Source organism: Neolamprologus multifasciatus, chromosome 1, assembly GCF_963576455.1.
Source record: "Neolamprologus multifasciatus chromosome 1, fNeoMul1.2, whole genome shotgun sequence".
In the NCBI taxonomy this organism is placed as follows: Eukaryota; Metazoa; Chordata; class Actinopteri; order Cichliformes; family Cichlidae; genus Neolamprologus; species Neolamprologus multifasciatus.
In genome coordinates, this window is record NC_140439.1 from 28,554,555 (window position 1) to 28,698,733 (window position 144,179).

At 39.6% G+C, this 144,179-nt stretch overlaps 1 protein-coding gene and 1 long non-coding RNA gene across 6 annotated transcripts in view; both read left to right on the top strand.

Annotated features, from left to right (window-relative positions):
- Window positions 1–1,827: 1,827 nt before the first annotated feature.
- On the top strand, window positions 1,828–121,294 carry unc13c (unc-13 homolog C (C. elegans)). Of its 3 annotated transcripts, none has more exons than XM_085154659.1 (33): window positions 1,828–2,493; window positions 8,285–12,561; window positions 27,401–27,423; window positions 27,962–28,008; window positions 29,395–29,473; window positions 32,156–32,227; window positions 36,110–36,329; window positions 37,852–38,079; window positions 41,525–41,666; window positions 44,109–44,278; window positions 47,678–47,793; window positions 48,000–48,163; window positions 59,487–59,643; window positions 60,055–60,123; window positions 68,886–68,975; window positions 69,736–69,864; window positions 76,296–76,429; window positions 78,381–78,466; window positions 93,177–93,303; window positions 95,250–95,346; window positions 96,491–96,634; window positions 96,878–96,955; window positions 98,526–98,603; window positions 99,366–99,392; window positions 102,425–102,513; window positions 102,872–103,009; window positions 103,884–104,007; window positions 104,513–104,572; window positions 106,471–106,551; window positions 112,837–112,984; window positions 115,755–115,847; window positions 117,549–117,708; window positions 119,610–121,294. In XM_085154659.1, exons 2-33 carry the CDS (start codon window positions 8,484–8,486, stop codon window positions 119,893–119,895), a joined length of 7,734 nt encoding a protein of 2,577 aa, XP_085010785.1. In that variant the 5' UTR covers window positions 1,828–2,493; window positions 8,285–8,483; the 3' UTR covers window positions 119,896–121,294. The 3 variants fall into 3 exon arrangements, with proteins under 3 accessions (XP_085010785.1, XP_085010795.1, XP_085010804.1); XM_085154669.1 differs by having other exon boundaries at window positions 32,174–32,227; XM_085154678.1 differs by lacking the exon at window positions 99,366–99,392 and having other exon boundaries at window positions 1,829–2,493.
- Window positions 121,295–142,275: 20,981 nt separating this feature from the next.
- Window positions 142,276–144,179, top strand: part of LOC146525994 (uncharacterized) — an 8,473-nt gene continuing 6,569 nt past the window's right edge. The window contains exons 1-2 of one of the 3 annotated variants that reach the window (XR_014873644.1): window positions 142,276–142,928; window positions 143,728–143,808. This is a non-coding gene — a long non-coding RNA (uncharacterized LOC146525994). Of the gene's footprint in view, window positions 143,809–144,179 lie in introns of all 3 variants that reach the window. The other 2 variants (XR_014873643.1, XR_014873642.1) reach the window with 2 other exon arrangements.

Here is a 144,179-nt window from a genome sequence, read left to right on the forward strand (position 1 = left end):
AAGTTCAAGGGGGGCGAATACTTTTGCAAGCCACTGTATAATCTGCATGATGTTCTGTGTTTGTGCTACTGTTTTTAAAGCTTCGAATTTGGCCTTTGGACTTTTTTTCATCATGTTTTATTATCAGCAACTGTGACTGTATTTATAGAGAATGATTCTGGTTGGTGACACTTAAAGCTTGATCTTTCACTGTCAACTCATTATGTAGGGCAACATTGTGGTGTAGTGCTAAGTACTGTCATCTCACAGCAAGAAGGTTTTTGTTTTAAATCTAGGCTGGAACCTTTCTATGTAGAATATGCATGTTGTCCCTGTGCTGCTTGGGTTTCCAGTGGGTACTCTGGCTTCATCTTAGAGTTCAAAGACTGATTTCCAGACAGGCATGTTGTATAAAGCACTTTGAATGCTCAAGTAGTGCTTTATTAGAACCAGTCCATTTACCAATATACAGTCTGTGGCATTAACTGTGGAAGCAACTGTATAAGATGAATGAATCACAAAGAGAAACGGCCAATTTGTCCATTTACTCGAGCATTAGATCACATTAGACTTAAAGTGAACCATGTCAAATGCTAAAATAAATCAGCATTTGCTCTGCTATCTTTCTCTGAAAACAAATGTGCTGCAGTAATTAGCGGTGATCAGTTGGGTCAGACTGGCTCAGAAACAGATGAGGTTCTCAGTTGCAGTTGTTTTCGTTACCGGCAGGAGGCGATCGGGAGCCATACACAGGAGGAGGGGTACTGGACTCCTTCTCTCCCCAACCACCACCTCTAACCGCACACGCTTGCGCACACAGCCACACACATCTCCATACATCCTGTGCCACACTCCCATGTGACATGTGAGAGAGAGAGAGAGATAGTGGAATGGAATGCGATTTAGCTAGAAGGCCAGATAATTAGTGGCTGTTGGAGGAGCGCATGACACACATCTCGGCTGAGAGAGGAGAGCAAGACTGACAGAGGGAGGCACGCAGAGGGGAGGAGAGCAGCGAAATGAGAGGGAGAGGGGGAGAGAGGAGTTTTATTTGAATGCCTAATCACTGCCAAGGCAGGGGGAGTCAGTGAAATGATGTGGACTATCATGTGACACGCTACCTGCAATGTTTTCTTTGCACAGTGTCCGTCTTAATTTGTCCTCTTCAACATGAAATTAAAGCCACAATTAGCAAAATGTCACACAAGGACAAATTAAAACATCTGGCATAATCGCCCTACTATTTTGTTCGCGGGTTTAGGTGCATTTCCATTCCTTTTCACTGTTGTGAAATCATTCTAAGTGCAATTCACAACAGTGGTGGTGTTTTAATATACCACAGTGGCTATGATAAATCTACAGCGCCTGTGAGCAATCATGCATGACGACATTTCTACTGAGAGATGCAATTAGATGATGTGTGAGTGTATCTCTGAATGTGTGTGTGTGTGTGAGATGGATATGGTCTTCTGTAACTTGAGGTTGGCCCTGACCATAAACGTGTGTGTGAAAGGAAGAGATGAAAGTGCGCTCTTAGTGCCCCTCAGGCATGCCCATAAAGCCGTGCACAAACACAGAAGAGCTCGCGCGCACCACACATTCGCGCGGATCTTGACGAAGAATTAAAGCAGTACTCCCGTAGCCTACAATAACATGGGTCCCAATGTGTGTCTGTGTTGCTCCTTGTTCATTATGATATTACATAATTCTGATGTTTCCTGTTCAGCATGTCCAGTGATCATATCATCAGGCAAATAGCAACCACGAATCACTCACATCGGGGCTCTACCCCCCCTCCTTCCTTCCTCCCTTCCTTCCTTCCATCACACTCAAGGCATCTCTCGTAAGCCTGAGTGTGTGTTTGGGGGTATCTTGCGCCCGTGTGTCTGAATGTCGGCTCAATTCTCTCAACCCGGCTCAGTGAGCACAAACACGCACACACAAAGAGAGAGAGAGGGAGTGAGTAAAAAAGAGAGAGAGAGTTTTGTATAAGGGAGGGATGGGTATTCTCCAGCCGGGGAGCAGAGCTTCAGTCTCGGCAGCCAGGAGCAACAGCAGCAGCGCTGTCTGTCTCCCCATCAGCGTCACCGCCACCCGCCTGCATCCCATTTTGGACTAGACACCCCGTGCAGTGAAACAGGCTACGGGCACGATCTTGTGTGTGGTTGTGTGAGCGCGCGTGCGCGCTTGTGTGTCATTCCCGGAACAAATAACAACGAAGGAGCGAAAGAGGGGGTACAGTCGGTGGCATGGAGCAGAGGTGTGTGCACGTTTCTTCACGGAGGCGCGACTCTGGGCTGTGGTGTCTGACGGACGCAGAGAGATGCTGTGAGCTCTGGTATTAGCAGGCAGCTGCGCACCGAGCCACTCTCTCTTCTCCCTCCCTCCCCTCCCCTCCCCAGCATCGCTGCTCTCTCCTCGCTCCGACCATTCGCTGAAACTGGGGAATCGGCTCCACACTGCTCGTTTTGCACACTATCGCTGGCGTCCTACACGGGGATTTGACACAACCAGGTATGTACAGCGGCGAAGCCCTGTCAGGCGCTCGAGACGTGTTTGCATGGCGTGGGAATCTTGACTGTTTGACTTCATCCTGGATCTTCTTGTTGCTTGCCTCCCCTCCCTCAGTGGCCCTGTCAGTGGACTGATGAAACGTTATTTGAGAATTTTGCGAATAGATGGCATCATCTTGATGTAAATAGGTGAAAAAAAATAAAATGCAAGGTGTTGATGATACTGTCAATCGTATTGTTGTTTCTGATTCAAACAATGTCGATTCTACAAACGTCCCATTGCTCTCATTCTCACCTTTCCCCATGTTGTTCTGCACAACAGGAACGCATGTGAGCAATGCTGTTGTTTCACACTGAGCAAACGCGATGAGACTGGATCCCGTCATGCCAGCCAAAGAAATGATAATATTTTGATTTATGAGTGGAGACAATCTGTTGTGATGTTGGCTGGTTTCCTAGGGCTGCGGGCAGATATTTCACTGTTGGGAAATAGACTACACAGGTTAGAAGAAAGGAGGCGGAATGTAGCTGAGGATGGGCGTGAGGGCAAAATGATTTGAGGATGCACACACCCTCACACGCTCAGCTCCCCCACTAGTGTACTTCGCTCTACTCACATAGCAGCAAATGTGTGCTTGAAAGCAATCATGCATGGAGGCATGCATGGCACACATGTGCGTGTGCATACATGGCTGCACACATATGCGCACAGGGATGTACACATCCACATGTGCACTAATCCACACTCAACCATAATCCATAATCATGAGTCTGAAGACATGACGTAACACATGAGCATCTCTCATTTATATGGAGCCCTTTCTGAAGGTTTGCACAAAATATGCCTCAGTGCCAACCAAAAGCTTAAGGGACTAAACAACACACCAGTGTGTAGTAGTAATTGGTTGCAGCATAATAACCTTAAATTGGTATAGCCGAGTTTACATCAGAAGAGGAGCAGTTGTACTATTGTGAGAAATAGGTTAGCATGCCTCTAACTGGCACTCACTTTTATTAAAAGAGAGTGGCAGAGATTGTAAAGACTGTGTGAAATGGAGTGTTTTGGAGTGCTCTGCTGATCAGATGCATTTGGAAAAATAGGGGAAATAGGTCCCTGGATAGTAATGCTGGGCTTGGGGTAGGAATGCCTCAGAGCATAGGGAGTGGGTGTGGCTGAGGTACTCCCCTTTCTCTGGAGGTTTCTCTAGTCTGACTCACAAATAGAAGGGGCTGTAAATCCGGACTATGGGAATACCCCAATTTTGTTTGTTACAGGAGCCAGTGATCTCTGACTAAGCAAGTTCATTAAGAAATTAGTTATTTTTAAAATATGCTGAAGTAGTTGATGAAAAAGACACTCCATTGGAGTAGTTTGAGTCTCAGTGCCTTGCTCAAGGGTCGAGAACTATATTTGATAATTATATGACCCACTTTTTAAAGACAGACAAAACAAAAATAATTGTATCAAATGTTTCAGTTATATAAAACAAGACTATGTTACATTATGTAATGATATAACAATTCCAGTACACAAACTGAAATAGGCAAGCAGATCAAGAATTCCAAGCAGAACCTCTTGATTCCCATCCCTATTCAAAAATGAGACTAAAGCGGGATTTATACATCTGTTTTAACGCTACACCAAAGGTACATCATGACATCATAACTTATTGAAACCCTATCGTGCAATCTGACGTGCACTTCGCTAGAAATGTGACCATATGTCACATTAACACAACCTGCAGTGACTGTGATTGACCCATTGGGGATCATTGTAGCTTCGTACAAATTTACGGCTCCTTATGTTTCAGCTTCCGTTTTTCAAATTGATTTGATCAACTCGAATAGAGAAACTCAGCGACCAACTAGTGTTTCAGTGTTACATTGTAGACTGTGCATAGATTTAATGCAGAAGAATAGGTTAAGCTTGAGGTCTAAAATGTAGAGACAAATAAATCACAGTACAGTATTTGAATATGTAAAAACCTGGTTAAACAGACTCAATATGAGTCTGCTTAAAGAATTGAAATTAGTGGAACACGCGTAAGTGGGATGAGGTAATTTAGTTGTCTCTCATCCTTTTTTTTTTCTTTATTCTTGCATCATTACGCTCTAATGGGACGATACAAGCGATACCTCGTGGGCATTAGCAAGTTATTTGCACATCAAGTCTAGCTCTGGAAAAGGGCGAATGCTTCATTTGTCAAACCTTAACATGCACATGTCAGGATGTTGGCTCTGTTTACACGAAGGCAGCTCCCTAATTGGTGATCAACACTCATTAAACACTAGTATTCTTTTAGTATGAAGTGTCCAGACCAAGTGCAGCTACACTGCAGTACAGTGCTTTATGTAAGTGATGGTTTAGTGCTTGCTACAGTAAACAGTAACATATCCCAGATGCCATATTTCAGCCAGGATTGTGGCTGCAGCTCAATTTGGTTCATTAAGTGCATTACAAAAATGTGCATCACAAATGCATTGAGGTAATTGGTTTAAGTTAACCAGCAGTCATTTTTAGGTCTGTTTTGTAGATGGTTGCGTGATAATGTATTATTATGGTTGAATCATTCAGAAAGCTTACACAAAAACATTTTTGTGATGTGATTTAGAACTTAGGCTATCTGTTTGACAGTTTTCAGTATAACGACTGAAAAGGTCGCTTTTTATATGCTATGCAAAACCTTCCTCCTTGAAGCATAATCTATGTTTGAGTAGCAATGAGAAGTACTTCAAAAGTAGAATTTTTTAGCTGTACTATGGAAATGGACTATGGACTATAGCTGTACTATGTCTGCATAGCTTGAAATTTGTCTCTGTTTAACACTGACAAAACTACAGTAAAATATCTGCACTTATTAGCACCCCGTATCTGCAATCCTGCCTGTGCAGGGACAGCCTTCCCTGCTAGGTGTGTATCGCCTGCACGTCTTTGCCAAATTCAGCAAAAGTTTGTTTGATCAGACTGAATTACAGTGAAATCTTTAGAAGACCCAGGACTGGTGACTCATTGGGGTAACATAAGAGATGTGCAAGAATTGCTTTATCTCAACAACCATTAAAAAAAAAATCAAATCCTGCTTCAGATCCTCAAAAACCTTTGTGCCAAGCAAAAAAAAGGGGGAAAAAAAGCCAAAAAACCTGTATGTCAGCTATACATAACATCAAAGGAAACTGAAAGGTTTGATGCCAGTGTTAATTCTAAGGAATTATTTGCTCTGAGAAAGACACGTTTGCAGTTTTTATCACTATAGATCATAATCCTCCAATATTTTCATAATCAAAAATATAATTCTTATATTGTAGCTTCTGGCATGCAAATGTCTAATTCAATCATTCAGCACATTCCCTTCCTTTTATTTCCTCGCATTCCACTCATCATTTCCATCGTACTCTTCTTTCATGCAAACATTTCATTTTGCTCATTATATTGCACTATTCAAGTGTGTAAAAAAATAAACATATTTATTTATAAAAAGTCATTTGTAATCATTTTGGGATGTATCTCTGCGTCCTGATTTGAAATAATTCACTTAATAAGAAAAGAACATGCTTTCCAGTAATATTCTACCACCCCATGTGACAATATAATATTATTTTCCTTGTCCTAGTTAGTTTTAAGTGTTAATTTTTGTCTGGCTGAAATATATGCATTAGTAAAGTACAGTGGTTTCTCAGGTTTACTGAACCTTTGTTTGGGCTATCCAATATTCTCTACAATTAGGAGGCAATTAAATAGGAGAGAAGGGGTGTCTGTAACTCAGACCCTTCTTCAAGAATGTGTAAATGAGCCACCTATTTTTCTGTGCACTTTGAAATATAGAAATGCACTCTTTGAATAACAAACTCTTGTTATGTTGATCTTTTTCAGTAGTTTAATGGCACCAGATTGGAAACTTAGCACCATCACCAGCACTTGATCTTGCTGGTGTTGCAAGATCTTGCACTGCGGTTCACTCATTCACTTTCATTCATTTAGAGACATGTTGGAAATTCACTTTCATTCACAATTTTCTTTAAGACTGTGTGAGACTTTGCTTTGTTCACAACTCGATTGCCACTTTTATCATGCAGTTATAAGTTTAAAATTCAGATGATCACTGATCATGAAAGTATTTCAGGCAATCTCGAGACATATTAAAACATTATCTGCTGTGATTCATTTGTTGGGGACAGTTTTAGGTCATGAACCATTGGTTTCAAAAGGCTGCTCTTGGCTGTATGCCATTTTAAAAGAGCTGAGTCATGAACCTCCCAGTATAGCAGTATATTGTAGTTGTTTTTTACCTTAACATTTTGCTATTCCATAGCTGTAAGAGTTTTGACAGTTGGTAAAGATTTTTTTAAAAGTTAAAAGCTTAATGATTTGCGAATACATCAGGACAATTTTTGAAAGATAAATCGTCATTTCAATGATATCATAATTTAAAAAAAAAAAAATTAACTAGTTAATTGAGTATCTGGTGACCTATTAAGACTGGTTCCACTGCAAGACATTTTCAGAATTATGTATAGACAAAGAGCCAAACTGCTGGACTACTTACTTTATACAGTAGTAGCAGAAAAATGTACATGATGGCATCACATTTCAGTTCTATTTGCTAATGTCTAATCTTTTTTCTGAGGCAAGCAGTGAAAGCTAACTGAGATGCTGTGTTTCACAGCTCATTTAAAGTGAGCATGTCTCTGTGGTCATGAGACTGTAGACACATCAAGCTCTAAACCCCAGAACTAATGTGTAGCAGCTGTCAGGTCCTCAGCACAACAAACATCTCTCTTTTGAATCAGTTGACCAGCTTCGCTATATGGAAAATACATACCTCTCATACCCACTCCAAGCAATTGAAGGTTTATCGCTATCAAGTATGATTCAAGGGGCCTCTTTTTCCATGAGCCTAAAATGACTGTTTATAAGCCAGTACATTTTAATATCACTTGAATACGCCTCCCTCATTTGGTCAAAACATCTCTGATCCATCACAACGTGAACACAAGTCCTGGGGGAGTTCTGTGGTGTCTGGATGTTGGAAACAGATCTTTGAACTTGTACTGTTGCTTTCTTTGATGGGAATTGAATGAGCTGTCCACTTTGTGCAGTCCTTGAGCCATTCCTGAGCAGTTTCTTCAGTGTGGCTGGGTGATTTGTCATGCTGGGGAAGGTGACGTAACATTTACATAAATGTAAACACCAACTGTTTCCCAGGAATGTTATAATGTTATATTATAACAGGATGATCATTGTTATTCACATCCCCTACCTTCCAGTAGTACTACTTCCATATAGTTAACTCATGTATCAGACCATTCCAATTAAATTAATGAAATTTGTTTTCTCATCAAATTTCAGCCATTTAACAAGATAAAAAATTTTTTTTTAATTATTTGTCATGGATAGTTTAAGTATGATTTTTTTTTTTTGGAATACAATTTATTTTGGTGCTCCCTCTCTCTTTCTCATTTGATTTGTCAGGAAGTCTAGTTTGTGATTTAAGGTGACATCCATATAGAATGGGTGACTAGGTGCTCTGTTGAATTATCAGCAAAACAATGTGTTTAAAGTTAGTTGTTGTTAATGCAGAAATTTAAATATAGACGCAAATTGTTCTTTGTTTTAGTGTTTACTTAAGCAGTTATTTAATTGGTGTATGAAGACAGTTCAGAGGAGAAAATTTGGCCTTACAAATGTTAAAGATCAAAAGATAAAAAAAAAAAGTAGGGTTCTGCTGTATTGATGTATATCTTAGGAATTTGCGACCCAATTGTAAAACAAATATTCTTTCTTTGTCTTACAGAGAGATGGTCCTTTTCTGGAGGAAGGCCACTGGATTCAAAAGTATTAGTGACTCTCTGCATGGGCTGTGGTTTTAGTGATTGTGAGCTGGGCTCCTTCTGTCAAGCACAGGTTGATTGTGCTTGGCTCACTGACGCTGTATTCCCAGCCAACTTCTCCTTTCATTAGATGATAAAAAAAAGTCCACAGGATTGCCATCCATGGTTTCTGCCCTAATCAAAACTATATCAGCCTACATTGAAAAGATTTGCAAAGGAATGTTTACAAAGAAATTGGCAAAACCAATAAAGAAGAAAGAGAGAAGTGAAAATAAAGAGCCTAAATTGACCACTGATTTGCAAGTACACAATCTAACTCTCTCTACCACACTGAAGACTACCGTTAAAAAGATTTCCAAATGCTCTTCAGCACGTAACATTTCGCTCGAGGAAGACGACGGAAAAAACGACTGTTCATCTCTGTCACCGACTTTCAGTTATCGTGTAGCTATAGCAAATGGACTCCCAAAAAGTTCTCTTTTTTTGAATAATAATGAAAGCATCTTTCCCGAGGTTCTTTCGATTGACAGTAGTTACTCTGACTCCTTGAGTGACACAAAACCCATCCGGAGACTGGATGAGCATAAATCACACACTATGCCAGTAAGACGAAACAGGAAGAGCCTCATCAGTTTGGCTCCCTCGGATGGTAGCTCTGAAGGTGAAAGAGGGGAGCGCTCCAGTCTACACACACTTAGGTTGGGAGCTCTACGCAAGTTGAGAAAATGGAAAAAGAGCCAGGAATGTGTCTCCTCAGACTCCGAGGTGAGCAATTGGAGGAAAACTCTAGGCATTCGGAGCAAATCCTTGGACCGTGCTGGACGGCAACAAAAGAGTTCAACCCTTGAGCCTGGCTCATCCTCAACAGGTTGCATCAGTCAAACACAGGATGTAATGGAAATGATCTTTAAGGAGCTACAGGGGATCAGCCAGATAGAGACAGAACTATCTGAGCTTCGTGGCCATGTCAATGCCCTTAAAAGTTCAATTGATGAGATCTCCAGCAGTGTGGAAGTAGTTCAGAGTGAGATTGAACAGCTTCGCTCTGGATTTGTCCAGTCAAGAAGGGAAACTCGCGATATCCATGACTATATAAAACAAATTAGTCACCAGGCCAATAATTCCACCTTGCGATTCCTCAATGTTCCTGAAGAAAAGTCAGAGAAAACAGAGAGTCTAATTTATAAAATAATAAAAGACAAAATGGGTTTTGTTGACCCTCATAAAACAATTAAAATTGAACTCGCTCATAGATTAGGGCAACAAAGAGAATGTTCTAATGCTAAACCCCGCCCTATTATTGTTATTTTTGCAACAACCCAAGATAGAGATGTTGTCTTAAAAAAGTGCTATAAACTTAAAGGAACTGGCATTACTGTGTCTACTGATAGCTTAACTCATGATGGAAAAGAGAGAAAAGACAAACTGTCATCCTCTCAAACTTATGAAAGCATGGATATAAAGATCTCAGGAAAGGATAAAGTCGTGGAGAGTGATGACTGGGACTCAATGGACAGTGACAAAGAACTGGATGAATTAAGCAGAAATAAATATGCAATGGTGATTTCAAAGCCTGTTCACAAGAGCAAATCAGAGAAGAGGCGGTCCCATGATCATACCCGGTCAGGAGATGAGGCTGGCTACTCAGGCACAGTTCACTATGCTGATGACCCTTACTATGATCCAGAAAAGCATGCAAAGGCTTACTATTCTGATCTGACCCCTGGTTGGCTTTCCCAGAGTGACTACTCCACTCCAAAACTCAGCCGCTCTGAGTCTGACTGCTCAAAACTTTGCCAGTCATACTCAGAAGACTTTTCAGAGAGTCAGTACTTTACACGGGCAAATGGCTGCTCCCTGCTGTCCTCCTCAGATCAGGAACTGTGGCAAAGGAAACAGGAAGACATGGCTTCTTCCTGGTATGCCAGCCCCAGTCACGCTCTTAGCCACGATAATCAAGCTTATGAACATAATGAGGTCGAGACTACGGAAACTATTGACAGCGGAGTTAGCAATGGACTTGTCTGTATGTCAAGGGATAGAAGTCACTACAGTGGCTCTCAGCTTTCTCTGCAAGGTGATCTATCACCGTGGAAAGACTGGCATCATTTGGAGCAGGGTGCTGACTCTGGCTTAGAAGCCTCCATAGAGGTTAGCAGTCCATTTGACCCATCAACAATTCCTGGTTTTCCAGAGAACATCACTAAATGTCAGGAAGTTGATTTACAGTTTGAAGGAGATGAGGAATTTATGATGCTTGACAGGGAATCTTCCCTACCACCAATAACGACCCACATTATTCCTCCTATCACGGAACGTGAGTATGTCAAGTCATCTGCTCGTCAATCTAAGGAACCATGTAAGGTTATTTCAAAAGAAAGCACGAAAGTAGCATCTTCCCCTAAAGATTCCCCTAAAGCCACTGCTAAAGTGACACATAAACAAACTAAAGTGGCTACAAAAGAGGACAACTCAAAAATATTGCTAAAGGAAAGTCCTAAGGTATCTGCTAAGGTTTTACCTAAAGTGACCTCTAAAGCAGCTCCTAAAGAGTTGCCTAAAGAGATTTCAAAGTCAGCAGCTAAGGAATCCTCTCAAACTATCTCTAAAGACAGTCCTAAACTCACTCCTAAAGACACAACAAAGCCCACAGTCAAAGAGGTATCTAAAGTGGCATCTCAGGCACGTCCTAGTGAGATTGTTAAAGTCACTTCTAAAGTGACCACCAAAGATAGCCCCATGTTGACTCCTAAAGAAAGTCCTAAAGAGTCCCCTAAAGAGAGCCCTAAAATAACCCCAATCGACACCCCTGTCTTGACCCCTGTCTCGACTCCTAAAGAGTCCCCTAAGGAATCTCCTAAGGAATCCCCTAAAGTTATTGCTAAAGAACTTCCACAAGTTGTACCTAAAGAGGGTCTGAAAATTACTCCTAAAGAAGTTACCAAAGAAGCTTCAAAACCTTTCCCAAAAGAGGCCCCCAAAGAGGTGCATAAAGTAGCACCTAAGGAAACTGCTAAAATACCAACTAAAGAAATTAGTATGATTCCAACTAAAGAGTCCCCAAAAGTAGTCCCAAAAGAGAGCCCTAAAGTGACCCCCAAAGAAACCCCTAAACCAGCCCCAGGAGAAGCTCCTAAAGTAGCACCAATAGTAGCCTCTAAAGAAGTCTCTAAAGATATCCCCAAAATTCCTAAAGAAAAATTCCCCGAACTGGATGTTAATCATAGCTTTCACCAGCCCCAGAGTAAGTCTTCATCTATGTACCGTAGCCAGAGTGAGATTCGAACAGAGAAGGTTGAGGAAGTTCCCAAGTCTTGGAGCAGTAGGCTCAGCATAGATCTCAGTGAAAAGTCCTTTGGATTTGGCTTTGGTTCTACCTTACAGAGAGCTAAGTCAGCTCTTGAGGTTGTATGGAAATCTGGGTCTCAGACTACCCCTGCTGCGCCACCTGAGGAGACCTCAAACACCTCGTCTTCATTTATGGGGCGATTCCGCACACTATCTGGTTCCACTACCAATAATTCTAGTACTACAGTTGACTCAGATATCCAGAGAGAGCCCGTCTTCTTTAAAGCAGAGGAGGATAAAACAGAAGCCGAGGAACAACCCGTGGACAGTGAGACCCACTATGTTGAAGTAATGGAGCAAGTGCTAGCTAACCTGGAGAACAGAACTAATACTTCTGAGACAGAGGAGCCTGATGAACCTGTTCAGGAGTGTGAGACTTCTCAGGACTATGATGTGTCTGAAGACATTGAAGCCACTCCAGACATTGATGCCTCTCAGGATTTGGAAGCTTCGCAAGAGTTGGAAGCCCCAGGTGACAATGAAGCAAGTAAAGAAACATGTGTGCTGGAGTATGATTGTAGTTTGGATGAGCACTATGATGAAGAGTACAGCGAGGATTATGAAAACCAACTGACTGAGGACACTGCTGAATATGATGCCATGGTAGAATATGTAGATGTAGAAGAACCAGATGAGACAGAGGGAAATGATCTGACAGAGGAGATGGAAGAAGGTGATGAGGAGCTGGAAGAGGTGGCAGAAATAACTGAAGAGGTTGCAGAGGTGGCAGAAAAAGTTGAACAAAAGCAAGAGGATGAAAACAAAAATATTCCAGAAGAAAAACCAATAGAGGCTCCACCTAAGAAACGTATTCGGCCCACATTTAAGGAGGCAGCGCTGAGGGCCTACAGGAAACAGATGGCCGAACTGGAGCAGCAGATCCTTGCAGGGGGTATGATACTTTTCTTCTTATCATTTGTCACTGAATTTTGTTCCACTTTTTTTTTTACATGGTAGGTCTTACATGTGTTGTATAAATTACTAACAAAATAGACAAAATCTACATTTATGTGCTCCCCAAAATTTGTCAGTAAAGAAGCAAACAGCAAGTGAACATCAAGTACAGCAGTCAAGTGTCAGGTGATTGTGCATTAATAAATACAGCAACAAAGTTACTGTAAATATGGTTACAGCTATAGTACCAAATGTTATAACCAACAAAAAAAGGTAAATATAAAAAATAAATAAATTATAAAATATAAAAGCTGAGATGGACTCCAGTCCCCACGGAATCCTGATAAGGATAAGTGAAAGTGAATGGATGGATAAAAAACAAATCCCAGAAAACAATGAGGAAAACAACAAGGAGTATGGGAAGAAGTAATATGCCCGTTGTTTTCAGTTAATGAACAGCAAAAATAGCATGAATTCTTATTTTTAAACATCAAGAAAGTCTTTGGTGGAAGCCTGAATTGCAGTGAATGTAAATAAATGCATGTATATGATTTACACAGTGCAACCAAGCCCCTGACTTGAAATTAGGTATTGTAATAATGCTACTCTTGCATGAACCTCAGACTTTGATACATTTGGTAAAAGTGTTTGAATTGGTAATTTATGTTGTGGTGAAAAACTGAAGGCAGTGAATCTGTTAGGTGGTGGATGGCAGTGTTATGGGTGGCAATGACTTTGAATTCCCATGGCACAGCACTGGATTCTCATGCAGACAGCTGTGGCTTAAGGGATAGTATTTTATTTCTGGTGGGTTGTCATTTATTACCAGACTTTTTAGGGACATAGAATTCTGTTAGTGACCTCCTAAACATCATTTGAAAAAAAAAGCATGACCGCACTGCTATTTAATGACATTGTGGTGGCAGAGAGTCTAAACAAGTGTAAACATAAAGCTTTTAAGCTTTTTTTTTTTTTTTTTTTTCTTTACCAATGAGAAGCTATTAAATGCACTACAATATTTTAAATCATAAATAAAACCATTATACATTATACCAGTAATTGTGTTGTTCATATTATTTTGCCATACCTTTGATTCACCACAGTAGTATTTATTCAGAATTCTGTAGGTCTATGGCATCCCACTTAAAATTTGGATAGATTCATTGATGGAACAGTCTTCCAGTTGGAGTGAAATAAGACGTAAGGGAATTTCCACGCTTACTTAAAATCAAAAAGCTTTTGACCCACATACGTAACGGTTGTAGTGATGGCGGGCAATCTTAGTTCAGTAATACAGGCTACTCCTTAATGCTGGCTGTGTGACAGATGTGTTCATAAATGTAAATTCAGTTCAAATTAAAATAGATTAACCGGAGATTCCCCTCCTGGCGCAGTATATGGGTCTATGCTTTATACATCACTTATAACATAAACAGGTAATCTTATAACAGGCCAATGCAAACTTAATAAAACATTTACTGGCTATGACTCTGCAGTTTTAGTTTTACACATTGCCTTTTTATGGCTACCAGGCAAAAAGAATTAAGACTTGAACTGAATGACTGACTTACTGAGTCACTCCTTATTGCTGAATCTCATAGGTGTGAGGTGAGGCATACAGCGAGCTCTAGGCAAGTGTGACAGACTATCCCCACTTTCCACTGGCTTTTTGATTCTTTTCCATCTTTGATAAATCAGTTAGTGGCCTGGTTCTAGGCAAGGCAAGGCAAGTTTATTTATATAGCACAATTCAACAACAAGGTGATTCAAAGTGCTTCAGAGACATTAAAAACAAAAACAAATAAAAAGCATGATTTCAAATTGATTAAAAAAACAAAACAAAACAAAAAAACAGTAGATAAAATCAGTAGTTAACATTTAAGTTTTGAAATTTAAGCTTAAAAGTGTGGATTTGGTGTTTTATTTAAATGCAGCTGAGAATAAGTGAGTCTTCAACCTGGAGTGTTTCAGCTGATCTGAGGCTTACTGGGAGTTTGTTCCAGATATATGGAGCATAAAAGCTGAATGCAGCTTCTCCGTGTCTGGTTCTGACTCTGGGAACTGATAAAAGACCAGATCGAGATGACCTGAGGGATCTGGAAGGTTCATACTGGGTCAGGAGGTCACTGATGTATTTTGGTCCTAAACCATTCAGAGCTTTATAGACCAGCATCAGAACTTTAAAGTCTATCCTCTGACGGACAGGCAGCCAGTGTAAAGACCTCAGAGCTGGACTGATGTGGTCCACTTTTTTGGTCTTAGTGAGGACTCGAGCAGCAGAGTTCTGAATGAGCTGTAGTTGTCTGACTGATTTTTTAGGTAGACCTGTAAAGATGCTCTTACAGTAATCAAGCCTGCTAAAGATGAATGCATGGACTAGTTTTTCCAGGTCCTGTTGAGACATCAGATCTTTTATCCTTTAAATATTCTTGAGGTGATAATAAGCTGATTTTGTTATTGTCTTAATGTGTTTTTCTAAGTTTAGGTCTGCATCCATCACTACACCCAAATTTCTCACCTGGTTTGTGGTTTTTAGGTGTATAGATTGAAGTTTTCTGGTGACCTGTAATCGTTTTTCTTTGGCACCAAAGTCTATTACTTCAGTTTTGGTTTTGTTTAGCTGGAGAAAATTGTGGCACAAGCAGTCATTAATTTCCTCAATGCATTTACCAAGAGCCTGTACAGGGCCTCGTCTCCTAGTGACATTGTGATATATATTTGTGTGTCTCTGTGAAGGTTCTCAGTCATCCAGGTCATCATAGTCAAAGGAGCTTGCAAAGAAAAGTGTCTGGACTTCTTTAAGTTGCTTGAAGATGTTTCACCTCTCATCCGAGAAGCTTCTTCAGTTCTTAGGTCAAATGGTGGGGAGTCCCAGATTTAAACCTAGTGGGAGTATCCCCCCGCAGAGGGACAAAAGGACCGCCTGATGATCCTCTAATCGCCTGAGCCAAGGTGTGGGGCCCAATCAGCCAGAGTTTTGGGTGAGCTCGTTGTGAAACCTGGCCCCACCTTATCATGCGAATTCCTGAGGTCAGATGGCCCAGGATGTAAGTGGGCGTTAAGGCGTCTGGGGAGGGAACTCAAAACTGGATTATAGATGGCAGACAGTTGGTGTCGTAAACCACCGCCTCTGTTCAAAGATGGTCGCTCACAGTGGACATAGATGGCTTCTTTCACTCCTCTTTCAAACCATCTGTCCTCTCTGTCCAAAATGTGAACATTGGCATCCTCAAAAGAGTGTCCTTTATCCTTAAGATGCAGATGGACTGCTGAGTCTTGTCCTGTGGAGGTGGCTCTTCTATGTTGTGCCATGCGCTTGTGAAGTGGCTGTTTGGTCTCTCCAATGTAGAGGTCTGGGCATTCCTCGCTGCACTGTACAGCATACACCACATTGTTAAGTCTGTGTTTTGGAGTTTTGTCTTTCGGGTGAACCAGTTTTTGTCTGAGCGTGTTGCTGGGTCTGAAGTAAACTGGGATGTCGTGCTTGGAGAAAACTCTCCTAAGTTTTTCTGATACACCAGCTACATAGGGGATGACAATGTTGTTGCATCTGTCCATCTTATCCTCCCTCGCTGGTGTCTGATCTTCTTTTCTGTGCCTCTTTGCTGACTTTAAGAACGCCCATTTAGGTTACCGCACGTTTTGAGTGCTTCCTTTACATGCGTGTGTTCCTTCTTTTTTCCTTCAGGCTTAGAGGGAACATGTTCTGCCCGGTGGTGTAGGGTCCTAATTACTCCAAGTTTGTGTTCCAGAGGGTGATGGGAGTCGAAGAGGAGGTACTGGTCCGTGTGTGTTGGCTTCCGGTAAACTTCGATGTTGAGGTTGCCATTCTCTTCAATGTGCACAGCGCAGTCCAGGAAAGGCAAACAGTCATCCTTTGTGTCTTCCCTGGTGAACTTGATGTTTTTATCCACAGCGTTAATGTGCGCAGTGAAGGATTCCACTTCATGTGTCTTGATTTTGACCCAGGTGTCGTCTACATATCTGTACCAGTGGCTGGGTACTCTTCCTTTGAAAGAGCCAAGAGCCTTCCTTTCCACTTCCTCCATGTAAAGGTTGGCTACAATAGGTGACACGGGGGAGCCCATGGCACAGCCATGTTTTTGTCTGTAGAAGCCTTCGTTGTATTTGAAGTACGTTGTGGTAAGGCAGAGGTCTAACAGTGTGCAAATCTGATCAGGTGTGAAGTTGGTCCTGTCTTCCAAGGAGCTGTCTTCTTGTAGTCATTTTCTGACAGTCTCCACTGCCTCCATAGTGGGTATCCAAGTGAAGAGAGAGAGACTACATCAAAGGACACCATGGTTTCATTTGGATCCAGGGTAAGTTTCTGGACCTTGTCAGTGAAGTCGGTGGAGTTCTTGATGTGGTGTGTGGTGTTCCCCACGAGAGGAGCAAGGATGGTAGCAAGGTGACACAGACTTAACAATGTGGTGTATGCGGTACAGTGCAGCGAGGAATGTCCAGACCTCTACATTGGAGAGACCAAACAGCCACTTCACAAGCGCATGGCACAACATAGAAGAGCCACCTCCACAGGACAAGACTCAGCAGTCCATCTGCATCTTAAGGACAAAGGTCACTCTTTTGAGGATGCCAATGTTCACATTTTGGACAGAGAGGACAGATGGTTTGAAAGAGGAGTGAAAGAAGCCATCTATGTCCATTTTGAGCGACCATCTTTGAACAGAGGCGGTGGTTTACGACACCAACTGTCTGCCATCTATAATCCAGTTTTGAGTTCCCTCCCCAGACGCCTTAACACCCACTTACATCCTGGGCCATCTGACCTCAGGAATTCGCATGATAAGGTGGGGCCAGGTTTCACAACGAGCTCACCCGAAACTCTGGCTGATTGGGACCCACACCCAGTTTCACACCTTGACTCAGGCGATTAGAGGATCATCAGGGGGTCCTTTTGTCCCTCTGTGGGGGGATACTCCCACTAGGTTTAAATCTGGGACTCCCCACCATTTGACCTAAGAACTGAAGAAGCTTCTCGGATGAGAGGTGAAACGTCTTCAAGCAACTTAAAGAAGTCCAGACGCTTTTCTTTGCAAGCTCCTTTGACCATATTTGTGTGTCATCTGCATAGCTATGATAGTTTATTTTGTTGTTCTTTATAATATGTGCCAGTGGGAGCATGTAAATGTTAAACAGAAGGGGTCCCAAGATGGAACCTTGGGGAACTCCACATGTGATACTTCTCTACTCAGATGTGAAGTTACCTATTGATACAAAGTATTTCCTGTTTTCTAAGTATGTTTTGAACCAGTTTAGTACAGTTCCTGAAAGACCTGCCAAGTTCTCCAGTCGTTTGAGTAATATGTTGTGGGCAACTGTATCAAATGCTGCACTGAGATGCAGTAAAACTGAGACTGACATTTTTCCACTGTCTGTATTCAGACATATGTCATTAAACACTTTGGTCAGAGCGGTTTCAGTGCTGTGGTTCTGTCTAAAACTTGACTGGGAGGCATCATAGCAGTTATTCTTTTTTAAGAAATAATTGAGCTGTTGAGAAATTGCTTTTTCAATGATCTTACTTAAAAATGGGAGATTTGAGATCAGCCTGTAGTTGTTCATTTGTGTCTTGTCAAGATTGTCCTTTTTCAGTATAGGTTTAATTACAGTAGTTTTAGTGGTTCTGGATACACACCTGACATTAAAGAAAAGTTGACGATCTGTAACAGGTCTGACTCCAAAGTCTGTGAGACCTTTTTGAAAAAAACTTGTTGGCAGGACATCTAAACAGCAAGAGGAGGAGTTCAGTTGACCTAAGATGTCCTCCAGGTCTTTGCTGTTAATAGGGTGAAACTGTTTCATGGTGTTTAAACTGTTTTTCGGTGGACACAGTGCATATCCTGAATCTGCTGTTGATGTACCAATTGCTTGTCTAATCTTTTGGATTTTTTCTGTGAAGAATTTGGCAAAGTCATTGCAGGCCATGGTCGAATGAAGTTCAGCTGCCACTGACACAGGAGGGTTTGTTAGCCTGTCAACTGTAGAAAATAAGACCCCAGCATTATGACTGTTTTTGGTGATGATGTCAGAGAAGTAGGACCTCCTTGCACTCCTCAGTTGTAAATTATAATTGTGAAGTTTCTCTTTATAGATGTCATAATGAACCTGGAGGTTTGTTTTTCTCCATCTGTGCTCAGCTTTCCTACACTCTCTTTTTTCATGTTTCACCAGTGTGGAGTTTCTCCATGGAGACTTTTTCCTTCCAGAGATAACCTTCACCTTAATGGGAGCAATAGTGTCCATTACATTTAATATTTTAGCATTGAAGCTATTGACGAGTTCATTGACTGAACTTCTGGATAGGTCAGGTGTTAATGGGAAGACCTGGTTAAAGATCTCACTACTGTATTTGATTACACACCGTTTTGTGATCACTGCTGTTGATATATTTGTGTGGGCTGAAATTCTACTTTCAAAGAAAACACAGTAATGATCAGACAGGCCCACATCAGACACAGTAACCTTTGAAATGCTCAGGCCCTTGGAGATCAGTAGGTCAAGAGAGTGTCCTCTATTATGTGTGGCCTCTGTTACATGCTGAGTCAGCCCAAAGTTGCCCAGATTGTTACTCAGGTCTTTAGTCCCGTTGTCCTGAAGGTTGTCCACATGGATGTTAAAATCCCCAACAATAATCACACAGTCGAAATCAACACAGATCACAGACAGCAGTTCACTGAGATCATTAAAAAAGTATGTGCAGTATTTGTGAGGCCTGTAAACATTAAGAAACACAACTTTGGATGGGGCCTTCGAAGCCACATATTCAAAAGGCTGAAAACTTCCAGGAGATAGCTGCTTCCATTGAAATGATTCATTAAATAAGACAGCAACCCCCCCTCACTGATGATAGCCAACTTAAGTGTTTTAGAGGTATTATTTGCCCCCTCGTGTTTGGGAGCAGTCTGTGGCACACAAGGTATGTTTACTATATTTAAAGATCTTTTAGGGTGCAGCTCTCTGTGTTTTGACCAGGCCACATGTCTCCTTCTGTTACCTAAAAGTACAGAAATTTTAAAACCTTCTATGATGTTTATGTGTTGTTTGTGCTGTTTTGCTTCATTATTCGGGTTTGTTTTATGACAACCTATCAAAGACTGAAATGTGTAGTGGAAATGTAAGAGAGTGGTAACCACATAGACATGTGAAATTGATTTTTCTTTGCACTCGTTTTCTTTTGGCTGCATATTTTTCCATGCCACAAGCTTTTCAGTTAGTTTATTTATGTGTTTTATAATGATGTTGATCAGAGAATAACATCAATGTGGATATAAATGATAACTATTTATTGCTATAGTAAGTAAGTATCATTAGAAAAAGTCTTTGGTTCCCAGTAGCTGTTTCTGAAATATAGTTAGATGCATAATTTGTTAGGGAAATAGGCATTTTTTTTAAATAAATTTTGCCCCTTTACACCATCACAGTGGTTTTAAATCAACCAATCAAGATGTCACTAAAGTTTTAATTCAAAATGTTTAACTAAAGTAGTACGTTAACTATTTAGGCAAAAATAATCAGACATTAAGCATGTATTTTCATATAAGACTAGCCCTGATCCGTTATTATTCCATGACAAATTAAGCAGAAAAAATATCAGGAGTTGATTGCAAGTGTTTAACTTGTATTTTGTGGCTTTTTACCAGAAATTTTACTATGAGGTCCAAAGACATGCCAGTGAGGGAGGCCATCATTAGGCTAACCCCCCCCCCCCCCCCCCCAAAAAAAAAAAAAAAAAAACCCAAACAATAATAAACCTATCAGACAGATAGTAAAATCTTCAGTTAAGTGGTCAGATCAATAATCTGGTATATACTTAAAATGTAGGAATGCATCATCAAAAGGCCTGCAATACTATTGATGATAGTGGTTAGTGGTTAATTGCATAATTTTGTCCTTGGTTAAGAAAAACATCTAAAAAGTTAAGATACAATAGATAAAAGAGACTTATTTGGACAGAAGAATCAAAGATGAACTTGTACTAGAATGATGGGAAGAGAGAAGTATGGTGTGGAGATCAGAGAAATCCCTGTATCCCTCCTCAATATTTGGTGATGTTATAGCATTGGCATGTATTACTGTCAGTGGAATTAGGTTACTAGTGTTTATTGAAGATGTGACTGCTGACAGAAGCAGCAGGACCAATTGGAAAGTGGACAAGGCTTCAGATTCAGCCACATACTGCAAGGCCGATTAGAGAAAGCTTCACAGTGCAAATGGATAATGATCCAGTGCATACTGCAAAAGTAACCTAAGAGTTTCTCAAGGCAAACAAATGGGATATTGCTTTATGGTCAAGTCATTCACCTGATTTTAACCCAACTAGGCATGCATCTAAAGGGAGGAAACTCAGCATTTGGTGCAGTCCATGGGTGCTAGACTTTTGGCAGTCGTCAAGTCTTTAAAACAATCCTTGCGTTTAACATTATGTTCATTTGTCCAATTTTTTTGAACATCTGGTTATTGCTGCACCTTGGTGAAACCCTTTCAATGGAAGCGGAAAGTCTGCACTTCAATCATATAGTTGTGTAAAAAGTGTTAATAAAATATTGTAACACATAATAAAATGAGCCAAAAATAATAGTCGCCTGCTCTTTCCGGTGTCATCTAAAACACTCTCAGATGTGTTTGGCACCTGAAATGTTACCTCACAGCTTTTTGAAAAATACACACAAATTGTAATAAAAAAAAAAGTATTATTTTGTGGTGCTTATGGAGAAGGACGCATAGATGCATGCACAATCTATATGCCCCCCACATTTCTTCCCACTCACACGCTCCTACTCCCACCCTCATTAACTTTATGCCTTCATCTCTTGTAGCTGATATGTGCTCATCATTCTCGTGCTCTGGAGCGTGCTGGCTGGTCTGTGTGGGAGCTGTGAAAGGAGTCTCAGCACTGTACTGCCACTCCTGCCCGGCCTGTCTTCAACTGGCTACAGCAGCGTCTGTATTCAGATGCTAATTCACACTCCCAAGGGCATTCTGTAACCAGGTCAGCCTTGCTTGGAATATTTATAGAGGTCTACCGCTACTGAAGTTTGCTGCTTGTTCCTGGGGGAGCAAAGGAGGTAGACCCTCTTTATGCTTAGTTCACCATTTCTCAAGAAAGTGTGGATATGAAAAATGCAAATAAAGGGAATGGAGGGCCTCTCCTGCTGTTGTTTAAAGTGTTATCTTCCAATTCAAAATATTGATTGACTTTGTGTTGTTGCTGGGGGAAAAAAATTGATCTAAAGTGAAAGCTTGTTCTCCACAGGTAATGTACACTCCCAACTTTGAGATGCTGCAGTTTTCAGATTAAACACTTAAAGTGTCAATAGGTAACTCCCCACACACGCATCCACCCCATGCAGCCATTGAAAAGACGCTTTATGTTTTAAAATGCTCTCTTGTATCAAGCTTACTGACCTAGTAATAACAATGCCAAGTGGTTATCTCTTTTGAACCCTTTTTAGTTGCTGTGCACTATCCGTACAAAGTTCAGCTTTACTTTTCTTCTTTACTTTCTTTTTCTTTGCCTCCTCAGACAATACACCTCATATTTTTCATTTATATTTTTCAGTTTCATAATTATTGCCAACGTTTGCCATTGAGTTTGAATTTACTAAAAGCTACTGGAAAATCAATAATGGTTTCCTTTACATGTTTTATTTGTTTGTTTGTTTTGAATGGCGTTCTCCTGGTTAAAAATCATACCCTTTCATACTTTCTATACTTGTAGTTTTTACCTTCTACTTGCCCCAGCGTTGTTCTCTATTAGTATAAGTTACGACAATAGTTGCTGCAATGTCACAAACAAAACTTTGCTTATATATATATATATATATATATATATATATATATATATATATATATATATATATATGGGCTGATAACCCATCTTTGCTGATCTTGGATCACTTCTTCAGAAATTTCTTTTCTATGATATTGTGAATAAGTGAATGAATTTACTGACATTAGCCTGCCACAGCCTCTAAGACGTAGTCATAGTTAAAACAAAAGTGAGAGGAACAGTGACTGCTAATATTGCTTATATAATATAGCTGATGCTTTTATTCCATATTGGTCATGTGGTATATTTTGAGTGATCAGAGGCACAAGCTCTGAATAGATTGGTTGCACAGGCACTTAAGACATTCATATGTCACTTTGAAATATATTTCACCAGAGCCATTAGGCCAGAACCTCCCACTGGATGCCTTTCTTTTTTTCTAACATATTTTGTCACTGATTTATTTTCCATAAAGTAATTTCTGAGGTTATTAAACATGGAGCTTTTACTTGACAGCTGATAATATGACATTTTCTTTTCACTTTACTGCATCTGTGTGTGTCCCACCAACCTGAGTGGATTGCCAAATACAACCAGAGTGTTGCTGCCATCTAGCTTGTTTTAGGCTACGTCCACACTAATGCATTTTAGTTTGAAAACGCATTGTTTTCTCTCCGTTTTGGCCTCCCGTCCACACTGAGACGGCACTTTCGCTGATGGAGAACACAGCGTTTTGAAAAACACTCTCGAAAAAAGCATACATTTGGAAACGGTGCTTTCGCGTTGCAGTGTGGACAGCAAAAACGCAGACTTTCTAAAACGATGATGCATGTTAGTTAAACTAAGATAGTGGAGGGCATTATACAGCAGTTGTTTTGTTTGCTCTGAATTTTGACAGCCCTATTAAAGATTAATATCAGTCTGTACATGCTCCAGATAGCTTTTCTTCAAATTCTTTAACTCTCACTTACTTTTGCAACTTTGTACTTTTGTGTTGCTCGCAGCAACAACTCCACCTCATTGTTAGTCCATTTAAAAAACTCAACATTTTGCCATGACGTTTCAAAGAGCCGGAAAGTAAATAAACGGCAGACTAAATTAGGCAGGTCGAATCTTCTTGCGTTTCACGCATGCGCAGTACTTTTTCGCTGTTTCAATGTGGACGCACAACTCTTTGAAAACGACTGAAAATGCTAGTGTGGACGCGGAGCGTTTTCAGATGAAAATGCTATTTTCAAATCTATCCGGGCTAGTGTGGACATAGCCTTAGTTTTCCATCTAACTTTATTTTAACTCTAACTATATTTGTTCTTTCTTCAACACTGTAGTTCAATTACAACAAGCCCCCTTTGATAATTTTGTCTAGCGTATGTTAAATTTAGTCTGTCACGTCTTCACAAGCTTCAGTGAATCCACTCAGTAAGTAGGTCCTTGTCACAGCAGCCATTGTGTAAAAAGGAAAACACGGGGATGATATTTAAAATTAATTATGGCCCCATTCTCTTTAGTGTGTAAACCTTTCAGTTTTGGCATCGTACACTAAACGGTAGGGGGTTAGTTCAAGTATAAATAGAGTTGCACTTCTAACTGTTGGAAAGAATGGTCTGTTAATATACATTTAAGGCAAGTTGTTATAAGTCATTATTTATTTTTCAGTGCTTATTGCTAACCTCGGGTATCTGAGGCTGATAATAATAAATACACACTGAAAGATGTAATCAAATCCTACAATAACCTGTGCACACCGCAAGTACTACTCTGGAGCCTGGACTGCAGCTACAACAGGCCCACAGTTTAGGGATGACTTACTGGAACTGGAGGAGCTGGACTGTTTATCTTGTTTTGCCACCAAATGGAAATATGGGCAATTTTAAGCAATCTGAGCAATTCAGTCTAGCCAGTGCAAACATGCATTTGTCACTATAAAAGTTTGTACTGCAGTAGAGCATTAAGACTTGTCATAGTCATAATAAATTAGGAGTTCTTTAGCGTACATAAATGATTTTTATTTAAATGTTTATAGTTTATAGTTATATGAAATTGAGAAAAGTAGGAACATAGGATTTGTAGGCTTGTTTATATAAATACGTAGAACTGCTACAACTGGTTGATTGATTGATTGGATTGATTGATTGATAATACTTTATTCATCCCGAGGGAAATTGGGTTGGCAGTGAAGGGAGGAGTAAAATATAGTAAGATATTGTGGTCAGCAATATTGAATGCTGCACTGAGGTCTAACAGGAATAGCGCAGGGATGAGTCCACTGTCAGAGCCCATAGTAAGGTCATTAGTAATGAGTCCTGTTTCTATACTGTGATTAATTCTGAATCCTGACTGAATTTCTTTAAACAAACCCTTCCTTTGCATATGATGAGTTAGCTGCTTCACAGCTACTCTTTCAAATTTGTTTTAAATAAAAAGAAAGTTGGTGATTGGTCTGTAATTAGCTAAGACAGCTGGGTGAAGTAAAGGCTTTTAAAGAAATGTATTAATTACAACCATCTTAAAAGCCTGTGGTACATAGCCTGGTAATATTTAACATTTAATATTGAATCCCTAGTCTAGTAAAAATGAGACCTAGGAGACACATCAATTATTTGGAGGACGTGATTACTAAAGGTAACTGAGGAAGATCAATAGTATTGAAAGTTGTCTGTGAAGGTTCTCAGTCATCCAGGTCATCGTAGTCTAAGGAGCTTGGAAAGAAAAGTGTCTGGACTTCTTTAAGTCGCTTGAAGATGTTTCACCTCTCATCCAAGAAGCTTCTTCAGTTCTAAGGGTCATAGGTGGAGAGTCCAAGATTTAAACCCTGTGGGGGTATCCCCCCAACGAGGGACAAAGGACCCCCTGATGATCCTCTACCTAATCACATGACCAAGGTGTGAAAACGGGTGTGGCTCACAATCAACCAGGGTTTCGGGTGAGCTCATTGTGAAACCTGGCCCCACCCTATCATGTGATTTCCTGAGGTCAGATAGCCCAGGGTGTGAGTGGGCGTTAAGGCGTCTGGGAAGATATCTCAAAACTGGATTGTAGGTGCAGACAGTTGGTGTCATAAACCACCGCCTCTGTTCAAAGATGGTCGCTCACTTGCAGTAAATTGTGTTCTGGTCTGTTGCAGGCTATTAGAAACAAAACCTCAGTTCGTACACAAATAAAATGTGAATCTCTAAAGCATTAGATGTTATTATTGAACCCAAAATCAGGGGTGAAGTCAGCAGTAAGATGATTGTAAATGATATAGGCTATGTGGATCTATTGAAACCAAAAATGTTCCCTGACATCAATATACAACCGTTTAAGAACACTGATAAGCTGTCGATGAAGGAAATATAGCCAAACATACATACTCTGGGAGTAAAGCATGGTACTGTATATTGGAAATGCAATATGATATAGCCACAGATGTTATCTAAGTAATGTTATTGTCAGACTTATTCAATATACCTTGCTGCAAAACTAGTTAAAGCTTTCAGACTTCAGCTTTTCATTGGGGATTTGTTCATTTCCAATTTTTTCAGTCTTCCTAACATGCCTATGTGAATCTTCAGTGTAAAGAGAATGGTTATGAGAAACTGTCACGGGATCAGCTCTACATTCCTAGTTTAATTTCCTGTATCTGTCATGAGCTGCTTGAAAATGTCCTTTTGCTCTCATACACTCAGATGATGGTAAACTCATTGTGATGTAAGGTGAAAAAAAATCAGTAAAAATGCGCAAACACGCTCGTTTCTTTATGTTTAAACCTATACTTGGTGTCCACAGTAGAACAAACGTTCTTGTATGTGTAGGGGCTTCGCTCAGTCCTGGTAATACTGAAAGATATATGAAGCTTTTCTGCTTCAGAACCCTGATCTATGTACGGTGTGACCATGTGTGTCAGGACCATAATGCTGGATTTATTGCTGCTGTTTGCCCACATCACACACACAGAAAGGCATGTACACACACACACACACACATGCGCTGAGCTTTCCTACCAATCAGTTACGTTTTTGTTCCACAGATTTAAGGCACCTATGAATTGAGGTTTATATCTGCAGCCTATAGCCTATCTTTGTGCTGTGGCTTTATCTAGAGCAGCTACAGACTTGAAGGTGGAGGAGATGGCTCTATCTCGTATAGCTGTGCACAAAGTAGTTTAGTTGGTCGCTGTCCATGGTACCCACTGACTGCTGAGCTCCTCTTTGTGTGTAGAGTAACAATATATTTTCCTAGCTTTACCAAAAATGTTCCTGTACAAAATCAACCTTTTCAAGAATTTATACAATGTTGCGTAACATTTTTAACGCTTTGAAACACTTCCATGGCAATCACTTATCTTAAAACATTAACTATAACTATAAAATAGTTGTGATAAAGTCAACCACTTCATTTTCAATAAATGTGTAGGATTAAAATCATAATCAAAATCAAAATCATAGAAACAAAATCAAGTCGTTATCTTATTTTCTACCTTTAATTCTCTCTCTATTAGTGATGCAGTAACAAGAAAACCAACATTAGGTTTATTGTTTTAATCAGGCTGGCAATTTGATCTTTCTCTTGTGAACAGCTGCTTTCTATTTGTTCACATAAGATCATGTTTACGCTGCCATTTATCACCTATGGATCAATAGCACAGTAATTACACCTCTCCGGTCTGACTTATTTAAAGGGCTTGCCCTCTTGCAGTTTGTCTCTAAAATAGCAACACGATACCAACTGCTTACATAATGTCCCATGTCTTCCTAACTCAGGTAATGTTATCGATCGCAGCCATTTTTCTTTCAAACTGCGTTTATTTACTCTGTGTCCAAGGAATAATCTTCATCTATTAGCCCTTAGCTGGGAACCCTCTTTTTTATGCTGGTTCTGTCTTTTTCTGTTCTTAGCAATTCCCTCTAAACTGTTGACTCTCTCTTCATTTCGACATAAATTGTTTGGCAAAACAGAATTGTGTAATCTGGCAGAAATAATAGATCCATGTCCTAAATAAGTGTTTAGTATTCTAGTGAGATGATCCTTTCTAAAACTTCATGTTCTTGTCATTTTCTTCTTTCAGACACCAGTGCTTTGGATACTCAGGTTTTAAGCCACTGTTTATCATCAGATAATTGGACACTTGTGATTACTGTGCATGTGCATGTGTGTTTTTGTGAATGTGGAGTTTATAATGTGTGTGTGATTCAAGTGATATTTGTAGGTGTGATAGATAATGCAGCATGTGCCCTTCTGTTGGTTATCCCTTTATTCCTTTTTTTTTTTTTTTTAGAAAATTATACATGTTTCAAATTTCACATTTGGTCAGTGAGAAGGGAGCATTACATAATAGGCAAATGTGGCCTAAAGCGCAGACAGCGGCAAAACTCACAAACGACACTGATGTGGAATTATTTTGTCTTTTGCCTGTGGTGCTTTCCTCTCTTCTCCCTGTGCGGTATTATTCTGCTCCTATCATTTATCTTGTCCTGAATTGCCCTCCTATTGTACCTATTTTCCCACGTTCTTGTTATTATAGTGTTTATTTCTTCGATCTAAATTGTCTCCCATATTCCTTGTGCGTGTTTGAGTGCTTTCTTCTTTGTAGTTCTTGTTTTACACTATGTGTTTCTTCTCTCTGAAGCCTCGCAGTCTTTTGGATCCCAAAGTGCTCGGCTTGCAGACCGGGGGGTGAGTGGTAGCTCACGTACTGATCTGATTGGTTCACAATTACTCAAATTGGAGCTGCTGTGCTGTTTGTACCCTCATTCTCACTCACCTGTAGCTGAAAGGCTACAGGCATGCTGCTTCGCTGGCATACAGCCCCAGTTAAACTACCATGCTTGCTATTTGGTCAAACACCATAGGGGGATAATGCAGCCATTAAAAGGCAAACATGCCATTCAATGAATCCTGAATGAAATCTATAGGGATATTCAACAAAACCAAAGATGGTGATACAAGCGCAGCTTCCAGTGGAAACAACATTATGTAGTATCAAAGCCTTTTTAAACATGTTTTTTAAATTAGATTTGACTCCTCAGTCCATACATGCATTTTTTTTCATTGTGACCATGAAAATGAATTTTCATTTAGATAAACCGACAGGCCTGTCAGGATTGCTAGAAGGAGGATGACTTCACCCTATTTATATATGTCACGTATTTGATTAACTTCCTGTTAAGAAATGCGAGTGTCCATGTAAGCGTATGAACCCAACTGCTTAGATATATGTGATAAACTGTCAAATGTAGCCTCAGTTTACCCCACTGCATATCATGACAGTGTAGACAATGCAGTGTAACAGCAGGATACACCAAGCATTAAGAGAGGGAAAGCTCAGGTCTCCTGGATGAGGAAAAGGACTGTGCAGTTTGTCATGCTGTGTATCTTCAGGGTCAAATCACTGATGTCGTCGAGAGGGCTGACAGAGAAGCTTGAGGAGCTTTATCTGTATGGAGGCATTGGGGCCTCGATGTTAGGTTGAGGTCATTGTGGAGTCTTTGAGTGACAGTTGAGGTGATGCCACTGAGAGCCTCGTGGGATTGGAGTAAGACATGTGGGGACGTAGTGAGCACAAGGGAATTGAAAAATAGAGAGAGCCAGATGACTGGAGCTGAAGTGTTTAAACATGACACAAATTAATATTAAAGTTCCTGTTTTTTGAGGTGCAGAGAAAATTTGCATTTTTTTTTCTGCACTGGGCCCTCAATATTTAGTTTTATTGAGTACAAGTTGAGTTTCAGATTCAACATGTATTAATTGTATATAATATAAATAATAACAAGTATAATATGTGTCAGTAATAGCCATCACCCCTGGTATGTCTTAGAAAAATAGATAACATGGAAGAAGGGGAGGTTATGGATACGGCAGGGGGGGAGAGGGATTATTTCTATTACTAGTGTTTGTTCACAACAAGCAAAGTGGAAGGGGGTAAGACAGGTTCAGAAGGAGGCATGATCCATGGGGTTTGACAGTTGTGTAAATCAAGGCCCCCCTTTCACTGTAGTAATGTCTCCCACAGCATGGCATTATTATGATATTAATACACCTTAAATCTGTCTGCTTCTCCAGGACTGGCAGTATTCTTTATGGTATTGACAGCATGCCAGATTTACGTCGCAAGAGGACAGTGCCTCTTGTCCGAGACCTGGTGAGTCATCTGCCTCAACAAGGTTATGTGTGATTTATGTCAAATCTATCTAAGTGACCCCATGTTTTGACACGGTAGTGGAATCCTTCTCTGTGTAAGTATGAGCAGGGGGTCCCCTGTAGTAGACAAAAATACTGTTACAGTGTTTCAAAGTGGCACTGTTTGTTTCTCATCATTGTCCTGTACTATCCTGTATATAACAACCTCCAAGAATTTGTCATTAAAATCTGACTGTGTCAGGTTTGCATTTTAAGTTCTTATAGCTTATGATTGTTGTAATTAAAAATGAGCCGACTATACAGACATTTTATTCGAAATAAATTTAGGTGTCACTTAGACATTCACTGTGGCAAAATTAAGCCAATAAAAAGGTGATGGGTAATAAAAGCAAACACCTAAATCTCTGGCTATTCTGTTAGAGCAGTGCCTTGTGGGTATTTAAAATCTAACCTTAGCCATAACGCTTAATTAATTAGCCTGGAGAGAGTGTTTAAGACATTGCATCACTACGACGCTCCGCCATTTGCTTTTATTGCAACATAATGTGTCATAAGATATCCCGCAGAGCGGCATGTTGCAAACAAGTCCACTTTAGCACTGTGCCACATGGTTAGTCTGTCTGAAAGACAACAGTCTGTTGTGATGCCAGTAGTATTCATGTGTGTCTATAATTGTTTGTCCACTATGTACTGCACACTATGTCTGTCTTGTATGTGTTTTTGTGTCCTCTTCATGTCTTTTAGCCAAAGCCAAACAAATATTAACACAAATCAGATCTTTAAACAAACTGCTTGGTATACTCGTTAAGTCGAATGCCCTTCCTTGATTGGTTTTATTTTAAAATATTACAAAATGAGTTTTGTGTAAATGATAATGCAATTTGATGTCATGCACATAGATGCTGATGAATGTTTATATCACGGTGAACAACATGAGTTGATGCTGTATTTGTCCATATCTCTCATGAAATTAATAACCAACAATGTCTTGGTAAGTATGGGTTGTCGTTTTTTAAATTTTCTTCTGGATTTTGGTGTATATTTGCCATTCCTACAAAGACCCATAACAGCTATGGGTAATATTTTTCAGTGAGTTGTCAGATTTCAGCCTCGCCGATGTTCGCCATTTTTCTTGCTTTTTCTGTTGCTCGGCAGGTGTTGAAAAATTGTATTTAACTTGAAATGTTGACAACTCAGCCCAAAAATATATCCGAGAGACTTCATTGACTTCTGATTTAACTGTGTGAGGCTTTTAAATCATGTAAAAGTGACACTGAGCAAGCCTTTTACACATGGGATGAAGTCAGCAGTCAGCAAACTAATTGGTCCCCTTTCATTGCCTCTCCTTTGTCGATGTCCCCCATTTGCTGTGCGATTGCTTCAGGGCAGCAACAGCGTTTGATTGGAACGGACAGCAAAGTTCCCCCACATTATGGCGGGATGCAAAAAAAACAAAACAACAACATTAAAAGTTGAGATTCACAAAGCACTGAATCTATATTGTAGCTGAATAGACAACATCTGGTCACAGGGTCTTCTTGTATTGCCCGCAGCAACCTCACCAGTGCTGGTGCATGTTGATAAACTTACATCAACACTCACGGTTCATGTAGAGGTCACGTTCCTTCCTACATTCTCCATGGCTTCCATGGATCTTTACCATAGCTGGGCTGTGCAGACAAGAGGGTCGTGGTAAAGACTGATCCAATATTGTCAGCTGTCCATGTCTGCATTCCTCTGTTATGTAATTTTCCTCAGTATGGGATAAATGTTTATCAGTCTCTGCTCACCCAAACTCAGTGGATATTACTATGACAGCTAATTTAAGTAAATGTGTGTATTAGTGTGAATGTATGCGTGTTACATGTCAGTGTTTGTGAGAGTGCCTTGTGTGGGTGTCTACTGGTTTTTGTTCACATAAGTTTGTGACTGTCTGGGCAGATGTGTGCGTGCGTGTGCCTGAGTGTGAGTCGGTGTTGTGCAGTACAGCTGGCTTCACTCATACGTGAGTGTGTGTGTGTGTGTGTGTGTGTGTGTATGTGTGTGCCATGTGTTTCTCTGTTTGTGTCAAACTAATGTGCAGAGCAGACAGCAGAAAATATGATCAAAGCTTCATCCAACAGAAAACTGAATATAAATGTCAAGCATGACTGCAGTTTAGTTACTTCTAGTGCATGAATGGATAAAGAATCATGCAACCGCTGTTTAATCTCTCTTGATAAATAGTTGAATCTTTCTAGAGCTCTGTGCCCTAAGCAGCAGTCCTGCATGGCAGTTGAAGCACCTATGCTCTCACTGTGGATTAGAAATTCAATTCCTCTGCTGTTTATGCTTTCAGTGTTCCCCCTCCTACCCTTTGTCTAATTCAGTTTCTCTCATTTTTTCTTTCATTCTTTATTCATGATCTCTTGGATATTACAGGCTTTGGTAAGCTTGCTTTCTTTTCCCCCTGTGCTAAAGTAATATTCTCTGTTTAAAAAAATGTTTTCAAATGTTCAATTAAACTACTAAAGTAAATCTGCGTGTGGTAGTCAATCTGTTCTACATTTAATTAAATATTTCTACTCCTTAACACATAGTTTAAAGCTGTGTCTAAATCCCCCCAAAATACTGCATAAAAGTCCAGATAGGTAAAACGGGTTGGTGAATTCATCTCTTTTTTATCCTCCTCTTCTTCCATCAGACCCTAACTGCTCGAAAGGCAGGCATCTCGTTCGCTCTGGTGAACAGGTCCACCCTGAATAACGAGGAACTGGTGAGTACATGGAAGTCATTATGTGGTTATTGCGATGTGTGGCGATTATGTACTATTAATGGAACATGGAAGGCTTTACAGGGACAAAGGGTGCTAGATCCACCTTATGACTATTTTTTGGGGGGGTGCTGTATTTCGAAAGTCTGGTACTAAAATGCTTATAAACTTTTAGAGCTGTGCTGTGTGCTGCAGCCATTGTACTTCAGGGTGCTGGGTCATGTTGGCAGGAACACGGAGTTCCAAAATGTGAGGATTCCATTACTAGGCCACTTTACTTCTTACATGTACATATAGCATACTGTGATCTGTCTGCGTGCTGGTCTGTCTGTCTACAAATAGACAGCTTCAGTTTAAAGAATTGGTCTTTGTGACCAGCTACTATGTGGCCAAGTTCAGAAATTAAGCAGTGGTCCTACTATTTTATTTTGACTATTAATAATGAGCACTGCATATTGAGGATGACTGAGATCTAAAGAAAGGGCAAAATGTCTCAGTTGATGGTGTGAGACACTTTTGTGACCTCTAAAGCTCTCTCTGCATTAATGGATTGCAATTCTTCCCTCCCAGAGGGAAGACGGCGTAACAGGAGGCAAACAGCAGGAGAAAGCAGCTTCTCAGCGAGACAAACAAGCAGACAATTTCACATCCGTTGATGTGCAACAAGGGGATGCCTAAGCCTACAAGATTACTGGATTCAAATGCGCTCTGTATACATATTGCTCAAAGATTTAATCTTTTCAAAAGGTCCTAAATGCAGCTCTCAGTTCGTGCACACTGATTGTGCACATGCTTGTGTCGCTCATAAGTTTCACACGCTTGACTTGTTCCTCTTGGTCCACATGGCCAGTTTCCCTATGGTGACAGGGGTCTTGATTGCTTACTAATAACCATGGATCGTTTTAAAGGAGCTTTAGGGATGAACAACTCATGACCTAGATGAAGGAGAAATGATGTGAATGATGCAGCATCCTAATTGGTGTACAGAGAGCTGATTCTTGAATAACTTTGTGCTGTGGTGTGAAGACTTTAGGGGTTCGAAGAGCTGTATGCTGATTATGAGCAAACTGGTCTTAATATTGGTCAGGGGGAGCTGACTTCTGAGCAGAGCTGTAGATTGTGTGGTCTTAGAAAGTAGGACGAGCAGATGTCAGAGTTTTATCTGCGGCATTAAGTCCAGGAGAGTGCTTCCCTGTGAGAACTCTGAGAGCACTCAGTAAACAACCATATGCTATTTAAGTGAGGAGAATGGACTAGTAAAGGAAGGGTGAGAAATTGACAGGAATTAGGAGAGAATGAGAGAAGATTAGGGCAAAAAGGGATTTGTCATTTTGACCCTGTGGCTGTGATGTCACTGCGCAGGCAGCCGTGGTGAACAAACTGCTTTCCCTGGAGAAATGTTTCACTCTACTTATAGTGCTTACTTCTTCCATCCTCTCATTGTTTCTCCGGACTACGCCTTCCAGTTGTTTTTTTTTAATACAATGCAATTTATTGTGACTCATTTTATTTTAAGAACATATAGACTTCCCTATCTCCCTATGCTGTTTCTTTCTGTGTCGTGTTTCCCATGCATCTGCTTTTTAGAGCAGAAAGAAACATTATGTGTGGGCCGGCTAACTGCCTGTGTGTCCGCTCAATGTTCTGAGCTGCATGTGATCGCAGCGCTCAAGCCTTTTAACGGTGACTGTCAACATAAAGTGAGGCCATGCTTACCTGCTGAGACAAGGCAGGGACTTTTACAAAGGAGGAAGGAAGCTACGATCTGACACGTTTCAAAGAGCACCTGGAAATGAGATGTGATGTGTTGCTTTAAGTCAGTTCAGATATAATCAGGGAGGTCGTTAGCGGCAAAATATGCTCCTATTGATTTTAAAATGCTTGCTTGTGATTTTGATCCAAATGATTTTATGCAGTTTTTCAAATCTAGCCTGACATAAACTTCAAAATGCTTGCAATTGTCTAAAATGTATTTGTGCTTAAAAAAAATAAAACGCCTTGTTAGAGGGGAGACAATAGACTGGTTAGTGCAAGAGATTAGCGATGTAGAAGGCTGGAACAGCATGAGCAGGACGGCTGTGTCAATGAAGTGGTTGACAAGGACAATAGGTGGTGAAATTGAAAAGGAGGGGTGAAAGGAGGAGCTGAGATTAGATTCCTCTCTGTCATGTTGCTCTCAGGCACAGGCACAGGCTGCCAATCAATCCAGTAGTGTCTTGCACAAAATCACCAGGGTTACCTCACAGTTTAACACTTGGGACTCACACATGCAACACTCCACTCACATCTGCTGCACTGTGTGATGTGTGGCAGAGGAAGGAACAGAGAGTGATAGGTGGAACCAGTAATAAAATATTACTTGTGTAATGGCCAAAGAAACAGACAAACTGAGTTTTGCACATTTTCACTGCGACTCAAAGCATTTGCTCTGTGGTTAAATTAGAAAAATAAATCAATTATTTGCCAGCTAAGTGGGTTCACTGAGAAAAACCGTTAGTGAGATGTCTCTGAAAGAAATTTTGATTCACTCATATCCTTCGGGCTCTGTCAGTATTAGGCAGTTCAGTATTAAATTTAGCGAAGAGCAGCCTTCTGGGTGTGGCCATAGTGGAGGCTGTGCGTAGGTCGTGGATAAATCTCAGACATCTGCTTCATCTCATCATCCTCAGATTAAAAGGGAAATCTCTCTGTCTCCAACTATGTTTCATTAGAGGTCCTCCGGGGTTCAGCAGCCTCTGTGTTGTATCAGCAAAGTTTCACAATGTTAGATAGCCGTGTTGTCCTGTCATCTGGTGTCATTTAATCATCTCAGCAAGTGTGTGTGTGTGTTTCCGGCTGGATGTGTGTCAGCAGGCAGTGCAGCAGTCTCGGTAAAGTGCAGAGCTACCATTCAGGTGTTAAAGCACATTGTCAACACACTGGAGGCTGACAGCAGAGGGAGGGGTGGAGAAGAAGGGGTGAGGAGTGGAGCTCAGTAGAGGTGGTGAACAAGTACCTCTTGAAGATTTATTTAACTGCAATACATCTCATACTCTTTCTCTCTCTCTCATTCCCTCTCTTTCTCTGTCTTGCTCTCTCACTCTCTCCCTCTCAATCTGGATAATGCTTACTTTTAAGAACCTTATTTACAGCATTCATTGATTCTGCCTTCAAAAATTGGCAAGGCCTTGCTAGTTTTCTAGTCCTTGTGCATAGCAAGGCTGCTGCAGTGAAGCATTCGATTTGAAGAGGCTTCTGTTACACACCAATCAGTCCAGGCAGGTGTCTTGGAGAATTTAGTATTTGGTTTAGAAACACTTTAGCCAGGAAAAAACTCAATGGAAACAAGGCCTGTGGGCTAAGGATGCTGTTAATTTAAGCTTAATGAGATCTAAGACTGATTTATTATAGCTGACTTTTCCATTGATAATCAGGTAACAAGGGAAGGAACTTTGTCCAAGAAAAAAGAAACCAAAAAATTGCTGCAGTACCAAATGAGAGTGCTTTTTAGTCAAGTTATGTAATTGCCAAGATTAACGCAGACACGTGTTGTAAATTTCACCCAGCCTTGAATGCACCTTAGTTTACTCAGACATTTTTATAATTTCAGACAGTTGCGTTCCCACAGCAGTTGCAAAAGTATTACTCTTCCTTTAGTACTGATCTAAAGTTGTAGGGAACACCTGAAAAGCAATTTGAGTACAAACTTGTTTTTATTAACTTTTGAAGTTGTTATGAAATCTCATTTTCTCAGGCCTATAGTGCCACGAGAGTTTAACAACAGCAGCAGCATCTCTTTCGATCCACTCAGCCCCCGCATCTTTTCCGTCATTGTCTTTATACCTTTATTATTTCTCATATTTTTTAAAAATTCCCCTTCTTTCTTTCTTTTGTTCTTTCTTTCAGAAACTACACGTCTTCAAGAAAACTCTGCAGGCACTGATCTACCCAATTTCATCCACAACACCCCATAATTTCGAGGTGTGGACAGCAACTGCACCCACCTACTGCCATGAGTGTGAGGGTCTGCTGTGGGGCATCGCCCGGCAGGGGATGCGCTGCTCTGAGTGTGGGGTTAAATGCCATGAGAAGTGCCAGGACCTGCTCAATGCAGATTGTTTACAAAGTAAGAAAGTACATTCATTTATATACTGACACTAAGCTGCTTTGTATTTTACATTCAATAATTCATTAATGCAACATATCTTGGCGTTTTTAGTATGCTTGCTCATGGTTGTTTGTTGATTTATCATTCATAATTAACATGATTCAAATGTTTTTTGGCTAATAAACAAGGAGTAGATTAATTACTACAGTGTGCAGCAGCCGTAAACATATTTCTTCTGAAAATCTGGTCAGTGCACACATTATTTTTGGTGTAATTATTTTCTCTCCCCAGTTTTCTAAATATCACCAGTAAGCTGAAAGCCTAAAGTATTAGTGAATGGTGTTAAAAGGGTTTGTTAAATGCATGTTACATATGTCCTTGTACTCATAGCTACATGGCACATTTACAGTGCTCTGTCAGTCACTGGCACTCATTACGATCTCCAGTCAGGTTTTTCAATCAGCAACGGCCCTGTTGTGACCGTGTAGACTAATTTGAACAATGCGACATGGAAGCTCCAGGATGATCCGCACGGCAATCCTCACTCACTCTAAGTGGATTAGCGACACCCTGGCTGTTACAAAACTCAATGTTTTATAACACGTTCATACTAGCATAACAGTGTTTTATAGTTCAAACCGTGATTCATCTTTATCACATTCATCTGCACATGAATGCGCTGCTGATATGCAGTGTGATACTGGGATCAGATATAGAAAATTAACCGGTACAACTTCCTCTTTTGTCCTGCAGACACATAAAAATCATGCACACACACGTGCACGCGCACACACTCCATCATTATTACATAAATTACTGATTTGGCTTTGCCATAAATGCTCAGAATCAAACGTGCAAACTTTACTCTTCATGCACACTTAGAGATGCTGATTTTAGAGAAGATGCTAATGGCTCAGTCACACTAGAGTAAAAATAGGGTAGCAGCGTCTTTGCAACTAGAGAAAAACTGATGGTTTCCCAGCAATTGCATTGAGATTTTTCATATTCAGCAAATGATTGCAAGTTGCTGTGCGACCAGCTATCAATCACTTTTGCAGTGTGATTGTGCAAGTTGTCTTGTGGGAGGCAGCCTGTCTCCCAACAAGTGGACTCAGACTGAATGTAAATAATTGCAGTCTAAATTCTAAACACTAATATATTGCCAACTCATTGCAATCAATCTGAGCCAATGAATGAAACTCGTCCGTGACATGGGTCTTTGCAGTAAGCTCAACTTTGTGGATGTAGATGGCAAAAAAATTGCAATTTTTGCTCATTTACTGCAGTTAATTGCCATCTTATCATAAGCAGATAGCATATAATTGCTAACTTGACCCAATTCAATTGCAAACTGAGGGCAGACCGACTGTATTGTATTACCATTCTAACATTTTGACGTAACAAAACAGCTTTGCAGATGGCAACCCACTGCCCATGTCAGAGACTCCAACCATTGTTTTCCGTACTGTGACTGTAGCAAGCCTAGTGCTTAATATTTATACATAGAGTATGCAAACTACTTAGTTTTTTTTTTTTTTAGGGGCAGTGGAGAAGAGCTCCAAGCATGGGGCAGAAGATAAAACCCAGAATATCATCATGGCTATGAAGGAACGCATGAAGATAAGGGAGAAGAACTGCCCTGAGGTATTTGAAGTGATCCAGGAGATGTTCCATATCTCCAAAGAGGACTTCAGCAGCCATCTGAAAACAGCCAAGCAGGCTGTGTTGGAAGGGACCTCTAAGTGGTCAGCCAAAATCAGCATAACAGGTTAGCCCAATTTCTCATTATACCAGAAAGTTCATCGTCCACGAAAATGTCAAAAATGGGTCATAGCACACCAGCAATGATATGGATTTTTTTAAATTTCCCTCTCATTTACACATTAGTCATCAGTTAGCAGATGACTGATAATTGCTTCTCAGTCAGTAATGTTTGCTATGAGTGACCCTTGACTCAAAAAGCAATTCAACAAAACTGTCAGAGGCCTTGTCAAATGACAAGCAATGTTATATTAACGAGTTTCATCTCATTAATAATCTCTCTGACACCAGACCACAAGCAGAAACACATATTTATTCATCTGCAGAGAAATTGCAGATAAATAAATATGTGAGAAAGAGAAGGTAATTGATCTGGTAGTTTGAGGAGAGATAATTTGCTTTTAATACCATGAGAGTTATTACTGGAGATAATATAATAAATAATTTTTCCGGTCATCTTCTAGATGACTGCGAAAGAATTCTTGCAATCATCCACTGTCTAATTGATTTGTGTAACACGGAAGGAAGCTATGTATTTTTGATAAGGCTTGATTTTTGTATCAAGCGCTAATAAAAACAAGAAAAAGTTATCAGGTTTACTATGATGCTTCCCAAATGTTAAATGATGGCACATTAAGTACAAAGCATCAGAGATGTTGTAATAAAGAGGCTATAATGACTTATTATTACAGTTGAACAGTCATTTCTGCAACTGAAAGAGAGCTTTATGTCTTTTTCACGACCATGGTAATCGCTTTTACAGCTATACTGACACAACTTTGCAGAATATACTTTGAAAATGAGACCCCCAAAAGCAGCACCTCAAGCTTTCTCAGATATGCCAGTCAAAAATGTCTTGCCTCGGAGTGCCATTTGACAGCATTTTACTACATATTCAGATGAAAAACATTTTTTCTGCTGAGGTGGTGGGGTAAGGTGTAGGGGATGGAGGATCTGGGCTCGGGGGTGGATTATCAGTTCCACAGGTTACATAGTAGTTAGATGTGTCAGACTGAACAGTTTCTCCCTTTTGGGGTCCTAAATGCAAATGTAATATGATTTAGTTATATTTTTTCTTACCTAACTTCCTTTTTTTTGTTTCTAACTAACCAGCTGAACTAAACATTTTTTTTGTTCATATTTAATTATGGGTGTCTTTGCCTCTTTGATTGTAAAACCTCAGCTGTGTTTTGTTGTTTATATGGTCTGTCCTGCAACACACACACACATAAAAAAATAAAATCAATAAAGCCATAGGCATGAAATATAAAGATCTGCTGTTAAAATATTTATCTTCTCTGAAGATAGTTCTAGACGACCATGTTAAGTTTATATCGTTCTGCAGAGTGAATCTGGGACATGCATCTAATTTCTGGGATTAAACATTTCTCCCATGTATGTTAACTGGCTTCTGAAAGAAGGTCAGAAAGTTATATTTGTAATGTGGCCGCAGACAGCGATCCATCTCTGAGGCCACTGTGCCAGGTCCAGCTCATTTATTGCCCATCTTGCATTTCTCACAGTGTCAATACAGCAGAGAGAAATAGCAACAGAGAAGGTGAGGCGACAAATGGAGATGTAGGGAAAAACAGGCAGAGGACTGGGAGAGCAGAAAAGGAGAAAAAATAAGGGTGAAAGAGACGTGACAAAGACCCATGGTTACCTCAGTTGATTTTCCGGGGGAATTATTGAATACTCCATTTTAGAATGTAGGCAATATGTCTTTATTTATTTACTCTATCAGTCATTAGATAAAAACAGACTGGGATTAACTGTGCAGCACAGACAGTGAGCATGGGCCGTTCTGTGTTTGTTGAATGTGCACAGTAAATTTGAACCTTTGCCACCCATAAACTAATTTTACATTTGAAAGTCTGAAGCACCGTCTTTCAAACAAGTTATCCTTCTTTATCTATATTTTTTATATTATTTCATAGCAATGTTGTTTTGAGATGATGTTTCTTATGAAGCAGATATGCAACCAGGCTCCTCTGTTCAGTATCAGCTCCTCATACTAAAAACACAGCATTTTATGCTACAGTGTTAGTCAAGCATGCAGCATGGGAATCTTATTTCTCTATTGAAGAGCTTCACAAATATTAATTGGTTTCTGAGATCATCAAATTCTCATGAAATGTAACAATTCTCAGAGTAATTTCTCATGTTTACTGTTAAACAGGAGTGTGCATAAAAAAACGGAAATGCAGACTAGGTTTAAATTAGTTTTTGCGTATACTTGAGAAAATTTAAACCCAGACAGCCGCATGGGATTTACAGACAGGATTCAATAGAATTTAAGTTTTATAAACAGATTTTGTTGTGGGATAAAATGCTGTGAAACACCTAATTTGCCTCTGGTTTATTCTGTTTAACAGAGGGAAGTAGCAAGAAATAAAAAGCTGGCTTTCACAGACAGAGCTAAGATATTAGAAGTGTTCAGATGAGGGTAGTGACACTCTCTTTTATGGCAATCTTTCATCAGAGGGATTTGCGGTCCATTGGTTATTGTTTGGGAAATATACAGAAGTAACACGGCGAGTGGCGAATTTAAAACGCTGCTTATGATATAAAAAATGTTTTATAACAGCAGCATGTCATGTCTGGGATTGAATTCTTATAAAAAGGTGTGAGGGCAGCGGGTTTACTTGCCATTGGGTAATTTTAACAAGTGCTTTATCTTAAGCATACATGTGACCCCTTTAAGCATATGTCAGTTTCTCAGACCTCTCCTTTACTACAGGATGCCCTGAATTCTGAGTACCCCCAAAGCAAGCATGCAGGCTGTTACTCCCCAAACCTCTCTATCCTGCCCACCAGCTCATGTCAGCATTGAGCTGAAGGATATATATGTACCCTGAATTATTTAGACTGTCACTTATGCATATTTAATGCTGCAGTGTCCTTTTTCCCTTTTATGGCACGGTGAAATACTACTGTCTCTCCTCTGCACCTTCCTCTGTGTGTGGAAGTAAGATTCAGAATCAATGAGTTTTCTCTGAAACCCAGCAGTGGGCATAAACACAGAGGTGGAAACCTCATATAGCCTAGATGTAGGAAGGGATAATCCATAGACAACACATGCAAAAAACAATGAATAATGGCTGTTGTCAAGGAGCCAGAGAGTTGCTTTGTTGCATTGGCTATTGCAGGCTGAGTGTGGCAAAACAAGCAATTTCTTTAGTTGGGATGTGAGAAATGTGCAGCTTCTCGGGCACACTCTGAAGCAGGTTCTCAGTGCCTAAAAGAATGACATATTAAATATGCTTAATTTGAGTGATAACTTAAAAAACTGTTTTAGAAACACACCATGCTAAATACAATGCTGCTTTAGAGGGCATATTGAAGCAGTGCTATTTATGCCAGAGAAGTCAAACATTCAAAACTATGTCATATTTACAGCTTGTAGTACTTAAATGACCCACCACTGATTTCCAGTTATCTCCTGTCTCCAGTTATGAGTGCGCAGGGTTTACAGGCCAAGGATAAAACGGGCTCCAGCGACCCTTATGTAACCGTCCAGGTGGGCAAGACCAAACGCAGGACGAAGACCATCTTTGGAAACCTCAATCCAGTCTGGGATGAGAAGTTTAACTTGTGAGTTCTCTCGACAAATTTGACCTGTGCCTGACCAGATAATCCTCAGTGAGATTAAGAATGATCTGTTCAAGGGAAGTCTTAAGACATCTTAACAAGGCAAATAACACAGGTCATAACCCTGCTGATTCAACAATGAAATGAATTAAAGCTTTACTGCTTTAGTTGGATGCGATTATCATTTTTCTCCATTTCGCTTATTATTGTTAATATAGTCTATTTTCTTAGGTCTGCTAGCTAGCTAGCTTGACAAAATACAAAGCCCCAAGCAGAAAAAATGAGTGGTGGCTCAACCTTTTTGTTAAGGCAGGTTCCCATCATAGCCCATGAAAGATGGCATTAGAACCATCACTTGAAGTGAACTCTTATTCTGTCCAAAATCAACTGATAGCATATCATGTCCATTAGATCCTGAAACAGATAAGAAGTTAAGAAAATTGATAGAAATTAGATCTTTAGCCTTTAAACTTGAATAATTTAAATACAATAATCAAGAAGTGCTTTCCCTGTAGGTCTGACATTATTCCATAATGATAGATGGAGGATGTGGATGTCAAAGTAAAATGCATTTTGCTGTTATAATTGTAGTCTTATTGCATCGCTTTGGTCACCTCTCTTCCTTTCAGTTAATATACTTTATATTCTGAATTATGTCCACGCAAAAAATATAGCTGTTAAAATATATCACTAATCTAAAACCAAGTAAATTGTAATGAAAAGTTAAACCAGCTTTCAAGAAAATATTTTGAACCTAAACTTTATTCCCAAATCGATAGTACAAACACCCGGCTCTTTTATAAACCCTGTGGGATGCTTGCCGTCTTTACCTTAATTAACTATCTTTCATTTAGATGAGTACCAGAATTGAAAAAAACTAAAGTATAAAAAGGAAAGTGGATTTCTTCCACTTAGTAGCTGCAAATCTTAAACATAGGATATGACATTAGTTTTTCACTAGTGCTGTGCAGATACAAGGCTTCCCACGATTATTGCAGTGAAATGTAATAATAGTAAGTGCACCCCAAACTGATTTGTAAATACTCATTATGCAGTTAATAATCAGATATTTAGATATTTAGCCTTTCTAGATGTCTCTGTTAAAACTAATAGAAAAACTACATGCACATATAATTTGACCCAAGTTTGGCCCCAGTCCACAAAGCTTCAGCAAAGCAGTGCATATTTATTTCTTTTCCTTTTTTCTTTTTAGTTTAGCTTTAATAATCCTCTGTTTGTAGATAGGATACTGTTAAAGGATCACAGAGGGTTTTTCATGTTGACTTAGAGCAGCGAATGGCATTTTTCATTTCTACTAACACTAAATTTTCCGGTGTTTTTTTATTTATTTTTTATTTTTTGCAGTCTTTGCCTGTAATACTCATGTGTTCCTCTTTTCATGTAAAATTAAAGTGTTTTTTTAATGATTCTGTTTTGGACTGCTTAGTGGTCATGATAGTAAATATACTTATAATAATCATAATAACTTCTTAGCATATGGTTGTACTTGTGTCCTTTGGAGATTTTCTGAATGTTTGTGTATTTTAAGCTAGTCACAAACAAAATTCCACACCTGTAATGAGACTCCAGTTGTGGCTGTAATAAAGCTCTTTCCCATTACTACAGGGATGTAGATTAATAGAGCGATACATTACTGTGTACTTGGCAGAGAGCAAAGTCCCAGACTAGTGCGGCAGCAGCAGCCAGTGCTTTCCCCAGAAAGGGATTAGCTAAAAAAAAAAAATCCCCAAAAACCGCAGAACTGTTTTCTCTCTGGCCGTCACATCCAAGATGTCATTAGAACAAAATGGAATCTCTCAGTTTGAATTCCAGAGAACAGTTTGACCCCAAAAGTGCTTTGGTCAACGATGTTCTGTTCTGTTCTGTCGCAGCGTCATTATTGTGAAGCATCTGTCAGCTGCACATATGCAAGGATGCAATAGATATTTTACAGTGGAACTTATAACTCACAAAGAAATAATCAGTGCTATGATGCTTAACAGTGATCCTGGTGAAATGTTCAGCTTTATTCTGATAAATTTAGTAGGTAGTAGGAAAAAAGGAAAACTAGAGATACAGAATAAAGGTCATGCACTGTCTTGAGGTAAATCTTCCTGCCTGGCAGAGAGACGTTCTCCAAAAGTATGGACATGATAGGCATTTACACTTATTGAAACACAGCAAAAAAATTATTTAATTAAAAAAAAAACCTGATATTCTTAGGCAAGAATTGTTCTCCATATGCCATGTCGGAAAGGCTCGCAAGTATGTGTGTATTTGAGCTTATATTTATGCTTCAATTGTACATTTGACTGCCATTCCGCTCTGCTGAATACCCCAACCCGATGAGCTGTCACTGAATATGCCTTTGCTACTATTGGTGTTTATGTTACTGTGATTTTTTTTTTTTTGCTTGACTTGACGTAATCAACCTCTAACTTCCAGTGAATGTCATAACGCTACCGACCGCATCAAGGTGCGTGTGTGGGATGAGGACGATGACATCAAGTCACGGGTGAAGCAACATTTCAAGCGCGAGTCAGATGATTTCCTGGGCCAGACCATCATCGAGGTTCGCACTCTCAGTGGGGAGATGGATGTATGGTACAATCTAGGTACGTTACCATTGTGTGACAATGTGGTGACATCAATTACTTTTTGTGATATACAACATGAATACAATGCCCAGGTTTTGACTTTTATTCATTTATCAAAGTGTTAGACTTTCAAAGGGTAATATTGCCCCAACACAACAGCCCATAACAAAAAAAAAAACCCAACTAAATAACTAAAAAATTTAAATAAAGGATGCACATACATACTGTTGCTGCTTCCAAGTCACTTTGCAACCTCTGGCCCAGCTTCTCCTTATAATGCAGTGTTGGGCTTGTTTGTTTGACGCTTGCTCCGTTCTGTATGTTAGTAGGGAAAGCGGTTTCTTGCTGCTGTCCCAGCCTCAGGCTTCTTTGTATACACGTAGACGAGCAAGGAGGTATGCCCTTTCTGCCTCAGGCTTTCGATGTGTGCATGTTGAAGGGCAGCGAGGTCTCAGAACAGAGCCATGTGCAGAATATAAACTACTACAGATGGAATAATAATTTTCTTTGACTAATGTGATCCTGACTGAAATTGGGTTTTGGATTAAGATGGGTGGTGGGGTAGGTTTGAGGGGTATGGATGTAGAGTTGTTACCAAAATATATGTAAATATATATATATATATATATATATATATATATATATATATATATATATATATATATATATATATATATATATATATATATATATATATATTGCTTCCCAGGCAATCATTATTATGATTATTGCACATTTTGGAAAGTTCACACAGTATGACAGCAATGCAGCCTCATTTAACCGCTTGATGTCTTCCCCCTTCGCTTTCTTGTTACATTGCAGCTGCTTTAGGAGCTGATGCTGATAACTGCTTGTGAGATATAATGTGGTTTAGCTGTGGCCACCATTACTATCCATGCGCTATCTTTCACTGTATCTGCTCTCATATATCACAGGTTTCACAATGTTGCATGAGGTTGAATGGCAGCATAATGGAAGATCGCACTTTTGCTGAGGTATTACGACTGGCGGGAGTTGTCTTTGTTTGCCTCTCCAGCTAAACGGAAGCAATTTGTGGTAATAGTGACCCCTTCCCACTGCTGCTGCTCTATGCCTTTTTAAATGTCCACAATGAATGTTTAAACAGGCCTTTGCTGGAGTGGGTGTCCACCCCTCCAGCTGCTCTCCTCTCTAAGCCTCTTCAGATCCTCTTCAATCTGGTCCTTTGCGTTTGTGTCTGTCCCTTTGTGATGTTATTATTTTTTACTTGTCTGTCTCTTGAGCAACTGACTGCAGAGGAAAATTTCACTGCTTTGATACAGAACAGTTGAACTGTATATGAGAGCACAGAGGGGAGCCAGTTAAATGTCTGTAAAGAACCCCCACAGCGTCATTAGCTACCAGACCTGTCAATGTCTAATCCAGACCTTCCCAGAGCCATGGCGGGGGGGCGAGGGATGAAAAGGAAAAGATGAAAGATGAAAAGGGGGGGAAAAACAAAACACTTGGACACTGCTAGCACAGGCGCCTACAGAAACGCAAAGCAGGAGATGAAGCATCGCTGAATATGTTTCCAAACCAACTTCATTCTAAGCCAAAGACTAGAAAATATGATGAAGCATATCTTCCCTTTGGCTTCACCTGCACAAGTGCCAAGGTAGGTCTCCCCTGCAGGATTGGTTTTCCCTTAGTCGGGAGCAGCGCTGGGCTGTTTAAATCACGGACGAACAGTAGGCTATCCTACAGCTGTTTGTTTTTAAACCTATTTTGCGCAGAGAGGCATTTTTTGAAAAATGTATTGATAGCAATGTTGAATATTATTACACAGGGAAAAAAAACCAACTACACGTAAAATAATCACACCGTGACGCCTCTGCCTTTGTAAATGGAGGGACAGTAACTGCGTGTGTATGTAAGCGTGTAAAACCTGCAGATAGTCAGATTAACAGTATTTTGTCTCTATCTGCCATTCTGCAATTCATCTCATGTAAACAATAACGTGGCGCACAGCGTGACGTGAAAAAAAGGCACATACCTTTGATGTTGCGTGACGAACTCTGTATTTCTCATCCACACGTAAACGCAAAAAAGGAGTTTTAAAAAAATATCAGTTTTCGGTTTTTTATTTGTCACATGTGGTCTTTGAGTGTTGATATTTGCTAGTGGAGAATTAAACCCAAAAGGTTATTGTATGTCATTATAAGTGTTATTAATGCCTCTTGCCAAGATTTCTGTGTCAGATTATGTTATAGATGTATTTTAATGTTAGTCTTTGAATGTTTTGCACAGTGTTCCTGATTTTTTTAACATTTGTCACACTTTCATGTTTCACATTGTCAAAGACAATATTCCAAAAATGATAATCCAAGTAAACACAACTGGAGTTTTAAAATATCCAGTTAAGGGAAAAAAGCTATCCAAAACTACCTGGCCCTGTGTGAAAAAGTAATTGTTAAACCATGAATTAACTGTGATTAACCACATTTTTTGGAAAGAGTTCAATTCAGTTTCACTAGCCACACTTAGGTTTAATTATTGGTTAATATTGCTAGACCTGTTGAATCAAGAAATAATTCAAATAGAACCTGTCTGACAAAGTGAAGTAGACTAAAAGATCTAAAAAAGCAACACATTCAGTGATGTGGAAGACTCATTGTCAGTTATCACAAATGCTTAAATGCAGTTCTTGCTACCAAAGGTGGCACAACCAGTTATGAGGTTTAGGGGGCAATTACTTTTTCACATAAGACCAGCTAGGTTTGAACAACTTTTTTCCCTGATAAATGAAATAATCATTTAAAAACTAAATTTTGTATTTACTTGGGTTATCTTTACCTAATAGTACAACTTGTTTGATGATCTGAACAATTTAAGTGTCACTAATATGCCAAAAAAAAAAAAAAAAAAAAAAAGGAATTCCAAAGGGAGGAAGCACTTTTTCACAGCACTGTATGTCTCTTCCTTGTAGTGTGGTCAAGGACAGATTTATAAGTGATGGACATTATTAAATTTGATGTTCTTTTTCAGAGTAAGGTCACTTCTTACAGGCTTGAGCTTGTATCTCACGCTCTCACTCTTTTTCTCTCCCTTTCAGTCTCTCTCATCCGTTTTTTTTTTTTTACTGTGTGCAACAAAACTTGTAGAGATTAATGTGCTTTATGTCTTTAACTTGTTTCACCATCTGCTATTGTGAAGAAAAAAATTGTCAAAATCAATGGCCCGCAATTTAGAAAGCTGTGCAGAGTAAAAAGAACAAATTACCAGTCCACACTAGTCAATCTGGTGCACGATAACCACACTGCATAGCTCAAAATATAGAAAATGAAAATTGCACCCTGTGTTTTGGATAGAATTAAAATTGAACAAATATTGCCATCTACTCTCCTGATAATTTTAAGTTATTCTAAATGTCTAATCCAGCTCTGTAATGTTTTACAGATAAAAGAACTGACAAATCTGCAGTATCTGGTGCCATCAGACTCAAGATCAGCGTGGAAATGAAAGGGGAGGAGAACGTGGTTCCTCCTCATGGCCAGTACACCTGTTTACATGAGGTAATCAGCATTTGATTTGGTACTAGGAAAGGTTGCTGCTCTAATCCACTAATCATTGCCACAGTTCTAAGCATCATGTTTATAAAGACAGTTACAGCTATGATAAGGTTTTTCATCAGCTGGCATGCACCACCCAAAAAAACTGTCATGACACCGTGCTCCATCACCCTAACCTGTTCCTCTCTTATCTCTCGTGCCACTCACAGAACCTTTTCCACTATCTGACCGAGGTGAAGAACAGCGGGGTAGTGAAGATCCCGCAGGTGAAAGGGGAAGAGGCGTGGAAGGTCTACTTTGACGATGTGTCGCAGGAGATAGTGGATGAGTTTGCCATGAGATACGGAGTGGAATCCATCTATCAGGCTATGACGTTAGTACTACCCTGATCTATGGCCTTTTACCTCACCAATCTGTCAGTGTCTCATTTACCAGAGTGGAAGGAGAAAAGGAGATGTGAGAAGGACGAGCGAAGGAGAACTGGAGTAGTAAAGATGTCTCCTCAGCAGAATCAGAGCTTGGAAAACTATCGAGCTCCCAAGTTTAATTGATTAATTGTTGGTCTCATGGAAAAACCTCCTAACCTGCCTTTGTCACATTGATCATGGGCACACAAACAGTGTTGTTTTCCTCCTTGCTTGTGTCGGTGATCCTCTGTGACCCTTTCTGTCTATAAATGTTTATCTCTTTGTCTCCATCGTGACCCCCAAACACATTCCCCTGCAGTGACACCACTGGAAACATTCAAACCTTTCAATATTGATCAAGGTCATGCAGTGACATTTGACATTGTGCTGTGTTAAAGCAATTGTTAACACTTTAGAAGTCTGCACAATACATGTATCCATCATCCAGTTCACTAGCAGCAGATTTATTTTTTTTGTCTTTGCACAGCATATTTACTTCAACCCAGATGCACTACTTTACATTCCCAAGTTTATTTTTGTATTGTATGTGGCCCAGCTAAATGGATTTCTCCTGTTCTAAAATATTTGTGTTTACTATACTCTTATAAAAAAACAACTATTTTTTACACTGTTATTTAAACTCTACATTTATAGCTTGGTTCCACCACAGAGACAAAGTGAATGCAAACACTTGTTGCTCTGTGTGACATTGACTGAGCTAGTCAGGAACTACTGCAGTGACATTAGTACGAAAAATAACTCTGATCTTCAATTAAGGTTTACTTCTCTGTTTTAATTGTCTATACATGAGCCTGGCTATCTTGAAGCTATATTATCGCATGTAAAACTTATGTTATGTATGTTTAAGCTATCTCTTGCTTGACTATGTGGCAAAGTTTGAGGCCGTTTCATAACTTCAAAATAAAATATAGATGTTATAGATGCATAATTGCAAAAAAAATTGGTCATTTGAGCCAGATGCTTGCTAGGCAACATCATCATATTTGATATAGATGAGGTCCTTTAGGTGCTTACTGTGTACTTGTGTGCCAAGTTGGGTTGCTCAGCTCTTCCTTCTGCAGTCAAAGAGAGATTTCAGGTGTTCAACTTCTGTAGATGCATATCAGATGTTATTGTCATGAATCAAAAAGGATCAAGTGTTTTTGATGTTCTAGCTGGATAAATGCTATAAATGAGACATTTCAGCCCATTGGTAGGTGGCTGCTAGGGAACATGATGGTGTCATAATATTTGATGTAGATAAATCCTCAAGATGTGCCTGTGTGCCACGTATGTGAAGTATTGTCAAGGAGCTGTTTGTGGATGGGCAGATTGAGATTTTCTATGTTTTAGGGGAGATACCTATATGGGGATTTAATTAAAATTTTGCTTTAATAATTTATGTATATATCTAAAATACTGTATTATAGTAAGATACTTTTCAGTATACCACATAGGCAGGTAAACAGAAAATAAAGCATCCTTTACCAGTTGAAATAAAAAATGGGTTTTAGAATTAAACAGGTAAAGATAGTCACTTGCATTATATCAGCTATTATCTATTGTTTGCTAATGACTTTTACTGCAGTAATTCATTAATAATGAGTCATTGAGTATCTCTGCAGTCTGGTTTCTGTATGAGCTGTTGTCTGAAAAGCACCACGGAAGTGCATCTTTTAAGCTCTCTTCCCCCTGCACTTGTTGGGCAGTCCCACTCGCTGACTACGTAATTAACTGCTGCCTAACTAAATCAGACCTTAATTACACACAGATTGTTGGCAAATTGAATGGAAGGCTCAACTCATATTTTTGCTTTCAAGTTTGAAAATCAAGTGATCAAACAGGACTGAGAATTCTTTTCAAATTATTTGCTTAAAATTTGTTAATTTCATTTATTAACCACTGACCTCTGAGTATGTTTGATTCTCGCACCACCTACTCTCTTAGCGATTATGATTTAACCCTGTGGACTTTATATTTTCTCCTGCTGGCCCTGTAGGGCAAACATGCAGCTGAGTTTCTTTTTAACCTTTTTAACCTAAGTCAGTTTTAATTGTTTCCAAAATCCATCAGTTGTTATCATAGAATATCCACACAAGAAAGGGGTGCAGCTGCTACAACAACAGCCCAACTATAGCACAAGCATTGTTGACATGTTGGATCATATTGGTGCAGCAAACTGATGGAGAGTTGCTAGCTGACATGTTGTTGATTCACTGTGACAGTTCATTGTATCATATGAGGGATAGCCACATTATTTAAGGGCAGTAAGTGGCCTGATTACCCGCTTTATCACGTGGAGTTAATGCTTCAGGCTTGAACCTTGTTTAACCATGGTGTTTCTCATTATGTTTCATCAGGAATTTATGAAAGGTCCTACTTTTCTGTTTTCTTCATCACTGAACCTTGACTCCGAGTAACTCCTGACATCATGACTGCATAAATCACAGCAGCTGTGAAGGCTCACTTTCCCTCCGGTGCCCTTTACAACAACTCACGGCATACCCCTCCCTTATTTTCGTTTTTCTTCATCGCACTCTATCACCACTCCCCTGTCTCCCTGTCCGCATCTCTCATCATCTTTTTTTTCCCCTCATTTTTCCTAGCTATCTGAACCCATTAAATGATATGTGAGTGTGTAGTACATCTCACCCGCTAGTAAAAAACCAAAGCAGGATAACTTTAGGGGAGGCAAATGTCTTCCCTCTTGAAAATAGGCTCAGGAGATCCAGCTCTAAAAGCACCATGGGAATTCAGCGGATGCCATCATCACTCTCTTTGCATCATTCACTTTGCTCTCCTAACCCCAAGTGCTCCTGGGTAATTTGGAGGCTGAAAGCAGAGTAATTAACTCGGCCTCCCAATGAGAACACGTTTGTGTTTTTTTGTGTGTGTGTGTGTGTGTGTGTGTGTGTGTGTGTGTGTGTGTGTGTGTCCGCTCCACAAAGAAGAAGGGGGAGTAAATCTGCTACCGTTACTCCACATAACTCTGTGGAAGTGATGACTCACTCAGCAAGATGTTCTTAGTTTCAAAATGTCTGTTTTCAGTCTCAATGCCCAACTCTTAGACATGCTCAAATCTGTGGATTTGAATCCTATCCGGTCATTAAGTGATGACGTGACGAATCCTACTTTCAGGCCTAAAGTAGTCTGCGTTTAATATGGCCTTTGTGTTGTTAACATCCATCCATCCATCTTCATCCGCTTTATCCGGGGCCGGGTCGCGGGGGCAGCAGCCTAAGCAAAGAGGCCCAGACCTCCCTCTCCCCAGCCACCTCCTCCAGCTCATCCGGGGGAACACCAAGGCGTTCCCAGGCCAGCCGAGAGATATAATCTCTCCAGCGTGTCCTGGGTCTGCCCCGGGGCCTCCTCCCGGTGGGACATGCCTGGAACACCTCACCCAGGAGGCGCCCAGGGGGCATCCTTACCAGATGCCCAAACCACCTCAGCTGGCTCCTTTCGATGTGGAGCAGCAGCGGCTCTACTCTGAGCCCCTCCCGGATGGCCGAACTTCTCACCCTATCTCTAAGGGAGATGCCAGCCACCCTTCGGAGGAAGCTCATTTCCGCCGCTTGTATCCGCGATCTCGTCCTTTCGGTCACTACCCACAGCTCGTGGCCATAGATGAGGGTAGGGACGTAGATCGACCGGTAAATTGAGAGCTTCGCTTTTACACTCAGCTCCCTCTTCACCACGACGGACCGGTGCAGCGTCCGCATTACTGCAGCTGCAGCCCCAATCCGTCTGTCGATCTCCGGCTCCCTTCTCCCATCACTCGCGAACAAGACCCCGAGATACTTGAACTCCTCCACTTGGGGCAGGACCTCATCCCCGACCCGGAGTGGGCACTCCACCCTTTTCCGGCTGAGAACCATGGCCTCAGATTTGGAGGTGCTGATCCTCATTCCCGCTGCTTCACACTCGGCTGCGAACCGCTCCAGTGCGAGCTGGAGGCCCTCACCCGATGAAGCCAACAGAACCACATCATCCGCAAAGATCAGAGATGAGATCCTGAGGCCACCAAAGCGAAAGCCCTCCGCCACTTGGCTGCGCCTAGAAATCCTGTCCATAAAAATTATGAAAAGAACCGGTGACAAAGGGCAGCCCTGGCGGAGCCCATCACCCACCGGGAACGAGTCCGACTTATTGCCGGCAATGCGAACCAAGCTCTTGCAACGGTTGTATAGGGATCGAATGGCCCGTAGCAATGGGCCAGACACCCCATACTCCCGCAACACCTCCCACAGGACACCCCGAGGGACACGGTCGAATGCCTTCTCCAAGTCCACAAAACACATGTAGACTGGTTGGGCAAACTCCCATGCACCCTCAAGTATCCTCGAGAGGATGAAGAGCTGGTCCAGTGTTCCGCGACCAGGACGAAAACCGCATTGTTCCTCCTGCATCAGAGGTTCGACTAGCGGACGAACTCTCCTTTCCAGCACCCTAGCATAGACTTTCCCGGGGAGGCTGAGGAGTGTGATCCCCCTGTAGTTGGAACACACCCTCCGGTCCCCCTTCTTAAAGATGGGGACCACCACCCCGGTCTGCCAATCCACGGGTACTGCCCCTGATCTCCACGCAACATTGCAGAGGCGTGTCAGCCAGGACAGCCCTACAACGTCCAGAGCCTTCAGGAACTCGGGGCGGACCTCATCAACACCAGGGGCTCTGCCACCAAGGAGTTGTTTAACTGCCTCAGTGACCGCGCCCCCAGAAATTGGCGGGTCATTCCCCTCATCCCCAGACTCTGCTTCCTCCTTGGAAGACGCGTCAGTGGGATTAAGGAGGTCCTCGAAGTATTCCTTCCACCGCCTGACAATTTTCTCAGTCGACGTCAGCAGCGCTCCGCCAGCACTATACACAGTGCAGGTAGAGCACCGCTTTCCCCTCCTGAGACGCCTGACGGTTTGCCAGAACCTCTTCGAGGCAGTCCGAAAGTCTTTTTCCATGGCCTCTCCGAACTCCTCCCACACCCGAGTTTTTGCTTCAGCCACTGCCCGAGCCGCATTCCGCTTGACCTGTCGGCTGCCTCCGGAGTCCCACAGGCTAACCAAGCCCGATAAATGGTAAATGGTAAATGGCCTGTATTTATATAGCGCTTTACTAGTCCCTAAGGACCCCAAAGCGCTCTACACATCCAGTCATCCACCCATTCACACACACATTCATACACTGGTGATGGCAAGCTACATTGTAGCCACAGCCACCCTGGGGCGCACTGACAGAGGCGAGGCTGCCGGACACTGGCGCCACCGGGCCCTCTGACCACCACCAGTAGGCAACGGGTGAAGTGTCTTGCCCAAGGACACAACGACCGAGACTGTCCAAGCCGGGGCTCGAACCGGCAACCTTCCGGTTACAAGGCGAACTCCCAACTCTTGAGCCACGATCGCCCCGATAGGACTCCTTCTTCAGCCTGGTGGCTCCCTTCACCTCTGGTGTCCACCATTTGGTTCGGGGATTACCACCACGGCAGGCACCAACCACCTTGCGGCCGCAGCTCAATGCAGCAGCTTCGGCAATGGAGGCGCTGAACATGGTCCATTCGGACTCGATGTCCCCCGCCTCCCTCAGAATGCTGTTGAAGCTCTGCCGGAGGTGTGCGTTGAAGATCTCGCGGACTGGGGCCTCTGCTAGTCGTTCCCAGCACACCCTCACTACGCGTTTAGGTGCACCAGGTCTGTCCAGCGTCCTCCCCCGCCACCTGATCCAACTCACCACCAGGTGGTGATCAGTTGACAGCTCAGCCCCTCTCTTTACCCGAGTGTCCAGAACATATGGTCGCAGGTCTGGTGATACGATTACAAAATCGATCATCGACCTACGGCCTAGAGCGTCCTGGTGCCACGTGCACTTATGGACACTCTTATGTTCGAACAAGGTGTTCGTTATGGCCAAACTGTGATTAGCACAGAAGTCCAATAACAAAGCACCACTCGGGTTCAGATCAGGGAGGCCGTTCCTCCCAATCACGCCCCTCCAGGTCTCGCTGTCGTTACCCACGTGAGCATTGAAGTCTCCCAGCAGGACAACAGAGTCTCCAGGTGGAGCACCTTCCAGCACCCCCCCCCAGGGACTCTAAGAAGGCTGGGTACTCCGAACTGCCACTCGGCGCATAAGCGCAGATGACAGTCAGGACCCGTTCCCCGACCCTAAGGCGCAGGGAACAAACCCTCTCGTCCACCGGGAAAAACCCCAACGTGCCGGCAGCAAGCCGAGGGGATATTAGAATACCCACCCCAGCCCGCCGCCTCTCACCAGGGGCAACTCCAGACTGAGAGAGAGTCCAGCCCCTCTCCAGGAGACTGGTTCCAGAGCCCAAGCCGTGCGTAGAGGTGAGCCCGACTATATCTAGCCGGTACCTCTCAACCTCACGCACTAACTCAGGCTCCTTCCCCACCAGAGAGGTGACATTCCATGTCCCTATTGCCAGTCTTGGCAGCCGGGGGTCAGTCCGCCAGGGCCTCCGCTCCTGGCCGCCACCCGGCACACAATGCACCCGACCCCTATGGCGCCTCCTGCGGGTGGTGGGCCTGCGGGAGGATGGGCCCATGTCTCCTCTTCGGGCTGTGCCCGGCCGGGCCCCATGGACTAAGGCCCGGCCACCAGACGCTCGCCCTCGGGCACCCTCCCCGGGCCTGGCTCCAGGGCGGGGCCCCGGTAACCCTATCCCGGGCAGGGTAAACTGTTCCCTCGGTGTTTTTTTCATAGGGGTCTTCTGAATCGCTCTTTGTCTGGTCCCTCACCCAGGACCAATTTGCCATGGGAGACCCTACCAGGGGGCAAAAGCCCCCAGACAACATAGCCCCTGGGATCCCTGGGACACACAAACCCCTCCACCACGATAAGGTTGCGATTCACGGAGGAGTTAACATGTTTAATGTTATGTATTTTCTTCTATTTAATCTCAAAAAGCTCCTAAAACAGTCAGTGATCACTGTTGACCTCCCTCGGCTTTTATTACTGCTAATCATTTATTTAAGCTCAGTTTTTAAAACCTTAGGATGTAACTACAGCCCAGACCATGCAGCAGTATATGAATGACCAGTGTTGGGTAAGTTACTTTAAAATAGTAACTTAGTTACATTACTAGTTACTTCTATCAAAAGTAACTCAGTTACTTCAAGTTACTCGTTACTTTCAAAGTAACTAGTTACTAGGGAAAGTAACTTTGGTTTTACTCAGAATTCTCTTGTTAATGTGTTGCTTCCACAACTTTGCCAGTCTTCTAGCTTGCTTACTTGCCACAAGTGCACTGTGCCACCTACCAATAGAAAGGAAAAGATAATGTGCATATTTCCACGAGAGAAATCCCACGCCTGGACCGTCATTGACTGCTGCCATGATTCTAGCCTACGTCACAGCGTCATGTGCGACTTTTACATCCAACACAAAAACTGCAGTCGTGGTGCTTTGATTGTACTCAGAACTCGGAAATTCTGCCTTCTGAATAGGAAGATGTAGGTAACACCAGACTGCAGATGAGCTGCATACAGGGCTGGACTGGGACAAAAAATCGGCCCGGGCATTTTGACTAGAGACGGCCCGCCATTATAGGAAAAATCATAAAGCCTTTGAATGAAAACAAACGCTGTTGTGACAGTGATGTACACTGTTTTGATGGTATATATGCATCAATCTATCAATCGTTTGTTGTAAGATTCAGATTATTATTTTTATTTTTTAAAAGCTAGACATTTTAAATAAGAATAAGAAAGAAAAGTATTTCCTTGTGCCCCCCTCTCCCTGTTAATGCCCTACCTGGCCACCCTGGCAAAACTTTGCTAGATCCGCACCTGCACAGTTACCAGCTGTCAGCTACCTAAAAAAGGATCCTGGGGTTATCTGTCTCTCAGAAACAGTTCATAACTTCCCTTCAACTCATTCATGTCACCTAAAAGGTAAACCTGTTTCTCCATCACCTGTTCAGCTCTGATGATTCAGTAAGGACATCTCCTGGTTTCATCTTCATGTTTCCCTCTCACCAGATAACCAAACCGATATCATGACCAGCAGCTTTTTTGCAGCTGTGGCTCCAGCAAACCTCAGCTGATACTAGAAATTAATATTAAAAAAATTCTAACAACAGCTGATCAAGCTTAAACGTGCTGCTGTTGTTTAACGGGACATCGGCTGGTTTCCTCTTTCTGGCGCAAAGTGGGCGATAAACAAACAAGAGAGCCGATCAGCTGATCATTGATCAGTTTTCATGATTGAAGTAGAAACAGGAGAGGGAGGGGGGAGAATGAAAGAAGAAGAGGCAGCTGTGCAGCAAAGACACAGAATAACTCCAGCTTTGTGCCTTTTTCATTGTAGCTGAATTACGGGACAAACTGTTCCTTTTCACCTCAATAAGAAACGCGTAATATTTTCTCTGAATACCAGACGGGACGGTTGGCAACTCTAATAACTTATGAACAAAATAAAGTTCAACATCATTAACTTCATAGCACCCACCCAGCTGTATAGAAACTCCGTCATGCTAGCTAGTACGCAGTACAGAAAAAGTCCGAGTAACGAAAATAAACTCCACCTAAACTTGGTTTATATCTGACCCAGATAGACTGCAGTTCTTACCTGAAGTTCAGTTCACACTTGGACCGGCGGCCGCCTCGGGTCTCTTTTCCTTCTGCGTCCCCTTTCTCTCATCCACCTGCTGCCTCCACCACTTGCTAATGTTACTGAATCTGTGGAAGCTCCGCGATAGCCACCACACGAAGTAACGAGTAACGACCCTATCTAAATCCCAGTAACGACTAACGCGTTCCTGATTTTGGCATAATAACTAGTTACCGTGCTCGTTACCACAATAATAACGTAGTTACTGTAACGCGTTACTTAATAACGCGTTAGTCCCAACACTGTGAATGACTAACCTCGTATTGTGGATGGATTATCTCAGTTGTTCTCCTGGCTGAAGTTTGGTCCTTTTATAGCATCTTGCCATGTGATTACATTTGTTCCTGACCACCGAGAACACTCACGTTAACTTTTATCGAGTGGAAAAAAGTTAGCTTGTTTATATTATGCTAACATAGCTGTATCGCTAGCGGTCACATAGCACATCATTATATACCAGCTAGCCAAACTTCAGTAACCCTACAAACGTCACTGCTGTTTAGCTTTCTGTCTTCATTTATGTTGGAAGTGATAGCAGAGCTGTATGTTTTAATTTGTTTCCAAAACCCCGCAGTCAGGACATGCTATATTGTATTTAGATAGAAGCTAGCAAGCTAACTTCCTGCTAACTTCTAACTCAGTTAAATGTCATAAACTCTGTTTTCATGGATGCCTGGATGTTAAACTCAATTGTTACACCTGGTAGAGCAGAACGCTAATCATTTTTATTAAAGATGAAAGACTTTAGACAGTTTTTCAACTCTCAGTAATGCCATAGTGATCGTTTGATGTATGGACCTGCAGCGGAGTTTAGGCCCAGACACGGCTAGTGACGTCAGACTTTACGACCGGATTAAATTCATAATACCACCATGTGAAAAAAACACCACTAAAAATAAAAATCTTGAATTCAAAACCTTAAATGAGACCATATATGTATGTATGTCATCTTTACTATTCCGTCAATAGTAATATTGTAATGTGCATTAATGTGCACATTGTAGGCATTTAAGCTTCAGCTAATTTTAACTGCGTTGCATTGTTGGCTACAGCAGCACATCGAGTCCTGTATGTATTTGTGTATCCCCATCGCTGTGCCTTGAAGCTCACTGGCCACGTCATTAGATATACCTGTTCAACTGTTAGTTAATACAAATACCTAATCAGCCAACCACATGGCAGCAACTCAGTGCTTTAAGGCAAGTAGAAGTAGATGAGACAACCTGTCCAGTTCTTTTACAGCCCAGATTTCGACTCAGTGACAAATCAATTGGTTCCTAAATATTTTTCCAACTCATGTAATACTAACATGTAATACTTTAAATTATCATAAATGTAATTTGGTGATATGTAAGGTCATGCAAAGTTGTAATCTTTAAGATAGTATCTAAAGCTGTAAGACTGAAGTACAATATTTGCCTCAAAGGTAGTGGTGCTAAAACATTTGATCTTGCTTTAAGCTCTCATGCATCCAAATGTTTGTTTGCTATGGGTCATGCTTGAGGCTGAAAAGGCAGCTCAAGTGTGCATGGTTTTGAGATGCATTAAAGTAAACATACAGATTATTGCACCTATTAATTTTATATGCGGTATACTATCTACAATAACAACATCCTGCTGCATTATGATTTAAGATGCATTCCAAATGGCTTGTGGAGCAGCAGGATGGAGTGTTAAAAGGAGCATATGCTCCTCACTCAGGCAGAGATCCCTGCTCAAACTAGGCCTCTCAGGCTCCACCACTTAATTACTGCTGGGTAGCGCTGCTCAGATGTGTGTAGAGAGAAAGGGCAAGTTTATGCCAAATCCAAAGTGGCATGTGCCGCTGTTACTGTGTGTAGTCTAAAAGTCACAGAATCAAAAAAGGATCTAGGGAGATTAGAAAAGGTAGCAGGAAGATGTCAAGTTTGCAGCAGTAAAATAGCTCTCATTCATTTCCATCCTCACCCCCTCCTTTGCTTTATTTTTAAAGCTCCATCCAGTACTGAGATCTAATTTTTGTTGGGCTGATTTCAGCTTCAGTTCAAATACTGTGCCGGAGTCTATCTCTGTGATATTTAAAATTACAGGATTAATGGTTCTCAGTTAAATTTACACGTTTAATTTCTCCTCCTTTGAACCTCCATTGATTTACTATTAAACCTATATGCTCCATCTGTTACTTTGCAGCCTTATGTAGTTAACAGTATAGGTTATACAGCTCAGTCTGATTTATGACACAATTTTCTATAGATACTCATTGAAGACACATTTTACTGCATGAACACGGGCAGTGGTCTACTTGCACTAACTAACTCTTCTAACAGAAGTAATTGTTTGGAACATTAAAATACGCTCTCCCTTCAGCCATAGGAAGCTGAAATATGATGAGGAAATACTCTACTGCTCTATGTCTTCCCACTTTCTTTTTTTATTGTGGTTACTGCAGTAGCACAGAATATTTTTCAGCCTTTTTTCTAACCTTTGTAACTTAGCACATGCATTTTCTCGCCACTATGTAAGTGCGTGTTGATGCTTCTTTCTGAAATTGCCCAGTTGATGTGGGATCTTAAGTTGTGCTTTTTCATGTAATTGTTTTACGTTCCCTTGTGAAGAAATCATGCCTTTTTTTCTTACTCTCTCAACCACTTGTTGTAGGATAATAGCTGTTTATTCTCCTCTTCTCAGGCATTTCTCTTGTCTGTCCGCCAAATACATGTGTCCTGGGGTGCCAGCAGTGATGAGCAACCTGCTTGCTAATATCAATTCCTACTTCGCCCATCCCACTACCACCACCACAACCACTGCCTCTGCTTCAGACCGATTTGCTGCCTCTAACTTTGGGGTAAGTACACATAATACTTTCTTGCTGTCTGCCAACCGTAGTGTAATATAGTGTTCATATAAAAATGTAATTTCTATTGGCAACAGTCAGACTTAAGTGACATGTTGTACTTTTCTACAAGCTGATATTGAACTGTTGACTTCACTATTTGTTTTTAATAGTTCTAGTGGAAGATAAGTTTTGTATAAAATCAGCAACATCTCAGAAGTTAATGTTGTAAGGCATCATATAATATTTTTAGCCAGCAAGCTGACTCTGGCAATATTGCAAAATGACAAAATCTTGTTCCAGCAAATAAAACTGAATTACTAGGGTGAAGATATGCTCCACACCGTGCAGTGTTAGAAATATTTAGGCACAATACTTTTGAGGTGATACTCCAAACTGAATTATACAATTCTGTCCTTGCAGAGGGAGAAATTTGTCAAATTACTGGACCAGCTGCACAACTCGTTGAGGATCGACCTCTCCAAATACCGGGTATGTATTCGATTTTTACATATGGTGTGTGTGTTTGTGTGAAGTCATGTTTATGTGGCATCTGTCACTACAAAAATATGATGTTGGTAATGTTTGACAGTTTGATATCTGCTTGTTTTACATATGTACATATGCACATCAGGCATTTTATTAAGTATACCTGTCTACTACTGGGTTTAACCCGCTTTTGCTGTGATGTTTGTGGTGCTTGCTTGGTATTAAGGCGTCCAAAGTCAACTGTTGATAAAAGACAGGAAAGATCCATGCTTTCACGTTGTTTATGCCAAATTCTGGCTCTACCATCTGAATGTCACAACAGAAATTGGCATGATAGGATTGTGTGGGAAAATCAGCAGTTTCTGAAATACTCAGACCAGCCTATCTGACACTTTCAACACGTCACGTAAAAAGTTACATGAATCACCTTTCTTCCCCCTTCTGTTGCTCAATTTAGCTTCAGCAGGTCATCTTGTCTATGTCTACATCCCTTAATGCAGTTGCTGCTATCTAATTGGCTGATTAGGTATTTGTGTTAACTAATTATTGAACAGATATATCTAATGGAGCAGCCAGGGAGTGTATTTGTTGGATGGTAATATATGTCTCTCATCTAATACACTGCCATAGCATTACACTTTTTTTTTTTTTTTTTTTTACAAAAAAAGGTACTTGCTGTGTTCGAATGTTTATTAAAGTATTCAGGCATATGCTAGGCTTACCAGCACAGAATGTCAGTCTTGTAAGGTAAGCTGACCCAAAACCTCTGAGAAATCATACTGTTTATACAGAAGCACAAGAAGATGACAGGGGCAGGGGATACCTATATGTGTTAAATAGATACAAAAGGTAAAAACATCAAAGATCTGGAAGACAGCCCTGGGGGTGGCAAGATCAAAGACTTAGTCATACACAGGTAAAACAAAGGAGTGATACGGTTGAAGGACAAAACACTCTAGGGAGTAGACAACTGCCTTCTGGATACAAGGACTGGGACTAAGGCAAAATATTCTGAGAATAGTGAGTCTGTCTCAATATTATTCATCACTTGGCATTTTCTTTTCTATGTTCCTTTTTGGAGTAAAGATGGTCTAAGTTACAACACAAATTCCAGGTGGAGTCACCTTTGTTTGGATTACATTCTCCTTTGACTATCTAGTGTGGCACAGTGACACTTTGTTGTTAATGCCAAATGCATGTGGATTCTTCTTTTTCTTGGATACGGTTCCTTCTTAGATGGATCTTAATCCCAAGTGCAAAGGTGTTAAATGCGCAAAATATTGGGGCTTAAGGTGCGGTAAATGTCATTGGTAAATGTTGTGATGTCATGCCAAGGATGACATTTACCAAGTGGACTATGTACAATATTAATAGTATGAAGCTGTGCTAAAAGAAGTGAAAACCTAAAAAGCATGATCTGGAAAAGAATAATTATAGATATACATTGTCTATATTTAGACATAGGCATTATGGCATTTATTGTTGATGCCATAATTAACAAAATTGTTGCATCAAATGTACAAAAAACATGGCCTCTCAGTTTTTGCAGTTTTCTCAGCCACTGGTAGATCCAGGCACATAAACATCAGTAATCAGCCCACAATGTCAAGAGGCCATCATCTCAAAAATAGTGGTCCACTTAGTGCAATAAAGAGATCCAGTAAAGAGTGCCCAGCACTCTGCCTCTGGTAATGGACATCCTGAAAATATCTATAAAGTAGGCTGTTAGCTCCATTTTTTTTTCTACCCAGAGACTATAATCTGCAGACAAATATGAATTTATTGTTACTGTTATAAAGAACAAATGTATTTCATAAGTGCTAAATCCTAAACTGGGCTCTTAATTAATGAGGCAATCATGTCTTCTTCCTTTTTCCTTTGATGGTTCATCTGCAGTGTCCAGCGTCAGAAACTTCTTCATTAAATTAACTATACAGTTTAGCAGCAAGGGACAGACTGCAGAAAAGAACAACCTACTAATTATGTTTTCTAAAGGAACAATCAGATTGCCTTACTGGCAATCAAAGTTACGATTTATCAAAATGTTGTACCATGAGGCAATACTATAAATGTCTGTTACGTGTGCAAGCTAGTTCAGTCCTTTAAAGTGTCCTGTAATAAATCTTTGTAGATGTTATCAGTTTTCTTAATACTATGGTATAGAGATATCGATTCAGATCTATAGTATAGTGACCCTAGTGTTGAACTGTTCTGGTCTCGGGAAACGTGCTTCTAATATTTTGTCTGTTGCACATGGTGGGAAATATCATTTCACTATATGAGCCCAGTGGAGGTAACACTTGTGCGCCTATTTATTGTGTGATATTGGTTCATACATCAGGGTCGTTTGCCTGGACCTTGTTCCTGAACAGTGCACATCAGGCAGCTTCTTTCTGTGAGCCTGATTGTCCTGCTTTATGTAAAAATTTCCTGGTTGACTTGTTAAAGCCATAGCATGAACGCCTTTGATGTAAACTGCTCTCACCGTTATACATTATTACACGTCTCTATGACCTCACTGGCATGTTGTCTTGCTTCTGCTGTTTTCTCCGCAGTGATAGATGTATCACTGACTACTGAAGTAGAAAAATATATTGTGTATAAAATTACGTACATGCAAAAACCAATATTTATATAGGTAAATAAAGAAAAACAGATATATTGTTAACCATATTCCAAATATATAATACATTGCAATTTAACATATCTCAATGAATGTGTCCCAAGATCTGCAACACAATGTCTGCATTAGTTTTATTATATGTTACTTTTAATTACTTAGTGAATTAGGAGCTCAAAGACAGTGAATGTCAGAAATGCTGTTGTACACATAATTTCTGAAACTCTGGGACTATCATGACTTCTTCCTTCAATAGTTAATTCTCTCAGTCCCACTGTAATAGATCATGTTATGATTGTTTTATGACAATTCTCCATCTATGTATTTTAGCTGTTCAGTATCACCATGATGACCATATAGTTCACCTATTTTTCACCTTATCAAGTTATATTTATCCCGGTATATATCATAGAAAATTACAATGAATTCTTTGCAATAGTAATGTAACTTAAATTATTCTATAACTTGTTGATTATGTGCTCTTTTTATTGTCAAATTAACAAAACTGTTACTACCAGGTCATGCCGATAGAGAGTGGTTTGAACAATAACTGTATGAAAGTGTGCAAAGACAACAGTTACACAGTTGTTTTTAGTATCATTGTATGGGCGTTTAAACAATATTAATGTTTAATTTTTAATATAATAGTTTTAATCAATATAAATATGAATATAGTTAGTTTGGCTGTCTAGTGGTTTTGCATCATTGTGCATCCAAGACATCCTAATTTTTTTTATGTATCGTCATGAGATGTGCATTTTAAGAAATGTTGATACAAAAAGAGAGTAATTCTTCAGTTGTCCTGAGACTATTATCTGGATACAGATTATTTCATATTTTAAATTAAAATTCTAAATTCCAGCATATAATCTTTAAGAGCTCGTCCTGCTACATACCACATACTTAGTCACACACTCATTTTTTTCACCATTTTCCTTACCCTCCATACCCTGTGCATGTAGATTTGCTCACATCCAAATATACAATACAAACACATATTTTTCTCTCTCCCCCTTTTTCTCTGTCTATTTAATATATTTGCGCACACAAGCCCACTATACTGCCATGTACACACAGGTATGCACCTGAGAGTTCCACGCTTCTCTCTAGCTGGAGGCAGGAAACAGTGAACTGTAGCTGAAAGATGACCCACTCACCTTTAATATAACACAAAAGGCAATGTGTCGTTAAGTGGGTGATTGCTTCAGTCCCCCTGTTCTTTGCCATAGCCATCAGTGTGAAGCCACATGTGATTAAAGACACACCCGAAAAGCAGCGGCGTGCGCCTAAACGGTAGACGGAGAATGAAGTTGCAAACAGTGAGGGAGGGATCACGAGGATTTGGAAAGAGAAGTGGATGAAAGAAGCAGAGAAGGAGTTGGAGGAGAAAGGATTTGGACAAAGAGGGAGACATTTGGAAGGAATGAGATGGATTTGGAAAGAGCGGGAAGGAGTAACAGATGACAAAAAATATGGGTGGTAGACAGAGAAGGAGAGAGAGTTAAGTGTAGGAGAGATGGCCTCTCTTATTTTCAGATGGCCTGGTCATCTGGCAATGACACGTTCACTGAGAGAAGTCACAGTATATCGCACTGGCTTCACCTGCCAGCACTGCCCTGCTGCTCTCTTGTCAAACTTGCCACAGACCAGTGGTTCATGCACACACATCCACATCCACACACAGTTTATACCTTCTCTTTCATTCTCTCACTTTCTGAAGCCATCCCACAGAGCCCGCCTGCCACTATTGGACAGTAATAAGATTCAGATCTGGCTTCTCCGCCTGCTCACAGTATGGATTTCCCTATAATGACATTCTGAGGGAGATCGAGTTTGCTTTTGTAAAACAGAGGACTTGAATCAGCAGAGAGGGAGCCAGGTTGCAAGTGCCACCCTACATTTTGCTACATATGCATTTCTTCCCCTTCAACTTTAGTCTGATACTCCTGATACACGGTGACACCTCATATGGCCAGTCTGTCCCAGCTGGGATTTCACTGGGGTTCACTGGGTCGTGCATAAAATCTCAGCATTTAGAGCACGATGTGGGCTGAGTTTGGGCAGTTTGATATAAAGTGATGTTTGTTCAGTGAGCAACACTAAGTCTTGTCATATAGTCTCAAAATGAAACTCTGTATAGTAGAACTTCATGGAAACAAAAGTTTTTTCTGTCTGCTTCCAAAACCTGTGGGAAAAAAAATCTAATAATGCACCTGTAGCTTTCCACAGCACTATTACGTCAGCTTTCTTTACTAACACCTTTTTTACGGATTGGATAAAGCATCAAATTAACAAAACAAAAAATAAATGCTTAACAGTTAATACCAACAAGATTTTGTTAAAGCATTTGCATTTATTCAAACATTACCCTTATATGATTCCCACATAGCACCCAAACATCATTTCAAAGCTTCAAAGCAAACATTCAGAAAACAAAAGCTACGCCTGCATTGTTGCGCGCATTTAGAGTAATCTTGTTCTTTCCAGAGCAGAACCTGCTTAATCCAGAGCCAGCCCTTTGAAATTCATGGCAGAAAGTGTAAAAAATCCAAGCGGAAGAAAAGAGCTAGTGTCACCTTTCACAGAATGCAGAGAATAAGAAACTTCTGTGCCAACTGAATTTATTTCTCGAAAGGGCACAGAAAGAACTAAAGTGGAATGAACGAGATACTGGCGTTCAATGTTCATAACCTTGGCTGGATTTATTGTGTAGAAAGGGCTTAGAAGTACTTTCTCCTATTTTCTGCTGCTCATCCAGAGGTGGGTCACAGTGGCAGCAGACTAAATAAGTTAGTCCAGACATCCCCTTCAGTAGCATTTGAGCTTGTCCTTGGGTCGCTCAAGGCATTTTCAGGTCAGATGAGAAATATAATCTAACCAGTGTTCTCTGGTTCTTTTTGGGGTCTCTTATAAATTTGACATACTCAGGAAAAAAAACAAGTTCAGTATATTACGGCATAAACCTCAGTCTACTTGAAACAGCAAAACAACTAAAAACTACTTTTATTGGAGGTTAAGTTAGGCCTTTGAAAATCTAAAAGGTGTATAAAATCTAATATGCAACCTAAATGCAGTATTTATACCTTATAGCAATGGACATGCAAATGTAGAGGTGCATACCACATGTCTTCATGGTCAGAGTGTATTGTTTCCACTTGGCTGTAGCTCAGGTGGCAGAGCAGGTCAGCCACTAATCAGAAGGTCGGTGGTTCGATCCCAGGCTGCATGCCAAATATCCTTGGGCAAGATACTAACCCATGTTTGCCTACTGGTGGTGGGTGGGCCCGGTGGCGCCTGTGTCTGGTAGCCTCGCCTCTGTCAGTGCGCCCCAGGGCAGCTGTGGCTACAATGTAGCTTGCCATCACCAGTGTGTGAATGGGTGAATGAGTGAATGACTGAATATAATAATATAATAATAATGTAAAGCGCTTTACACTCGCGCTCTAGTCCTTAGGGACTAGAAAAGTGCTATACAAATGCAGGCCATTTAACCATTACCATGATGTGTTCCAGTGCATGACTGCTTTTGACCACCCAATTAACTGGACTTGCTCCATTCCATACCTGGCAAAAATAATAATTTTGAATTTCCTTTTTTTAAGTGGGATTGTGTGAGGTACTTGTCTATAGTCTGGGTATTACCTAAAGTAGTGGTGTTTAGCAGGTTATCAGTTTAGAAAAATAGACTGGAGGAATTTAATAATTTGAATTTAATGGAAACTTAACATGCTGCTGTGACAGGGAGAGCAGGAAAAATGTTTGTTTTTTTGGAGGGTATCCAAAGAACAGACACATGTAAAATCAGTGTAACTGTTCACTGTCTGTGGAATTTTCGAGCCTTTCCTAACATCAGTCGTACTTTTCTTTTTATGTGTTAAGCAGCTAGTGTTTTGGAATTTTGCACTAATTGTAAGCACTGGCCCAACATAATTTTCAGTATACACTAGAGCAAAGACAAAGAACTAAAAGCTAATCAGCATCATTCACTCCTCATTTCATCTCATAATGGACTTTCTGTCATCTTTGTAAGGCAATGCTTATGTCTTTCTTCCTGGAGCAGAGATGGATGTTTAGACTTTTAGTATGCTTGTCTATTTGTGGACAATAAATCTTTTTTCTCCTTTCTTTTCACTTTGTTTTTCTGTTGATGAGCTCTTGGTTGCAGCATTGTGTTTTCAAGCAGAGTCAGAGGTTGAGCTAGACAAAATTCTTACACCACCACTGTTGCTCCTGTTAGAAAGACCTGAAGTTAAGAGCAGCAGCACTTGAACAGTAATACATGAGTGATTTTGTAGATTAGAATTTAACATCTTGTACTTTGTAACACTAATTGACAAGTATGGGCCATTTTGAGGTATTTAAAGTAGCCCGCTTTTTAGAAATCCCTTTGCTTTACACAGGTGTAATCAGTAATAAAGTCCTTTTCTTGTAAAAACATGCCAGCTGCATTCAAAACAGGCTGTCAGATATCAAATTAGATTGGTAGGTGAGGTCATAATATTTGAATATAGATGCTATGTTCTGTACAGCTGCTAAAGTGAATGTCAACAAGCACTTGATTTTACTTGACATTAGTCACCATAATTACACACCTATATTACAATTTTAAGTTGAGGAAACTGCTGGAATTAATACATTTAAAATATTCCCTAAATGCATTATGAAAGGATGAATGGATCAGACCTCCATTATCACTGAAAGGCAGACTGGCAATAGTGAAAATTGAACATTTCTGGAGTGCAGTTTAAGCTCTTTCTGAGATGATTTTCTTCTCATACCAAGAGTTGTTATTGCCTCTTTTGTTAAAATAAGAAACCACAGATTAGGTTAAATGTTAATTGAGAAATTCATCAGCCTCAGTGAATTACCTTTGTTTTAAAAAAAAAATGCTTTATAGAAACAAATCCTATTGCAGTCTTTTAGTTTTACTCAGTACCAACACATAACAACTAAAGCACATACTGAGCTGTTGTGTGGTCTGAGTACATACGCACACACCAGGTTTCAAGGCTATAGTGACACTACAGTATAGAGCAATTGTTTCATAGGTACAAATGTTGTGTTTCAAGGCTACATAAGAAGAAAAAAGAAGGCAAAGGAAGTGACTGATGACCATGTATTTTCCCAATAACTCTAAAAAGTCCCTTGGCAACTGGATAAATTTCATTATGAAATGTAAACTGAATGCAATCTTTTATCTAGAGAGAAATGATGAGACCCTCAAAGAATTGTATTGTTCATATAAAAGGCAGCGACACAAACAGCGTTTTATCTGAAGAAGAAACAGCCTCTACTGATTCTCTCTTCTCTTTTTTTCCCACTTCAGCAGCCAAATATAGAATACGTGATCTACATTTGCTTATGCAAAATGTGTGTCAAGCTTTGTTTATTGGGGTCTACACTTTCACCACTAAAATGGACTTTTCCTGTTAATCACGGGTCTAGAGAAATATACTGCAATGTCTCGGTAGACTGCAGGCTGACTGTGAAACATTAACAAGTCATCCGCATTTTCTTCTGTTGGATAGATTAGAGACCTGCCTCTGGGTTGTGTTTAACATTTCTTTTTAAAAAACCTCAATTGTCTATTGTGTGTATTCTTGGAAACCCAATTAAATTTTGTATGCTGCTGACATCGTTAAGATGTCAGACGGGTTTTGCCTCTGCTGATCGTCTAGCATAAAAAAACCCTACTGCGCTTGTGCTGTTGAGCCTAAAGGCGGCGTTAAGATTTGGCTCTACTTCCTGAGTCTCCCATGTGCATTCATCGACAAGGAAGAGGACGGATTGAAAACAAGCAAAATTTTATTAGAGCACTGAGAGAGTAGGAGAAGTAGGATAATGTATGGGCCAGCGAGGCCTTTCTTCTGAGCTGTCAGGGCTTTATATGCTCTCCGTCACGGTGCTTTGCACTGCCTGATGACTTCATGGCCCTGAAATAGAGGTTTTCATCAGCAGAGACCTCCCTTGTCCACTAAACGATTAGACAGACAGTCATTTTGTTATGATTGCTGGGCATTGCTCTGTAATCAATATTTTGGCCTAAGCGATATGACGTGGTAGTTGGAGGTGTGTGACGTTACAAGGCTGCTTCCAACAAGATGTCCTCTCTCCTTATGTCATTTTTCTTTCTGTTTTCAATCAGGATAATTTCCCTGCGGGAAACCCAGAGCGTCTCCAAGATCTGAAATCTACTGTTGATCTGCTGACCAGCATCACGTTCTTCAGGATGAAGGTGTGTTTTTATGTGTGACAGTGAAGGGTGGATGGGCAGTGGACAAGCTGGACACAAGGATGTAATTGAAGCAAAAACTGAAAGAGACATAAACTTGCACTAAATGATAACGGAGCACTTTGCATACCTCTGATATACATTAGAATTTTCACCTTCTACTCCTTAAACCTTCTACTACTTAAAAACCAAACCATTTATTGTTACACAACCACATGAGTTGAGGCTAAAGAAGTGGAGTTGTGTTGAACTTCATTCATCAATAAACAGCTATGGTTGTTTCCTCTACCTTCTTCAACCCCAAGTGTATGCTGACTTGTCTCCTGCTATATGAAAAGCACGGCTCCATCCGACGTTCTTTGTGGGAGTGGGGTTGTAGCGCTAGCGCACTGAGGCATAGCTAAGATGGCAGCTGTGAGCAAAGGAATGAAAACTGTCACTTTAGGTTACCAAAGCTTTCATTCTGTGCCATAGCCATGCTGAGCCAGTATGCACCGCTGCTCAAACAGTGGAGTCCCTGTGTTAGTATGTGATACACTGCACATGTACCTAAATGCTAGTTCACTTACATGTCAGTTACTATATATAGTACATAGAGTAGGTTGCCCTTCTTTGCACAAGTGATAAGGTGTTGATTAGGATTGCTAGCATTATGTCTATTATCTGGATGATTTTCATGTTGAATGGGCTGCTAACAAACCTAGGATGTTTGAATGTGAAGGCATAATTTTTAACCACTGTATGTATTTCTGTGTGTTTGCAGGTGCAAGAACTCCAGAGTCCACCAAGAGCCAGTATGGTGGTGAAGGACTGCGTCAAAGCCTGTCTAGACTCCACCTATAAATACATCTTTGATAATTGTCATGAGCTATACAACCAGCTCCTTGATCAGGTAACTGGCTTGTATCTCTTTTAATGACACTAAGGCCTGTACTTTTAAACTTAAACATTCCTAAACAACAAAATCAGATGCTTTGCACAAAGTGTCCAACACATGAGAACGCTTCATGCTAGGTCTCAAGCTGTGTACTAGTAATCTTCAATGGCTTGCTAACTATACACTTGTTTGTACTACACTGACTGCTTTTGAAGCTCCTCAGACATGTTATTGGCTAAAGTTAGCTTGTGATACAGTGAAAGAAAGATAGGTACCGTATTATTCGAACCATAAGGCGCAGGGATTATAAGGTGCATGAAGCGAAACAAAACAGTCAGAGAAGTCATACTTTACTCATCTCATTCTTCTTGCTTCCTCCACTTCCGTACTCTTGATTCATTAATGTTGAATTCTCTCGCAGCTGCTCTATTCTCATGTTGTTGCAGTATATTAATGACTAACCTCGTATTGTGGATGGATTATCTCAGTTGTTCTCCTGACTGAAGTTTGGTCCGCTTACAGCATCCTGCCATGCGATTGCATTTGTCCACAACCATCGGGAACCTTCACGTAACTTTTATCGAGTGGAAAAAAGTTAACGTCCATCCTCCAGCTTCACTGTAGCTTTGTCTGTATTATTGTAGGGTCTCTACCTTACAATATAAAGCCACACAGAGGCGACTGATGTTGTGATTTGATATTAACCTCTTAAGCCCCAACGCCCCCTGATACGGGGGCAAAAAGCAGGAGATCAGGTAGGCTTGGGGCTTAAGAGGTTAAGTTATACGTAAACAGCTAAAGCTAAAGTAAAGGTTGGGTACAGTAATGTAGTTATGCATGGATTGTTTAATTCAGAAAAGAAGAAAAAAAGAGGGTCAGGTGGCAAGTTGCTTAATCACAGCACGGTTCATGTGCAGGGCATCTGCAGACCTGTGCAGTTATATAACAGCAGTTTGTGTGTAGACCTGCTGCAGGAGAAACACTGGGGTCAGTGAACACTTTCCAATTTTCCTCCTTCCTAAACAGCAGTTTTAAAACACATTTGTTCACTAGTATTCTGGAATGGGATTTGCTTGCCACCTGTTCAGCTCTGTAATGTTTTATTTATTTTATTATGGTTGTGGTTACTTTGGCCTCCCTGGGCTTGGAAACTATAACCTCTCTGATGGTAGCCCATTCACAGGAGAAAAAAGACAATTTCTGCAAAGATGATGGGTTTTTATAGATGGTACACACAGGGTAATGACAAGTACTGTAATAAAAATTTAATGTGCCTATTGTTATCATAATGACTTTTTAATGTAATATTTTCCCAATTTCATGATTTGACGAGTAAACACAGTCTGAGCAACAGCTCCTAAATGTTAATGAGAACAACTCGCAGTTCATGCAGTCATTCGTAATTTACAAACTAGCAACTCAACATCTGCTAATTAACTAGCAAGACACACACCAATAACTAGATAACTGGTACTTAATTGAGTTTTACTGACATCAGTGTGAAAAGTACTGTAGAAGCAATAGTAACAATAACATTTAACGTGGTTATTAATTCGGAATCATTTAATTTCAAGTTAAAAATTTTCTTTTAAAAACATGTTCTGTCAAGTGTTGGCATCTATCTGACAGCACAGCTTTATCAGGTAAAACCTCAAGCCTATAATAAAGGTGACATCATGGTCTCCTTTTCAGCTTTATTTTGCTTTTTACTGATGTGTGACAATTCTGGAAAGTATATTCAATTCCACATGGCTGGAAATCAATAGTCTATATATCCCCCACAGACATTTATCAGACAATAAAATGCACACAGTGTCTATTGCAGACTTTGTATAAAAGACTTCAGCCTTGAAAAGGAAGCGTGTAGGTGGAAAACAGCCGTATAAAGCACCCAACCGTCTGGAAGATCTTACCTTATGTAAAAAAAAAAGTTTGTCGACTGTCTTGAAGATTTTTTTTCTCAAGTGTCGCCGCAGATAATATAGTACCACAAAAACAAGGTTCATTCTGAATGATGTTTTTTTTTTTTTGTGAAACTATGATATCATACTACTATTCATATAAAAATACTATGCAGTATTATTAGTACTATAAGCAGCATATTTATATTGAGAACTGGCAGATGCACCTGTTTACGTATTCAAAAAAGTAGCTTCACCAAGTCCTGCATTATGTTTGGCTCTTCCAGACTCATTTCCGCGTGCTAGTTTACTTATGCTTTGGCCTCGCCTGAGTAAATAATCAGTCAACAGGCAGCTCCGCTGATTATTTTACGGTTTACTTCCCAGGGAGAATGGCCTTTACATCACAGAAGATAATGTCTTTTTAGATTGTAATAGGGAGCAATCTGCTCAAAAGTTGAATAATAAGTTTCCTTTGTTTAAACAGCCTTAGGGGTTGTAAGCAATTACCAAACCGGTGAGATAGACACTTGGTGCTAATTACGTCTTCGTCCACCAGTTTCGCAGTAGACAGCCTCTCTATCAATGTTTCTTCGGTGGCAGAGAAAAAAAAGGCATGCACTTCACCCCAAAGTAAACCTCACTGTGATTATAAATTATGTTCACATACAGCAGGTAGCTTTTGGCCCAGCAGATAGAACACATCTCAGACCCCAATTCTCCAGTTGCTAACAGTGACTGAGTGTGGTGACACAAGAGCTGACAAAGTGGTCAGGCAAGCAGAGAAATATCCCAGCCACAACGAGGAATCTTGCATAACACGACAACAAAGCTTTCTGCTTCTGCCTGGGTGTTAAATGACTCGGGGGAGGAGGGGCCGAGGGAATCTAGCTTAACTGTTTCTTAAATCCTGGCAGTAAAGGGAGGATTTTGAAAAGCAAGATGAAGGGGAATTGGAGGGAGGGCAGAGAAATCACAGAAAAGGTTTATCCACTATGGAGGAATGTGGAGCAGCAGTGATGGTGCACACACTAGAAATATCTGGTAACATGCACATGCATCTTAAATAATGCACATATGTACACACGCGTGCAAATGCCAATGCAAATGCTAATGCACAAGAAGACAAGTGAACAGAAGCTGTTTGGTGTTGTATGGGGAGGAAAGGATTCAATGATTGTGTGCAACAGGAACAAAGGAGAAGCTAGAGCACTCCGCCACTTATCTAGCAAGCCTCTCAAAGTGATTTGATAGGTAGCTACATTACCTTCATTATCACATATTTGCCAACAATACACAAAGGGGTATTTAAGAAAAAGATGCTTTTCGTTTTCAGAATTGGTGTCTTTAAATGTATTTTTCACCAACGCATTAAACACACAACCATTTCTCATTGTGCCTTAAAATGCGTGGAAGCAGTTTCAGTTCCACCCGCAGCTCATTCTCTTGGGAATTTGATCACATTCTCTAGGAACATCCTTCAATCAGAGGCTCTGTAATTTGTGTCACATTGCGAGAATTGATGAGGAGCCAGTGGTATGCTAATGCTTATTTCTTCTGCATGGGAATTGCAGGAGCTAAACAATAAACATAAACCACTGGCTACCCCCTAGAGGATTTATACACGGCTATCAATATTTCTGCTATGCTCCCACTACCCCGTGCAGCAGAAGTAGAGAAACTGCACTGGACTCTTAGCTCACTGTCATATTGACTTCCTACTGAAACTGGGAGTCAAACCCATGGGTGCGTAGTAAAAAAAATAAAAACAAGATAAAAATGACAGAAGTTTCTTAATCACTTTTGACAATGGATTTGTTACAGTGGATTTTTGTACCTACTTGAAGTGAATACCAATAATCAAAGGGAGTACACACAACATTTTAGCTTGCTGCATACCACATCAGATTTAGCAGGGATGACACAACCTTCAGTGTCCTTCGTATATGCATATACTTTTGCACACACAAATAGACACACAGATAGGCTTTGCATAGCTAACTCACTACTTGCAGAGACATGTGTTTTATTATTCATGTTTCCAATTTAACAAAAATTTGCTTTCCAATACATAGTGCCATGTCTCCCCAATGGTTCAGGCCTCTCACATTAAACCATCGCCTTTCTCATTGAAGTGAGCATTGCTATTCTACCAAAGTACAGATAGAGGCCAATGAGGATTGCTGGTCTGTTTAAGATAGCTTTGATTAAAACTCAGAAATTGCTTCTTTATCCAAATAAATTTGACTTAATAATTCATTTAACAAGTGCATCTGCACTTGTCATTGTTTGTCTTAATTTCTGATCACACTGACCAGCCTAGTTTCACTTCTCATTCATAGCCATCTTATATAGATCATGGCGTAAATCTTTGTACAAATGAACACAGAGCAGCATGTGCTCAGTTCAGTAACATCATTAATAGATCAACCAAAACAGCGTGATTCTGATTAATTTTTATGCTTTTTTTCTTACTGATCGGTTAATCATTAGTAAATCTTTGGTTATATTCATGTTTATCATAAATATAACCAATTATTATGTTCATAATTGTTTATTGAAAAATTGCAGTTGTTTAAAAAATTATTACGTATTATGTGCACCTGTAGACATTATTTGGATGGTCATTATGAAGTTGAACCTGTTGTTTATAATAATCGTTTTCAAAAGTGTAAAAGTAGACAGATGGAGTGGCATAAATAACAACACCAATTATCAGACCACAAAGTTGCAATTTGTTTCATTTTAAATTCGTTGCTTTTGATTTCACTCGTTTCACCCGCTAGGCTTAGTAAATAAAATATATTTTTTAGATTTGGAAAAAATAGTGGTTGGGTTAAAATAAACATATTCACAACAATAACCCTGTATACTGAAAAATAAGGGTACTCGGCATACTAAAAATGTGATACCAAGGGGTCCTGTGCAACCATACATATGTGAAGAAATAGGACTGAGACCAATCGCACTGTTGCCATGACAGATGTGTCACTACATGGATGGATGGATATGATCAGTACGATAGAAGCTTTCATTGAAGAAGTAATAGTCTAATAGTGCGATTCTTCCCAAATGCAGTGTCAGTGGGACATACCAACACCAAGTGACTTATATTTCTTTAAAAGGAGAAAATTCATTATTAGAAACAAGTTGATTATTGTAGGGAAGACTGTATTGAGGATTTATGGACTCATCACATTTCTGTTTCCAGAGCGCTCCTTTTTGTGCTGCACCCCAAAGTCAATATGTAGAAGATTGTTAAATAATTCAACCTAAATTATTCAACGACTAATCTGAACATTTTCATTTTTTAACAAAATTTTCTTTTCATCAGAAAGACATTTTTGCTTTAGTCATGCATGCAAGTTGTTGGAATGTGCATGGCTTCCTATCGGGAGTGCATGTCCACAGTACTGGGTTAGATTTTTCATTGTCATTGTTGTGCGTGGGTGTTTAATCGTTTGTGCGTACGATGCAGTTCTCTCAGTGTGTGTACGTTTTTGTCAATCTGGAAACTCAGGAGTGTTTTGCTGTTTTCTTGCGGATTTTCTATAAAACCTGTTTATGATAAAGGGCACGACAGGGGCAATTACTTGGTGACTAGAGATCAGTGTGGACGCACGCAGTGTGGTGTGAACAGATGGCAGAGTCAGTGAGAGGTTTGGATTCAATACCTTTCTCCCCAGTATAGCAGCAGATTTATGCAGTGGACTTTGACTCACATTTGCATGGACACACATTAGATATTGAAACTGAAAGGTTGTTGTCCTTGATTTACCAACACACCTTGTTACTTATGGTTATAGCCATTGTAATTTTATCCTCCAGCTCCCAGAAACCTGTGGGTGGAAGAAAATCAGTGTGGAGACATGCTGTCTGAAACACAGTGCAATAATGTCACTGTGTGCAGTGAAGCCAGAAAAAACTCAGAAATGTGTGGTTATTATAATTAGTTCAGTTAATAATCTACCTCTCGTGGGATAAGCCAATGCAGTCTTATTTCATGCTGAACACAGAGCACACTTATTTATTTATTTATTATTATTATTATTATTATCATCATTATTTTTTGCATAACATGAGCACAGAGTAAAAGGATTTGGTTACCCTGCTGAGCACTTTGGGATGCCTGCCACTCTTCATTTAACAACTCTCATGCCATTACCCACTGTAAAATGTAAAACTCATTTACAATCAGAAAAACACCTTAATTTACCGTGTCTTTGTTTGGATCTAAGACAAATGCACTGCATGTCTCACAGCCATCTTCTTTGTTGCCTAGCAGCAAAACTTCACTTTACATTAGGAGAACCGCAATGAAACAGATTTAGTTACATTTTTTTTTTTATATAATAGTCGTGTTAGGTTCAGGTTCCCATTCATTATCAAAGCTGTTCACTGCTGATGCTGAAAAGAGAACATATAAATAGAACATTAGGTCATTATGAAGTAAAAAGAGTTTTTTTTGTGTGTTTTGTCTTGTTGAAATTTCATTATAAAAAAAAATGCTTCAGCCTCTACCTTAACTTTCAATTTTTCCTTTAGAGCCGGAAGCAAGACCTTCCCAGGGAGGAACAGGGTCCATCGATAAAGAACCTGGACTTCTGGCCAAAACTCATCACTCTGATGGTCTCTGTGATTGATGAAGACCGGACAGCTTACACCCCTGTCATTAACCAGTATGTATCTCTTTACTCGACAATATATGCATTTTCATCTCCTTGCATATACACTGACGAGCCTTATATTTTATGATTCTAACCATAACATGCGATAAAGAGCCATCCTGAAAAATGCATGTTGTGACAAATAAACTTTCACATAGTGAAGTTTACAGTTTTTCTATTCTTTATGTTGTGGCATGACGTGCTACTTTTTGAGATCTCTTCCCCACATTTTTTCGAACAAGTTCTATTAAAGTGTTTTCTCGATTCATTAGGTCTGGATGCAGTTATCCCTGGGTGTGGCTAGGAAAATTATACTTAGCTCTCCAAACAAAAAGGTTAATGTCAGTTAATTCATTAATAAATTAAACAATATTTTGAACACTGCACTTTTTTAATTGCTCAGGTTGTCTTTGTGTAAAAATAAGCAATTTAATATAATATATTACATGTATTATTATTTATATAATAATATATAGAAGAAGAAGAAATCAGAAAGGGGCAAATACGTTTTTTCTTGGCACGCTGAAGAAATGCAGGGTGACTCAAAACTACACAATGCTACAGTACTGTGGTTTATAAAATAAACACATTTCATGACTTAAAGGAAAGAGAGTGTCATTTGCCTTTAAAGAAAATAAGATTAAATATATTTCCCTCTTTCTGCCTCGCTCATACATATCTGCTCAAATGCCTCCCACTTTTTGTTTTCTCCTTCTTCTTGCTGATTTACGATGCTTATTAAGACTCTGTTTATGCCCTGAGCTTTCTCTCCTACACTGTCTAATGATAGATGTGCAATATTCATGCCTAATGCCTCCACATTCCCCTGGTCAACTTCCAGAGTGACAGAAACTCAGATGCTTTTTCATGATAAATCCAGGAGGGGACTTGTTGCCTTTAAATAGGCTGCAGCCATAGGGAGAAAAATGTTAGTCTGTCACACTGTGTTGAGAATATTTACATGATGAAACTAGCCTTGAAAATTTCACGCCTTTAAACTAATTTAAAAGAATACATTTTATGATCGGGGAAAAACGTGGATGCTGCAGTTGTTTTTAAAAGCATAAGCATAGAAATATCCCCAGAAACACCTCATGCATAAACCATTTATTTCACAAAATAGAAGTAAGACTGTGGCAGAACATATTATGCTCAGCTTCACCACAAATGGTTTTCATTATCTGGCCTACCTACAGTACACCATCTGGTTGCATGACAAGGCTGAGGAATAACTGAGATGGAAACAAAGATTCTTAGAGTGATAGAGATGAAAGTGCAGTTGTTTCAGGGATTCTCTTCACTTTTCTTCTTTGCCGGGTGCAATAAATCAGCCTTTTGGACTTGGCTCTTACCTCAATAAAAAAAAGACCTGAGGTTGGGAAAAGGAGAACAGCAGAGTGTTTGTGTATGTGAGTAAGTGCACTTCAGCATTGCTGATCTGCAGGAGTGTCCCAGCTGAGCAGATGATTACTGCTCCAATAGAAATTGTCGGACAAATGAGTTTGTTGTTAGAAACAAGGCGGCCCGGAGCAAAAGTAAAACATTTCCAGATAAATTGACCTTTCTCAAACCAAGGCTCCGTCATCTATAAATGTCCTCCCTTCACTGTCTGAAGATACGGATAATTAAACCATTGACATCTCACGTTCAAGCTTTGACTGAAAATCTATAGGCATTCAAAATAGAAGATTACTTCCCAAATGTGTTGCCACCTTCATTTTCTCTCTTTCACTTTGTCATTTCCTTCTGCACTTTTTCTCATCTTTAAGGCATGCACATACAACTCAATTCCGCCCCAATTCAACTAGGTTTGGAAATAGCGGGGGATTATTAGATTATGAGATGTTTTCTACCACATCTGTTAAGTCATTCATTAGAGACCTGGGATGGCCATCAGACCATCCACTCGAGCGTGTCATTGTACGGAAATGAGTCTGATTGAAATCCGTTTGAATTCCACCAGGTTTCCACAGGAGCTGAATGCGGGCAAGATCAGCGCTGAAATCATGTGGAGTCTCTTTGCCCTGGATATGAAGTATGCAATGGAAGGTCAGTGCTCATCAGATAATTTTGCATGAGGGCATGCGTATATAAGTGACCGAGTGGAAGATTAAGACAAATGATATGAACTGACTGAGTCTTGGTGAAGAACAATAACTGACCTTTGTGTTGCTTTCTGCAGTCAAAAGTTCAGAGTGTTACTGTGTTTTATGCCTGTCCATGTAAGTGCTGTTTATCGGTTGGTGTCTCACTGTTTATCACCTGTGCCTGGCTGTGGTCAGCGCTACTGCCTATCTAGATTATGCTTGCTTTCTTTCATTCTATTGATCACTATAGTGAAACTGGAACTTCTTTTAATCAAGATAAGCATTTGATCAATTGCACAATCAAAGACAAGTGAGATGCTCAGGTTTTGTGTCTCTTTATTTAATTACCTCCGTCGTTCAGTCGCCGCCTTAAAAAAACAAAGACAAGTATTTATGATGCCCCAGTGTTACTGCAGTTTGCAACATTTGGAGTAAGAGTCCCTGGCTAATGGCAAATTTCAGTAAGCAGTAGTAAGTTCGAGGCCCACTTTTAGTGCCCTTGGCAAGATTATGATTTGGTGATGTTACTGCTGTAATGGCACATGAGTAAATATGAGCAACTTTCTGCTTGAGGTAGAACTATCGCAGACCGCGGTATGTAAAACCTAAGCATGTAAAATTGGAGTAACTGGCCTACATTTAAATCAATATGAAAATGTTTATATTTGCTTACACGCAGCATCAGTGACATCTTAATGTCAGATTTAGGATCATTGTTTCTCAATACTGAATTCTACGTCACAGAAACTCTTGACACAACTGTGCACATACAATATTAACTGTAATATAAGTGAATGCCGTATGGACAATATTGACCTGTTTGGAGGGAAAGTCAGTACCCTGGTTAGTCATACCTGCTCACCAGTGTCAGCAACCGAATCTCTAGTTTAAAAATGATTTTGAAAAAGTCAGGTTATGCAGGAATCAGTATATGTTTAGAGTCTATGGTGTTAGTATCAGCTGTTACTGCAGTGTGAGGCAAACATTTTTTAACAATGTGTGAGGCACATTGATCAATAGTGCCAGACCTTTTCATGAGGAATAGGAGCAATGACAGAATATTTCTTCACCCTCTTTGGCACACCATTGGTGAGGGTATCTAGCTGGCATTTGCCAGAAACTGGCCCTAAAGAGGTTGGTATTTTCACTGTGCCCTTGACCAAGGCACTGGCTTTTGTCCCTAGGCACTGCAGAGTGGCAACCCATTACTTCTAAGATGGGTTAAATTCAGAAATTAAGTTTCCCTAGGGATAAAAGGATGTCTTATATCTTACTGATTGTAAGTCAAACAGTTTAAAATATTTAAAGATACAGAGCATGCAAGTGTGTGCTGGAGTTTCTAATGTATTCTTTCTACTAGGGCTACATGATTATTATTATGATTATTTGAATTAAAATGCAGATCACGAGAAGCTGCCACAGTTGCCGATTTTAATAAATAAAATGTATGCTTTTTTGTCCTCTTTATTCACCTAACTTGAGTGCACCTAGCTTAGAAGAAAAATTAAAAACACAATGGTAAATCATCCCATATGCTCAAGAGGCAAAATAAAGTCTTTCACTACAATCATTGTACTTGCATGATTGATGTGAATAGCACTCAGAGAAAAGTGCTGGACACCTGTGAGATTTGACTGTGTTTCCTCTGTGACATTTGCAGTCATTTTGTTTACTGGACATGTATCTTTAGCTAATAAGACTGTGTTGATAATTTTAGTACATCTTGGTGAACTGGATTCTGACGTGCTGTCGATTCTGTCTTTCGTGGGTGTCAGAGTGTGTGTGTTTTTAATGTTGGATGATTGACATTAGCAACCACTGCGTTGTTTTTCTTGGTCTCCATGCATTCATCGTACTGAAGTTTGTGATGTTCTTTCGGGCAATAGAACAACTTAGTTATCCTTTCAGCACTTTCCGCATATGATGACTTCTTGGTTTAAAAACAATTGCCCTAAGTATATCCAAACTATTTCCAAACACAGATTGATGAACTTTACCATCTGCTGTGCCAAATATTTGATTCTTGTTGTATATGTCTATATAATGTAGTGTTGCTTGCTCGCAATGACTAGTCCAGGAAACCTCAAGCGGTGTACAACAAGGAACAGCTTGCAGCACCATCATTCAGTCTTGTTGTCAGGTAGAGATTAAGAGAGAGGTTGATTTGCTTTTGCTTTGCTCTCTAGCATGCATGTTCAATATTGCACAATCATGTTCATTTCTGGGAATCCAAAATCATGATTAATATTAAAATTCAAGTAATTCTGCATCTCTATTTTTTACAGCATGTCCTTGTTTTGGCCAAATAAACACTGTATTTAACTTATTATATTACACAATAAACTGGAAGGTATTGAAAAAGGGCCACCACACTGACATGCACTGTAAAGGTATAAAAAATTACATTTTGCAGTTTCATGAGATTATTTATTAACTGTAATTGTGGACAAACCAAAAAGAGTGTAAACTGTCGCAGCTGTGTAGTACTGCAAAATGAAACTAGTATTTGTTTTTCTGTATGCCTTGGTGGTTTAATATAGATTTTGCAATACAAGTTAAGTGTTTTTTTTACAGACAGCTAGCAGAGAGTTGCAGTGATCAGGTCATAAATCTCTGATATATTCTACCAGTACGAAAACAGATGTTCCCTGTTTTATGTGGGTTTTGTCTTTAATCCCTGCCCACACGTTTTCTAGCTCTCCTCCCAAAAGCCAGTAAATGCCACCTGGAGGCTGGTTTTTGAGGTTGGTGGCTTCTGGATCAATCCCCACAGGATATATGGTGGGAGGCGGAATACAGAAAGGCGTTAATGAATAGTGGGGTTGTGAACAAGTGTTAAGATGGTTTCGTGTCAGTGTGTTTGCACATAAGGACTCAGCAGGGTGTCACCCTTGGTTCTGAGTTTTTGTGGATTTCTGCTCTGAAGTCTAACTTAGATAAAGTTTGCCAAAGTCACGTCTCTGAAAACCAATGAATCTTTTTGAGCTTTTTTTCACACAGAAATCACCCTCTCCCAACAGATGCTACTCTTAATTTGACCAAATTCATCTTACTTATCTAATCACTTCATGTCATTCAACTCATTATTTCTATGAACAAAATGATTGTTTGTGACTATGTAGGACACAGCTTATCTGATTTGATTTATTTGATTTATGCATATTTGATTTGGGCAGAGAAGATAAAATGTCCAGCAGCATTTAGAAAATGATATCAAATGGTTTGCACCTCATATTAAATATTATGAGATTCTCTTTATCGACTGTGACCCTGATTTATCATTTACATTGATGTTGCAGTGGGTTTTTTTTTTTTTTTTAAACATGCATATTTTGCCTGGTCCAAGCTGAACATCTGAGCCACATCTGTGCTGAATTAAATATGACAGAAGACATATTTGTTACTTTGATGAAGGCAAGCAGGCTGGGTGATGTGATTGAGGTTTAAACACTAGAAATGCTCTTCAGACTGTGCTGAAGATGCAAAGCTCAGGAGCACCAAAGAGCTTATTGACAATTTATTCATATCTATTCAGCATATACCTGCTGCTTCCTCTGTACTAAGCCTTCTTAAGTTGCTATAGCAACCAGGTGTCATGGTGAAGACACTGCAAACTGCAGTATTTCTTACACACACACACGTGAAGCATATACTGTATATTCTACATGTGTTATATTGAGATGGTTGTAGTTTTGATATTTTATTTGTCAGGTAAGGCTACAGAATTCATGTCAATGTCCAATTTATATTTAATATACTGTGACAGGTGCAGAGTGTGTGTGTGTGTTTGGGGGTGGGGTGTTCTATGGTGAGGTTAAAGAGCACAGAGTACAAAGATTTCAGGGTTATGTGAACTGAGACTTTCATAAACTCACACACAAATTTATACCTTAATCATATTTTTTTAATTCAAATTTCCACAGTAATTTTAGTAGTGGTATTTACTCATAACATATTAGGTGTCAGTAAATGCTGAGTAGCCTCTATCACATACTTATGCTTTCATAAGTATGTCATACTTATGAAAGCATCACATACTTGTATAGCCTCAGACTTCCTTCAACCTCTGTCTTATATAGGATGTTGCTACTTCCTGTGCCCTGAAGTAAGAAAACAATTTGAAAGTTATTCTTTATTTCATCATTTGGCAATGCAGAACTTCTTGAACCTGTTTATCTGTTTGTACTTGAAGTGCATTCAATTTGAATATTTTTCACCTGTGCAGGATTTAGTTCTGCAATACCTAACTTAAGAAAATTGAAAACTGTAACAATAAACAGCGAATACACTTTAAACATGCCAAAGATGATAAAATAGCATTTTTCATTAGTGTACATCAAAGGTCAAAATAATGTATAATTATTATATTTGTTCTTCGTAGATATTAAACCAATAACTTAAAGAGAGTCAACAAAATTCTATAATATATAAAAACATCTCGTGTGTTTACACTTCCTTGATAATATATGTATTTAAGCAAATCAATAATGCAACAGAGACAGTGAGAGCAGTTGGGGCTTTGTGTTTGTATGTGAGGATATCTGAGTCAGGGCAGCTGGGCATGTGACCACCTGGGGTGTTACTGACTGCTGTCACAGCAGGTTTGGGCAGCATGTGTGTTTGTGTGTGTGTGCGTGCACGATTTGCCCAGTGGAGTCAGTGTTACAAAAAGAGACAAGAATCACGGATGCACTCAGTTACACATACCCTCTTTCTCGCTCCTTGAGCCTGAACCCTTTTCCCCTGCTTTGCCTCCTCGTGCCTCTTCTTGTCATTACATCACTGCATGCTCACAGCGACACATGCCAGGAGGAGAAAATGACTGTCATGTTCCTCAAAGGAGCACTTTGTATGAATTATTGCTCACTTTTTTGTTGGATCGGCTAGTAGTTGGAGCTCTGGGTTTGGATTGGTTGAGAGAGGTTAGTAGTTAAATGAGGGAGCATTTGACAGCTCATAAACCACATAATGGTGTAGCAGAAGCACACACACCCAAAATCATGCGAGATGCTTTACTACTTTACTGATTGTAAAACAGTACAAAACTTGGAAAGTTTGGATACACTTTTAAGCTACATCTTAAAGGGTTTGCATGTAAACTCGTGAAACATTTTCTTGGGAATAATAAAATTAAATATATTCACTGGTCACTATATTAGGAACATCTTGCTGGTGTCAGCTTGGACCCCCCTTTTGGTCTTCATTTACACACAGACTAGACAATGATTTCATGACATGCTGCAGTGATATATAAACATGTGGTGAGTGAAAACTCACAAAGTTCTCAGTGCATCACGTGAGTTCTTGCAACAGTTTGAGCCTATAGCAGTATACCTAGGGAATGTTTTAGGGTCACCTGATCCAGCCTGCTATAAGCTTTATTAAAAAAGAAAGCCTTACGCCTTATATTAAAGATAGACAAGGTGTCTGTCCCCTGAATCCAAACTGGGTGCTGATTCCACAGGAGAGGGTCCTGGTGTCTGGAAGAACTGCCGGCCATTGTGCTATTAGAAACTCTAGAAACCACAAGTAAGCCTGCAGTCTGAGAGTGAAGTGCTGTTTTGCCATAGTATGATATTATGAGGTCTTTAAGGGATAATGGGGCGTGATTATTCCCATGCATATTTTGACTTATTTTCAAAACTTTGTGTGTGAGTAGAAGAATTTAAAATTCAGTTCTGGATTTAACAGGGAGCTAATGAAGAGAAGCTAATATGGGAGAAATACGGTCTTTCTAGTCCTTGATAGTAACATTTTGGATCAACTGGAGGCTTTTTAGGAACCTTTAATAGCAATGATAATGATCAGTAACAATAGCTACAGTTTAGTGACTGTGGTCATAAATGGATAGAAATGGTCAGCAGCAATACTCAAGCTACAATGTTTATACTTTGTGTGCAACGGGTACTCTGGGGTCCAAAGTGTACAAAAAAAATATTCCCGACACCATTACACCAACCAGCAGCAGTCTGAACTGTTGATATCTGGCAGGATGGATCAATGCTTTCACATTCTTTACACCAAATTGTTACCCTACCATCTCAATGTTGCAGCAGCAATCAATGCTCGGCAGACCTGTCAGCATTTGTTCAGAGACGTTCTTCCACAAAGCTTGGTTGTAGGAGTGGTTATCTGAGTTATTGCAGTGTTCCTATCAGCTCAAAGCAGTCTAGCCATTTTTCTTTTATCTTTGGTATCAACAAGGCATTTTTCGAGTAGTAAACTGGCACTCAGTGGATATTTTCTCTTTTTTAAACAATTCTCTGCAAACCCTCAAGGTGATTATAAAACTGCAATAGAACAGCAATTTCTGAAATACTCAAACCAGCCCATCTGGCGCCAACAGCCATGCCAAGTTTAAAGTCCCTTAAATCACCTTTCTGCTTCATCACTCCGTTTCACAGTCATGACTAAATATGTTAAATATCAAAGTGAACATCAGCAATTGATTGGTCACAATTCATGGTATGGCATGGTAGGAAAAGCCCTCTAAAAGTTTCACATTCATTGTGTAAGAATACTATTCAGTACCACCTACAGTGTTATTTGAAAGTTGCATGTGTAATAGCAGAAACTGTAGACAAGTGACCAAATTGGTCCTGTAGGTCTATTTTAAGCTGCATACATATGTGTATGAACACGTGTACTGTTCCTGCATGTACCGTGTTTCGATGAGGTGGTAGAGAAGAGGTGATTTTTTTTGAGCCAATTCAGGTTTCTGCTCAGCTGTCTCATTCAGACAAATGGAAGTATATCAGAGTAACCTGTTTATATAAGAAGGCCCATAAAACTGGCAGGGTGGATGACAGAGACACCCTGAAGGAGGTGGGCCGGAATATCCTGCTTCATTGGTCTATCTATCTGTGTCTGTATGCGTGTGTGCGTGTCCTTGTGTGCGCATGCGTGCGTACGTGCATGCATGTGTGCAGACAAATGTGCAGGCACTTTCGCACATTTGTTCACACGCTCAGTTGTGCAAGTAAGTAAGAAGGAATGAATGAGAATATAAAGAGAATATTTGTGTCTTTGTGACTCTGTCCACAGATGTGCATGCACATTACTTAATGAAGTCTTTGATGCATCCTCTGCTTCCTGCTTGGAGGCCCTTGGTGCCAGCGCTGGTGCAGAAATGGATGCTGCTAATTTTAGCATCACTGTGAGAATCTCTGAATGTGTGAGAGGAGAGGGAAAAGGGCGCTTCAGAGAGGTAGGAGGAATAACAAAAACAGAGTGGATAAAATAAGAGACAGAGAAAAGATGTGGGAGCATATCGAGTGTGAATGACTGTGACTATAGCTGAATGTATTCCCGCAATCCCTGATAACTTACTAATAAACTTGTAAAATTGTGCTGTGTAGTTAGAAACTGAGCTTTTAGAAGCATATCAATCATTATTATAATTTGCCATGTTGTTGTGTAGTTTGTTGATTTCTTAAAAAACCTTAAAAAAACATCCAACAGGGAGCACGCAGACTGGTCACTGAAGCTAAACAGAAGCAAATAAGGAAGAGAATAAAAATAGTGCTTCATTACAGCAACAACGGATTTATTTCTAGATTTTCATACTGTGATGAAGTTTAAGGCACACATTTTATATGCGCTGTATAGCTGTTTAATGACGGTGGTTCCCAGGGCATGCCGTTGAAGATCTAGTGCCTCTGCAGCCCATTAACTCACCTTCAGCCTGTTGGAACAGCTTCGCTCCATAAAAGAGTTAAATTGAACTTCAGTTAATGTACATTACGGTTTTGGTTTCTATAACAAGGTGGTGTTTACAGGGCTGAGGCGTGCCTGATGTTTTTTAAACTATTCATTTCATTTTTTTTGGCATAAGACTGGAACCTCAGTTCAGATCTCTTAGTACATCATCTGACAGCTTATGTCTTTTTATATTCATTGACTTTATAAAGCACTGAAGAGCAGCTTTTTCATACATGGAGGTCTCATAAATGCTTAATAAAGCCTCCATTAAATGTAATGCCTTCTGTCAGTCCAGTTCAATAATAATGTTTTATATTTCCTCTCTTAAGGAGCTGCTGCAATGTTATTGTATTTGTTTTAATAAAATGGATAAAATAAATCCGTACTTAATATCCACAAAGATATAGATTTAACATAAGACCACAAATGCCGCACTACATTTTGCAGTGGTGATTCATTATCCTGAACCAGAGTGGAGCTTTAACATTAGTTCACCTCAGGTTTGGCTGTGTGTCAGTTCATTATATTTCTGTTTGAGTCTCATCAACATGGGTTGGTGTCTCTGTGGACTCTTGTGTTTTAGCCGAGCTGTGTCAGTAGACCCCTGTGATAGAGCTACGGAGGCCCTTTGACTGAACTGGGTCAGAAGCCAAGATGAAGGAATTATGCCACAGAGAAAAGTACACTGCCTTTGGCTGCCATTTTGCTCCTCTGGGCTTTTGTCTTGAGCACATCCGTCTAACCTTACAGATATAGTCGCTGAATGGTAATTGTACAATGCAAAAGCTGTGGTAAACTGCTACACTTCATAATATCCACTGTATTAAATCAATGAAGCAGAGAGTGAGGCAGTCTCTTGTGAGTTTGTCTGTCCCTGTGGGCTGCGTCACACAAGATGACATCCTCGCCAGGGACCTTGAGCCTACTCCTCCCTCAGGATAGCCCACACTGTTTACCACCAGCAGGGGAAAATGACACAGATCCAAATACGCATACAACAGTGTATGAGTGCACAAAATGATATACTACACACATTTACATGCATATTTACAGCACGATTAAAAAGCTAGATGAGACAATGAGACCACGCTCAAGCTCACTTAATACTTTTGTTAATAAATGTGAGAAAGCATTGGTGTAAATCTTCTTTGTGAATGAGTTTGTGGAAAGAGGACACTTGGTAAGGTTGGTGAGGGAGCTTAGTCATGCAGAGACAAAAGTTGCTTCTAATGGAAGTGTGTGGGCTGTTTTTCCCTAATGCATCCTATTTGGGACTAGCACCTGCATCTGTGTTTTGGACTGTGAAAACACATAGACGCCTGCCAGGCCAATCAGCTGAAGAGTGAAGATCTTCATACAAGCTGTAATGGACAACATCCACCAGTACTAAAAAGAACTTTAGGTCTCATTTTATAGAGCACCTCAGTGCCTTACTGAGTTTCATTCACTGGCATTTTTTTTTACCATTAACTTCATTAATTTAGTGAAAAATGTCTTCGGTGAAGTGTCCAATCGATCATATGCAATCATAAGGCTTTCTGATCTCATCGGGCTGTCACTTTACCTTGTGTTACCTCATTTGCATACAGCTACTTTATTGCTGTGGCCCTCTGCAAAGTTTTGCATCATTCATGAAGAGCTGGAACAGAAACAAAACCCATTAGCACCACATTATTGCCACAGTATTTATGATCAAGTGTACTTAAGCATATAGCTCACATCGAAGCATGAACAGCCATGGTACAATTAAATACTTATATAGTTTTTAATATGTCAGTGCAGTGACACCACGAGGCCCTGTGAAGCTGGATTTGCATAAATAATCATATCAGCATAACAATAAATTTGAATCAACTTGCGTTGCAAAATGACAGATCTGACAAAGAGCTACAATATAATTACTGTCTTCGAGGTGAAATTCGTAAGTGAATTATAAATTAATCGTGTTGAATTTCAACTTCCTGTAATTACATTTTTTTTTAAGAAGGCTCTGCCTGTTTTAAAGGCAAGCTATGTCTGTCGCCTTCAAGATTTTAAAATGGAATTCTCAGCTATAAAAAATTTAAAACCATTTTCAGATGACTCATTGTGAAGTCAGGCAGCTTCTGTATGTTTTATTGCAGTATTTTTTTTAATGTTCCCTGCAGTCTTATTTACCTCAGTTTTTTTCCTCTGTTCCAAAAGAAAATTCACACTGGTAAGAAAAATGACTTTTAGTCCAAGTTTGAAAAGAATTATTCTCCCCCTTTGTGTTGCATTTTCTAGAAAGATGATATAAGATGATGTGTCTTTATGACTGAGGCGCTTTTAAAGTCAAGAGTGTAGCCCTCTTTTAACCACTGTTAGTTACAGTAATTTGTATCCAGAATGAGCTTAAGGATTAAATCTGCTTTAATAGCCAGTACTGCCAGTGCAACACAGTAGTACATACCCTTCATGCTGTTTCACTGTACTTAAAGGATCTGTCCTTATGATGCCTCTTTTGGTATCCCTGATCTTTACTCAAGTGCTACGATTAGGCCAGAAAACATCAGGATCAAATTCACGAGCTCTCCTCTAAAGCTGGAATAACCTTCAGTTAGAAAAGGCCTAAAATCAGATAAATTATCAACACAGAAATGTAACAGACAAATGAAACGGAGCGTACATAACATGGTTGAAGACTACTGGATTCCTTTCATTTTGTTTCAAGCATGAACTCTTCTTAGAGTTGATTAATTTCCCTCAGCAAGTTTATAGCTAGAACAATCTGCTGTAAAAAAATAAAAATTGTTACCACTTTCTCTAAGTCATTGATGCTCCTGTACATACAGTAATGAAGAAGCTCACTGGCAGCACTGAACAAAACACCTGCTGACCTCTACTTTTCTGTCTTCCAATTGACCTCCATCTGCTTCCTTTAGGTGATGATTGTAGGTGACAGCAAAGGTGTATGCAAGCAGAGCTGAGGGCAGAAAGGTTGACACACTGTGATGGTGTATGTATATGTGTCTGTCCTGCTGTGTGTGTAAGCAGCCTTGCAGTGCCAGCTCGATTATTAACGTGGCACTGCCATAGCTAGTCAGATATTACAACCGTAGCTCCTCCCTAATAAAACAATGCAGACTCAGTATTCGGTGTTTAAACCAGCTGCTCCTTCTCTGACAACGACTGAATCAGTGAATTCAGGTAAGAACTAACATGGCAGTTTCGACATTGAAAACCACTTTAGCTTTGAAGGTTAGGTGCTGATGAAATTAGTGACGTGTCAGGAAAAGAATTCATTTCCTGACATCATTGTGGATTTTCATGTCAGTAATCTACAGAAAATCGCTTTAAACCAACCGGTATCATGGCTGCTTATGAAAATATTCAAAAATAAGTCTAATGTATGCATTTTCAAGTACAGACTACTTTGTGGAGTGGAGAAAATCAGTTGATTGTGACCTTTCTCTATGTCTTTCTCTATGGCACTTATCTATCTGTTGTTGCATTTGTCTTCACATTTCATAAAAATGTAACCCAGGTCTTTGCTTTGAAGACATTTTCTCTGGGGATATCAACATTATGTAACCTTTCAGTAAGATGCATTGAAACAATAGTGTGCCATCCAATTATTATGTTAATGCTTCAGTAGAACTACTATAACACATGCATTCACATAGATATTTAATGTACATGACAGCCTGCCTATGTCCTTGTTAAGTTATTAAATCAGGTATAAAACAAGCTGCGGTAACAGCTGAAAACCGACTGACTCAAGTACAGCACTCACTGTATTGTGTTTGAATGCATCTTGAGACACATGTGTTAATTGCACATATGTGAATATTTTTTTCTGAGCTTATAAGGAAGTATAGCGAGCATGGCAAGCATGGCACTATTCATCAAAGTAAGCACTGAGGTTCTTATCAGCATTAAGCCACGACAGGCACGGTGCAATGCATTGGATTTAAACATGTCTTTGATGTTGTGTGCTTGTTTATATCTTTTCCTGCATTTGAATATATGTGTGATTAGGTGGTTTCTTTCTTTCTGCTAAACTATTGTGCTCATTTATGTTCCCTGCGTTTTCAGCCTTATTGAGACCTCTTATCGTGTGTCCAGAAATAGACAAATGTTTTTATGGTTTAGTTAAAATGGATTACGGTATACATTTGGCATTACAGTACGCCTCAAATGTGTATCAAATGACCATATGATCAGATGTAGAGTGCCTACGCAACACATTCCATCTGTGAAACACTGAAGCAGCTGCTACACTAAATTGTGTCTGCCATCGAGAAAGGAATTGTATGGCTTTTTGCATACTGGATAAAAGTGCATGAAAAATGAGAAGGAAAGGGTCGTGCAAAAAATGAAAAAACAACATACAAAATAACAGGGAGTGGTTGGCTAACAGAGACCAATAAAAAGACCAACACGCGATTCAATAGAAGCATTGGATTTCCAAGGGGAGTGCAGGATGCTTTAGTGCAAGACTATAATGCTAACAAATGTGCACTAGTAGATGGCAACAACAGCTCCAGGAAACATCAGTCTGTTAGTCCATCGCTTTGAGCTGAAACAATGCAACAACTTTTTCATGGATTGTCATAATGTTGTTTACAGATAAAAGAAAAATGTGTACGGCGCCCTCTTTTCATTTCTATTTGTGAATTTTTGAACAGAACTCACCTCCCCCTGTTTTAATCAATGCTAATTAAATTTGATGTGTGTCAAAGCTGCACCAAATGTCCATTGTTTTGCTATGGCATACAGCTCTGTGTCAAGATCTCTGTCAAATGAGCATAACGGTGTTCTTAATGTGGAAAAGCGTGTGTCACATCTTGATTGGTAAAAATGCTTCTGCAGAGCATACACCTGTGCATCTTCACTCTCAGCTCCTTCAGCAAACTTGTTCTGTCCTCACTTCTCCTTAGAGATAGGAACTAAGACGTTCTGTTGTAGTGTGGTGAGATCAGTCTCTAGGTCACAGGCAAGAGGACAGTAGAAAAGGTGGCACACGACGGTAATTAGAAGGGCTCTATGTGTTTTGTGCTAATTAGCAAGGGTTAGCTCCCTGCCACAACTGCTACCGAATGCTCAAGATTACAGTCTAAATTTAAGGCTTGTCAATGTTTGCACTGTTTAGCCAATATTGTAATGTTAGTATTTAACTAAAATTGCAACTTGTACTGCTGGATCACGTCATTACTGGGTCACTCTCATAATTACCAGTTTCACAGAAAACAGCATTCCAGTCAGTATAATTGTTGTAATTGACCAAAAAAGTCACATTTTTTTAAAACTGTTAAACATCCAGCTTGATGCTAAAATACGTAGGAGTTCATTGATATATACACATGTATGGAAACCTCAGGCAACACACTGTACCAATCCCTGTTCTAATAAGGGGACACACACACTTACAGTGTTTAAGTACAAACGCAAATTGGACAAATTTCTGCATATTTCTGCAAAGGGACAATGCTGTGTTAGCAGCAGTAGATAATTATCTCTGTCCTGGATACAGTTTCCGCTTTACCATAATCAACTTTACTATAATCTGTGCAATAAAAATACAAGTGATGTCCTCATTTTACCACCTCAAAAGCTCAGCCATGCTCCCTTGCCCTTCTGCAGGCTATCTAAAGAACCTTTATAAAACAATAATGGCATAATTGTAATTATAATGGGATAAGAGAAATTACATTACTGCATTACAGATGTTCAATGTTACACACAGTTATAGAATTGTGAAGAAAACAAAGTATTAACTTTCACTATCAATATTACCCATTACTATTAAAACATCACTCATCCAACTGTGCAGAAAAGCTTTTAATAAACAATTTTCTCACACGGTAGCATGACATTATATAATGAAATGTAATTCCATTAGTATTCTTTTTTGTTTGGGTGGTTATTGATTAGGACAGCTGGAAGCCCAATAATGAGTGACAAGCAGCAGACTGGCAGCTTGTGTCACACCCAATGGAAACTTTTCCATTGCTGCCACCTCTCACACTTGATGTGAGCTGCTTGTGTGGCTGTAGACATGTACAGTAGACCTGTACGGAAAATGTGTTTGTCTTGTCAGTGAAGGATGGTCTCCTTGACCTATATGCTATCTTATCTGTGTTGAAACTGTGATGAAACAGTTTCCTGTATCCAATTTCTTCGTTACAACACACTCTAGTGGTCCTTTGTGTTGTGTTAGATTTTCCCTCCACCATATGGGCCTCTCATTTTTGCAGTTTTCTTCTTCTTCTGAGAGCCATAATCTCATCCGTGCCCATCACTGCAGTCGCAAAATGCTTTACTTCTTATTGGTCTTTCTCCAGTGGTCCCTTCTCTTTTGTCTGACATTTCTCTTACAGTTTCTTTTTACTCATTTCCTTTCTTTTCTCTCATCTATTCTGTCCTAACCCCTTCGTTTGCACCATTACCATCCGTCTCTTCTAAAGGGGATCCCATGAAAGTGTTTAATTGTTCTGAAATGCCCATGGTGAGCTGGACTAAATGACTCAGCAGACTTGTCAGCTGACATGAAAGTCTAATTCATTTTAGCTCTAGTTTGTTTGCAGTCATTCAAAAGCTTTCTGTCTCTGGTGAGAGCTGGACACATTCGCAGACGCATTTTATTTCCTTGTTCTTTGATAGCTCAAGGCTATACATAATCGAGGCTGTTAAGATGTCAGACTAAAAGCAAGCACTGTTGCGCAGGTGTTTTTCATGTTTATGGGGATATTTGCTTATTTATATAAGCAAATATAAGAGTATGAGTGTCTGTCAGCTCTTGTGGTTCTTGTGACGATTTTGAAAGAACAACAGAATGCATTCAATACACTTACCACTAATTTATAGCATCCTCTCCGGTCAGTCCAGGTCCTTATACCTATAAGACTCATTCATTTTACAACTTAGATGACAGTGTGTCATTATTAATGACTTCCAGTGAATACTGCACTTGCTAACATGTGTGCCTCGTGTTTTAATCTGCATTACAGAGCATGATAAGCACCGCCTATGCAAAAGCACTGAATACATGAATCTTCACTTCAAAGTCAAATGGTTCCATAATGAGTATGTCCGTGACCTGCCGGCCTTCAAGGATGTTCCACCTGAATATTCTCTGTGAGTGTTTTCCACGCATCTACATGCACAAACACGGGCGTGCCCACACGCACACACACACACACACATGCACGTGTTACTGTATGAGCAAAGGTTAGTGCATGAACTGTTAGTTAAAATTATGGCAAAGATAAAACTAATACAAGCTAATTTAGCAGTGAATGAAAGTCATAATCAGCTTTTGTCAAAACGGTTTAGAGAGCTGTTGATTCAGCTGTAATAATTCCCAATGATATAAATGAGGATCAAATAAATAACAGAACAGCTTCTGTGCATCAACACAGATTCACTGCAGGAAATCTGCATCAAGTTAGGTGGTAGGTGATTTTGTATCAGAGCGCTGGTCTTCAATGGTAGTGCTAGTGAAGGATTAAAACTAAAAAGCCAAGTTAAAACATTTAAATTAGAGTGAAGTTAAAGGAGCATGAGTGGGAATGACATCACACCTACACGAGCTGTGCGGACATGGAACCCACGCCATGAAGCTCCCAGAGCACGGTTTTTGTACTGTTGCTAATGCCAGAGGAGGTTTGGATGAGGGCTGGGGATTGCACTCTGCACCCCAGTATTCAGTAACCCCCCTTTGTTACTTCATGTGGTCTGCCACTTTGTTAAGTTGCCGTGGTTCCTGAATGCTACCAGTTTGTAATAATACCACTTTAAGTTGAATATGTAATCTCTAGCACTATCTCTTTTACAAAATTACTTGTTGCAGCAATGGCATGCTATTGCATGTTTTTTAATCTGCATTACAGACTAGTGCTCTTTAGCTCTTTAGAACAAACCATTATTTTGAAAATATTTGCATGGCTAAGTGCTTGAATTTATATACCTGAGGCAGTGGGACTAAACATGGCTGAATTCAAAGATAAGAGGTGCAGACCCATACTTTTGGCAATAGAGCTTAATTTATTTGTTTTGTCCAAATTATATCATGTGGTAGTCATATCTGCCATTGGGCATTACAAAGCTTTATTAGATGATAAGTTTTCAGTGTTAAAATTAAATGGGTAAATATCACTCACCTTCAGCTGTATTGTTACAGAATATATTTCACTTGAACAATCTATCTTTAAAACTTTGAATTTTTATATAGAATTTAAAACCATTGTTATACATGCAGTCGTTTCTGGTTAAGCAAGAATACTGTTATGATGAGGAGAAAGAATTTAAAGCACTTAGAAGCATTTTAGAATTTCAAAAAATGTTTTGTTTTTCTTTTTGTGTAAATAGCTGCGATATAGAAACATGTGCTGGATGCAAGTAACGCACTGCCCTCTCTCATGCAGCCGGTTTATCAGAATAATGACTCACCCTTCCTGTCGGCCCAACTGTCACTCAAACACCATCAACAGCAAGATTGATTCTTCTAGAGGCATACACATCATACATACAAACACACGCACGCACGCACACACTCACACGCACACACACACACACAAGTCTCCCTGTCTGTCTTCCCTTTCTCTGTCATCCCGCCCACCTTATTTATTGGCTTTACTTCATGTGGCAGATGCCCTTAGCCAGAGTACACTGCAATTTTGGGGGAACATCCGCTGCTCTGAGGACAGACTCAGGCACAATATTAAACACAGAAATGTCAAAGTGAAACAGATAGAACAGCATTATTATTCCGCTAACAAATGTACTTCTTTACCAGACTCATTTGTTCCGGCCTGTCCTCCTCTGTCCTCTGTCTGAACTTCGCAGTCTAATCTGTCCACAAACTGAAATTTGATTTCAAAACCTTCGTGAATGACAACCTTGGTCAATACCACGAACAAAATCTGCCAACTTTTGAGTGCACTACAATCATTTTCAATTGATTCCCCTATATTTATATATGAAAATCTCTTGCCCTCTGCGTCTGAATAACTTCTGTATAATACAAAGAAACCCCAAACTACAGTTTGATCCTTTAATGAAAAAAGGCTTTTTTGTTTTAGGTGGTTTGAGCCATTTGTCATTCAGTGGCTTGATGAAAATGAAGATGTTGCTATGGATTTCCTCAATGGAGCGCTGGAAAGGGACAAGAAAGATGGAGTGAGTACATATTGAATTAGTTCTTAATATATAACTTGTATATTAACTCACCAAAGCCACTTGTTTGTTCACAAGGACGGCCTGTTTAGCCTGAATTTACCTCTTGAGTAGGATATGGGAGGATAAAAGGAATTTCACACAGTCCAAACAGCCCTCGCTCTAAGACATGATTGGAATATTAATAAAATTTCAATTAAAAATTGATATGAACAGGAATCAAAACATGATTTTCAGGGCAAAGAAAGGCACTGAATAATCTTAGAGAATAATGAAAGGAAATGGGAAAAAGCTTCAGAAAACAACTGCAGTATACTGAGGTCTGTACGCGTGTTTGTTAATGTTTATCAGAGTAAAAAGATATATATTTCATCTCGTGCATTTAACCAGATAAACACCTACAAATGCTACTATCAACATCACAGTATATTGTTTGCTAAAGTTAACATTTTCTGATATTTCAAACTGCATAGTGAAAGTGTTTTTTTATTTAAACCTGCCCAAGTGGATAACTTAAAAAGGGTGGATTCCCAGGTTTTAAATGTCAAGCTCAGTTTATGCACAGCCTTTGAAAACAGTATTTTAGTGTCTTCTGTGATTTTTTACAAGCTTTTTGAAGTCAGAAGCATATTCCTCTGTTATCTATTCATGGTGTCTATGACTGAGATATTTTTAACAGAAACACTATGCTAGAGAATATGTAGAAACTGCAGTATTTTTGGATGCAGGCCCATTTAAGCTCTATGCCTCCTACTCCCCATCAGCGTCCATACTCCTCAATCAAGTGTAAAGTGTACTTTATTTTGGCAGTTTACTCATTATTCATTGGAAACAGTTAAATTTTAAATTCATGAAATATTGTAATCACCTAAAATGTATTGATTGTAGTTCATTTGTATACTGAATAACCACCAAAATTGATATGGTCTTTTGAAGGCATTTCAGATAGTTATGTGGCATGTTATTAGTGCATCCCCAGTCATTTGTAAACATCATCAGTACCTTTACTCAGTAAATACATTTTAATTATCTGTCTTTTTAAGATACATCTGTCAGGCAATTATGAAGGTGCCTAAAGGTCTTAAGGTCTGACATTTTTTCTTTCTCTTTCCCTTCCATGTTTCCTTGTCTGAACATGTCTCGACAGTTCCAGCAAACCTCAGAGCATGCCCTCTTTTCCTGTTCTGTGGTGGATGTGTTCACTCAGCTAAACCAGAGTTTTGAAATTATCAAGAAGCTGGAATGCCCAAACCCACAGGCTCTGGCTCACTTCATGTGCCGCTTTGCGAAGGTCAGGCTCTTTGGAAAGGCCCCCCTAGTGAACCCTGAATACTATTGCTGGGAATAATAACTCACTGTTAAATAGTTTCCCATTGATGCAAGCAGACTCTTTGGTATATTTATTGTGTTTAATATGATCTAGGTATGAGGCTTTAACTGTTTAGGGTTTTTCAGTGACTTCTGGACATACAGCAATGCAAGTAGAGCAGCAGTCATTAATTAGAAAACTGTCTCTCTCTCTCAATCCCCGCAGACTATAAACAAAGTTCTTCTGCAATATGCTGCAATCATATCCAAGGACTTTCCTTTGTATTTGAATAAGGAGAATGTGGTAAGTGCCCACTCAAAGCCTGCAAATGCTAATTGGAAAGGTTATGTTGAGTTTCTTTGTGCAAGTGCAAATATGGCAAGTCAGAAGAAAGCGTTTCTATGATTACTGTCTCTAGCAGCAGTTGGCATGGAGACTATGTAAAAAATGTTTGCAATAACAGCGCAGTCTCTTCTATGTAGAGCCCTGCCCTGTCTTCCTTAATGCACGTAACAAAGTGTCTTTATTAACCGGGATGCAATTATTCATGTCACAGCCCAGAGCTGATGGGGAAAAGTCATTGGTATTTTCTGAGCTCTCTGTCCATTGTTTAATGTGACGGATGACTAAACACAGAGCCTTGTGAGTGGCCTAATTATCCACAGTGGTCTTTGAAGTTGAAGTGAGCGATAACACACAGTTTCCGCGCAGAGGAGGCAGATGTTTCTTTACAGTGCTGACAGGCTCATTACAACTGTCCCAGAGAAAACATGAAATGTCCCTTCCCTAGACAGAATTAAAATGACAATTGATGAAAAGAATGAAGTTACATAGTTCCAGAAATTTAACCTAATCTAATCTCTAATTTATTAGAACTCATATATTATACAGTACACAATATATATATATATATATATATATATATATTTTTTTTTTTTAACCAAGGATGTACCCTATAATTGTATTTGCTTTTGTCAGACTTAGTTGACAGTTTAGTTTTACATATGAACATTGAGCATTCACAATAACACATCAGTTTTAGTTTTGTGTGATTTTTATTTGTGTTATTCTATTTATTTGCCCTTTCTTACATTTAAATTGCACCATAGATCCGGTGCATATGTCAGTAAACCAAGGATTTTATGTTACATTTTTCACAGACTAAAATTATGCAGCTGTAGAAAATAATCATATGTGGTTTTAGAATATCTCATATGCTCATAAATCTTATAAAAAGAAACCCATTATGTTTTGCCACAGACACACTTTTGGCTGCATTAGGGATTGAAAGACAGTAATCAGCCCTCTTCTGTGGGCCACATTATGATCATTTTAGTATCATAATTGTAGTTTGTTGAGTTCATGTCTGTCTTGTTTTTATGTTTGTTTGCTTTGTTTTGAGTGTATATAATCTGTGACTGTCTGAGTTACTCTTGGTCTCCATAAAGAGCACTGCGATTAATGTCTGTCATCTGTTAAACTTCTTGTGGAGCGGAGAATCGATAACGCTGCCACCTGACACATTCGGTGTAGATATTTCTCTCTTGTGTTGCGTACGGATTGCATTTTCCCCCGTTGACTGCTGATGTCATTCAGAAACGTTGCCAGTTTGTGTAGATGATGTGTCAGGAAATCAAAAGTAGATTTTACAGTGAGTGCCCCTGTGATTTTTCTGACATTATGCATTGTGTTTTCAGTTAGATGTTAATCCAGCAAACTGCTACATTACTATGTCAGTATCTGGGAACCATTAAATTTGATGTGCTAGTTTTTTTTGCAGGATTTAAACTTCAAAGATATTTTTTAGACACATTAGATGTTACATTGTGTTTTACAAAACAGTGTAGTCACATTTATTCTCATCCTTTTACAGCCCTGCATCATTCTCAACAACATTCAGCAGCTTCGTGTCCAGCTGGAGAAGATGTTTGAGTCCATGGGTGGCAAGCAGGTGTGCACTTACATAACTATCTATTTGCTATTTCTGTGTGATGTCTGTGTCTGTTTTGAGGCAATTCACTTTCAATTTCAATAAGACTTGTAACCCTCAATCTATTCATATATATCAATCATTACAATTAAATACTCCCTTAATCTGTTATCTTCCAGGAGGGGAAATCACAAGGTTAGCTAAAAAACGGCATCGCCGGGATTTAGTATCTTGTTAAAGTGTCTTCAGCAAAGGTGGTGCCAGCTAATTTGAAAGTTTAAACCCCCCTTCTCGAATCAACAGTCTGCTGCTGTAAAATATATATGGTGTGATTATGTAAATGATCATTTCAGATGATATCCATATGAAGTGGAAGTGAACTGACCCCATTATAATCTTAACCTCAGTTCAGACAGCTAACAGATTTATCTGACATGTAGATCACCCCTCCGACTACCACGTCTGCTACTGTTCGTACCTTCTTTGTATTCCATCTATACTTCCCCACCTCTAATCTCCCCTGTGTATAATATGTGTTGACTTAACATTTTTCGTATTGACTTAAACCCCCAAAATCTCCGTGTTGTGCCTGAAACACAGGTGAATATTTTCCCTGTCAACCTGTCATTCAAACATGAGAAGCAGCTGCCACTTATTCCTATGACTTACCTGCATGTTTCTTTGTAGTTTCTAACACCTGTCTTGCCTTGCGTTTTGTCTTCTGTCGTTGTGTCTTCTGTTTTCCTCCCATTTCTTTTTTGTGCTCTCTCTCTCTGTCTCCAGGAGGAGGGGGTTGTGTCCTTCTGTAAGGTGTGTGTAGTAGGATTTGTCAGCACCCCTTTTCACCATTTACCAAATAATACCAAAAAAAAAAAAGCACACCCTCTTCCCCCGTTCCACCCCTCACGCTTGTACGCTTCTCACCCCACCCCACCCCCTCAGCCCCTCCAGCAGCATGTGCCACAGAGCATACGGAATCTGAATTACCCATCACCCCTCTGGACAGGCTGCTCAGGCTCACCATCCCCTGCTCTCTGGGGAAAGTGGTTCAAACCACCTGATCCCATCTTTATTTTTAGCGTGGGTTTTTTTTTTGGGGGGGGGGGGGGGGGGTCTGTCTGCCACTTTTCTATCCATGTCAAATTTAGAAGTGTGATATCTATTTTAGTTCACTGCTCCCCTTTTTACTCCGATGCAAAGAGCAGAGTCAGGGGCTCACTAAGTTGTTGGCTGTGGTTTTGATCTTCTCTTTCCAACCCCCAAGCTGCAGCCACAAAATGCTTTAGACAGGATTTTTCAGACTGTGTTTAATGAGCTTCTCAAACACTTACATCTCTCCAGCTGTGCCCTTAGCAGAGGTGCTGCTATGGCCTAAATATTTGCAGATCTACACTCGGATCTCTCCATTATTATCTGAAGAATAGTGACAGGAGAAGTTGTAACTTCCTTTCAAAAACTGTGAATAACTACTGGTAATAGATTATCAGGCATATCTTTTAAGCATGTCTCAAGTAATTTATCTGGCTAATTATAAAGCCAAAGTCTATTTCAGGTGAAAGTGTCCTATTAGTTTCCTCTCTCCTCTATTTATAACAGAGGAGTTCCGTATCAGAAATTAACTCCCAGAGAACCAGTGTAATTACCAAGAGCTGTTATCATAACAGAGATTAACAATAATCTCTTACAGTGCTCATCTATGGACTCGTCATGGACTGATCTCCCCAGATTAGTATTAGTACTTATTTGGGGTATTTCGCTCAACTTAGAAATGGCATTTTATTAAGCCTTTATTTACTTGGCATTGTTAGTCATTATGGACAAACTGTGCTCTGGACTAACAACCTGCCAGTGAGTAGATATTGCATTGTTGAAACAGGCAAGGGGAATCAGAGCTGGACTGTAGTTGATAGGCTGTCAGCCAGGGGAGAGTAGTACACTCAGGAAGACTCTGGATGCCACTCAGTGTCAAGTGAAACCAGTTGCCATGGAGAAACCAGGTGCTCCATGATTTCCAGACATTTTGTTTCCCTCCTCTAAAGATTAATTGACAACATTAAAAATGCACTGGCTACTTAGACTACGTGTGTAAGAAATCTTGTGGTGGAATTGGTGTACATTTTCCCTAAATTTCATCAGCAGTTTCTTCAAATGAAAATGCAGTAGTATCTATCAATTGTACCCATATTCATTTCTAGACATCGTATCCAGGAAAATGCACCACATCTTTAAATTGGCATTTCAATCTGCAAAAAATGCAACCGGTGACTTTTACCAAGTCACAGGTTTTAAATGAAGGCCTTGCTGTCAGGACGAATGTCTACTGCAGGTAGACATTCGATTGCAGGATCAGGAATAACATATTAGTCAGAGTAGACTTTTCTTTCCACTTGGGAGGTGACAGTTGCCTTGGTTTCTCTAACAGTGTTGGGATTTTTTTATTTTTTTTTTGCCAGCATCCCTATCCAGACATATTGTTCAATTTCAGGGACTGCCAGGCTAGAAATTACAGCCCCGATCTGAAACATTTCCCAGGAGAAAGCAAAATAAAAAATACCTAGTTTTTTTTTTTAACTTATTTATTTTGCTATCACATGAAAAGACGTTAATCACGTTACACATGGTGAAAAAAATTACACGTCAAATCTTTATGGGCACAGACTACTTTTTGTCAGCGTGATCCATCAATTCCATTGAGGTGACAACAGCCTTAATGTTTGTGCATGTGAACACACAGATGTAAAATCTATTTCGATCAATCCACAAATAGAGGCGTGTCTCCTCCACAGCCATAAAAGGTTTAGTTTACTCATCTGCTTCCCAGCTGAGCTATCTGCCACTAGAATGTGAGAGATGAGCGGCTCCATGGCTAAGCTTATCGGGTATAACGTGACGTTCTGTCATGCATGTGGTGCCGTGCCTTACCTCAAACATCCATCTCAGCACTAAGCCTGAACAACATCAAAAACACCAACATTTGTACAGAGCCTCACAAACACTGAGACAAGCAGATGCAGTCATACATTTAGTTACTGGCACGCAGCATAGCACGAGTGTCTGTCTATGTATTTTATGAAAATATGTCCAAAACATTACATAAATGCAAACATGAACATGCGCATACATTCATCACATGCGCATGCATAAATATGGCCAACAAATGCATGCGTACAGTAAATGTTGTGGGGGAAAAAAGTGTTGATGTCTTTTGTATCAGCTGGCTTTGGAAGCTATTCATTTGTGAGGTTGTCATCTGTCACCATAGAGATATATGGGATATAGATATCAATCAAAACACACCCACATTTCAATAAATAAATTTTTCACTCTCAAATAAATCTTGCACCTGTTTATTGCAACAAACATAAAAAGTTTTTTTCTCCCTAAAACTGAAAAACGTCAGTCAGACGTCTTGAGAATCAGAACATCTGTATGTATAAATGCCCAAATGCTTAAATCCCAGAGATGTAGCAGGCTCCCAGCATCTTCTCTCTTCTGTAACATGTGTAGTAGTGCACAAAAATGTTCTCCATTGAGAGACCACTCGCTCGCTGCTTCTTTGCTGACACCGTGTCTCATGACTCGGCAGTTATCGTTACAGTGCTCGGAGGTGAGCTGTCCATTGGTATTCAGAGCGCTGCTTGCCACAGATGGCAGGCAGAATGAGTAGGAGGCCACCAGCAAGGCAGGTTACCACTCCTCTGTGCCTGCCCCCATCCCCCCAGCACCCCCACCCTCGTAGAGGCATCCTCCAGAGATACCGAGTTCTAGTCAGTGTGTGTTTAGTGTATGGTGTGTAATTATGCCATAACTGGGTTTTTGTTTTTTTTGTTTTTTACTCACAGCTGGATGCAGAGGCCAGTGATCTGTTAAAGGAGCTGCAAAATAAACTCAACACAGTGCTGGATGACCTCAGCGGAGTGTTTGGCTCCAGGTGAGCACTGGTGCTACTCAAAATGCGCGCATGGGGTATTTTTCAAATGGTTAACGACTTTATTCATGTCTTGTTCTGTCAAAGAAATTGAACTATATGGCTGCTTAGTTATTGACAGACATTTGCTCAGAATGTAATTGGCTCACGCTCTTGCTGTGCACCATGCTTTGTGAGCACAGCAAGTTCTTTAACATTTCCAAATGAACAAATGTCACCCCAGCTCTTAACACCTTTTCAGTCATATAATAGGAACAGCGAGAGTGAGCTAGCACCAATTCAAAATAGTTAATTTTTACTGCTGCAGCATAAAAAAAAGAGAAGAAAAAGATTCAAAGGATTTCTGCTTTCCATCACACAGTTTTAAGCCTGTGATTGAGGACTGTGTGAAGCAGATGAACCAGGAGCTGGTTCAGATGAAAGGTCCAGCCAAAGGAAGCAATGCTGCCATGGATGCAGAGACTGTCCTCCGGCCTCTTATGGACCTTCTGGACAAAAAGTGGGTATCTACTGAATACAAGGTAGAAGAATTGTGTAACACAAATTTGTCCTTTTGTTTACAATACTTGCACGTGCCAACCTCTGGATTAATGTCATTAATCCAAGTATAGAACTACAAAAGCAATCCAACCAGGGAGCTCTAGATCACACTTCCTTAAACACAGCATTTGCAAGTTGAGCAGAAAAATATAGCACACACATTAACATACTGAAAGTTATTGTTTGGTGTTATTCGTTTGGCCAGTTCAGCACATTGTTAGAGGACATTGCATTTTTCTTTAGTATCATTTAAGTCCTTGGGCTGCCTTTTTCAGACAGTGTTGTGTCCTAAGACTAAGATTAAGGGAAAAATAGACCCTTGATTGTAAAGAAACCCGTTCTCCTCAATGCTGATCAATTGTTTGATCATTTCATTTCTGGTTGGGACCACTTTGATACTAGGAAAAATGGGTATAATACACAGGAGACACATTATGGGTCACTGCCTACTAATGTAACCTAAGGACTGCATTTATTTCTTGGAGGGTTTTTACGCTGTGTCCTGATATGGTTAGCTGAGCCCTGGGAATTGTTCTCAATCTTTTGTCAAATCAACATTGAGGCCAGTGGGGTATTACAGGGAATCCTCTTAATGATATGGAAATACAAAATCCTTTCTCATGTCTCTTAGACCCTGCTTGCACAGTAGGGTGAGATTAAATCATAAAGCTGCTGTATTTATTCTTTGAATCCCAGCTGTTTTTTTCCTCTTTTCTTTATTTAATCATTATATTTATGACGACATTAGTAGGAGTCTTCAGCCATGTTTGTTTAGTTTTGAGGCAGGGCTGTAAGTGTTGACCTGACACATGACCTCCTTTCCTGTTTTGCAGTTTAATGTTATTTGCCAAGATTTGTGAGAAGACAGTGCTGAAACGAGTCCTCAAAGAGCTTTGGAAGATTGTGCTGAACACAATCGAGAGAACAATTGTTCTTCCTCCGTTGAGTGACCAGAGTGTGAGTATTGTGTGAGATTTCCCTTCTCTCTTACCTCTTTCAGCTCTTCACTTGGCCTCCACCTCCCTCCTCTTGTGCACCTGTCTCTCTCTCTTCCTCCATCTGTTCAGCTCTCTCCTGCCCCCTCATAGCACACAAATCACTGTACAGAAGATGAAGCACGGCAACATGACATCTCTAAATCTTTATGCACATGGAACGATTTTTTTTCATACTCCTAATCCTTTTGTGAAAGCTTGGTTAATATTTTTCATTTTAGGAGTATCTCACTAAGCCCATTTTTTATTGTCACCCAAACCAGGCAAATCTTAAAGTCATCATGTCAAACAGTGTTTGAGATGTCTCCCAATGCCACTTTAGAAATCCAATTTCACCAACAATAAGTTATCCCTTCACTCTGTTTAGCTTCATCACCTGATAACCTTTTAACAATTTCTGCTGCATTTTTCAAAAATATATTTTCATACGATGGTTCATGATGGAACCGTATGTGCTTCTCCAACAGCAAGGAGCTCAGATGATCTTCAGTGCTGCCAAGGACTTGGGACAGCTATCCAAACTGAAGGTAATTTATGAATGAGCTTATAAATATCACAATACTGTTTGGTCTGAATCCTATATTGTCTAATTCCAAAAGGGACTTAAATTAAAGATGGATTGTTCTTATATTTGCAAAAAATGTTTGTGGTCATGGCTTATGTAATATATATTACACAAATCAAAAGAAATAATCTCACCACACAGCTGAACATGATCAACATTTTATACATGCAAGCGTCTAGAACTATAAAAAGAACAAAACCTTGTAAGATAATTCTTCTTTGGCATCATAAAATACAGCTCGGAGCTACATAACTGGGCAGGTGTCTAATTGCTGATGTGACTGGAGGATGTCTAATCCCACGAGCTCCATTTAGTGAGGCATTTGGATAGATCAGTGGCTGTGCTGTGGTTTCACAAACAACTAGGGTGTGACAATACCTCTGAGAGGTATTTTAGCTCTGAGTCACACAGAAGTTGCAAATGTAATGTGTGTTTCCCTGCTGAATTTTAAGCGAATTCATGTTTGTGTTGTGTGTGGGATTCCGTCAGATGTCCTTTGAGGCAACATCTGGGTACTGATCATCTGTACACAGATGGGCGTTTTTCTGTCTTTCTCCCAAAGTATTAAAGTGCTTCATCATCCTCTTGTTATTCGTGATTATGACTGATAATCTCCAGCTCTTTTACTTTTGTCATAAAATGTAGGCTTCATTTTCTGATGTCATTTTTTTATTCTTAGCTCTGTTCTCCTCTGTTAATATATTAAAGCATGTGTCTAACTCTTCCTACACAATCTAACATCCGAAGTAAATCCCTGACTAATTGCTATTGCAGTGATGTGACTTTTGAACTATGCAATGTTTTCAGATTCGCTGGAACAGTTGAAGAACACTTTGGCTGATTGACAGTTTGCTTGAAAAATGTAATGCAGTGTGCAGGACCACTTTGATGTCTATGTCCTATGACCTCTGTAAATCCCGTGCTCAGCTCTACACAGCACTTATCTTTTTCAGCAAATATTTGACAACAAACAGCTTGTAGTGTGTTCCCAGCTTACTACATGGATTTTGCAGGAAGATAGCCATTTCTATTTGAAATACTCAATTGCGAGAGTAAATAAATACATTATTACAGTAATATAATATAATAATAAATGGCAAAAAAGTCTATCTAAACATACACTGTTTCTCCATCAGACAATGCAACCTCCAGTGTTTTTGGGGCACACCATGGCTTTGTTTTTTCTGGATGGAGAAAGTGCTGGAACAGACACAATGCAAATGAGGGTGACCCAGTGCAATTTTGGCATCAAAACCAAAGAACATCTTAGCACTGATGCAGATTAAACTATTTCCTCTCACAGTAGCTCTGTTTAAAGACGTTTGGTTGATTAAATCTGTACCATATGATGATTGCAGCTGAATACACACATCTTTCATCTCAAGATTGGGATGTGCATTTTCAAAGTAAACCACCATTGGCATGCACCTGATTGTGATTATGTGGATTAAATAGTTAAATCTCATCCAATATGAAGCTTTTGCAGAAATTCAGAGTTTTGTGTGCTTCTGTACACACGAGCTGTACACACCTGAGAAATAAGGCAGTGCCAAACGTTATTTACAGCAATCAATTTACGGGTCAGGAAAGCTCCAATTAGAATTGACAAAAACATTTTTCATGATTAAAATAGATTTTTTTGTGTGTTGGTGTGAGACAGCGAGGTTTAAATTTATCACACACAGTTTAAATGACTTGCACTGGTTCTGGTTTGTAAGCAGTAAATGCTATATATCACGAGCATCATGGCTCACTTAAGGTCATAACCATTTTGCTGGAGATGCGTCTTAAAATTCAAAGTTAACAAATGTGACTTGTGATGGTATTTGCTTACTGCAGTGTTTTACTCTCTCTCTCTAGGAGCATGTCATCCGAGAAGAAGCCAGAAGTCTGACACCACGCCAGTGCGCAGCCATGGACCTTGTGCTTCCCACCATCAAGGTGAGGTTTTTTTTGTTTGTTTATTATACAGTTGGCAGTACTGGCTAAACTTGACCTTTAAAATGAAAAGCAGGGTGCATAGCATAGCAGAGATATGCAAATGCATATTCTAGGAGTGTGAAATTCTGTTACTCGTGACATGCTTTGGACATTTTAGTCTTAAGAGCTATAGTCTCTACTTGCACCTATGTTTACACTGTAAATGGATTTACTAAAGGTTACCGATTATGTTTTATTTTTTCCACATCATATATACTGATATTAAATATGGTCAAAATGTAAATGTAAAGTACATGAATGAAAAAGTAATTCGAATTGCTGTAGGTGTATGAACTCAGACAGCTAGCCATGCAGTCTTTACAAACATAAAGGGCAGAAAAGAATGGGTCATTCTACAGAGCTCACTGAACTCAAGTGTAGTACTGTAACAAGATACCACTGCAACAACAAGTAGGTTCGTGAAATTTATTCTCTCCTCGATATTTCACCATCAACTGAAAGTCGTGTTATTGTAAAGTGGAAGCATTTAGGAATCAGAGTAACTCAGAAAGTAAAAGACCACATAAAGAGAGCGGGTTGCTAAGTGCTGAGGCTAGTACATAAAAGTTTCCAGCACTCTGCAGACTCAATAACTGCAGCGTTCTAAACCTCTTCTAGCATTAGCATCAGTACAAAAGTTGTGCACCAGGTGATTCATGGCAGGGTTTTCTATGGCTGAGTTGCTACAGTGGTGTGAAAAAGTGTTTGCCCCCTTTCTGATTTCCTAGTGTTTTGCATATTTGTCATACTTACATGTTTCAGATTCAATTCAATTCAATTCAATTTTATTTATATAGCGCCAAATCACAACAAATGTCGCCTCAAGGCGCTTCATAGATACAGAGAAAAGCCCAACAATCATATGACCCCCTATGAGCAAGCACTTTGGCGACAGTGGGAAGGAAAAACTCCCTTTTAACAGGAAGAAACCTCCGGCAGAACCAGGCTCAGGGAGGGGCGGCCATCTGCTGCGACCGGTTGGGGTGAGAGAAGGAAGACAGGATAAAGACATGCTGTGGAAGAGAGACAGAGATTAATAACAGATACGATTCAATACAGAGAGGTCAGTTAATACATAGTGAGTGAGAAAGGTGACTGGAAAGGAAAAACTCAATGCATCATGGGAATCCCCCGGCAGCCTACATCTATTGCAGCATAACTAAGGGAGGATTCAGGGTCACCTGGTCCAGCCCTAACTATATGCTTTAGCAAAAAGGAAGGTTTTAAGCCTAATCTTAAAAGTAGAGATAGTGTCTGTCTCCTGAATCCAAACTGGAAGCTGGTTCCACAGAAGAGGGGCCTGAAAACTGAAGGCTCTGCCTCCCATTCTACTTTTAAATACTCTAGGAACAACAAGTAGGCCTGCAGAGCGGGAGCGAAGTGCTCTAATAGGGTGATATGGTACTACAAGGTCATTAAGATAAGATGGGGCCTGATTATTTAAGACCTTGTATGTGAGGAGCAGGATTTTGAATTCAATTCTGGATTTAACAGGAAGCCAATGAAGGGAAGCCAAAACAGGAGAAATATGCTCTCTCCTTCTAGTCCCTGTCAGTACTCTTACTGCAGCATTTTGGATTAACTGAAGGCTTTTCAGTGAGTTTTTTGGACATCCTGATAATAATGAATTGCAGTAGTCTAGCCTGGAAGTAATAAATGCATGAACTAGTTTTTCAGCGTCACTCTGAGACAGGATATTTCTAATTTTAGAGATGTTGCGCAAATGGAAGAACGCAGTCTTACATATTTGTTTAATATGTGCGTTGAAGGACATATCCTGGTCAAAAATGACTCCAAGGTTCCTCACAGTGTTACTGGAGGCCAAGGTAATGCCATCCAGAGTAAGAATCTGGTTAGATACCATATTTCTAAGCTTTTCAGCGCCGAGTACAATGACCTCAGTTTTATCTGAGTTAAGAAGCAGAAAGTTAGTGGCCATCCAAGTCTTTATGTCTTTAAGACATTCCTGCAGTTTAACTAATTGGTGTGTGTTATCTGGCTTCATGGACAGATAGAGCTGGGTGTCATCTGCATAGCAGTGAAAATGTATGCTATGTCTTCTAATGATGCTGCCTAGGGGAAGCATGTATAATGTAAACAGAATTGGTCCTAGCACTGAACCCTGTGGAACTCCATAATTAACCTCAGTGTGTGAAGAGGACTCTCCATTTACATGCACAAATTGGAGTCTATTAGATAGATATGATACAAACCACTGCAGTGCAATACCTGTAATACCTACAGCATGTTCTAATCGCTCTAATAGAATATTATGGTCAACAGTATCGAATGCTGCACTAAGGTCAAGAAGGACAAGCACAGAGATGAGTCCACTGTCAGAGGCCATAAGAAGATCATTTGTAACCTTCAATAAAGCTGTTTCTGTGCTGTGATGAGCTCTGAAACCTGACTGAAACTCTTCAAATAAACCATTCCTCTGCAGATGATCTGTTAGCTGTTTGACAACTACTCTAAATCTTTGATCATCAAACAATTTGTATATATTAGACAAAGATAACCCACGTAAATACAGATTACAGTTTTTAAATGATGATTTCATTGATTAAGGGAAAAAGGATATCCAAACCTATCGGGTTCTGTGTGAAAAATTAATTGGCTGTCTTGTTAAATCATGAATTAACTGTGATTAACCACTTTTTTTTTTTGGAAAGTTTGATTCAGTTTTACTAAACACAGTCAGGCCTGATTACTGGCAGACCTGTTGAATTACAAAATTACTGAGAACCTGAGTGACAAAGTGAAGAAGACTGAGAGGTCTCAAAAAGCAACACCCCTGCTACAATCTAAAGCAGGGGTAGGCAACTCCAGGCCTCAAGTGCTGATGTCCTGCAGGTTTTAGATGTGTCCTTGATCCAACGCAGCTGATTCAAATTGCTAAATGACCTCTTCAACATGTCTTGAAGTTATCCAGAGGCCTGGTAATGAACTAATCATTTGATTCAGGTGTGTTGACCCAGGGTGCGATCCAAAACCTGCAGGGCACCGGAACTCGAGGCCTGGAGTTGCCTACCCCTGATCTAAAGAAACACAAGAGAAACAAAGTCACTGTCAAAGTCACATTCTGTGGGTTGACGAGACAAAATCTGAACTTATATGAAGGTTTGATTCCTGTTAGATCTGGCATATAAGTAACACAGCATTTCAAAAAAGGACCATAATACCAACAGTAAAATATGGTGGTGGTAGTGTAATAGGGTGGAACTTAATAAAATAATAAATAACATTAAAATAATTATTTAGCAGTTTTAAAAAAAAAACTGAAATACTGGTCACAAGTTGTAGTATTTGCTCCAAAGCGATGCTCTTTGGTTCAACCAGGAGCTTGTTAGTATTTCTTGTTTGCTTGTTAATGTTAATATTGATGAAGTGAAACTACAAGAGTATGGTGCACAACTTAAAACTAAAAATAAATTGCATCTTAAAAATACCTCTGACACTTCCCAAGCCCATAGAAAAAGAAGAAAAAACAGCAGCATTTTACTTTTCTGCCATTTGACAGTTTTTGTAAAAGGATACAAAATGATACCAAGTCCGAGTTCTTCAGGCACAAGAGGAGAGTTATGGCAAGGTGCCACTATGGAAACACGACTCCATAAGGTGTAGAAAAAAACTAATTGATTTTGCTGTCACCAAGGAAACTACCTGGAGGTTTAAATCAATCATGTCACTGAAATTCTTTCATCAGTATTCCAATGAGAGCAGTCGATTAACACAGAGTTGGTAGAAATTTAGAAATTCTGTTTAAATGGCTACCTGAATCATACAGTCTAAAAAACAGAACAACCCCAAAACCCATCAAAAATAGATACACTAAAATTTTTTAAAAATGTGCCGTTCATCAGTAACTATAAATATATAGAACTCCAATGGCAGGCTATATAAGCTGATTTTTCACTGCAGGAATGTAAGGCAGACATATGCTGACAGGAGAGACACTCTAGAAACCTCTTTCAGGCTTTCTAAAATACAGTATTATACTGTATGTTTGTTCTCATCAACATTATGAAGAGTTCTGAACGTTTTAATGGTGGCACTCAGCTGATCTTTGTCTTGCTTCACATAAGCAGGTGGTATTCCAATAATGCACTTATTGAAAACTGCTTTTCAAAGGATTTCCTTCGGGCAGGTTACTACAGTTAGAATATGCAGCAACTTACAATGACTCACTAGTTACTACGGTTGAGAACATTCTACACTTTATTAAAGCCAAACCTATATAAAGACAAAAAAAAACCCCTGAAAATACACAATTTCTTCTTGGACTAAAAAGTTAAATCCTGTGCAACATATTTATTTATTTAAATGCTTTTTTATTTAAATATTTAAATATAATATTTCATCCAAGCTGAACTTCAAACCTGTAAAAATTAATGGGCAGGATAATGCACTGGCCTAAGCAGACCTTACCTGACAAACTAGCACACTTAACAGAGCCCCAGTAATGTATTATTTATCCTTTATTTGAACTCTGGCCTTGTCTGATTGTATGAGAAAGATGTCTGAGAGTTCCTCGATAAAATGTATATTTGATATAGTTAATAAGATAATATGTAGGCATTTATTGAAGTGGATTTCAGAATAGATCCCAGTTTTTGAACAACAAACATAGTTATTAGAAAAAAAAACTGATAATAAGATTCTTTATGGAGGGCATTTTATTTGTCTTTTTTTGTTATCAAATGTTAGTATTACCAGAAAATAAACTGTTAGTAATCACTTACTTGCTCAGGTAAATGTGCTAAAGACTAATCAGCAGAAGACTACAGCCTCACATCATTAACTACCAAATGCAAACCCCTGCTAAGCCTCGAAGATAGAGAAAATAAATGAAGAAGAAAAACTAAATCAAATATATGAGGCAAAATATAAGGAACTGGAGGAAAGTAATCGGGTAACAAAAAGAAAGTACGGATGTTGTAAAGGTGGCCGGTGATTTTACTGGAGGCAGGGTGATATCTTGAGCATGCAGGTTGGTTTGGGTCTTTTTTCCAGAGGGAATGCAGCACTGCAGCCCAGCAGTAACACTGCAGGCATTTTTCAGGATGAGGCGACACTCTTATAGATCAGTACAGCTTATTCTGTGAGTCTTAGTGCTGTGACGGTGATTAGAATGAGGAGGTGATATTTTTTTATTTGAATAAATTGTTTCAAATGTTCTGACCTAAAATGAGACAAATCTCCAAGGCACAAAATACAGACATTCTGAACATCTTCCTGTGTTACATGGTGGGAAATTGTGAATAGATACAACTCTTATTGCACCACTGTTTGTTTAAGCCAATTCAATTGTAGTTGGATGTGGGTTTTTTTTTTTAAATAACTATAGATGTTAATCTCAGGGAATTTTAGGTATATTTAGTGTTTCCTGGGCATTTTATGGATAGAATATGTGCTGTTTCTCTTTCTTTCTCTTAAAACGCCACTGATGACTCAACCTTTGCACGCCAGATTATGTATAATTCACAAGAAGCACATGTCGGTCAAACTTTATGACTAATAAATCATTGGTGAGGCAGACAACAGCGCCTCCCCATGTGTCGAGTCACTGCCAAGTACTGACCTGACACCAGTCAGAAAATATTTACCGGCACTTTCTCCATTGTGGTGTCAAGCTTTGTCTGATAAAGACAATGCGGTTCGGATGTCACTCTGCAGCTGTGTATACCTTATCTCTGTCTACTGCATTTTCTGTCCAGTGTATTTATTGACATGAGATAAGGGTGCACAAACTTTTTAACTTGGATCATGACAACAGAAACTCCACAAACAACACAAGCGCCCTTAACAATAGCTCTTTTGTCTGTGTAATGATCATGTGTTGTAGAAGAAAGCTAGCTGAACAGATAAGCACAAAAAAACAGTCCGTCTTTTCTTAATAAGATCTCTCCATGGTCTCCCATCTTCCATATGTAGGAGTGGTGACAGCATTTCAAAAGAATGCAAAGCTTTGTGTGTACTCAGCTATCATGCTTATCAGCGCAAATGTGCATTAACCACCCAAGCAGGGGTTTCAGATTTAAATGCACGGTAATTAGACAGAAAAGTGGCTATTACTGCTGTCTCTTGCCTGGTCTCCTGCTTGGAAAATGCATACTGTCCACATAATCTCAGGTTATTTCTCTGCCAACTGAAACTTGCTGATGTGTATGAACTCAACAGAGGATTCCTTCCTGGAAAACATTCTTGGAGTCATCTGGAAGTTAACTCCTCTTTCTTTTCATATAGCAATACTTCCATGCTGGAGGAAATGGCCTGAAGAAAACTTTCCTCGAAAAGAGCCCTGATATGAAGTCCCTCAAATATGCTCTCAGCCTTTACACTCAACCTACAGATGCCTTGATCAAGAAATATATATGCACCCAAACCTCTCAAGGTAAGCACCTAGCTATGGTCAGGCTCAATTGGGTTTCAGTGTGGGAGGGAATGGAGTTATTTCAGCATTCAAATGCTGGAAAACCTTTGTCTTAAGAGCTATACTCTGTATTCTCTCTGCCTTGCTTGGGGAGCTTCACTTTTACAGAAAGCATCTATAAAAACACAGTGAGAGTGCCAGCAAAGGCGTGAAAAAAGACAGATTGGTCATTCTATTGTGAAGCTATATTTTAGCACCTAGGCAGAAGTGAATAAACATATTTTTATGACGACTGATTACACTTGTAGCAAAACAGTTTATTCACAACATATTTGTTGCTGTAATTTACAGTTAATATCTGATTTGTCTGCAACATTTCGGAGTTGTAATACTTTATTTAACCTTAACATTATGGTGTTTCCCATCAGTATTTACCCCATATATATTGCTGTAAATGTGTTCTGAAGATGCCTCTTTTTTACTTTATTTCCTATCAGCTTAAATGCACAGTGAACATTGCTGTAATTGCATTTATCTCATCACTGTAGGAGCACTGTTCCTCTTTCACTGTAAATAACTTTAAAAACAAACAAACAGCAACAGTATCTTTGGACTTTTCATCCTGTATGCTTAAGGGCTTAATTGCTCTCATGCTCTTTTCCCTTCACTCTCTCATTAACAATGCATAAAAAAACACTGTCGGGATAAATACGATATACAGTATTTGCTATGTAAATCCATAAATTCTCTTTTGTGCAGTCGCCTCACTCTTTCTTTCCAGCATCTCTGGCACACTTGTATATGTTGTTGACTCATCCGTCTTTATTTGGATTTTCTTCTCTGTAATAAGGCGGAAATACCTTCAGGTATCCAGAGATGCTCAAGAGGGAATTCAACCCGGCAGGGCGTTGAAGCTTTAAGCTCCCGGTTCCCTCAGTGCGCTCAGCCTTGTAGAACACTGCATAGCAGGCAGCAGGAAACTGAAAGCCTGTAGGAAAAAGCTCGGCAGCCAGCAGGCCAACCAGCATTGCCGTTTTCCCTGAGTGGCAGATGGGCATAGATGCACAGTGTTTGGCTGTGTGCTATTTTCAGATTGCTCGATGTGTTTCTCTTCTTCCACCCGCGCTACATCTCTCATCCCATTCCAGCTCCATCCGCAATTTCACACCGTGTTTTTGCTTTTTATCTGAGGTGGCCTAATGTTCTGTCTTTAAGTGGAAGTAGTGAGCTGGTTGGGGTCAAAAATTAAAGAATGTGGAGATGATGCTTGATGTAGCACAGTGGACACAGTTTCATTAATCACCAACCCCTGTGCTCTGAGAACGACATATTTAGACCACGGCATGTACCAGTTTAATCCTGCCAAGCCTGCTCTCGGAAGCATACATGTGTCTCTTTGTTGAGTGGGGGCTGAGGTTGTCTAGCTTACAGTAATCTCGCATGAATATTTTGCAGTTTTTTGGTTATGTAGTATTCATGTGTTGAAATGTCACTCGGTGTAGGCTAAGCAGTGGAAAACAGTGGAAAAAAATCTGGGAATTTAAGAGCAAGTCTTCGTCAATTAATGCAGACAACTCACCTTTCTTATCTGCATTTTCCTCACCTAAGGCCTGCTCGCTGCCACCTTGGTTTTTATCTATCCCTGCTTTCTTTTATCTTCAACATGTACCATTTGTCTTCTTCACACTTTGAGCTTCCACGTCTCTCAGAATTCCTTTTCTAGTATCTGTTGAGTACACCGGTATATTTTTTTTTTTTTTCATAAATGCACAACATATCATAATGTCTAATGGTTTTTACACTGATAGCTAAAGTGACCATGCAGTGGCATTGCTGTGTGTTCTCACAAGTTCAGGACTTCATTGTGCTGCAGTTTCGTAGTTCTACATCGGCTTCCTGGGGCTTCATTACAATAAATCTCAAGGCTTGTTTCCCCATTACCAGCCACAACGGGTGCTGCATGTTTGGCATGTATTGATTAGCTATTGGATCAACATGCCTCTACATTAAGTAGTGTTCAATGTCTACTTGCTCCCGGCTGGCTTAAACATGAAGCAGCTGAAATGAGCAGGGCTCCCTACATCAGACAGTATGTAACATGGTCAGCAATCCATTCTAATTGTTCATCTCTGACTGAGTGACACGTTAATGATGCTGCACAGCAACTGAGCAGAGTCCTCCTTTATATTCATGCATTCCCTTTGCCTCATCTATTTCCTTTCTGTTGCATAGCATTCATAGTGTGTTTCCATGGAGTTAAATCCAGTGTTTTCACTTGAGCTATGACGTTGTTGATTTCATCATGTAGAACATTATTTATTTAGTGGATTCCTTCACAACATGTGCCTTTTTCACGGCCCTCAAACCAGACAGATTATTTCATTTTTTTCTATTTTTATTTACTTGTTGTTATTCTTGTTTAGCCTGGAGCTAAAGGAAACTCTGGCTTTGCTTCCTACTGGGCTGCCATGAGAGTGAAAACAAGTCTACTCTCTTACTGTTTTCCTTATGTCTGTTTTTTCTCTTTTAGTTCTGACACGCTCATGTGTTTATACACAGCTTTTTGGATCAATCTTTGGATTCACCAGGTGCACAGATAGTTGTCTTCACAGTTTTGCATCTGTCCTCGCATCCTCCCTCTTTCTCTCTTTTTTCGGTCTCCATCTCTTTTATTTCGGGTTGCTGATCTCTGTATTTCTCTCCCTGCTTCCTCACTGCTGCTCCTCCATTCTTTCTGATTTTCATTACGCCTCTTTCCAATTCTCCTGTTGCTGTTTTGGTGTGTGTCCAGGTCAGTCATCCAACGGATCAGTGGGGGAGGTGTCGATGCAAGTGAATCTCATCTCTCACCCTGGCACTGGAGAGCACAAAGTCAGCGTGAAGGGTGAGCTTTTTCCTATACTCAAGCCCGCTTTTTGTTATTTCTAGTCAAATCTGTTCACACCTGCAAATATTCACAAAAATCTATCTCATCTGTGCAACTGGGCTGCAGGGGCCATCAGCAGCACAGCTGCATGTTCTTGGAGCGCCTTCAAAATCAGAGAATAAGGAAATTACCTTTTGATATGTTGTTTCTTATTGTAATTAAATAGAAAATCAGGTGTTTTATGCATGACAGTGTCGGGATTGATGCAGTATTGTCATATTTGTAATAGCTGTTGTTGTCGATTCCACTAGGTACTATAGGTATTATTCAATCATTCTTCTAAGCTTTCAAATGACCATGCATATTTGGAGTCAACCAGACTTTGCACGTGACCTTATTTTCCATTAACTTTTTAAGCAGTTCCATGCAATTTCACATGGGGCAATAGTTTTGGCCTTTATGTGTGTCTCCTGTTTAAGTGTTAGTAACATTCTTCTTCTTCTATGTTGTGTTGTTTCATGGTTGCTGGCAAACAGCTTATAGATACATTATCACCACCTTCTGGTAGTAGTAGAGCATTACATACTACAAGACATTGATAAAAACAAAGGAAATTTTATTACGTAATCAAACTTAAGCAAAAGACAATTGCAAAAAATAACTTTTTTTAAAACTAATTCAGTTGTTATTTGATCGTCCAAATTTAATCTTTAATAGTTTCATTCTTTCAAATCGTCTGCATTTGCCAGTGTGATTTTTTTTTTAAAAAAAAACAATGCACCTGAAAAGCCTTTTACCAAAACGGGGTCCTAAAACTGCATTGTTATCCCTGCAAGTTATACTTCTATTGTACTTACATTACATCCTGCTAGAGCACAGTACAAAGTCACTGTAATTAGGGGATAGCTGAAAAAAAAAAGATTGATACTTGAATACTGTAATAACTATAAACTGGAAAATACATAGGTCTGCTACTACACAGGTAAGACAAGTCAAGTTCAGCTATGCATGTACAGCTGGCTCAAAGGTTGGCTGTTTATTAGTTCTTTGCTTTATCATTACAGAATTTCTCCAGAGATTTATTTCTTTTAATTCACTGTGAGCCTCCTTATTTCCTTACAGTGTCTCTAAACCTGCCTCCCCTCAAAAGCACCATAAGCATTAGAGAAACATGAGAGCAAAGCAACAATGTTTTCACAAACAGGAAAAGCCATCATTACATGAGTCACAGTTTAGCTTTTGATTAAATTTTTTCTGCATTTCCTGAATTTAAATTTGGCAGCTCACACAGAAAATCCAGCATGCTGCCACATCATTATGGTTTACTGACGCTGCATGTCAGTCGATGTCTCTGGTCTTCTTCACTGTGGATTTACTCGTTATTTGAATTTCAGTGCAGAAGAGTGAGTATGAAAAGAAATCTTTGCAGGCTGATTTATAGGCACTAACACGCAGAGATGTTTACCATTAATTCTGCAGATAGCTGGAAATGTTTCTGTTATCAGGCTCTCTTATGCTTGCTCCAACAGTATCTCAGTTTAACGTGACATTTTCTACATTTAGCCGTTTATATGTGGGAACAAGATAAATACAGGTCCAAAAATAGAAACTGAGCTTGGAATACGCAATCTTTTTTTGGCAGAATTAGTGGACTTTCCTTTCTTGTACCTGTGTCCATGTTGTAATGAATGAGATTATTATTTCCTCTGCGTTCCTCAGTGGTCGGAGTGAACAACCTCATCTGGCAAACCAACGCCATGTTCCGGCCATTTGTAGAAGTCAATGCTGTGGGTCCACATCTGGCTGACAAGAAACGCAAATTCAGCACCAAGACCAAGAATAACAATTGGTCACCAAAGTACAATGAAACATTCCAGTAGTAAGTATCTGTGTCCTCCTCGTCAGTTACAGAAGTGAATAAAATTGTGAGCAATTTTATTCACTTCTTGTAATATTGTAATATTCTTTAATTTAGTGTCATTTTTTCTATTACTGTCATTAATAATAATATACTTCATATATTTGCTTCAAATCAGAAATCAGTGTGCTATCTGCAAACTACAAACACAAAGTGTAAATAAAATATGGATGCATCCTGGAACTGTAATGTCACCTATTGTTTTGTGCTCTACTCTTTCAAAAGATATTTTTGGCAGAGTTATGTTTGGACAACAGGTCTCAGTATTAAGTTATCAAATAGCAAATGTTAACTAGCCTAGATAACTAGGGTGCATCTATATACAATATAAAAGATAGCTGGAGCTTTGAGGTCTGTAAAGTGAAGCCAGTGCTGAAGCCCCTGAAACTTGCATTATTTTTAATGGCCAGCAGGGGATAACTCCTCTGTTTGCACAAAGATTCTTGTTATACAGAGGTGTAAGGGAACTTAGCCCTTGGCTCCCTTTCTCAGGGACCTCAGTCAACACTTTTGGAAAGACTTCATGTCCTTGATCGCTAGTTTCCAATCATACTGAAAAGAACATGAACCCCTTTTGATAAATCATGGTCAAACTAAGATTCAGAAAAGATAATGGATGACTAATAACTTACAATTTACAACTTGAGCAGCAACGAGCAGCCAGTGTCCCTTAGTTTCTCTGTCAGATACACTATGTGTTAGTCATGTCCATCACAGTGGCTATATCTTTTATATACTATATTTCTGCATCACACAGTGATGAATGCTAATAATTTGTCCAAAATTTACATAATGAAAAATGTTACTTTTGTTGCAGAGTCTATCAGTAAAATGAACTACACAGTGAGCCATATTATTTATCAGGTTTTTCCTTTTTAAACTGAACGCCAGAATGACAGTCCTGTCCCAGTTCAGTCCACACCATCAGTCATCTATAATAATAAAAATGTCCCATGTAGGGGAAATAAGCTGCAGAGACACCAAAAAATAAATAAATGTTTATTTCTGTTTTAAAGTTGGGCACTTCAGGTCTCAGGTGGCTATTCAACAAACTGCAGTTTTTGGCACATTACCTTCATTTTTAACAACTGAGATTGCTGCACACTACAAAGAAAGCAGCAGCAATCTATATGCTTAATAGTACCTGTAACACCTTACTTTTCTAACCTTAGAATGTACATTATTAAGCAGCATTATTTTTGTAATAAAAGCAAATCAAGCAACTGTTTTAGCGTGACAATTTTAAGCATTGTATTTCTCAGAGTCAGGCCCACTCAGCCAAGTCATCTGGAGTGATCTTAGCGTTAGCAGCACACATTGTGATGAATGGAAGCACAGTGCAGTCTGCATATATATTCACCCCAAGCATTGTCATTTGAATTTCAAGAAGCCACAGATTTCTGTGGATTATTAGAAAAAAGCCTAAGAAAAAAGCTCAGAATAATTGCTCTTTTGAATAGATATATTAATTTCCCTCACAAAACATGATTGGGTTTCTCATGATTGCCACACATACAGTAAGGAGGCTTTTCACTGTGGAAATGTCACCATGCCAGACTTGTTTACTGACAGGCTATATTCAGCTGTAAACAAAGCCAAATGTCAGCAGTTCGTTCACATTCTTGTACAGTTCCTGACAGGAACACTTATTAAGCTTATATGATAATAGGAAAAAAGTGCATTCAGGTTAGTTTCATGTACTTTTAAGTGACACTCAGACACCCTCTCACTGCCTTTGATGTAAATTTTCATTACCCATGATGGTTGTTTTAAAAGTAGGATTTAGGACTACTTTTTAATTCTGTTCATGTCTAATTTTTTTCTAAGTCACACCCCAACCTCATCCTTGTCATTTTTCTCAGTGTTCTGAGTAACGAACACGGTCCAGAGGTCTATGAGCTCCATGTCTCAGTGAAGGACTACTGCTTTGCCCGTGAGGACCGCATCATCGGCATGACCGTCATCCCTCTCAAAGAGCTGGCAGACAAGGGCAGCTGCGCCGCCTGCTACCCGCTGGTGAAGAGCATCTCCATGGACGAAACGGGCATCACCATCATGAGGATACTCTCTCAAAGGACCAACGACGAGGTGGCCAAAGAGTTTGTGCGTCTCAAGACAGACACGCGCTCGGCGGAGGAAGTGTCATAACGTGGAGCAAAAAAAAAACAAAAAAACCCCCCACAGTATTAAATGAGTTGTGTTGTCTTAGGTAAACGATAGCGAGGGAAAGATGGAAGATGAGAAAGAGCAGTAGCAACAGTTGTTCTTTCGGGATAGAGGATCACTCAGAAGGAGAATAAGATTGTCCAAAGAGAAATGGAGGAGGCCCAAATGTGGCGAGGCAGCAAAGAGAGAGAGAGAGAGCAAGAGAGAGAAAGTTGTGTTTGTTTGTTTGTTTTTGTGCATGTGCGTAAAACATCTGTTGGAATGTTCATTTTAAAACTACAGTATGTACAAGTGTTTACTTACCGTATGCTTACTATTAAGTACTATATTCTACGAGTTATGTTAATGAGACATGATATCTTTTGTACAACATTAGTCTTTTTGAACAGAGATTTGTTCCAATAAAGTGCCAAACCAGTGGAAAAAAAAGAACAAAATCAACGTATATGAATTATGGTGAACTTAGTATGTTTGAAATTTGCTCGATTATTTTGTCCGGTGTAAGTCATTTTCTGACCATGTGGCGTTTCGATTGTTGCAAATTCGTTCATTTTGCACCCTCGTTTTTTGGCCTCACGTGCTTCCACACAGCACTGATGTGCATGTCCTCTTCTCGGTCATGTCTCTCCCATGATTCCACAGTGACCGCTGAGCAGGGTCCTGTCCCCTTGCCTTCAAACTGTTTGTATTTTAAGTCGACCTGAAAATAGACCATGTTTTTTTAAATGGCGATGACTGCTATCTAAACCTTCATAGGTGTTTGTAATTTTATAACCATGACAACAATGACGACAGCCTCCAGTGCTAACAGTCCTAGCAGAAAGGATGGAAATGTTTTCTTTTTCTTTGGCTTTTTGCTCTTGGTTTTTCTGCCATCGGCTTCCAACCTTTCTGAATGACCACTGTGAACATGAGCTTTGGAAGGCAAGCTTACATGACATTGCTGACAGTTTGATATTATTGTTTCATATTTTTCCGATAACTTTGTTCCTGATAAACTGCCAAAGTTATATAAAGTATTTGTACAAAAGCAATCCATTACATGTATGAAGATATATATGTACATGTGATCTTTACTTTTTCAATGCTTAATATTTGATTGTTGATAGGGTGGTACTAAGATTTTATTTTTTTTATTTCATGTGAAGCTGTTAACCGATACGAAAGTTGCACATGTTACTTTACACATTAGTTTTATCAGCTTCTGTCATTGGAATTATTTTTCTTCATAAAGGAAAGAGTCTAACATTTGGTAAATATGCAACATTCCTATGTATTGCACTGATGGCGAATTGTATGTCATGTAAATATATTTAGTGAGATATTGTACAAAAGTCTACTTTTCTTCTATGTGCATAAAGTATGTGCAAATGTGTTAAAACATCCGGGTCCTTTTGGAAATTGTCCAGTAAGCTTCCCTTTTATCCATCATAACCACCATGGAAATTACATTACCCCTTAAAGGGTTTCTGCATGCATTTTATTTCGCAGTCAAAAAAGGAACAAACTTAATGGAGCTGGGTCTGAGATATTGAGATATATCCGTAACACACGTTTTTATAAAACTCATAACATGATGCCTACAGTATCCACAATGCAACTCAACTGCCAACTAAATACATCCTTTCTAAAACAGCCAAGTGTGTGGCATAAAGATTCTTTTTGCATAAAAAAGTTTAGAAATCATAATTCGTTACATCAGAATATGTCACCATATCTGTCACGGATAAAAGAAAAAGTAATAAAGTGATAAACACAAATAGACCATTTAAAAATAACCATTTCTGTGTAAGTGAGGCCATAAACTAACCGTCTTGGTCATTTTATTCTATAAACAGGTTACTTGAGGACCAAATACTGACGCAGTGGCTACATTCAGTCTTTTCCTTGTCCAGCTTGTCATGTGTTTTGGCAGAGAACTAGGTATATTCATAAATTTAACAGTTGCAGCGCTATCATGCTGTTTAAAGGCACAGTCCTCAACTGTGTACTAAGACACCATCACCAATGAGGGAGAAATAACTGCTACTAAACTGCTACAGTGGAAGCAGATCTTTTCTGAAGATTTGGTATAGCGCCTTATAGGAGAGGTATATTTCTCCTCCTCATAGGTTCAGGCACAGCTGGAAGCATTAGGTTTTAAAAGTCCAGCTCTAACGAATGTGATATTTACTGAAGGAACTTCTTCAAATTTGGCACAAATGGCAAATGTTCTGATATTAGCTGATTAGAACTTGGTCGTAAAAATCAACTCCCAAATTCATTTAACAATTCATATACCAATTAAGGTCAATTTCACACAATTTTTTATAATAATATTGAAGTCATGAAGTTATGATGCCAATACCAAAATATCAGAGGTCAGCATCCAGTGACAATAACATCAGCATGTACTGTCCCCATTTCAAGGAGTCATGAAGCACATTTATGGCAGCACTGATATCAGTCAGACTTGTAATACTGAAGTTCCATTTTACATTAATACCTTTTACTAAATTCCCTTTAACTGATTAATACATAAAAATGGATCTGGACAGGAATTGATGTAATTGGAACCATGCAAAGGCATACAGCCATGAGGCAGGGGTTCTAGTTTAAACAAATGGGAGACCTAAAAGTATGATTTTCATGGTGAGGGGTTTCAAGGTGAGAGCTACACTTTGCTGCCAATTGAACGTTTCAAGGCCTTCTTCACATTCTCCCTACCTACTATACAGACTTCAGATTGACGTTTGCACACGGCAGAGTTACAAAGCTGACACGTGATTAAAGATATACACCCTTCTCATCATTTTTCTTTAAAAACACCTTCAAATCCTCCCACACAGCATGAAGACTTTACTTTGTATTTCATGGTGCGTGACATGAGTGTTTTCAGATCTGTTATGCTCTACTTACTTGACACCCACAAGAAGAATCGCACATCTAGAGGAAATCATCTCACTAAAGCATGTCACTTGGCAAACCCATAAAGCCATTTTTATGCATTTATCTGTGGGCTATCTGTATTTCTGTCTTATATAACATAGGCAAGACGTAAAAGAAGCTACATACTGTATAACTGTCATTCAAAATGTCATTCAATTATGCTTTTGAAAAACTACCTCTGATTAATCTTGACTAAGCCGGTCCTTTGGTCTAAAGCCCACACAGTGCATCTAATCGCCTGGAACCAGAACATAAGAGGGCTACACAAAGTAAGTCCATTTGTCAGTGTCACACTTTTCTTGAAATCTGTAGTTCAGTTATACGGGAATGGCCAAAGAAAGAAATATCTAAGAGGTATCAAGGGACATACAAAGGATAGAGAAATAAAGATAAAGAGTGAAGAATGTCAGGAAATGGGAATATGCAGAGGTTATTTTTTAGAGCTAGAGCATTTCTATTATACATTTAGAGGATCAATAGAATTCTTTCACATGGGCGTGGTGACACTTTGTGTTTGAAAAATAACATATACTTCCCCACTGGGAGTTCATTACTCATTAATAATGACGCATTTATGATTTTTATGTCTTGTAGCATTCTTTATGGATACTATTTTTAGCAAGCTAAATATTGCTAGTAAATTAAACACTGTGAGACGCTGAGAATGTAGATTTTACAAACTAAAATTGATCATATTCCCTAAAAACAACTATAAGATGCCTTTTAATATACTGGAGCTAATAGTTGGATGTCACAAAGTTTTGTGTTTTAAAAGTGTGTCTGAAATGTTGCAGGAAATTTTATCATTATCTTCTAAAATAAAGTGCAAATCATCCCATTCTCCACCTCACCTGAAACTATGTCTACATTTTTTACAGAAGACTTCCATCATTGAAACTATTCCAGTCATGCCAGATTATTTTCTCTCCATGTAACCAAAGAAACACAAAGAAGAGGAAAGAGGAAAAACTAGAGGAGTAAAATGTGTCAGGGAAGGAAAACACTGCTGCTTTCACTTATATGAAACACTAACCTCACTCATCCTACAGCGGAGCTATCAAAATGTAAAGTACACATGCACAACTTTGACCACTCTTTTACATACTGCCAGCCCCTCCAGGGAATTTTGGATGATCTGCAGCTTGCTGCAAAACACAAACTGATGCTCCGTGAGAAAGTGGTAGATATAATTTATGGCAAGATCATGACTTTCTTATTGGATTAAATCAGCAAAAATACAGGCTAAATGTATTCCAGGCTCGACTAATTGAGCAGGTGACAGGTGGGTAAAACAGCAGTAAAGATCAGCAAGAGGAGGATACATTTTCCAGTTCACAGAAACAGGTCCATCTGTGGGATAATGTAATGCTGCCAGCTGTTATATATGAGTGACAGCCTGGCAGGCATGAAGAATCCAACCTGGACTTGTGTGTGTCCTTCAAAGCAATCTTCCCCAGTTTGTTCTTCAGGGGGAGATTGATACAGCTCCCCTTTAGGGAAGGATTGTTCACTCACAGCATGGATTTTGATTTTAAATCAGACAGAAGATCCAAAATGAAGTGATTCTAACCTTTTGGCAAACTGTATACTAAAAGAGTTAATTCATGATACAAACTTTCTAAAATGACTTTATATAGCTAGAAATACAACTTCACCATGATCTATAAAACATAAATTAAAGGCAATACTGCACTACAGCACAAAATAAAAATATGAGTATATATAAAGTATAGTTAAACAGAAAAGGGAAGCAAATGAGTCCTCCCAGGGGAAATGCTTATTTAAATATTTATCAATCTAGTTTGTATGAATGCAAACTAAGCTCAATATGTTACTGAAGGCATGTCTGTGAATAAATTTAGCTATTTTGATCTTAATGGTCCAAACATTATGTAGCCCCCAGGGTAAATAATATTTGGATGTATTTTGTCATTAGTTTTGAGCTCACTGTTTGTTGCAAACCTATAAGGAATTCTGAGAAATACTTGATGCCCATCATATTCAGATATTAGATCTTTAATCAGGGAAACCCCTAAGAGCTTGGAATTTGTATGTACAGGGAAAACAATAGTAGCTATTAGTATATTTAATAATAAATATTTATTTAATAAAGTCATCTATATTTTATCTTCATACCATGAACGATTGCAGGCCTTCAGGCACATGGGTCAAGATCTGCCCCCCTTAATGACCAGAAATAGCTACATGAAATTCTCAAGACTGAAAGACACATTTTAGCCACATTTTAGTGCTTTTGTCCAGAACTTGGTAAATATTGTTGAAGTACCGGAGCCTGCTCCCGATGCTTAGCGGCTAGCTCCACCTGCATTGTCGCCTCGCCAGCGTTTCCACTGACTGAACCAGTGACATGAGTGTTCATCATTTCAACAACTTGTAAAACACCCAGCCGCTCACAGCATTGCAAGCCATGTGAATTTATCCACAAATAGAATTTTAGCCATTAGAGAAAAAATTACTCAAAATCATCTCACAGACATAACATTATGTACAGCTACTTTCAGTACCACTGATATTTATTTGGAGTCTTTTTCTCTAATAGATCTTTCTAAATTAACTTCAGTAATTACTTCCTCCAAACCATTAATGCAGAGCTTCCCAAAGTGTGGGGCCTTTGCAGAGGGGGGTGGGGGGTGGGGGGGCAGTATGAAAAGAGAAAAAAAAACACTTGGACACTGCTAGCACGGGGCTCCCACACAAAGGCAAAGCAGGAGATGAAGCCTAGCTGAAACCAACTTCCTTCCAAGCCAAAGACTAGAAAATATGGTGAAGCATATCTTCCCTTTGGTTTCACCTGCATAAGTGCCAAGGTAGGTCTCCCCTGCATAATTGGTTTTCCCTGCATGGTAGCACAAGCTGGGCTCTCCAAATCAGGGACAAACAGTATCCCACATTCTTGATTTTTAGTTCACAAACACGTCTTGTAATGACTAACTACTCCTGACATTTTGGAAATGTTAGCTCTTTATACATAATATCAGGTTGATCCTGCCCTAATTTGTTCCCCGTCTAAATCACGGACAAACAGTATCCTACAGCTGTTTATGTTTTTAAACCCATTTTGCAGAGAGGCATTTTTTGAAAAATGCATTGATAGCAATGTTGAATGTTATTACACAGGAAAAAAACAACTACACGTAAAATAATCACACCGTGGCGCCTCTGCCTTTCTAAATGGAGGGACAGTAACTGCGTGTGTACATATAAGCATGTAAAACCTGAAGATAGTAAGATTAACAGTATTTTGTCTCTATTTGCAAATCATCTCATGTAAACACTAACGTGGCGCACAGCGTGATGTGAAAAAAGGCACATACCTTTGACATTGCCAGACGAACTCTGTATTCTTTGTCCACACTTAAACACAAAAAAGGAGTTTTAAAAAATCCCAGTTTTCGGTAATTCGAAACGCCGTTTAGGTGTGGACGAAACAGCTGCGTTTTCAAAAATACCCGTGTATGTGTGGACATAGTGTAAAAGAGTTAGTAGTTTATTTTCTTACTACCTGTAACTTATTGCAGATTACTTGTATTTGCTTAATTTTTTACTAAATGTTTGAGGTTACTAAATAAGAGCCACATATGAGGATATTCATATAAAATTCCGATAGAATGGTAGCAGTATAATAGTATAATATCCTTGTAAGTGGCCCTTGTAGAGCAAAATTAAGTATTTTGGTCTAAATAATCCAAAATGTGCACATATGTGGACGCCAGGTCCCAGGAGGTTAAAACATGTGAAAAGACAATGAATTCTGCATATTCTTCCCACACATTCTTCATTATAAATCACAGTTCATGTGCACATCTAGCCTCCGTTCTTTATCTGACAAAAAGGTGAATACGGTGCAAGTTATATTTGCATTAATTACATTTAAAACGTAGAGACTCATTTTGTAGTCTATTTTTTGAAAGCAGCATTTAGCGGTGGGATCCACGCTTAGCTCATCAAGTATCGGTGTGACAAGATGTCCAGATCTCTGCCCCACTTCTCCCTATGGCTTCCCTCTCTCCATTACTGGTGCCTGGTGATTCTCCTTTACTCCTCTCATCGCTTTAATAAATCATCAGCAACATTTGTCCAGGGAGGTGCTTGTATCTGTTGTAAGAAAGGTAACATTGTGTGACCTGCATGTGGATGCACTGTTGCTGTGTTGTGTCCCCATGAACTATATATATATATATGAAATGCACCTAAATATGTGTTTTTGTGTGTCCTATGGGTACACTCTGGCCATGCCCTTTCTCCCTAACCAATCTGGCAGAGTGTAATTACAACTCCATGTCTCAGTGGGCACAGGGAGCCTGCTCCTCTTTATGCCATTAAACAGAGGAAAACAAGTCTACAGCCACAATGGGGAATGAGAGTTGGCCACTGAGGCACTGAGGAGAACGCTATACTCGTTGAACATTAAGTGACCACCGTAGAGGCACAATGTAGGGTCTAATGGACATTAGACACAGCAAGGCATTGCTGCAGTGACCTCTGTAACATTATGCAGGATAACAGCTTTGATAGATCAGATGTTGACATGAACTATGACTCTGGGCAGTCAACCGTTAGCATGTAGTCAGCTCAAACAATTCAGTAATTGCTTCTGCTGGTTGACAGCTTTATAGCAAACACATATGACAGGAAAGGAGGGGGGAACATAATTTATTTCCTTCTGTGATACATTCATCTGGATGTAGTTTACAGTTCACTGCGCACAATTTCATTTTGCAGCTTTTGATTAAAAAGAAGTGTCTGGATCTAGAATCTGGTCACCAGATCACTGAATGGCAAATATATAACTGTGATTTGACAAATCATTACATTTTAAAGCTGGGAGCTGTCCTATCTCTATAAAACAGTTTCACAAATACCACAAATTGAAACTAGCTTAGTGGGGTCTCAGAACAGTAAATATGAACTGTCTGCTGTTTGTTCCAAAACCGCAGGGCCCCTGAATCATTTATGTGGTGGCCTTAAATACTTTGCAGGCTTTATTTAAAAGTTATATAAATTCTCTCCCTTTTTGTGGCTCATCTTTATCTTTTTTTTTTTGCCTGGCACATCCTAAACTGAGGAATATTTCTGCCTCTGTCTACACTGGGCCACTGAAAAAAACAGCAAAACATTCCGTCCTCATAAATCACCTGCATGATTTCAAAGAGAGAACAAAGGACATGGCTTGCACAGCAAATATCTGTCCCACTCCATCTTTACCTCATGGGAGACCACGGAAAGCCTCTTGGCCTGCTACCCTACACACTATATAGTTTTTTTTTTCCCTTACTGCTGCTTTCCTTTACTTGAGTGGATGCAGTAACCTTAAAGGGATGGTTTTCATTTTATAGGCCAATAGGAGTCTGTACCCACCAACAAGAGATTTAATGAAATGTTCAAACCTTATGGTTTAGGGCTTTTTTCTGTTAGTGAATTTGGATACCTTTGTGCACAGGATGAGGCTTGTGTGACAGCCCCTTACCATTTACTTTAATCTATGTGAAACAATGCTTTAAGGATGCTGAGAGCTCAGTACGCTGCAGGTAGTAGGTCTGAATGAAGGCGGGATTGAGCAAGGCCATCTGTCTGTGTGTAATTACAGCTTTGGGCCTCAGTTGGATCCCACTCTCCTCAGTCTGAATGCTAGGCAGCCTGGCCAACCTGTAGCCTGGCTGAGAGGTAATGCTGGCTTTGTCCACTTAACTACAGCTTACATGGCTGCAGGTCAGGAGGCAGCTCTCTAGCTCACTTGATATGAGCATGAGGTTTATAATTTAAGACAAGCCACAGTGTCACAGCAAGTTGATTTATGTGCCTTTTTCCCATGACAAACTAGTTATTTATGCTTGTTCTCCACCCATGATTTTTATAATGTATAATCCCACAAACGTTTGTGTAGCATTAGGGCCTGGCATGTTAAATGGATATAACATGCTACTTGTATGCATGTCCTGCCTCACAAATCCACCATCCGTGTGACATAGCTTCGTAGAGTTGAACATAATCTTATATGCAAGCACTCAGCCTTAGCTGCTATACAGTGACAGTTTTGCTATTAATCATAATCACTCGAACAGCACCACCTTTGACACTACACACTCTGTTGTATTTGCCAATTTGCCAAGTGACACATGTGAAATGTCTATGTATATTTATGTACGGGGTTAAATGTGTATTTGTAATTGTATCTTTTTGCATGTGTGTGTGTGTGTGTGTGTTTGTGTGTGACATTTGGGATTTGGGCAAGTTGTCAGACTTGCAAATATCAGCAGTGACAGAATTTAAGATGAACAGCCTTCCTATTGCTTCAGCTCTGACAATCAATAACCAGGGAGTGTTGTACTTCACAGTTGGAAGGCAGCTATGTTTCAATTTCAACATTAGGTCGCCACAGTCTGGCCCTGTTTTTGTCCAGACTGCAGAGGGTGGAGGAAAGCCCTCTGGCAGATGGTCAGAGAGAGGGGTTTCATCCCTTTCCACCAAACTGCTTAAGTGTCTGTGCTTCTCTAAATGGACATGTGGCATTACTGCATCCCAGGCCATTCATTATACTCTACAACATGTCTGTTTCCACATGACGAAAACTAGCACCCTGAAGCAAAGTAGAAGCAACTGATGAGTTTGATTCTGTACAAAATTGTGTATGGTGTTTTTCTGCAAGTGTCCCATAAGAAAGTGTTTTTAAGTGTTTTACATGAATAGAATTAAACCACATATAAAAATATTTAGCTTGTTTTGTATTTGTAGCTGATGACTGGTTGCTCTGATTCTAATCGGTATAAATGGCATTTAACACCCTTATGAATGATTCACTCCCAATGGTAATTGCTTAATTTACAAGCTTAACTCGGGATCTGAGTTAAACACACAGTCCCATAGTCACGCCTGCTATTATGGAAGTAGAGACTGGGGAGGAGGTGATGTCACAGATGTGCTTAAACAACAGCACAGTGGCAGAGCCCCTGAGGTGGATGAGATTGACCCTGAGTCCCTGAAGACTCAGGGCCAACCTTATCTACCAATTACACGTGTTTAAATGTCATGAAGAAGGTATTTGACCAGGTCCCTTCCTGTGGAAGGTGCCAGTATATCCCGGTACAACCATAGCAAGTTGGTTCGTATTGTTAGCAATAAGTCTGGCTCATTTCTGGTGGGTGTTGCACTTGAACGGGTGCCCTTTGTCACTGATTCTATTAATAGTTTTTATAGATAGAATATCTAGGTGTGGGCAAATATAGAGGGTCTCCACTTTGGAAGCCTCAGGATTTCATCTATTTTTTTTGCAGATGATGTGGTTCTGCTGTTGTCAAGCAGCAGGTATGAAAATAACCTCCAAGTCTGAGACCATGATTTGCAGCCAGAAAGGAATGGAGTGCCCACTCCAGCTACGGGACAAGTTATTACCCCAAGTGGAAGAGTTGAAGTATCTCTTAGTTTCCTAAGCAGGTGAGGGGAGAGTGGAACGCAAGATTGACAGACAGATTGGGGTGGTGTCTGCAGTGATGCAGAAGCTGTACCGATCTCTTGTAGTGAAGAGAGAGTTAAGCATAAAACCGAAGCTGTCAGTTTACCGGTTATTCTATGTCCCTACCCTCACTAAGTCAAGAGCTCTGGGTAGGGACCGAAAAAATGGGATTGCATATACAGGTGGTAGACATGAGTTTCCTTCAGAAGGACTTGGAGCAGAGCCGTTGTTAATCCATATTGAAAGGAGACGATGGTTTGGGCATTTGACTATGATGCTTCCTGGATGCTAGATGAGGTATTCTGGGCATTTCCTTCCAGGAGGAGGCCCCAGTACAGTCCCAGGACTTTCTGGAGAGATTATATCTCTTGGCTGGCTTGGATATGTTTGGTGTCCCCCCCGGATGAGCTGGAGGAGGTTGCTGTGGAGAAGGAAGTCTGGGCTTCTTTGCAGACTGCTGTCCCCGTTACCCAAACCGGGATTAGTGGCAAAAATCAATAACTGCATTGATGGATGGAAGCAAATCAGGACCAGTCACCTTTGCATTGGTAAATCTTATTTTTCATCTCTAAAATTTCATGGTTTCTGAATACCACTATGCAACTGCTCTCTATGTGTACGTCTATGGGAAACATAAAGTCAAAACGCATTCAATACAATTTTATTATATATAACAAACTTTTATACTTGTACTGAAAAGCACATCAATTTCATAAAGTCACAAACAGCAAGAGGTCAAGCTAGGTAAAGTTTACCAGGAATAAATCTATGGAATCTACCAGCAGTTTTTACCCTGAAGAGACGAAAATGCAAACATAAATACATGTAACAGTATGTGAGGCATTTCTTGGTGAACTGAGAGGCACTATAATAAAAAGAAGGTATGAGTTAATGGAACTATCCAGCCATTAGGTGCGACAATGGTACTCACCTATTGACTTTCTGCTCTTGCTGCACTGTCAGTGATACACAGGTGCATAGCCTGAAGTCACACGCAGATAAGCACACGCAATCTGACTCTTTTTTCATTTTTTGTCACTCTAGGCAAGACACAGAAATCTATCTGCCGTACACATAATGTTAAGCAAAGCATGGGTATTCCAATTCCCTCCTATTGCCTAGCTAACCTTCTATTATATTTACTACCAGGTCATGTGTTAATCAACAGTACACTCTCATTGATAGGCACTTTAGTTGAGAAAAGTTTTTCTCTGGTCCCACCCTATTCCCCTTATCTGCAGTTGTTTTGTCTGTGCTTGAATATCATTTAATTTCATTATGTTGTTATTATGTTGCTTCCAGTGTGGACTCAGCTTTAGGCTCCTTTTATTGCAGCTCGCAATTTAATTGAATATCTGCGTGAAGTTTCATGATTTGTGTGCTTAATGTTTAAATATGAAGATAATTATTTGACATCCATCCATTCGCTTCCGCTTATCCTTTTTCAGGGTCGCGGGGGGCGCTGGAGCCTATCCCAGCTGTCATAGGGCGAGAGGCGGGGTACACCCTGGACAGGTCGCCAGTCTGTCGCAGGGCTAACACATAGGGACAGACAACCATTCACACTCACATTCACACCTAGTGACAATTTGGATTATCCAATTAACCTATCCCCACAAGCTGCATGTCTTTGGACGGTGGAAGGAAGCCGGAGTACCCGGAGGGAACCCACACAAACACGGGGAGAACATGCACACTCCACACAGAAAGACCCCGGCCTGATGGTGGAATTGAACTCAGGACCTTCTTGCTGTGCGGCAACAGTGCTAACCACCGTGCCACCGTGCTGCCTAATTATTTGACAGATTATGCTAAATATGTATCGAATTTTCTGTCATTAGCTACTGACATTAGTTAACTATGCAGACTGATTTGTTTTAAAGTTTGCCCAAAAACGCTCAATGTGGTTTTCAGATCGCAACCGTGTGCCACACTGTGCATGAATCTTGAATCTTAAAATTATACATAGACAAAGTTAGTGTAAGCCATTTAATGAGCAGGAGTATTGACATTTTATCATTAAAGAAGTAACCCAGATGGATCAACTGGTATTAGCTATACCTGGCATTGTTTAACATGAAGTGGTGCTAGATATTATGGTGCAACATGGTTGAGAGAGAAATTGGGCAGTTTTCTAATATGTGGAAATTGTCTCAGCTGTGGAGAGCATGTGCTGCAGATGGATGCTTAAACTGCAATGCCACTGGCCTGCATTGACAGCATTACTATTGATACTGCACATGTTGATGTTAGTATCAATACTTTAAAATAAGGGGATAAAGCATAGTATAAAGTGTCTGAATTCCAGTTTCTCTAAAACAGTGCAGTTATGATTAAATAGATATACCATATCAATACTACAAAGTAAACTAGTTTATAAAATGATAAAACCAATAATGAAAACAATAAGTGTATTCTAACATTTATGAATTGTACTTAAGACAATAAGATAGTTACAGTTAACCCAGTGCCCTTCAATCTCAAAACACAAGCCTGGAGATTAATATTCTTATGTGGATTTAAGTGGACCTATTTCCAAATTAGAAAACAAAACTGAAACTGAAATTCTTAGTTAAGAAAATAAACTGATAAAAATGCAATTGAATATTTTTAGGAAAAAAATCTTCAATTACCTATTTTAATCTGAATTTCTACAGAACTAATGCATTCATTTCAGCCTGCAAATTTGCAGATAAGCAGGGAGAAATTAAGGCTCTGGATCATTAATCTTTATAAGAAGAAGAGAGTGCAAGGGAACACAGGCCATGATAAGAAGCTCTTCTCCTGGGATGATGCATCACTATCCACAACTTTCCGCTTCTTTACTCACTCATTTTGTTTCTACCTCTGACAGAAAGCCGGAGACCATTATAATCACTATCACTCTATGGCTGGATAATCAACTCTTGTTATCACAGATGTTATAATCAAAGTTTCTCTACGGAAACGTTAGCGACAAAGACAAAGTCTGTCATGCTGGACAGATGACTCAAAGACTGACATGATATAAAACATAACAAGACAGATAACTCATCTCTCGTCTCATGAGCTGTTTTTGGTCAGCTTCTGGTAGTAGCTTCATATTTAGTATAGAGACACTAGAGTGCGAACAGCTAAGTATGAAACAGGCTACTTAAGTCAGCAAGTGCTCTCACTAGCTCGGTTGAGCCATTTGATGCAGCTGCCAGTATCTCCCATCCTTTCCATCATAGTATTCATCCCATCATCAAGCTATACTTGATTTTGTGTTTTTGCCTCAGGTGTTCAGTTTGTGGTTTTCATCTTTAGTGGGATGGATGGATGGATGGATGAATAGATAGTTTTGCTGGAGGGCAAAATTCAGGACACTTTACAAAATTGCAGTACAAGCTAAATGTCAACTACATACTAGTGTTGACTGCTTTTGTGTGGCAGTTGTTCAGCAAAGTAGGACAGTAATAATTTATTTAACACAGCATGTTATGACATGAATATAATCTAAGCATATTTTCAATGTCAGGAAAATGACTGCTAGAGTTAAAACGCCCACCACTGAAAACCTTTCTGTGGACAAGAAAGGTTGCGTGCAATTTGGCCGATGTATTAGAACTGCATACAAGCACACCCTGAATAAAAATCTGGGGAAACAAACCTGGCGAAATAACTTGTAGACAGTGAAAGACAGCTTAACCCTCCTAATGGGTGTCCCTGAAGGTTGTGACATTTAAAACCAATGCAAAGACCTACATAAAAAAAAGAGTCAGTGAAGTCTTATAGATAAAACAGATAAACAGCGGTATACTCTAGGAAGGATGCTTTGATATTAAGGGAAAAAACTATCTCATGGCAGCTAAGGCTTGACACACTGCAGCTCACTCAGTCTTAATAGATGGTAGTAATTATCTTTCCTTGTTAAAGGGCCTCTGATACATTGTGACCAAAATGAGGGTGCTAATAGCCAACAACCTTAACTGTTTCTGGTGCAGTAACGGGCAACCAGGGAAGTTAGCTCTGGTCCAGTTGTTAAACTCGCTACTATACCCAGCGCTTATCAGTTCTGTAAATATATAAACAGCTTGGGCAATAAAGGGAGTAAACCTTCACTTGCGTTTATAGTATCTAGCTGAATTACATATCAGATGAACTACACACACAAATATCTATTTTAAGGCATATGATCTTTAATTCACAGTGAAAATGAAGTAGAGCAGGCCTCATTTCCATATACAGCTTACCCAACAGGAAATGTTCTGGTCAATTGTTAATGACGACAAGGCTGGTTTGTTTGTTTCAGCTGGTGAAATGATGGCACATTAGAAGGTCGTTAGAGATATTGGTTGTATTCAGCCCAGGCTGCTGCTGCTGCAGACTAATAAAATGCTTTGGAATGAAGCCATAATGTGTTGAAAAAGGGTAGCCAGAGGCAGGACAGCTGTAATATCTCACACTATTGTTGTATTTTTGGAAGAGCGGCTGTGAAAATAAATCTCGCTGATGGCCGCCTAGCTATTGATTATCCACCACAGTTATCGGTAATGTATTGATCTAGCAATACGGGATATTCTAGACTGAAAAGGATTTGTCTCCAGTGATTTATTACTTTTTCCATAGTCATATATTTCTCTTTTAAGTCAATTTTAATAATGGGATAAAAGGCAAAAAGGAAAAAATATCAGTTTCTTACAGTGAAGAACTGAGAAAAAATCTTGAACCTTCTATCTTGTGTGTTCCCTTTAAGTAGATAAATGGAGCACATACAGTAATCATACAGGATTAACATGATACAGGATTTTCTTTTGATTGTCTGATCATTTTACGTATTCACCTTGTAAAAATATTGACAAATGTTAGCTTCACTAAATTTTTCAGTAAAATGCTCAGACAAAAACAAGCCATTGGGTATACCTTTAGCAATCTCATTTATGCTGATCCACCTTCCTAGTAAATATCCTCGGTTCCCAAAAAACATACATAGTGAAGAAACTGACTGCATACATACTGCAATAAGCACAAACAAAGATTGCCAGCACCATATTGATTTTTCTTCACTCCAGGGGTGATGGAAACAGTCCTTTAGAAAGTGTTGGTTCTAGGCTCTTGGTGGGAACCACTGTGCTGCACTGTGCAGTGAAAAGCACAAGCTCAACTTTAGATTTAAAACCTGTCTAAAAGAAAGAGAAATTGTTTGTTCTGTATTGAATTCTGCTGACCAGCTGTATAGAAGTGATCTCAAATCGCTTTGAGGGATTAGATCCACAATGCAGCAGTTAAAGGTTCATCCTGTCCATGGTCTCTCCATATGGCTAGATGTAGAGTAGGGGAGCACCTCTAATAACCTTCATGATGTTTCTCAGGACCCAGGGAGCTGGCTGCATAATAGAATAGAAAAGAATAGAATAATCCTTTAATTGTCCCACAAGGGGAAATTTGGTTGTAACAGCAGCCAGAAAGACACATATACAAACAAACAGTACACAGGACACAGAACAGAAACATACACAATTTTTCTTACATATTTACACAAGGACAATGGTTACTATAAACAGAGTAGTGTACAGTTATTAAATTAAATAAAAATAACTACAGATAAAAGGCAAACCAGGTTGCAGTATGAATCGGTTGATTAACTTATTGCAGTTACAGTGCAGATGTAAACATCTATGTTTGTTGGGAGCAGTTCTGATTGTACAGTCTGACAGCTGCAGGGAGGAAGGACCTGCAGAAACGCTCCCTCGTGCATCTAGGATGCAGCAGTGTCTCACTGAAGGAGCTCTGCAGTTCAGCAACATTCCAGGCAGTGCTAAAACCATAAATCAGCCGAGCATGCACAGAATGGGCTAGTGTCATCATGGCCTCGTGGCACAAGGTATCTCCTTGTCATGAAGGATCTCAGAGTCATCTGCAGGACTGTGGTACTCTTAATGTCCCCTCTTGAAAAATCAGTCTGACATGTGATGCAAAACGATTAGAGCCTTTCAATATGTACTGTGTCCTTATTGTGTCAACTGACCTTAAATTATGCTAAAGTCACTCGAGAGGTTTATTTATAAACTATGTTATTCATATTCTATAGGCAAGATCATCATCATCATCATCATCAATGAGCTCACAACGACTCACAACAAGATCAACCAATCAACTTCAAATTGCATCAGTTTGGGCAACCACCAATACACAAATCCTGTCTGGAGTGGATTTGATTAGCCCTTCCGAAGGAAAAAGGAAGGACTGAGCCATGAGCACTTACACAAAGATGAATTTATGCAAGATTGTTGAAATAGAGAAATAATTAAGTAACATCTACTTCTGGGGATCCTGATTTGACATTCACACTGGATATGCAATCGTTAATGACACCAATTTGTATGATAAAAAAATCTGCATTGTTTGCCTTTTCAAAAAAACAAACAAACAAAGAAACAAACACATAAAAAAAACAAAGATTATATGATTGTGTTTGAGTACAAACTAAATACCTTCATCCTTCATCCACTCTAACCTAGGATGGACTGAATTTTTTCACACTGCCTCCGTGGAAAATTTGTTGAAAACAAGGAGTAGTATATTTCTCCAGGGTGTTGGGCAGGAGCCAGATCTTAGCTTTAGGATATCTAGAGAAAATGAGGGCCGGGCCTTTGCCATTTCTGCCTCAAGTCTCAGTGAGATTGCCAGCAGATGAAAACTGATTAATAGAAAACCACTGCCAACATTCATGATTCAGATCACCCAGCTTTTCAGCTCTTTTGTTTTAATTGTCTTGCATTGCAGATGCCCAGTAGCAGTCCTCCCTCTGAATTAGAATGAAGCAAAGGAACTGACATAATTCAGAATGCCCTCATTTGCTCTCCTGAAAATTCTTTGAGATGACTTAATTCAAAACCAAAATCAGAGTGTTGAATGAATAATGCAGAACAGGCAGTACATCTAAAATATTTCATTAGATGTCAACAGTTCTGCTGTTTTAACACAAAGTACCACTTGTTTATTATTGTGTTTTATTTTTCAAGCATGTGAAAAGAATCGTCTCATTTTCAGTATTTAAAGCTTTTTATGGATATCTGTTATTTATTTTTGGTATCTCAATGCTGAGACATGTACCCATTCTATAGGTCTCCTTATCTATTGAGCATATTGCAGTGGTGTCAAAATCTAAGCTCTGCTGTTGAATTGTAGCACCTATGGTGCTCAGAGGGTAAAACAATGTAAAGCATCTAATCGCTGTCATTTTGAGTGACTCTTGTGTAAACTACCTAAGGCAGGGGCTAAGCTTGGATAGCCTTTCGAATAAATAACCTTCTACCTTGACAGTCCTTTTGCAGTAGCATTTAAATACCAGATTACATAGACACACTGTTTATTGTACTAAGGATATTTCTCCACAGCACCGCTTTATATCTCATACATTAAATAGGGAACTAAGCTTTATTTTTTTAAAGTCATGGCATTCATATTTGCCATTACCCCTAATGACTACAATGACACATAAAGGTTGCCAAATAACACCACCATTATTCCTGTCACTCCTATCTCCACACTTTATCACCTATGTGTGAATGGTATGTCTATAATAATAATAAAAGGGTAGATACTGCTGCAATTCCATAACACATGTTATAAACATGTGGCCCTAGAAGCATCTCATGAGCATCTACAGTAAATACACCCAGCAATAAACAAGCCATGCATAAACTGCTTAGCCCTTGGGCCATTTTCTTCCCTGCTAGTTCAGTGCAGCTTGAAAAAACTCATGTAAATCCAAGATTTATTGTGTTTTCATATTGTCCACTATAGCCTGAGAAACAGTACCTAGCGTGAATTCTTCCAAGTGAATTCTTCAGTCTCAGCTGACTGCAGGTTTCCTCAGTCTTATAAACAGTACATTTGCATAAGTGGGCTGGTTTCAGTCATTATGCAAATGGATTGTTTATAAGATTGAGGAAACCTGCAGTCAGCTGAGACTGAAGAATTCACTTGGATGAGTGACGAAACGTTTCTCCCACAAAACGCTACATCCAGATGAACAGAATCAACTTTTGGAGATTTACTTTCCTTGATGATTGAGAATGCATCAAGACAATATAAAAGGTTTTGTTTTGGTGCACATTTGCAGGGACCATGACTTAAGTGTTATAGAGCAAAAAACTCCCTGTGTTTAAGGAAGCTTAAAAGCAGTATTGGCACTGTCACTACACTGCCCATACACAACAGTATACTGCACATCCTGTGTCATGCAGGCTTTATATATATGTGTAATGTGAATATTTGTATGGTGCCATTTCTTAAATATCTTCAGACTGCTGATTCTGACAAGTGAGATCTATGATTGCTCTAAGTTGAAGTGCTACAGCGTATTCTTCTACAGAGCAGATATATATGTACTGTTTTTGTGTCTTGTGCATGCATGCATGTATGAAAATATACGTACATGGAGAAAGAACACAGTTCTGAAAAAAGAACCATTCATCGATGGACAGTGTCCGTCCTAATAAAGGTGTGCTCCATTATTGTTGGAGCATGTTGGCACATGCATACATTTTTGGTAGCTGTTACGTGTTGCATAACAGCAGTAACCAAACAGCTTGCTCAGTGACATCGGTGGCTCTAATCTTCTTGCTCACTGTCCTGATTCTAAATTCTAATTCTCTATTCTTTGAGAACTAGTATGTTTTATCAAAATCAGACACAAATCCAGGACACTGGAAGCAGTCTGTTATGCTGAAAGCCAAAAGAGAGTCTTTAACAGTTGCTGAGCTGTTATTTCTGTCCTGACAACAAAACAGGCCAAACAAAGGAATCCAGATTCTTTGAATGGCATTAGAAAAAGGAGAAAAAACTAGACACATCCATGTGGGCAGCTAAGACAGGACCTACACAGGCAAACAGATGGACCAATTCTTGGACATGCTGTTATTATTATTATTATTATTATTATTATTATTATTATTATTATTATTATTATTATTATTATTATTATTATTATTATACATTGTCATGTTCCTTAAATACAAGTTTGCAGTATTGCACCAAATCACAATGACTATCACCTCCAGGAACTTTACAGTGTATTGTAAGTATTGTAAGAAGACCCACTCAACAATAAATCTGCAGGACCAGATGGGGTAAGGCCTCAAGGCCTGTGCCCCCCAGCTTTGTGGAGTCTTCCATAAACTCTTCATGATGAGCCTGAGCCTGTAAAGGTCCCAGTGCTGTGGAAGACATCACGTTTTGTTCCTGCACCAAAGATGCCACGTCTCAGTGGGCCCCAGGATTACAGAGCTGTGGCAGTGATTTACTGACTGAATGACACTGACTACATCACGAAGACCCTGGAAAGACTCATCATATTGAGGGTCGTGGATGCCAACAGACTCAATAAACTAATCTGCAAGGCCAGTAATGTTTCGGGGTCAAGCTGGAGCTACAGTGTTAAATAGATGAACTCCCGCATTCAGACAATTACCTAAGCCACTTCTCACCAATAGTCGATGGTGGGAAAGGAAAAACTCCCTTTTAAAAGGAAGAAACCATTGGTAGAACCAGGCTCAGTGAGGGGCTGTCATCCACCACAACCATTTGGGGGTTTGGACAAACTTTATTTTCATGTCCCTGAACATGGATTTTTTTTCATGTTTTTCAAAGTATCTACTTCTATTTTAAGCTTTAAAAGCCTCAATGGGTTAGTGGTAATAAGGTGAAATGATTTATGCCAACTAAATCATTTTTACCGCTTATACCAGAGACCACAGTTTGAGATGAAAGTTTAATTTAGGCAATAAAGGCTAGTTGGTCAGATTAAGGCTTCAAAAACTTCTCTTTTAGGTTTCAGTTTCCACTGTCTTCTAAAGTGTAAATGCTGAAGACTATTGAGCTTAGAAATGTTCAACTTGTTAACTTTTTTTCTCTTTCCACTGAACTCTTGTGTCTGCTTTTGTAAATTGCCACAAAGTAACAGTCCCCTTTGCCAGTTTTGTCTTCTGTCACAGGGAGGTCACGTTGGATACATGGGAGGCCTTATTTTTTCCACCAATGTTTCTTGTGTTGACACGCTCTGCTTTTTCTTCAGCAGAAGCTGCCAAACAGAGGTCCATCTTTTTAAAGCTTTCTCTATCTCTGCTGCCGAAGGAACTGGTATTGGAGGCGCATCATTTTTTGTCATCCACTTCTTGCTTCAGAAAAAAATGAACTCTTTAAAAAAACTATTTGAGAAAACACAACACTCACACACCTTATTGTGTATAGCAGAAGTATTCACAAAGTTTCACTTGTTCCACATTTTGTCATGTTTCGGCTTTATTCCTAAATTGATCTAATTCATTTTTAATCTTAAGATTATGCACATACTACCCTAAAATAAAAGTGAAAAGAATTAGATTGAAATTGCTTTTAAATGTTGCTTTTTTTATTCTAAAATTAAAAAAGCAAATATCATATCATATATTGTGTAAATTATGACTCAGTACTTTGTTGCAGCATCTTTGGCAGTAACCATAGCCTCGAGTCTTTTTGAGTTTGGTGTTACAAGCATGGCCCACTTATTCTTTTTTGGCAGTGTCTCTCATTCTTCTTTCTTCATAGGTCCATGGCCATTTTCAGATCTCTCGAGATGTTCTGTCGAGTTCAAGTATGGTCTCTAGCGGAGCCACTCAAGGACATTCACAGAGTGGTCCCAAGGTCTCTGCTTGTTATCAGGGCTGGTTAGGGTCATTATCCTGGTGAAAGATGAACATTTGCCCCAGTCCAAGGTGCAGAGCAGGAGCAGGTTATTATCAAAGATGTCTCTTTACATTGCTGTATTCATTTTCCCCTCTACCCTGACTAGTCTCCCAATTCCTGCTGCCAAAATACATCCTCACAGCATGATGCTGCCACCACCATGCTTTACCGTAGGGATGGTATTGGCAAGGTGGTAAATGGTGCCTGGATTCCACCATACATGAAATTTGGCATTTAGGCCAAAGAATTCAGTCTTTGCTTTGTTTCTTATGGTCTAAGATGGTTTGTTTTGGCAAATTCTAGGTGGGATGTCATGTGCCTGTTACTGAGAAATTGCTTCCATCTGGCCACTCTATGATACAGACTTGTTTATTAATGTTTGTCCATCTAGAAGGCTCCTCTCTCTCCCACAGAGCAAAACTGGAGCTCTGTGAGAGTGACTTTTGGGTTCTGGGTCACCTCCCTGACTAAGGTCATTCTACCCCAATAGCTCAGATTTGTCATGAAATTGTCAAAGTGTATATTTTTTGCCACAACCAATTTGGCAGTGAGGATACACTTTCTGGACATGAACTTTATTCATTTTTTTATGTGTGTGTGTGTGTGTGTGTGGGTGTTCCTTAACATGGCATGTATTTAGACTACTTACAGCAAAGACCACAGTTTGAGTCAATCAATTAAATGTAAATTTGCTTATGCACCTTGTAAAAACATAATTTCAATTTGAAAATGACAAATTTTCACATTTTTAGTTTAGTATTTTTGATAGCTCCAAATTGTGAGTTTTGCAAGTTTGTAGTATATTAAAATATGTAGTGACACATTAATGTATAAAGTCAGGTTTACTGTATTTAGGGTCTATATCAAAAGTTGAATGTCACATAAGTTACTTAAATGTACTCAAGGCAATGGGATTTTAAGCCATTTTATTTAGAAGAACTTACAGAATGATGTTTTTTCTATTCTCTAATTTAATGTGTTTGGTCAGGTGCACGTTATTGAAATATATAGGTAAACCAAAATACATGTAAAATATGCGACCGTAATAAAAGTTATACCATATGAGTGTAATATTTGATTAAATAGAATCTTACATACAAATTGTTCATTATATACTTAAAGGGATGGATGGTGTCTCAATGTAGTATTACACTTTTTTATAGATGGTTGACTTGGCATCTAAACGTAAATCCATTTTGGTCTAACAGTGTGATAAAGTACATCAGTCTGCCAACAGATAGCATGTCAGATAATACTGTAGCATGGGCATGTAAATCCAATAGGGATGGGTATCGAAACCCGGTTCTTGTTGAGAACCGGTTCCCACTGTTTCAATTCCTTGGAATTGTTTGCCATTTTTGCAAACGATTCCGTTATCGATTCCAGTCGCCAGTTCCAGTTTACCTGGCAGGAAACACGGCGCGTAAGCGGCTCAAACGCTCAAAAGTTTGTTTGTACTTTACGAGAACGGATGACAACAGGGCAACTTGCAATACTTGCAAAGTAGATATTTCATTTAAGGGAGGAAACACTACGAATATGCAAAAGCATTTGCTCACAAAACACGCGATAACCTTAAATGAATGTCGTGTTTTTAATTCCGCTACGGACTCGTGAATCTCAACCCAGCAGCAGTGGTAACGTTTGCACGTCCTCTCCCGTTAATGCGGCAGGTAAATAATCAACTAACAGTGCATATTATGTTAGCGCGATCTGCCTTATTACAAAACCTGCCATTACTGTGCATTTAGGTGACCATGATGAGAGAGAGAGACAGAGTCTGCTTCAGATGCTGGCAGTTCTCGCTGTAGTCTACCGGTAGCGTCTCCTTTCAGGCCAGGATAGACGAACGTCACCGAGCAGTAACTAAGTTTGTGATAAAAGGCTTGCACCCATTTGCCACAGAAGATGCCCCCGATTTTCAGTAAGTGAATGTGTTTAATTGTAGGCAGGGACATTACTGGATATTCTTGTGTAATTGCTACTGAATAATTTATGTTATACTTTGTTATTGCTACAGAAGAACATTTATTTTATTATTTTACATTTACAATTTTTTTTCCTGGGGACCCTGTGACACCCCATTGAAGAGCCATAGGCTGTGGATCTCTTAAGATCTCACTGTTGGGTTTGTAAGGCCATGTTACTCCAAAAAATGTTTATATCTTCTCTTTGAAATCTCGTTCAAAGAGAAGATATAAAACAAAGTTCTAAGCTAATCGACCTTAGTGTTCTCCTTTTTAAAAAGAATCGATAAGAGAATCGACAAAGAATCGAATCGTTAAACAGAATGGAAAATGGACGCGGAATCGTGAAAATCTTATCAATACCCATCCCTAAAATCCAATATATTATATTTAGTCTTTTTTGGTTTAGCAGACTCCTATATATTAGATTTAAAAAGCTGTCTGATGATGGATTTTATCTTCCTACATGCAGATCATCATCTGCAGTGCATCTCTCCTTTTACCAACATCTGTAAATCTCTGGACAAGAAAGAACCTGGCCCTGTTCATTTACTGAGATTAGCAGTAAACTTTCACTTTGAGAGTCAATAGATATGTGAGAAAATATTTGGCTCTGCAACGTGTTCTACAGCATCATGACCCAGAGGTTCCATATTGTGAATGATGCTGAGCGTGATAGTCAGCTTGGGGCTGATCTTTTCATATGAGTGCACCTACTGCATTAGTTCCAAAACCTACAAACTTTGTGTGTAACAGTTTTCCTGAGACACCTTCCATAAAAAGACTTTCTGACTACGGCATGTCACAGACAGCAGCTCTGGTCATCTAGATGAAGAGGTATGCATTTGGGACTCTAGGATTTAAATATTTCTAGGATTTCATTGCAAAATCTGATTATTTTTAAAAAAACATAAAGTTAAACGAGATATCAGTGATCCCTATAGTGTCATCTCTGTCACAAGGATTAAAAGTCAGTTTCTGACTTTGTGTTTGTTTTAGCTGCAGACTGTTTCAAGATGCAATGCTAAAAGTCGTCAAAGGAGCTTGCAAAGAAAAGCGTCTGGACTTCTTTAAGTTACTTGAAGACGTTTCACCTCTCATCCGAGAGGCTTCTTCAGTTCTAAGGTCAAATGGTGGAGAGTCCCAGATATAACCCTAGTGGGAGTGTCCCCCCACAGAGGGACAAAAGGACCCCCTGATGATCCTCT

Excerpts from the sequence above, each read along its gene's own strand:
- unc13c (XM_085154659.1), top strand. The coding sequence starts at position 8,484 with ATGGTTTCTGCCCTAATCAAAACTATATCAGCCTACATTGAAAAGATT. Across the intron at positions 36,330-37,851 it reads CAATGCAGATTGTTTACAAA|GGGCAGTGGAGAAGAGCTCC; the intron begins GTAAGAAAGTAC and ends TTTTTTTTTTAG. Across the intron at positions 117,709-119,609 it reads TACAATGAAACATTCCAGTA|TGTTCTGAGTAACGAACACG; the intron begins GTAAGTATCTGT and ends CATTTTTCTCAG.